Below are 128,041 nucleotides of genomic sequence, written 5' to 3' on the forward strand. Positions count from 1 at the left end.
CTAAAACCACTACCCGTTCTGTGTCCTACTCTTTTCCTTTAAAATTCTATCCCCCTAGAAGATCTACCAATCAGCCAATATTAAGGAACACCCACAACCATGCAAGTGTTGAGGTAAGATTTGGAAAAGAAGCTTTGAAGTGCAGTAGGAAGGAAACAGAGATATTTAATAGCTCAAAGCACCATGTTGTAAAGGCCAATCTGGTGATACAGAAGGTAGGTGGCGTGAGAAGAGAGAGACACTCACTGCCTGGAGTGATTGTCCTGGAAAAGTCCTTGAAAGGGCTTGGACTGAGTCAAACCTGAAAGCTTGAGTAGAATTCAAATAAGCAGAGGACAGGGTACATTCACAGTCCACAGAGGACTAGTACCAGATACACGAGTATTACCTGCTACTAGCCCTCTGTGAGCTCACGGTGTAGTGATGGAGACAAACAGGTAAAAAGATAAATCAACACAACGTGGTAAATATGCTTGTAAAAAGATCAGAACAAAGTCCTGTCAGGGTATAGGGACTCTGTTAGATTCTGATGGGAAGTAAGAAAGGAGAAGTCATTTGAACTGTACCTTACTTAAAAAGTTTTTTTACTTTTTTTTTTTTTTTTTTTTTTTTGAGAGAGAGAGAGAGAAAGCATGAGTGAGGGAGGGGTAAAGTGAGAGGAAGACACAGAATCTGTAGCAGTCTCCAGGCTCTGAGCTGTCAGTGAGAGTCTGATGCAGGGCTCAAACTTGTGAATCATGAGATCATGACCTGAGCTGAAGTTGGGTGCTTAACCAACTAAGCCACCCAGTGCGCCCCTTGAATTGCACTTTAAAGGTAGGCAGAGGCTTTCCGGGGTACAGAAGAAAGAAAGGCACAGTAGATCAAAGAAAGCACTCCTCCTTGGTGTGGATCTGGAAAGGAAAAGGAGCCACCATGGCACTGACAAAAGGCTGGGTGAGGGTTGTGGTACCTAGGAAAGCAGATTACGAAACATCTCTTATGATGAGGGGAGATCGTGTGTTTCATCTTGAAGGATAAAGGGAGTCAAAAGAGAGTTGTAAGTCACAGCATGGCAGCAGATTTTGTTTCCTATAAAAAAAATCCATTAAGCCTGTGGCAGGGAGACCAGCTGAGATTTAAAGTTACACAGGGCAAAGTTGTGTTTGACCCCTTTGGCATCTATCACATGGTAGGTAGCGCATCACATGGTAGGTGCTCTATAATATTTCAGTGAGTTAAAGATTTTTGGTAGCCTGAATAGTCTAAGGAAAGATTGAAAGCCCAGACTAAAGCCTTAGTAGTAGAGATGGAAAGAAGAGATCAAATTTGAGCAATATTTGTGAGATGGAATCCATAAGGCCTATCATCTGATCTGATGTGGGGGGAAGAGATTAGGAAGAAGAGAAAGTTGAAGATAAGGCTAAAGCTTTTTCACTCAGGAGACCAGATAAGTTTATCATGAACTAAAATATAAACTGCAGGAGGTATTTCTCTTTTGGAAGTGGACATGTTTTGTGTAAAGGGCCTGTGGATTTCTTGCTCATCCGTGTCCAGTGGGCAATGGGAAATACGGGCCTGGGAAGTGGGGTTGTGATTAAAGCTGAGGATACAAATTTCAGAGTCATGAACAGAGATTAGATGGGTTGGAAGTAGATGAGAACACACTGGAATGGTCACTGTCTGAGGAATGGTTTAGAATTGTACTGAGTTGAATAGTGTTCCCCTCCACCCTGTTCAGTCAACCTGGTATCTCAGAATATAACCCTATTTGGAAATAGGGGCCTTTATGTCATTAGTTGAGATGAAGTTATATTGGATTAAGGTAGGCCCTAATACAATGACTGGTGTCCTTTCTTCTTCTTCTTCTTTTTTTTTTTTAAAGTTCATTTATTTAGTGGGAGGGAGAGTAAGCATGCATGTGCAGGGGAGGGGCAAAGAGAGAGAGTGAGAGAGAATCCCAATCAGACTCTGCACTGTCAGTGTAAAGCCGGATGTTGGGCTTGATCTCACGACTGCAAGATCATGACCTGTGACAATATCAAGAGTTGGATACTTAACTGACTGAGCCACCCAGGCTCCCTGACTTATGTTTTTTTAAAAAGAAAAACAGAAGCAGAGATGGTGAAGAAGGCCATGTGAAGACAGAAATCGAGATTGGAGTCATCCCTATGTAAACCAAGGAATGCCAAGGATTGCCAGGAAGCTAGGAGGGGGTAAGAAAGGATCCTCCCCTTGAAGCTTCAGAGAGAGCATGGCCCTGGTAACACCTCGCTTTCAGAGTTCCAGTCTCAGTAATTGTAAGGGAGTATATTTATGTTGTTTTAAGCCAACTAATTTGTGGCACGTTGTTATGGTAGTCCTAGGAGACTAATACTAAGTCTAGGGACGGGCCCTGGAACCTGACATTTGAGGGTAGCTGGGCACCCGTGGAAGGCAGTCCCAGAGGGAGGGAAGAGCCATGTGAGTGCAGGTGTGGATGAGTGCAAGCACTGTTTCATCAGAAGAGATAATTGTGTCAGGATATGATTCAGAGATAGGGTCCCAGAGGTCCTTAGAACCAGTGTGAGGTACACCTCTATGCTGGGTTGCAGATATATGTCAGCCTCTGACCGTTGTGGCTGAGCAGGGTGAAGAATAATTCTGGGTTATTTCCACATCTCAAATCTTCTGTCTCTAGCCATCCATTCCCTCTCTTGCCTCCAAGCTCACTCTGGTCTCCCCTATTCTGGGAAGGACAGAGCAAATGACCCTGGGTCTAATCTGCCTCCCCGTCTTTGCACTTACTGCCTCCATTTCCTCACCACTCACCCTCTGGGATTTGATTCTTTCCTTACATTCCTGATAAGCCTTTAGCTTGTTATATCTAGTGACTTTTCCCCCTCTTCATTTTCCTTGACTTCCCTGCATCTCTTCAGCGTTAACATTTCTGATCTTCTCTGCTTTGCTGAAAGTTTCTCTTCCTATGAATTCTCTGCTGCTATATTATTCCAGTTCTTAAATTACATCTTGGTCTCCCCAGGGTTCATTCTTCCTGCTGCAGCATAATGTGGACTAGATGATTCTTTTGGTTTAAACTATGACTTCTGTGATTCCCTTCCTCCCTCCCACAGTCAATTTATATAACTATTCATTGGCTGAATTAATTATGAGTTAATTCAATACATATTAATGTCACCAAAATCCCTTCTCCACATCTGACCTCCCTCAGGCCTAATCTAATTTTGATCAGGAATATTGAGCATTAACTCTAATCTGTGTCTGTTTAGAATCCCTCTTATTTTATTTAAAATGTTTCCCTAAGGAGCTCATTGAAGAAAAATTGGGAAATATAGAAAAGGTGAAAGGAGAAAAACCTTACCCAATCTTTTCATTTATTTTATATTTATTGTTTGTTTTTATAAGTAGGGTTAAAAGCAAGTGTTTTTTTAAATATATGTATTGGTAATATATGCCTTCTGCTCTTAAATTTAATATAATATAAGCATTTTCATGTCATTACTGATGCTAACAAATATTTCTCATGGCTTCATAGTATTATGTTGAGAGGTTATATTAACTTTTCCTTAACTATTTTCATAAGTTCAACATTTAAGTTGTTTCTACATTTTTCTGTTATAAATAATGCTCCAATACATATCTTTGGGTACAAAGCTTTACATTAGTCTAGATTTTTTTAATGATACGTTCCCTCAACTGGAATTTTTAGATCTAAGGTATAAATATTTAAAACCTTAATACGTACTGTCAAGTTGCTTGTGAGAGAGTTCTACCAATTTGTACATGAGCAATCTGTAAGAGTCCATATTTACCACAGCCCTGCTGAAATGTTTACTTAAATTTCCTGCTCTTTAAATACTTGATTGCTTCCCTCTGAGAATACTGATGTTGTGTCTCAGGGAATTAACCTGCAATTCTGATACTTTTCATGATACATGCATTCATTTAAGGACTGATAGTAGAAACGAAGTTGATGACAAGGGTTCACCTTTCACTAACAAAAGTATGTGTACTTGGAAAGCAGAATCTCAGAAAAAGAAAGATCTGAGAAGAGAATTTGATATGGTTTTAGAGGCAGTCTCTTTGAATCTGTGGGACAGTATTTTGGCTTGGATTTCTCTGTAATTCCTCTGCTGAAAAGAAAATATTCTTAATTTCTTAATTTTAAGCAGAAAAGCAATTCCAACAGAGAGGGAATAGCTTTCTCTCTGCAGATATGGGATTCACATATCCTCACAGAAAACATCTTCCCATAAGCACGTGCAGATGAACATTCTCATGTGCTCGTTATCTGCTCACCAAATGATGTAATTCTTCAGCAAAACTTTTATGAGAGAAGCATACATACATTACCTGAATGGAGGCATGTGCCTCTGCGGTGCTGCACGGTCAGCTCAAACCATTAATTAAATTCTTGCTAGCTTATACAGATCGTAGTGCCAGCTCATGGAAGGGATGTTCATATGTTTGCAGAGTTCTTTCAAAGAGTCTGAGATCTGATACATTACAGAAAACAACTCATGTCTTACCAAGTCTGATTTCTGAAATCACTTTTTTTCATAGCTTCCTGAGTTTCTGGTTTATGATACTTGAATAAAAGAGAACATATAGGTGCTTGATAACATGCAACTGTATGTTCTGTAGTCAAAACTTTTGGGAAAATCAAACCACTATTAATATGCTGAAAGCTAAATTTTGTAGAATGTTAAACATTCATAAAAGGAATGATGAAAGAAAGGATAGGTCCTGCCAGCACTGCGGTCAGCAGCAGGGCTCTGGCCTGATTACTTAAGCCCATGTTTTTCCTAAATCAGTCATGAATCAGTAATTATCAAGTTTTGCAATACCAGGCAATTCTCTTGGGAATAGCAAATGATTTGTAATGTTAAGTTGATAGCTTTTTTTTAAAAAAAGAAATAATTTGGCTCCTCTTGGTGGGTTTCCCTGGGCACTGGGCAGAACCCCTGTTGACTTAATGGAACTTTGTCTCTGGAAGTTTTGTAGATTGATCTTTCCTACACAATCAAATAGCACATATGTGTTTTCCTTCTCCCCCCGCCCCCCACACACAAAAAGAATGCTGCTGGTGTGTGGTGTGTTGTTTTCACTTCCATTCGTTTGGCTTAACTATTTAAACCACAATTTAATCCCAAAAGGAAAAAATTTAAAAAAGAGGTCACAGATCAAAATTCAGGAATCAAAATTTTTGTGTTATTTAGTTTCTTCCAGCATGTTTTGGGATGATCTGTTTGCCATTTTCTTCAGCTATAAGATGTTCTCGTTTATGCTTTGGGATTACAGATCTTAGAGCTGGAAGGGACTTCATGAAAGTCTCCACTCTCCTTTTTTCTGAATCTCATAGGAATGAAACTGCCTCAGCCACAGAGCCAAGGATTGGTTAAATAGGGATCCAAACGTGGGTACTTTCTCTTATTCAAATATTGCATTTCCTAACATGCCAACATCAATGCAATTACCTTATTTAGATACGGAAACCTGGAGCTCAGTGAATTACACTCTTTGCAATTTGTTCTGATGTGTCCTGTGATGTCAGGATTTTAAACAGCTATTTCTTGGTTTCCAGGACCTTCATGCTGTTGCCTCTCTTTTTACACCCATCATCCTGTGTCTAATATTTCAGCCAGGAGGCCTGTATAACTTGCTTTGTCCACCCCCTGCTGTCTCACTTTGCAGATCCTCTCCTCATGGGCACATCTTTGGTAACACCTCTGCTTAAATGTTCCCAAAAATTTTGATGCCTTAATATCCAGGAGGGCCCCGGGTATGGGGACCAGGAAAGCCTGAATCAGATGAGACTTTGAAACTAATCTAGAATCCTACATGTATTCTCCAATGGGCTACATTTTTCGTACTTTGTCTTGGGATGCTCCTTGTCCAATAGTCATTATCTCCTTTCAGTATTAATGAGTTTTGGGGTTCTGAGTTGCTCCCAGACACTCTGACCTGAGGAGTTTGGTCAGGCTCTTGGTAGACGGTTTACATTCCCATTTTCTCTGTTTCCTCATCACCATTCAGTCTGGGCTCTGGCACCTGGAGTGAGCCTAACCCATGGCTAATCTGCAACATTGTGGCTGTTGTGCGTGTGAGTTCCCAGATTCCTCTATTGTGCTATCAAGTGGGAGCTGCAGAAGTTCACACAATCACAGGATTGGAAGGGAGCCTACTGGTCATCGAAAGCCTGAGTCACCTCTACAAATTACTGCCAACGAATTATCTAGCCTGACGGGAAACTTATTACCTCCCAAGGCGGTTCATTCTCATTCAGACAGCTCCGACTGGTGGGAAATTCTTTCTCATACCTACTCAGTGTTGATGGGTTTCCCGTATTGAGTAAAACAGATTTCCTATTAATTAGGCCCCCCAGAGTCTTTCCAGAGTTGACTTAACCTAATACCTTTGGGAGGAAAACTTATTTGCATTTACAGAACCTCATGGATGCTGCTTGTGAAATTCGGAATGCAGCCTTACATCATCAACAGACCTGTAGTGGGCATTTAATATAAAACACTTGTTGAACTAAACGGAATTATTCTCTGTAGAAAGCAGTGATGGCTAGAAGTATGGTGGTTATAGCATGCGTCATTCTTTGGCAGCTACTGCCTTGGGCTCTTAGTTACTTTACATGCACGAATCTTGCCTATACAGCTAGTTGTTAAACTCCTGGGGGTACGGACCTGTGTATTATGTGTAGTCTCTAATAAGCTTTACTGATGACCTTGCATTCAGCTGGTGTTTTGCAAGAGAGTGAAAGTGCAAGAATTACTGTTTCTGTCACTGAATTGCTTTTCTTTCTTGTCCCACATGATGAGTGGTGGTTTTTGGGGGTGTGTGTGTGTGTGTGTGTGTGTGTGTGTGTGTGTGTGTGTTGGCATGAACCCAGGGCCAATTTTGTCTTATTGAAGGTTTTAGAACTAATCTCCCCACAGAAACACATTTTCCCAGACCACCCTACAAAAAAAACCTGTCTGTTCCCTTCCTGTCTCTGACATTGCTGCAGCGCTGGCAGAGCTATATTAGGGGTTAAATTGATGCTTGGGTGTTGGTCTGGCAGCCTGACAGTCACATACCAGGAACACCCTTTTCCACTCATCTGCCTGGTGCACATTTCCTCATTCTTCAGGCCTCATCAGGAATGTCTCTTTGTGGAACCTTGTTGATCTGCCCACGCAGAGGGATCACCTTCTCTTTCTTGTCCTCGCTGTACTGGGAAGAGTCCTCTATTTTTACACATACTGCGCTGCATATATATTATTTACTTCTACCACTGTCTCCTTTGTTATTCTGTGAGCTTCTGGAAATGGGGGACTGAGTCTCATTTCTCTTTGTCTCCCCGTGCCAAGAGCAGTGACTAGTGCAAAGTAGGGAGATAAGGAATATTTTTGAAGGAATGACTAGTAAAGTAAGGGAGTTGTTTATGAAGACTTAGTGCTCAAGTGCTAGAGAACCTATCTACAAACAAACCTTTGAAACATCACATTTTTTGAGGGTGCGCAGACACTCTGAGGGCTCTGCCCACGATGGGCATGACTAAATAGCATCCTTTCAGTTAACTGTAATGAGGGTTGTGCAGACTGGGATAAGCCACGAGCTGGATCCGGAACCAAATGAGGCAGGCCCTGATAATATGAACCACTCTAGATGTCCTGAGGGAGCACAGGTGGCAATAGAACAAGTTGTCCCCTGGATATGGCAGCCAAGAACATATAAGGCAAGCAGTTGGCTTTATAGATTCGACTGGAATCAGTGACAAATCCCAAAGGTGGTTAAACAAAGTGGTAGGAGTTGAGAAAAAGGTGAACCTCAGGAGTGTTGAGTGCTAATTGGTCAGCCAGCGTCAGGGAATCTGACAGCAGATAAGAGGTGTTGTATGTGAAGGGAATATTGGAAAGTGCCTGGCAGAGCTCTAAACCTAGGGGAACACTGGCATAAAGACTTTTGTCATTCATTCAGGAATATTTATTGAATATTGTGTCCCCTCAAATTAAATGTTGAAACCTAATCCCCATTGTGGCAATATTTGGAGGTGGGAGACCGTTGGGAGGTGTTTGTGGGAGGTGTTTATGTTGTGAGGGTGGAGTCCTCATGAATGGGATCTTGATCCTTCTGAGAGAGATCCCATGAGAAGACAAAGTGAAAAGACAGCTATGAACCAGGAAGTACATTGTCACCAGACACTAAATCTGCCAGTACTTTGATGTTGAAATATGAAGAATTAATTTCTGTTGTTTATAAGCCACCTTGTCTAAAAGGTTTTGTTATAGAAGCCTGAATGGATTAAGACAAATGCCTCTTGAAAATACTTCCAAGAGGAGACGAATTTCTGATCTGGTTGTCATTGGAAAAGAAGGAAGACACCTAGCTACCAGCATCGGAGCATATGATCAGGGCTGGACTGAGTACTTTGTCATATGTGAATTCCTTGTTATGGGGCCAGAGGTCCCTTAAGTGCCTTCTGTTTCCAATCAGAATATATCCTAGAGACAGGATGGAGCAGAGCTGTCAGGGCCAAATATACCCAGCTGTGGCAAGAAGAAGGTCTAGGGGCTGGGTACCAAGGAGGGCCTGACAAATGTCTCTTGACTGACAGAACTGTGTCTGGCCTGTATCTGTCCATTAAACCATTAAATATAATTGTTTGGCCACACCAAATGTTGGTACTACATAGCAGAGAGCAAGAAACACTAGTTTTAAGATCATCTTGCCCTTGAAAAATACTCCATACTTACCAAAATACTTTCACATTTTGTTATTTCATGAGACTCCAAAATTCTTTGATAGGTTGGGATGGTGTTATGCCCATTTTCTTGGATGGGTATATTAAGGCACTAACAGTTTAAATGAACTGCCTTACTCCTCTTTAGCTAGTGGGCAGGGCAGAACTAGAACTATGAGCTCTTTATTGCTCTTTTCTTTATGCCACTGCTTTGCTCAAGTGATGCTGTGATATCTCTTAAAGGATCAAGGTCACTGAAAATTCAGTCCTGTTTTAATTGATTTCTTGGAATCAGTCTCAGAGCAGATTTGTCATTCAAGAGTATACTCTCAGCAATAATTGTGAATGCAAGTATTCTTTAAGATATATGCCTAAGAAATATGCTTTAATTCTGATTAATCTATTTAAAGGATGTATATTTAAATGTACTACAAATTAGGCACTGCTGAAGATTTTAAAATATCAGTTTGTGGTAACATGTTCCCATTTTTTTGTTGTGAGTGTGTGTGTGTGTGTGTGTGTGTGTGTGTGTGTGTGATTTCACCAAGCTGCTGGATTACTGAGTTCTTATGATGTTCTAAGCACTGTTCTAGCTTTGAGAATATGGCAATAGACAAAAGAGACAAAATTTCCTTTGTCATAGGGCTTTTGCTCCAGTAGGGGAGAGGGTGTTGGAGGAGGAGACTTGCAGAAACCAAATAAAATATAAAGTACGGCAGATGTTGATAAATGCCATAGAGAAAACTACAGCAGGGAATGGGGAGAGGATATGTGGGAATTGGGAGGGGCTTAATTTAAAATAGGATGGTTAGGGAAAGTCCCACAAAAAACTTGAAGGAAATTCCTACCTGTGTACCAGTTCAAAGTAGTATACATCCAAAGTAGCTATCGGTAATTATTATTGAGTGCACGCATGCACACACACATGCACACACAATTTAAAAATGTAACCTAGCATTTACTTTTCAAATTAACTCCCCACTCTATTCATCTAAGAAACGACTTTGAGTTTATGTTTGTGTAGAACTACAAGGCTATGGAATTTAGCTATCACTAATCTCTGCTCTTTGTCTGCAGACCTCCCACTGTTCAGGTCAGTGACACAATAAATTTTGACTTGAAAGATTTCAGGGTATCACAAAAATGAGGATGACAAATGGCTATGGGATGAGGCAAATACTTGGCAAATACTGTAAAGCACTTAGGACAGGCTTTATTAAGTGTAGAGGGGTCAAATGATCATTACTGTTTTTATTTTTATCGGGGGTCAAACATAATTAAAATAAAACATCTTCTGTGGGTTTCCAAATTAGCCTAACGATTTATTGGTCTCCAAAGATCTTTGTGGATGGTCATCTTGGCACAGAGTTCTAAAAGAGGGCTCTCTAGATCTGGAAAGAAGTTAGAAAATAATTTGTTTAAAACAAAACAAAAAAGTCCCAAGAAACACCGTGAGAGAATGTTTTGTGACATATTGAGGATTCGGTCAAAAGGTGCTATCAGTGATCTATGGCAGGCTGGGCCCTGAAATGTTGTTTGCCTGGTTTAGAACTGCAAAGATCAAGGAGGAAAAGTTGTAGCTGCCCTCTTGTGGCCAAATTGAAGGTTTTTGCTCCTCTGTCTCAATACATGAGGGACGGGAACAACAGTACCTGCTCCACCCCCAGCCCCAGAGCTCTTCATGAAATAATGTAAGAGTATTAAAACATTTCAGGTTTTCAGATGGACTCAACAGATCTTTCCCCCAAAACAAGACCCTGTAAGTCAGTCAACGCCTGTTTTTCAGTTGAGCAAAACCTCCAGGTATTGGTAGATTATATTAAAATTGTGGCCCCTTCCACCACAGCTCAAGGGGAAGCCATGAGCGATTTCTGGGAGGATATTAAAGATGAAATCCTCATGTCTACAAGTACTTTTTCTGGGAAGTGGAGAGGCGGAGATAGGAAATAACCAGAAGGGCTTTGACACCTCTCAGCTGATAATCAAGGCAAAGTCACCAAACCTGAGACCTTAGACCTCACTTTCCTCTTACGTCAAAGCATGTAAAAGCAGTTTTTCTCCATTAGCTCTAAAATTCTATAAATCTGTGAGTTAATCAACAGAACCAACTACTGTTCAGTCTCTGGGATTTCTTTCAGGTCAGGTGGCTTTATGGTTAGTGAACTGAAGATTGTATGATGAAAGGTTTGAAAATTGCAGGGCTCCAGAGAAGTTTGTAGAATTGCCCGATCAATCTTGTGAGAATTTTTCAGTTTATTAATGTAAGCACTGAATTTATTAAGTATCTTCTATGTGCTCTGCATTATTCTAGATGCTGGTAGTACAACAGTGATAGAAAAAAAGGAGAATCCTTGTCTTCAAGAAGCTTACAGTTGGGAAAATAAATTCAATCATTTTTACGTAGCTTTATATAGTTTGCTTTTAGGTTGATTGGTTCTGAAAATTTTAAGAGAATTTATCTTAAAGTTTAAATGCCTCCAAAGAACTTCTAAGTGAGATTGGCTCAAAGTTTAACAAAACTTCCAATAAACTTGGGTAAGAACTGGTTCTGGAATCAAAACTTTGACGTAAGGGGAAGTGTGTCATTTGATGAAGCTTCTAGTGGAAGAGATGCCAGGTTATGCTTTGGTCATTCTGAAATCTGTTCTTCCATGGGTCACATTTTTTAACCTAAAAGAAACTTCCAGTGGGTTCCATATAATTTTGGGAAATGCCTTTTCTGTGTTCTATTTTCACATTTATGCCATACTGTGGAATGGTTTAATTAAAACACAAGGTTGTATTTTAAATGACTCAACATTTTATTAAAAATTGTATCTTACAAGGATATTTTTATTTTCCTTATTTTTTTCCTCCTCAAATTCTTGTGCATGCTCTCATGTTTCAAGAAACAATAATAAATTTTGTAGTATTAATTGAGAAATTTTAAGTTTTACAATACTAAGATGAAAGGTGACTTATGTTATTAGTTATTGAGATATAAACATATGTGTTATGACCAGGTTACAGGGTCTTAATCGAAATGATTATTTCAGATTATAAGAAATTCTGGGAGGACCTCTTGATGACAGAGATTTTTTTCCTGTTGCCTTGGTATTTTCGGAATATCTTACACATCATCTACTATATGTGTCTTTGTTGTAAGTTAGAGTCTGGTTAGATAGAGCATTTGAACTCTATTCAACTTGGCAGTATAAAGAGCCTAGAGTCCAATGATTTGTCTTTAGGGCGGTGTTTGGGGAATAACAAAATATTTCAGAATCATTAAGGATATCAGAAGGGAATTTGGGAGTGGTTGAAATGCTTTGTGTACTTCTAAGAAAGCAGGATGGGAGAGATTAGAGGAGGAAAATGGTTTTTAAAAATTTCACTTAGTGATGTGTAACTATAACAAGACTTATTGCAGGTTCATAATAAAATGATTATAAACTAGTAAAAAAATGAGATTTATTTTGATCTCAGTTTAATAAAACTGAGAAGGTGAAACAAAAAACAATTCAAATGTGTCAAAGCCAGGGTTATTGATGAGCAATATTAGAACTCCCTCTTGGGCAAAGATAGATCTGTTAAGAAGACTTTTAAATACAGGGTGTATGATATCATTTTGGTGCAAATGGTGATACCATAGATCACTTCTTTAAACATGATTTTTAGGTTGATAGGCTCTGAGACAGGTAGTATCAAGTCTTAGAAAGAACATAGACTCAGCTCAGAATATGCTGGGTCAACTGGCTGTGTGGTCTTGGATAGTTTTTTCATCTCAGTTTCTTTCCTTATAAATTGAAGTGATTCCTTTTCTCTCATAGGCTTATACAGAGAAGGTTCCCTGCCTTCTCCTCCCCCACATGTTTCAGGTTTCTAGAAGAGTTTTGCTATATATCTTTCTGTTCTCCAAGATCATGCCAATCACTAAGGGCTAAAGAGCTAAAAGAAGAAGAAAATGGTTAGAAGTTGTTGTTTGAATTAAGTAGTACATGAAAATTTAAACTACCTTGTCTACACATGCTAAACAAAGAAGGGTGTTTTTTAATATTGAAGATAAATGGTTCTTAGCCCCATGGCCTAAAAGGAAACCTACAATTTTTGCTTTTGGATTAGGTGTGGAGATGTGCACCAGTCTTGCACATATGGCTCAAAGCCTAAATCAAGCATAAATAAGTGGTTGTGATTTGAACCTGATTGTTGATTGCTTTTTAGTCAGACTACTTTCCTTTGTTCTTTCATGTCATTCAAATATTTTGACCATTGAGTGTACATTATTGAACATAGTTCTTGTGTCGTTATGGACAAGAGCATGTTTAGTGTATTGCCTAATTCTGGATCACAAGCACAAATGCATGTGCAGGTCAGAAGGGAAGCCGGGCCTACCTAATAAAACTGTGAACACTGGTAACTGGTCAACGAGAGAACATGTGTTTAATCCAGAGAGTAGTCACCAGTGAGTGGCTTATCGCCACAAGGATGGCTGCATATTGCCAGATATTCCAATATTTTTTGAAAGAAGTCAGAAATGCAGGGTCTGATGTGGACTCTCTTGATTTTTAAAACACTGCCCAACAAATAGAGCCCACATCTGAGGGCTGCTGGTTTGTGTACTCAGATTCTAGCTGCAGTTAGCTTTTTCCTCATGATCGGCCTCCTGATAGCACGATGGTTAAGAGCTAGGTAACTTGCATATGAATCACAGTGTGTATGACCTTGGCAAGTTACTTGGCAATCTCTGTGCCTTGGTTTCCTCGCTTATGAAATAGAGATGATAATACCAGTGCTTATCTCATAGCATTTTGGAGGGAAGAATTAAATGAGTTAAAATATGTAAAGTGTTTAGAATGAAGTCCGGGACATAGCAGGTGATGTAGAAGTGTCTGATATTATTAGAGCCTCTTTCATGTCCTCTCATTAAAGAGGTCACACCCCTCTTCCTGTGAGGTCTGGGAAAAGGGGAGGAAAAAGACAAGGGAAACAAACCTTTATTGTGTACTAGGAATCATGCCAGGTGCTTTGTATGACATTTTCTCATTTACTCCTCATGCAGACTTTTGAGGCAGGTTTCATTCCCATTTTATAGTACAGAGAACTGAGACTCTATCAGATTCAGTAGCTTGTCCAAGGTAGAGTTGGGATTTGGACTTATCTGGGTATGATTCCAAAACTCACCATTTTACACCAGAAATCTTACCATTCTTGACTTGTGAATTTGATGCCTGGCAGGACCTTCTTCATACAGGGTTTTAAGATAAATTGCCCTCTAAATGAGTATGTTTGAGTTAGAGAAACTAGGGAGAGCTTTGTTACCCATAAACTCACTTACCTCTCCCCAAGCAAGCATGAGCTCCTTAAGGACAAGGACTGGGTCTTTGCTCTACCTGGAACTCCCAGCACATTGAAGGAGCTCAAGTGCTTACAAAGGAGCAAAAAAGAGGCTCAAAATAGGAGGCTCTCAACCTACAGTTTTAGAGGAGTCTGAACATTGCCCGCCCTGACAACAGATTAATTAATTACTGCGCTAAAAGTCCCCCAGGATGTTACAAAACCTTTCCCTCACTTCCCAGGGGTTCCCTTCTTCTTCCCAGGGAATAGAATCAGAGTGGATGGGTGTGTGAAGGTGTGCATGCAGGGATGGAAGAAGGGGGGAAGAAAAGTATGAAAGTGGGAAATCTGTCTGTTTAGATAAAAAAGAGCATGGGTGTGAAAGGCAAAAGCCATCAAGCAAACTTCCTGTCAGCTGCACACGATGATCTTAGGATCAGATGAACTTCCCAAACCAGGACAGAATAAAAAATCACACACAATAATTTATTTGGAAAGCCTTTTTCACCTCCACATGCTCTGCTGAAAACAGCTTTTGTTTTTGGTAGATGGACTAAAAGAGTATGGGAAGTTTACTTAAAAGAATATCTGCTATTATAAATCACATAAAGCCTTTCCCAATTAGGGTGTAAGTCACATCCATTTACAACTCTGAAGCAGAAAAACACGAATGTCTTTCTGCTGGCTGGTGATATGTTTTTAAGGGATTTCAATTCCTCTTCCATATGAGAAGTTTGAACATCCCCAGATCATGCTAATCCACGTCTCATTGACTCAAACGTGTTAGGAGTCAGTGACATTATGAAAACCACAAACTAAATGATTAATAGTTTTATTTTCAAGAATCAAGTGGAAAACAAACAGGCCAATAGAATTATACCAGTCTGTCCCTTTATCACTTTGGTCTCTCACGAGAGCGAGGGGACTGTCAGATCTCCTGCAGCATCATACTTCTGCTCTTCTTCACTCTATTCAGATGGTGTGCCAAGGCTATGAAGGCCACACAGTCTCACCCCAGGGGTCAGGCAGCCTCACAGATGGGTCTTTGGAACTAATCCAGATACAGAGCAACACTGAGCCCATCCATCCAGAGTCAAGCATCCGTGTCCCAACGAATGTCCAGCAAATGCGATTTAATAGGCTTAATCTGGCAAGTTACTAAACCTGTCTCTATCTCAATTCCCTCATCTGTGAAATGGGAATAATCCTAGAACTGATCTCACATGTCTGTGATGATTAAAGGAGCTTTGCTACATGTAAAACACAGCAGGACTAGCGATGCTCATTAATATTTTTAATAAAATGTTTTAAAGGCGATATTGATCGCAGGTGTAGGTGATAAAAATTGTATTGGCAATAACCTCTATCAAAATGCTTTGGCTTTTCAAATGATTTTAAAAGGACTTTGATATGAGATCAAGCTCCTTTATTTACCTCTCTCTGAAAATTAGCCATTTCAATTATACTCAGACTTCTATCTCTTTCTGTAAACTATCTAGACTTTCAGAATGCTCTTGTTCCTCAAAAGGAAAAATGGTGTAACTATATAGCAACTTCATGGAGATGTAGTCGTGGTTCATTAGATGAATTAAACATGGTTTTTAAAAAATAAATCAAAGGGGTATGAGCTTCACTTTTTTAAAAGAGTAGCTTTGGTCTGTACTGTTTCCTATACTAGATTATTTCTCATTTTCACTAAGTGGGATACAAAATTATCAAGCCCAAATTAAAATTTCACAAAGCTTGGTTTCCTAGTTTATGCCACAAGGTAAACACCTTGGATCAGTGGAATGCATCAGTGTCAATTTTCAGGAACGTCCTTATGACATTTCCATATATCACATTACTGTAGGTAGGAGAACTGATTAGCACTATAGCGACAAAGCAGAATTCAGAAGTATGCTCTGTAGTAACACTTCATTTAAAATATGCTTAATCTTCAAGATCTTCCTTTGATAAGGTTGAGATGGGGCAGTATCGTTTAGCAAAAGACCACAGGCTTTGACTCAAATAGACCTGTATTTGAATCTCAGATATATTACTTATTATTGAGTTTTGAATATATTAATTATTCTAATCAATTTATGAAACAAATGGTTCTCAAACTTGAACATGACCCCGAATCACCTAGAAGCCATGTTGATAAATTGTAGACACCATTCCCAGAGTTTCTGATTCACTAGATTTATTGTTTTGCCCAAGAAGTTGCATTTCTATTTTGTTTCCATGTTAATATGACAATGATGCTGGTCTGAGGACCACACTTTTAAAACCACTCGGATACACTATGTGCAATAAATTAGGTTCAGATGGTTCCTGAGTTAGGCCAGGATTTCTGTATTTGTAAATGGGAAGAATACTGACTTGGAAGATTTTCTGAGAAGATTAGACATATTGTGTAGATTCATCCAGACCTTAATCAGCGGTCAATAAATAGTAGATATTATTCTCCAGAATCAGATAGCTCTGCATTCAAGTTCTAGTGACTGATTGCTGACTTGAATGATCCACTGTAAACTTCATAACCTCTCAAAACATCATTCATTTGTAAAGTGGATGCTATGGTCTCACTTGTATTCCCCCTAAATTCATATATTGAAGTCTTAACCCCAGTGTAATGACATTTGGAGTTGGGGCTTGGGGGAGATAATTAGGTTTTGGTGAAGTCATGGGGGTGGCACCTCATGATGGGATTAGTCTTCTTATAAGAAGAGGCCAGGGAGCTCACATCCTCTCTTTCTTCACCATGTGAGGACATAGTAAGAAGGTGGCCATCTGCAAGCTAGAAGGAGAGGCCTCATCAAGAATCTAAATGACTGGCACCTTGATCTCATTCTCCAGAACTTAGAGACATTCCTGTTTTCAAGTCATTTTATGTATTTTGTTATGGCAGCCGAAGCTAATGCAATGGACATAATCACTACCCTGTAAATAAATCCCTACCCTGTAATATATATGTGTGTGTGTGTGTGTGTGTGTGTGTGTGTGTGTGTGTGTTATATCAATGATACTGTGTGTACAGCACTTGGAACAGTGCTGGCTATTTGTAATGGGAGGTACCTAATGTATATTAATAGTATTATTTAATAATTGCACTCATCATTGTGCCCTGGCTTCCAGCTCTTTTGCAGGATTTCTCTTCATGTTAACTTTCCTAAGAACTCCTCAAATCTGATGGTAACTTATTTCAGACAAAATTGTTGAGGGCTAATTTACATCACTGCCTTTCAACTTGGTTGCTGCAGATAAATTTCTGTCCCAGCATCTCATCTTTGGACCAGCACATATTCATACAAGAACAATACTATCAACCTTCTTTCTGGGTTCAGCCTATCCAAGAGAATAAGTCCTCTCACGTGGCTCATTTTCTGGTGACGTTCCTTTTTCTGGTGTCTCCTGGGTGGTATCTTGCACATGTGTTTTCCATTAAAGTAGCAACTACAGAGTGGCAGCTGTGAATCTTTTCTGGCTGGAGCTCATGTTCCATTTTCTTCTTTTGTAATTAGCCTAGGGTGGAAGATTTTGGAGGAAGGGAGGGGGAGGTTTATTTGTGAATTGAAAATTGGACTTTATGCATATGACTTTGGGTTAAATTGCTCAAACTTAGCTGTGATGAAAACTTTCCCCCAGTGCTCCCACTCTCATTAAAATTTCTTCATTTATAAGTAGATTCCTCAGGCTTTACATTGCTACAATGTTCAAGCATCTACTTCTGTTTAAAACATCATGTTAAAGTATTAAACATTTGACTGATGCCTTAAAAGCTGAAAGAAAGAAAAAGAAGTCAAATGCTTCTGATTATTTTAGGTATAATATTTCACCATGGTGAATAACATTCTTGTAATCACCTAGACATGAATGAGCAAGCTATCAGGGGGTCACTTTTATTAGTTTTTATTATTTTACTTATGAAAAAGATACTTTGTAGCCATTCTGGAAAAGGTTGGGCAGTTTCTTATGAAGTCAAACATGCATGTACCATGTGACCAAGTAATCCCACTCCTAGGTATTTTACCCAAGAGAAGTGAAAGCTATGTTCACAACAAACCTTGTGCACAGATGTTTATAGCAGTTCAATTCATAAATGCCCCAAAACTGAGAAAAACTTAAGTATCTTTCAATGGGTGAATGGGAAAAGAAACTGTGATACATTCATACAGTGGAATACTACTCAGAAGCAAAAAGGAGCAAATTATTAAGACAAGCAACAATTTGGATGAATCCCAACAGCATTTAGATGAGTGAAAAGTTACAGGACAAAGGTTAAATGACATTTTTGAAGAGATAAAACCATAGTGACAGAGAACAGACCAGAGGTTTGCCAGTGGTTTGCCAATGGTTAAGGGTATGAGTTTATTAATTAGTGGCACCAGAGAATTTAGGGGGTGATAGAATTGTTCTGTACCCTGAAGAGCAATGGTGGTTCTATGTCTCTATATGTGTACTAAAATTCATAGAACTGTACATCAAAACAAGTCTATTTTACTAAGCTAATTAAAAAGAAAAAAGATTGAGTGCCTAGGTGGCTCAGTTGGTTAAGTATCTGACTTAGGCTCAGGTCATGATCGCATGCTTCGTGAGTTCAAGCCCTGTGTCTTACTCCATGCTGAAAGCTCAGAGCCAGGAGCCTGCTTCGGATTCTGTGTCTCCCTCTCTCTCTGTCCCTCTCCTGCTTGCATGCTGTCTCTGTCTCAAAAATGAAAAATAAACATTAAAAAAAAGATTGGTAGTGGGAAAAAGATATTATGTGTCTTTCAGGAATACAAAAGACTATCTCAGTGTGCTATGCAGTGAGGGATTTAAGTGTGTGTTGATTAGAATCTATTATGGAATTACGGTATAGCTAAGAAATCTCAAAAAGAGATTTACTTTTTATTATTACCCATAATGAAGGGAAGAAAAAAGGATAGGTTCAGTTTTACCCATGGTTTCACATAAAACAACTAAAAAATCATAAGACAATACAACGAGTTAACAATACTTACAGACTGCTTTTTAAAATCTCCAATCCTCACCAATTACTAACTTTCTGATCTCCATTGCATTTTCAACATGAATTGTATCTGGATTCTGAGATGCTTGACATGGGAAGTAGTTGGGTCAAAAGTGGGAGTTCACTTTCCTTTACACTGTACATCAGCTATTCATATCCTACCATCTGAAACTAATTTGTTTTGTGTGATTTATTCCATTAAGTTGCTGGAATAAACAATGCATGCACAGCTCCTCAGATGTGTATTCAGCAGGGACTTGCTTGCCTGTGTATGATTTTCAGCTTTCCCATAGCTTTTGGAAATACCATCCAGCACATGGGATGTCATGTGGGTTCTCGGAGGGCCTATGATTTATAAACTAGGGTATGTGTGTGTGTGTGTGTGTGTGTGTGTGTGTGTGTGTGTGTGTGTTTTAAATCTGTGATTGATGTGATATGGGCCATGGTCCCCTTTCCCAAATTGTTCCTAAGTCCAGTTCAGTGAACTAATAATGGGGAACAGACATGTCCACTCCATGTCTCTGGTCCAAATAATCACAACAGGGTTGGGATTGTTTAGTTAAATGGATGAGATATTACAGCATTGTGTTCGGTCACTTGCCTCCCAAGGAAATGAAAGGTTACCTCAGATGGTAGATTTTCCATGGTGGCTTTTGGTTGCTAAGTGTGCCCGCCTTTACTTCTGTGATACGGATGCAAAAGCACAAGTGATGGCATGATAGAAAGAAATAAGTCACAGTCCTCACAGACCTCACAAATTTCTTCACAGTCCTTGTAATGTATGCAAGTCCTATCATACCACATGTTCCAAACTGCATTTTGCCTCTTTTAAAGAAAGGCTATACTAGGGCCAATATGGGTCACATCTAGTGTTTGTCCCCCAAATCCATTTTTTTGTTCCCATCATTAAATCCAAGTATTACTTAAATATTTCCCTTCTGAATCCATATGCCATCATTGTCACTTTGAGACAGAGAGTATGAATAATCACAGAATATCTCAGAATACACTTGCCAATTCTAGAACTATACTTTTGAGTTTCTCTGTGTAGTGAAAGGACTCCTTCTCTAGGAATCTTCTGGTATGTGGTTCCCTCTTGCCTTATGTTCTTAGAGGCCATCAGTCCTTATGTTATTCAAAAGTATTTTTGGAGCATCTTTTATATACCAGGCACTGTTCTAGCTATTGAATATATAAGAAAAAGTCATAGGCTTATTGGAGTGAGGAAGAAATAGAATCAAGAAGGAGATAAAAATAATTTCAGAATATGTGAAATGCTAGGAAGGAAATAAAATATACCTAAGACTGAGTGTGGTTTTAAGGGTGGGGAGAATGCATTACTTTAGAAAACACGTGGTCATGGATGACCTCTTTGAAGAGGTCACATTTGAGTTGAGTCTGGAAATAAGAAGCCAGGTGTGTAAAGACTGAAGGAAGAACATTCTAGAGCAGGTTGTTTAATCCATTGGGCACTAAACTTTTCATGTTTGAGATATAGGGATGGGAATTGCCTCTCTCACATTTTAGTTAATCTTCCACCTAAGGAATTATTTCCTCTCTTAAAGCCTTGGGCAGAGTGGTCTTAGCGATCCTGGTATCCACTTTCACCAGGGAACCAAAGTCAGAATTCTGTGAAATTGGATGTTGCTGCAGTTCTGCCTCTGTAGCTGATCACAGGCCTATGTTGACAATCAGAACATCAATTGTATTGTATTCCTTACCCTCTTCGAGAACCTTGGCTCTTCGGGAATTTTTACCTGATGAGGCGAATCAAATATCCTTGTCCTAGAGGATAAAAGTCCTTGGTGGTTTTGTCTTAATTGGATCATCACTATTTCCACTGATCAGTATTTCTGTGTTTGGGAGTCCTATGGTGTGTTCCAATGAATCCCTGGGTTCTAGACATAGCCTTTCTCACCCCTACTGTGTAGCAGCAACCTAATTTCCCCTTGGTAATTGAGGCCAGTCACTTTGGACAGCACAAAGAAGTGCCTGTTGGTGTAGTGGTTTAAAAAGCACCCAGGAACCTCAGTCTTTAATTTAACAGAACTATGTTTGAACATCAGTTGTTTCTTTTCCTTTCCTTCTTCTGCTACATATGAAGAACAGTGGTGGTGACTAATTTTACAATTTAGGTTCGAGGTAGGTGTAACTGAATTGACATCATACCCAGGGTCAATACAATGGATATAGGACCTTCTGTTTCAAGATACATGCATTTTTCATACAGATAAAGGACAGGAGAGGACGTTGAGGAACAACAGTGATGAATTATACTGGAAATTTTGCATTTACCTTTCCATATATACTGTCTACTCTTCTCTGTACCAGTAGGTTCACCTCTCAGACTGTAAAATCTGGGCTGTTTTGCCTTTTGGCTTCCAGGTGAGTTTAACCAATGAGAAACACTAGATGGAGCTCAAAAGGCAAGAGGAGGAAAGAAGTTAGAATTTTTTTTCTGAACTCCCACACCCAACCAGGCTATGATTTGATAATGGCTTTCTCTCTCTGCCTAAAGACATATATATATACCTCTTGTCAGTGGCTCCTTTCTTAGGGCTCCAATTCTGGTGACAATTCTTTCTACTTTCATCCCTGCAGGACTGGTGGTATTATCGCTCTGCTACTGCTGCAATTAAAAGCCCTTGGGTCCTTCAAAGCCTCCGAGTCCTTTAACCCTGTCTAGGTCTTTGTGAAGTTCTTTCAGTTACCCTTTGGAGTGTCTATAATGCTCCTACTGGAACGTGGACTCCTAAACACAGGGAACAAATTGTATGGCATAAACTGGAAAGGGTAGGCATTAATTAAAACATGCGAAGTAGGCAGCAATAACCAACTTTTATCGCGTTGCAAAGTTAATGTGAAGTTGAGGATTTTTGGCAGGGGAGTCATGCCACCTCTTTCACCACTCCTTTTCAGAATATTTCTTGTTCATATGTGTATCGAGGTACTCTCAGTTGTGGTCAAGCCTCATCTATGAGTAGCCAAGAGCAATGGCATCATTACATGATTCACATTATATTCTGCATTTAAAAAACTGAGGCATAACTGACATATAATCTTATACTAGTCTCAAGCATAAAGCATAATGATTCAATATTTATATACATTACAAAATGATCACTACAGTAGGTCTAAGTCATGCCCACTTCCTTTTTTTAATGATTATTCTAACTATCTAGGGAGAGAATGGCTTTGAGAAACACACACACACACACACACACACACACACACACACACACACGTAATAAAGTAGCAAATGAGTAATTATTATGTTAATAGCTAATATTTGAGTGCTTATTTTATCCTAGACAGTGTTTTAAGCACTTAAATGTATACTCTTTTCTCATCTTCATAACCTCCTTATGAGGTTATTATTTTCACTTTGGAGATGGGAAAACTGAGGCACATGAAGTCAAGCCACTTGTTCAATAACAATCAGTAAGTGGTGGAGCATTCTGACTCTAGAGTCTTTACTCTTAACGATTAAGCAGTCTGGGTGCCTGGGTGCTTCAGTCAGTTAAGTGTCCGGCTTCAGCTCAGGTCATGATCTCATAGTTCGTGGGTTTGAGCCCCGTGTCAGATTCTGTGCTGCCACTTCAGAGCCTGGAGCCTGCTTCAGATTCTGTGTCTCCCTCTCTCTCTGACCCTCCCCTACCCACGCTGTCTTTCTCTCTCTCAAAAATAAAATACAACATTAAGAAGATTAAAAAACAATTAAGCAGTGTCTCCCCCGGGGAAAGGGAGACATGGAAGAGGTTTTTGCAGAAGAACAAGAGACAGAGGAACCTGGACTATGATGGAAGCAGTGTCAGTGATGAAGACTGTCTAGATATGGTCTATAGTTGGGATGAGCTGGTGGGAATGACACAGAGGGGGATCAAAGTGAATCCCAGCGTCATGAGTTGAGCAACTAAACAGATGCCAGTGCCTTTAGCAAAATGCAAATTTGTGAGTTCAAAAAAATAAGTTATGTTCTGGTCATGTTAAGGTTATCCATCCAAATGGAGATGTGAACTATATTAGAGTTTTCCAGAAAAATAAAACCGAAAATATCTATCTTTATCTACCTATCATCTCTCTACTGAGAGAGACATAGAGATTTTTTAGGGATTTGGCTCACAAAATTATGAAGACTGAGAACTCTCTAGATCTAAAGCTGGCAGGCTAAGGATCCAGAAGAACCAATGGTGGAAGTTCCAGTAGAAGACAGATGTCCTAGTTCAAGGTAGTCAGGCAAGTGGAGCTCCCCTTTACATACGAGATGTTCAGCCTCTTTTTTTTCTATTCAGGCCTTCAGTTGATTGGATGAGGGCTACCCACTCTAGGAAGGGCAATCTACTTTACTCAGTCTTCTGTTTCAAATGTTTATCTCATCCAAAAATATCCTCATAGACACATCCAGAATAATGTTTGGCCAAATATGTAGATACTCTGTAGCCCAGTAAAGTTGACACATAAAACTATCACAGTCCACATTTTGTCATCTTAGCCACCCAGGAGCATATCCTTAATCCATACTTAATCTTTAAATAAATATAACAACAAGGTTATCATTCCACCTAACATTATAGAGCTTTCCTGCATATAAAACAAAATACACAAACCCCTTCCCCAGAAGAAGTAGGTCCTTGAGTAAAGTTTACTCTTCTTGATATCCTGTAACTTATATACTATGATTTAAAATTAGCAATATTTATGTTATATGATAAGGGAACAAGAGAAAAGACAAAGAAATTTTCTATATATGTATGTATGTATGTATGTATGTGTATTCATACTCATAAAAAATAAGGAGAAATCCTCATGACAGTTGCAGTGTTCATTCCTATAACTTGTTATGTGGCTAAGCTGGTATTTATAATTTCCTTCTTCTATCCTGTACTCTCTGCCCTCAGGAAGCACCTCACCTCAGCTGATCATGGTTCTTTACCTGGTGGGGTGACACAAAATTTCACACCTAAAGGGTATGAGACATTGGTAGTCTTGCCTAGATTGCATTGTTATAGTTTTCCATTGACTTTAATCATGAGGCGTGGTAATACTAAAAGATACACAAAGGGATCCCCTGTTTTCCAGATATACCCTTCCTTTCCTTCATTGTGGAGTAGCAGCCCAATTTTTCCTTGGTAGTCAGGATCAATAAACCCAATCAGCCCAGTAGCTCTCTTCTTTGCCTGTTGATTCAGTGGCATGAAGAGTTTAAAGTGGCTGGGCAACAGTCTTAACTTTCAGTTCAATGGAATATTCTTGTGTCTCCTGGTGGAAGCATTCCTCCCTTTAGAACAAAGACCTCTAGCATAAGGTCATAAGAACAGGAAACAAAAATTTTCCTAGGGGGTTGCTAGGGGTAAAAGTGGAACCACTCTCATTTCCACCCCTTGATTCCTGGAACCATGAATCCTGGCTATGGGAGAAACAATACCATATATGGAGGCTGATTTAGAGCATATACAGCCTTCCAGAGAACCTTGCCCCAATCCTACAAGGTATTACCAACTGACGCTGTAACTGAGTCTTCAAAAAGCCACTCCACCACTCTGTCAGGAAAACTGTTTTGGGATTGTGGGAAACATAGTAAGACCACTTAATTCCACGAGAATATGCCCATTATTACACTTCGTTGTCTGTGAAATGAGTCCCTTGCTCAGAAAAAATGCTGTGTGAGGTAACCTGATGGTGGATAAGGCATTGTATAAGCCTATGCGCATAGTAGTTTCGACAGAAGCATTGCATGCATGGAAGGCAAATCTATATCCAGAGTAAAAGTCCATTCCAGTGAGAACAAAATGTTGCTCCTTTCATGATGGAAGTGATCCAGTATAATTAACCTGTCTGCAGGTTCTGGTTGATCACCCTAGGGAATGGTGCCATCCTGGGAAGTCACTGGTGGTTTCTACTACTGAAAGATTGGGTACACAGCAGTAGCCAGGTTGGCCATAATGAATGGAAGTCCATGTTGCTGAGCCCATGCAAACCCTCCATCCTTGCCACCATAGCTACTTTGTTTATTAGCCCATTGGAGGATAAAAGGAGTGTCTGGAGAAAGTGGTTGACTGTTATCCACAGAATAGGTTTATTATCCACTTGATTATTAAAATCCTCTTTTGTTGAGTTAACACTTTGGTGAATATTCACATGTGACAAATATCTTCATGGTGGTTTAACCCATTCAGAAAGGTCTATTCCCTTTTGTTGAGGTAACCCTTCGGTGAATATTCACATGTGACGAATATCTTCATGGTGGTTTAACCCATTCAGAAAGGTCTACTCCCATACCTCTTCCCTCAATTTCCCTGCCACCACTTTTCTAATCATGTTCCTTCCAAATCCTTGACCATCCAGCCAAAACATTGGCCACACAATTGATGAATCAATATATAATGATATTTCTGCCCATTTCTTGTTCTAAGCAAAGTGAACAACGAGGTAAACTGCTTGAAGTTCTGCCCACTGGGAGGATTTCCCTTCATCGCTGTCCTTTGAGATATCCCAGAAAGAGACTGCAGTGCTACAGCTGTTCATTTTGGGTGATGCCTGCACATCATGCAGGACAATCTGTAAACTGGGTCTGAGTCTTTTCTTCCTCTGTCAAGTGGTCCTAGAGAACTCTCCGTGAGGCCATAGGAGCAGGCTGGGAGACAAAAGGCAGTGTAGCAGGAACCATGGGCCTTTGGGCCACTTCATATAACTTACTTGTGTCTTTAGGGCCTGCTCAGGCTAGATTGCATATATACCTCTTGCATTTGATAATGGAGTGCTACTGTGCATGCCCAACTTTATGGCTTGCTAGATCAGGTAACACTTTTTGAGGGCCATCTTAGGTTACATGATAACTTAGTGGTCCATGGTAAAGCATTCAGTCTCTACTAAGTCCCAGTATCAGGCCAAGAGTTGTAACTCAAAGGAGAATAGTTATTTGGCAATGTTGGTAGGGCTTTGAACCAAAATCCTAAGGGTCTGCACTGTGACTCACCTATAGAGACATGCCGAAGGCTCTAAACAACATACTTATCTGCCACTGACATTCAAGTCCCATTGGATCTGTGGACCATATGGCCCAAGTGGAAGAGCCACTTGCACAGCAACCTTGTCCTGTTGCAGAGTCTTATCTTGGTCTGGTCCCTGGTCAAAATGGACAGCTTGTTCAATCAGTCGTAAATGGGCTTAAGTGCCACACCCAAAAAAGGGATATGTTGCCTCCAAAATCCAAAGAGGCTCACTGGCACTGTGCCTCTGCATTGTCATAAGAGGGCCCAGATACAACAACTTATCCTTCACTTTGAAGAGCTTTCTTGACACGCTCTATACTAGTGAATCCCTAGAAATTTCATTGAGGTAAAAGGTCCCTGAATTTTTTCAAATTTATTTTCTACCTTCTGGCAAATGTCTGATCAATAAGTCCAGAGTAGTTGTTACTTCTCATTACTAAGTTCAATCAACATAATGTCACCAATATAATGGACCAGTATAATATTTTATGGAGGTAAAGGTAATCAAATTTCTGTGAACTAAATTATGGCAGAGGGCCAGAGAGTTGATATACTCCTGAGGTGGGACAGTGAAGGTGTATTGCTAGCTTTACCAGTTGGAAGAAAACAGTTTCTGGTGGTCCTCATCAGCAGATTTGGAGAAAAAGGGATTTGCCATATCAATAGCTACATACCAGGTACAAAGGGATGTGTTAATTTGTTCAAGCAATGAAATCATATCTGGTACAGCACTTGATTAAGCTTGCAATAATCCAGTCATTCTTCTGGATCTATCTGTCTTTTGCAAAGGCCAAATTGGCAGAAAATGGGGATATGGTAGGAATCACCACTCTTGGCTTCTACCAGATCATTCATGAAGGCACTAATCTCTGCAGTTCCTCCAGGAGTGAAGCATTGCTTTTGGTTTACTATTTTCCTAGGTATGTATAGTTCTAAGGACTTCCACTTAACCTTTCCCATAATAGTAGCCAGTTATTAATTATCAGGGAACCAATGTGAGAATTATGCCAGTTTCTTAGTGTATCTATTCCAATTTTGTATTCTAGAAAATGAGAAATAACCACGGGGTAGATCTAGGTACCCACTGGGCCCACTGTGAGATAGACTGGAGATAAAGCTTCATTGAACACCTGACTTCCATAATTTGTGGACCACAGTAACATTTTCATCTATGGAATTAGTGTTAGTGTAGAGCCAGTGTCCATATTCCCAAAGGTCTGATTATTTCCTTTCCCCATTTCAGTTACCCTGGTAAAAGGCTATAGATCTCTTTGGGAATGGCTGGGAGAAAGATAAACAGTGTAAATTTTGTTTTGTTTTGTTTTTTAATTTTTTATGTCATTTATATTTGAGAGAGAGAGAGAGGGAGAGAGAGAGTCTGTGTGTGTGTGTGTGTGTGTGTGTGTGGCGTGCGTATGAGTGGGGGAGGGGCAGAGAGAGACGGAGACAAAGAATCTGAAGCAGGCTCCAGGCTCTGAGTTGTCAGCACAGAGCCCAATACGGGGCTCGAACTCACTAGCCGTGAGATCATGGCCTAAGCCAAAGTTGGACACTTAACCAACTGTGCCACCTAGGTGCTCCAACAGTATGAGTTTTAAACTATACTGGCGTTCTGTCTCAAGAAGATTCAGGCTCCCTTTCACTCAAGGAGTTCTGGGTATGTAAACTGGCTCAAATCTGGGAATTGACTGATGGTGATGATTTTTTCTGGTTCAGATTAGACTTTTGTTCACGTGACCTAGAATTTTTTCTGCTTATACAGATAAGTAAGAATTTAGTGGGCTTCCAATCTATTTTAATACTATTAGGAACACCATGATTGACTAGCAAATGCTATAGTCCTCATGACTTACACTGTTCTGATTGCTATTTTGAATCCACTGTAACTTAGGTGAACCATGCCACTTCACTTTTGGTGATTGAGCATTGCCACCCCTCCAGGATCCAATTACTCCCCTCATACTTGGGTTCCCTAATTCAATGATGGCAGTTCCCACTGGAAGATCTGACTTCTAGAGAGGAGATTTTCAAAGATCTAGGGTTCCTGCATGAATTTATATGTCATAGTTGTGGTGGAAGGTATGTCTTCCTGGAACCTCATAGGGTAGGTGAGCAAGTCTTAAATGACAAATACACTTTAATATTCCAATCTCCCTAAGCCTTTGGACCCTTTTTTACATTAAACCAAGGTAAGTCTGGCATTTCTGACTCACTCATTGTAGACGACCTTTTTCAGTTCATGTATCAGCCAACCAACCAAACTATTATGGTCCTTTCTAACTCTCCATACTGCAACATTAAATGCAAAATCTCTACTTAGTGAGCTCATAGCAATAAATTTGGCCTGATTCAACTGTATGTTTTTTCCACTATTCTTCCACACTCTTATTATCTTTTCCTACCCTATCCTCTGGATTTCTGTCTGTATAAATTAGAGAACTCAAGTACTTCTTCTGGAGTATAGCACATATCTTTAGGGGTCACATTTTGCATTTCACATTTAAAGGTCTGCTGGGTGCTTGGACTCTGTCTTCTTATAGATCTGGATGAAAAAAAGGGTGTGGGGGTTTGGTCCTGAGGAGACTCAGCTTTGTCTTGCATGGAAACTCCTATAGTAGAGGCCATTACAGTTTTCTCAGGAATGGCAGGGTTAAGTTGAAGGGAAGGGAGAGGAGGTGGAGAAGCCACTCTCACTAGCAAACTCCTCAAAATTTAGAGGTTCAGTGTCCCCAGCTTCATCAGGGACTTCCCATCTGTCTTCATTTCAACTTTCATCATCCCACTGTATCTAATCCAATCCAAAGGGCGCCTGCGTCACTTGGTCGGTTAAGCGTCGGACTTTGACTCAAGTCATCATGTTGTGGTTCATGATCAAACCCCATGTAGAGCTCTGTACTAACAGCTCAGAGCCTGGAACCTGCTTCAGATTTTGTGTGTGTCTCTCTCTGCCCCTCCCCCACTCATGCTCTGTCTCTTTGTCTCTCTCTCTCCCAAAAATAAATAAACATTTGAGGCACCTGGGTGGTTCAGTAGGTTGAGCGTTGGACTTCAGCTCAGGTCATGATCACACAGTTTGTGGGTTTGAGCCCTGCCTGGGACTCTGTGTTGGCAGCTCAGAGCCTGGAGCCTGCTTCCGATTCTGTGTGTCCCTCTCTCTCTGCCCCTCTCCAGCTCATGATCTTTCTCACTCTGTCTCTCAAAAAAAAAAAAAAAAAAAACATTAAAAATTAAAAAAAAATTTAATCGAACCTATCCAATCCAAGAGTTGTATATATAGGTCTAGAGCTCAAGGAATAGTCAGGGTTATAGATATGAATTTGGGATTCATTAGCATATGGATAGTATTTAAAGATATAGGACTCAATTTTAAAACCTCTAATCCTTCCACCACCCCTCAGGAGAGACTATAGATAGATAAGGGCCTGAAGACCTAATTAAGGGTCTTTCAAGAATTTCATATTTAGGTATGCACTATTATTCTGAAAAGAAGTGATGATTTCCAGTACAAAAAAAACACATTTATTCAAACAATTACTAAAAGCCCACTAGATGCCGGAAATCTTCTAGATGCTAGGGATACCTCAGTGAATAGTAACACAGTCCCAGCCATCGAGCTACCTAAATTTTGATAAGCAAGATAGAGAATTAACTCCCCCCCCCCAAATAATACACTAAATGTCAAGTAGTGATAGATACTATGAAGAAAAATCAAGCTGGATAAGTAGGGAGTGATGGAAATTAGAGTTGCTATCTTATTTTTTTAAAGATTATTTATTGATTTAAGTCATCTCTACATCCAACGTGGGGCTTGAACTCACAGTCCCAAGAGCAAACGTCACACTTTTGTGACTTTTCTGAGCCAGCCAGACATACTTGCACATACAATTTTATATTTTTTAAAAATATTTTTAAATGTTTTTAATTTATTTTTGAGAGACAGAGAGAGACAGCGCTAGCAGGGGAGGGTCAGAGAGAGAGGGAGATACAGATCCCAAAGCAGGCTCCTGGCTCTGAGCTACTTGTCAGCATAGAGTCTGATGCAGGCCTCTAATCCACAAACCGTGAGATCATGACCTGAGCTGAAGCTGGACGCTTAACTGACTGAGCCACCCAGGCACCCCTGCACATACAATTTTAAATAGGGTAGCTGGGGAAGGTGTTTCTGAAAAGAGGTAGAGACTTGATAGAGCTAGCTATGTGAGTGGTGGGGAGTGGAGTAGCAAGCAGGGAAGAGTGGAAGGAACTGGAAGAGAATCCAGGGGTCTGATTCTGTAGGGTCTTGACAGGGAGAGTGAAGGGGAGAAGAGAGGCAGAAATGGGGAGGCAGAGAGAGAACTGGAGATGGGAGGAGAGGGGAGGAAAAAGGATACAAAAAGCCAGGAGGGCTGGTGCCTGCAGTTGGCAGCTCTTAGAGAGTTGGGGTTCAGAGGCTCTCGAGCAATTGTGGGGGCAGTAAGAAAAAGAGAGGAGATTCCTAGAAGTATTGCTGGTGGTTATGAACTGCTTTTCCTTTAAAAAATTTTAATGTTTGCTTATTTACTTATTTTGAGGTAGAGAGAGAGCAAACAGGGGAGGGGCAGAGAAAGAGGGAGACAATTCCAACCAAGCAGGCTCTGTACCATAAGCATGGAGACCCACAAACTGTGAGATCATGACCTGAGCGGAAATCAAGAGTCAGACACTTGACCGGCTGAGAAACCTAGGGGCCCTAAATTGCTTTTCCTTCAATGGTCTTTGTCAGATATAACTAGAATTGGGGATTATTTTTATGATTACTTATGGCCACTAGCTTGTGTTTTTTTAAATATAGCACTCTACTGGAACTGCCCATATTTGGATTGTTTTTAAATTTAATAAATGTCTCATATTACCTGCAGGAATTCAGAGATCCCACACAGTAGCCTTTTCTCTTTTTGGGGAACATATTCAGCTGAGCATATGAAAGAAATAGATATAAAAATATATACAACATATAGTTTATGGTAAATAACTTATTAAATTGCTTCTGAAATTTAATAAGTATGTATCCATAAAATTTGCATTATTGTTTGTATGCAATATTGTCCCATCCATGTTAAAGTCTATCTATTTCAAGATTATTATTCTTCTGGAAACTCTTGATTTCACCCAGAATATCATAAATTAACTTTTAGTGCTCTCCCTTCACTAGTATGGAAGGTATCCTTCATTAGGATAATGATTTTACTCATTCCTATATCACAAGTGCCTAGGATAGTAGCTTCTACACAGTAGGTGTTCAGCAAATATTTGGTAGGTGAATTAGGAAGTGAAGTAAAATGAACTAGCTTGTCAAACTGCCTTAACCCCTTAACTAGAAAATTCTAGAAGTACAAATGACTTTCGGCTAATTAAAAGTAGAATTTAACTAACAGGTTATCTTTTACAGTAATTGCTTTGTAGCACTTTTTTTCTTATAATTACATTTATTTTAGTGGTAGCAGTTGGAAATAATCCTTTTCAAATAGCAATATCTATTTAAACCTTATAGACCCTTAGCTTAAAAAACAAAGCAAAGAAAATTCAAAATTTGTCTTTAATTTTTTCCCAAGTTATAAAAACATTCAGCAACTTTAGGTTGCTTTGTTTAGTTATATATTTAGCAAGGAAAGTACCATTGTGTTGCAGGCACAAACACAAAACTAGATTATTAGGGTTCAGTGATACATCTCTAAGTGTGGTAGGCTAATGATAGGTGATTTGGCATTTTGGGACCACTTCTCTGAGAAACATTTCTCTTCAGGGGTTAATTAAGAGTGCTTACTTTACTGTCTAACCATAAACACATCAGGCACTTCTAACATGAGGTGTTCACTGGTGCTTGTTTAGATGCTGAAGGCAATGCATTAGGAACTGATGGTGACCCATTCTTATCCAATCAGTTCCTGATGCAGTATCTACGACATCAAAAACTGTAATAATTATATGAAGTATTTATTTCCAAATGCAACAACTTTGTTCCCTTTGTTCCTACATATGAAATTTGCCATTAAGTGATGCTTCTTGACATGTAATAAACTCAATCCAATGTCATACTAATGAGTAATTTCTTCAGTTTACCAAGAGAGACATTGCAAACATGATGTATATAAGACTTGTGTAGTATAATCATGTATTTGATGGCAAACTAGTGTGGGTATTTTTTAGAGAGCATATTTTAATTTTTTTAATGTTTATTTATTTTTGAAAGACAAAGAGAGACAGATCATGAGTGGGGGAGGTGCAAAGGGAGAAGGAAACACAGAATCTGAAGCAGGCTCCAGGCTCTGAGCTGTCAGCACAGAACCTGATGCAGGGCTTGAACCCATGAACAGTGAGATCATGACCTGAGCTGAAGTCAAATGCTTAACTGACTAAGCCAGCCAGGTGCCCCTTAGAGAGGATATTTTAAAAATAGCTTGCCTTAAGCCACTTGTTCCTGTTGTTTTTAAGGATAATTAAAAAAATTAAAATCCTAAGGAGATTTGAATGAGACAACTTGGTGAGCATTTAGTATCAGATTCATTGATTAGGAAAAATTGCATGTACATGTTCAAGACAGATTTATCATATCTTTTATTCTAGATTTCTAGCTAACTGAAATGATAAGGTTATACTTAGAATTAATAGCTATAAGAGGCACAGGATATCAAGAAAAACATACTGGTCAGATAAACAATTTCAAGAATGTTACTGGTTTCCTACCTTATTGATCATTTTGCAGGTCATCTTTTGATTGTATCATCAGAAAATTCTAATTAGTCCTCTAAAATTCCACCAAATAAGAGAATCAAGGAAAGGCTTCTAGTATTACCTAGAAAATCTGTTCTTCTGTCAATGGACCTTTTGGTTTACATGGGATATTTTGAACATAAAGGGTAGGGGATTTGGAAATAGAATCAAAGTGGAGATCATAGAATGGAGTCTCGAAAGTCCACTGATTGCTGTCTGTCTGTCTTCATTTATCTGAATACCATGTAGGCCTGAGAGTTAAGATTTCACCATATTTTAATTTACCAATGGTGTAATTTTGGAATACATTAAAAACACTCTAGCTAATCACTAAAATAAGTTCCATCTTACTCTCTTTCTGGAGTTGTTATCTATGATCAAGTATGTTATCTCAATTGTATAACAGGCATTTCCTTAAGGTTTATATGCTTTTCATAGAGAGTATTTCAGTAAAGCCAAAGAACTTAGAACAGTCTTGGGGACTCTGAAGACTTCTGCTGGAGAAGAAATCCCAGGACAAGGACCCGAAAAGTCAGCCCATCATATTTCTCTATAGCTCTCATGGTCTCTTATAATTTTGATTTAGCAGGTAGATTTGAAGGATTATAGAATTGAGTTAACAACTTTACCAGTGTCTGGGAAATTAGGTGGTATTATGTCATTTGTGAGTTAGAAAGAATGTGATAAGGAAATAAAAATAGGTGAAGAACAGGATCCCTCAAGATTTGATTGTTGCAAATATGCACCGTAATTTTCAAGTAGCATCATTTATCAAAAGTAACAATAGTCCACTTGCCCACATGCCATGATTCTGGGCTATTGGCTATTTGGAGTTCCTAGTAATGGATTGCAACAAGTTTTGAAAACCCTCAGTACTGGGACATGGTGGCTAGGACAGTTGACTATGGGAGTATTATCTTTAACTACAAACTGCTGCAAGGAATTGGGTGGGGAAAGAGGGGTTCATGGAGTTAGATAAAAGCTCCTATATAGGCCAGTGGATATCAAACAAGCATGCAGAGTTGTCTAGAAGCTTATTAAAAGACTGCTGGAATATACAATCAGTTTCTAATTTAATGGCTCTGGGACAGGACCCAAGAATTGGCATTTTTAACAAGTTCCCTGGTGATATAGCTCAGAGACTATAATTTGAAAACAACTGCTCCAGCCTGGTCTGAGACTATATGAATTATTGGAAACAAGTGATCTTAACCAGGACTGTGATAAAGTGAGTGTGATGATCTAGAAGGAAGAAGGGCCAGAATGAAGCACTACAGAAATTCAAATCCTAGTAATTATTGGAGTTCAGGAATGTTGCCCTTTAGAAATCATACTACCACATATCCTTTAGGAATACATTTGCAACTTCCTGTTTTCATTTCCTTTCACTCTCGAAAAATCATAGAATAAAAACTCTCCAGTTCCCTGGATTATTTGAGTTTGGAAATAGAGCTAGTCTGCCTGTAGATGGGGCAAGAAGATAGTAAGGAAAGACAACTCAGAGACAGGCAATCTTTGGAGCATTGTATAGGTCAAGGGCATCTCCCAATAATTAAGGTGTCTATAATAGAACCAAAAAGAAGAGAGCCATTTTTTCTGGAGGATGTCCAGGAAGTTTTTTTCGAGAGATCCTCCAGGTATGTCCATTCCAGGTGACAGCTAAGAGGCAGACTTATCTGTTCCTAGAATTGATCAAACTTCTCCCTTCTCCCGAGGTTTTCACCACGCTGTTCCCACAACTCCTACCCATTCTTCAAACCTCAAGCTCACCGTGTTGAGATGAGGTCTCTCCATCCTTTGCTCATAGTTAACCATCTATAATTACAATGGAGGTATTACATGATTGATTTAACTACCAGCTCCCCCACTAGGGTAGAGATGGTTTGTTTACTGCTGCATACCCAATACAGACCCTGGTACATCACGGGCATTAAGTACTTGCTGAATGAAACATGAAATGCAGCTGTACCTTACAGAGAGAATTTGAAACCAGGGTTTAGTGGTCAACCATGTTGGCTGAGCCTGGAGCCTTCTCCATCCTTACCTGCTCCAGACTATCGTGTTCATGGCTAGTGGAGTATGGGATACAAATGCAGCTGGTTTGAGACAGTGAGTTAAATAATGCCATAACCCCTAAAAGAAAGTGTGTTTTTAACGATAAGTTTGGGCTTCAAAGATGATTAAGAAGAATGGATTATACAGGCCCAAATTGGGTACCTGGCAAGATTACTAATATCAAAGGGCTTTAGCCAATAGAAGATTGATTCTGTAACCAGGAAAATTTCTTTAACCCTGTTGCACCTTCATGGAAGACAGCTCTATCTTAGATAGGATGGGCAGCTGTAGACTTCCTGAGATCTTGCAATCATCACTGGACACATAAACCCCTTTTGATTTGTTGTTTAGTTTTGATTTTTTAATAAATTAATTAATTAGAAGTAGGGTTTGGCAAAGGAAGACAAAGATGGCCTTTCTGGGCATTCAATGACGGTTTACTCTCCAGTAGGACAGTCTGGACAGAGGGCCACAGAAAGTTCTAATCTGGATGTACAGAGAAGACAGACATTGTGAGCCTGGGGCCACTTTTAGCTTGCAGAGGGGTGCTGCTAGGATACCTTGGGCTTTTTGACTTTGTCAGTGACCTCAGAGGCCTTCTTGGTGCAGATGGAACTTTTACTGGCTGACTTAAGCCCGCCCACATTCCTTACATTCAAAAACAGAGGACAAAAAAAAAAAACCTTTGAAGGCAGAAGGGTGACCACCATCTAGGTAACTTGTTCTCAATAATGGAATAAATGAAACCTGCGGTCAAGCTGGGCTTCCGCACAGCACGGGACTCCCTGCAGTAACTGAAAGCAAGGTCAGCTTCCTGAGCCAGATGAGCTACTAGCATTAATGGTCTAAAGGGGCTGGTAATCTTCACTTTTTGGACCTGGACTAAAATGTTGATTTCTAGCACTATAAAGGCTGAGTCAAGAGTTGTTCAGGGGAATGAGCTCAGGAGGAGATATTTGCTCATTTGGGGTAACTGAAGGTAGGATGAAAACTAGGAAATTAGTGGGGAAATTAATGGATCTTTGGACTTCTGTCACTCTGGTAGGCACCAGGACTGGGTGGTGGTGGGACACCTATACCTGAGGACAAAGTGAGGGATGCTTAGAGAACACTCAAGACAAGTTTTGAGCACCACAGGTTGATGTGCAGTACATGCTGTGACACAACTGGTCAGGGAAGAATCAGGGAAGATCTAAAGAAGCAGTCTTGGGAAGCCCATTACATGGGGCCCCAAGTAGAAAAGGCTGTAGGAGGCACATTGTCACTGTGGCTCTTAAGGGCAAAGCCAAATTCAGGAGTAGAGGTGAAGTCTGACATGAGTCATGCTTAGAGCCTCAGTGAGTTGGGATCTGTGATCTGACGAGAACACACAGGCTGGAAAATGAAGAGAACATGCTCACCTGCGCTAAGCAGGAATAAAATTCAGGTTTAGCACAGTAACTCAGGATCACAGATTCAGCATACATTTAAGGTGCAGGCATGCAGACTGGCAATAGGCTCTGCTTGCTTGCTCTGGGAGAGAGGCTGGCTTCTTCCACTTTGACGTAGGTAGTCTTCATGGCATAGGTAGTAACAAGGAATAACAAGGGCCATATTATAGGTTCTGGCGATTGAGGTGAGGACTTGGTTCCTAGGAGTCCTGACAAGGTCTCAGAGAGTGAGCAAGACAGAGCCACCATAGGAAAAGGCTGGGAAACCTGTTGTACTCTATCTTCTATTAGCACTGTCATAAGCTAATCCCATCTAACAACAGTATTTTGGATGTCTCATTGACAGAGATGCCAAAGCTTTCCTTTATTTTGATGTTAATTATCACCAGGGAGATACAATTTTTAAGGTTTTTTTTAAAGTCAGATTTTATGAATCTGAAGGGATACGTGATTTTCCCCCTTAAAACAGCAACAAAGCTAATTAGCTGCCAAAAGGAGTTGGGACTTCTAATTCCAGAGCCAGTTATCTTTATGTTCTTTTATACTAGTTCTCCTCTTAGTAGGAATCTGCCTATCTGTGGTCTGTGCTTCTAAAGTTTAATTGCAGGGGTGCTATTTGGAACCCTCAACACATGGTTTTCCTTGGAGTTTATAAATTATCAAGTTCTGAGAAAATCCTATTCGATCTATGTTACCTAAGAAACAAATCATGCTACTTCTCTAATTAAAACTCTCCCCGTGCTTCTCAGGTCATTCACCTTAAACCCCCAAATCCAAACCGGGGCCACCTGGTTATTGCTCCAATTCCATCTCCTGCCCATTTCTCTTTCACTCCACTCCACTCCACCCACAGCCGTCTCGTTGGACTCACATACCCTGATTCTCACCTCTGACTGCATGTTAGAATCTTCTGGGCAGCTCTTCAGTAGTGATGTCCAGGCCCCACTCCTAGTCATTCTGACTTCATTCACCTGTGATGAAGTCCTTGCATTTGGCCTTTCTAAAAGCTCCCCTGATGCCTAAACGTGTAGACAGTACTGCAAGCCTCTACAGTACTCACCACATGTACCAACATGACCACAAACACAGCTCCTGAAACATAGTATGTGCGCATCTATTTAAAAATTATTTCTTGTCCTATTGAATGACATTCATTTTCTTTCCTTTTGAAAAAAAGAATGTATCTTTTTTGAAACGTTGTCACCAAGAATTGGAATAGGTAAGTTTTTAATGTCTGATGGGGGAAAAGGCTATTTCAACCTGCAGGAAGATATGGATGATATCTGGAGAATTTATAGCTTTAAAGGGCTCTAATGAGCCCTGCAGATTAATATGAAGCCCTCTTCTTATCAGCAGTACGTTATTTTCTGGCTTATAGTTCAGTATTTTTCCTGTTAGTCTGGGAATAACTAGTCCTCAAACTGACTTCCTACTACCCAACATCACTTTCTGGCAAGGAAACCTAATATGTCACAACAGCAGATGTGTAATCTAATCAGAGAGACACACAGGCTTCTTCTCTTCCTGAAGATACACAAGGAACTACATGTCAGCCAAGACCTTTGAAATAGCATGTTTAATACTTTTTGTTGTTAATCTTACATTAATTATAAATTTGTTCCATCTAATTGGTTTCGTGGTGTTGGGTGAATGAGAAAGAGAACTGGCCTTGATTTTTTTATCCTGAGGAATCACATTTGTTCTCAATCTTTTTCCAGGATACAGTCTTCTGCCCCGGTTTCCAGGGGTCACTAAGAATGGAAGTTAGGCATAGCTCAAAAAAGTCTCTGAGGCCAGAACCACAGTTGATTCTAAATTTCAATATCAGTTAGGACAGTTGAATGTGAACCATTCATAGAAGGAGTGAGGAAGAGACTTTCAGTGTGAGAATCTGGGCAGTTCAAGTTTGAGTAGGGCCTGGCAGATCACCCCTTTTGGACTGCTTGGAATCTGACAGCACCCATAGAAAGAGTGGAAGGAGCTTTCAGAAGGAAAACCTTTTAGATTTAACTTCTAAAACTGAATTCCCACTGGAGACGAACCATGGACTGAAAGGGTCATGGTGGGGGGCACTTGTGGGGAGAAGCACTGGATGTTATATGGAAACTGATTTGACAATAAACTATTATAAAAAAAAATAAAACTGAATTCCCTTGGTTGATTTAAAAAATAAAAACAAAACCAAGGAGTGTTATAAATGGATCATGAATCTAATAAAGGCAAATTAATTATCAAGGCTGGTTGCCTTTCAAGTAGAGCAGGACCTTGGAAAAGACTTCACTAAGATCAAAAGAGGTCGAACATGAAACAGTAATCATAGCAGCTTTGCCTTTTTTTTTTTTTTGGTCATAATCTAGTAATTCCATACTATAATTTCGGTTGCCTACAGGTCTTTTGATCCATGAGGGCAAGGAAATTGCTCTGTTTAGCATAATCCCAGAGACCGCTGTGGGGGGTTGTATGAACATCTCACAGTTGCCAGCTGAGATTAAGCCAACTCACAGCCATCCAGGTTAGATCTGCAAGAAGAGCATCATGTGAGCAGAGGCACATGGGTGCCTTGGGTAAAAGCATGGCGCAATTCACCGAGTGCATCAGCTGAAGATTTACGTCTCCTGACCTTTTTCTTGATGAGATGTCATCATTATACTTCTCTTGACAAATTGAAATCTTATATTCACACACTGTTGGTATGTACAGCATTGCAAATAATGTCCTAATTTTTGCATTTAGAAAGGATTTATGCTACTTAATCCTTACATAATAAGAAACACAAGTAAGAGTATGGGTGGATGTAAAACCAATTACTCAAAAACCATTTATAAGCAAGCTTTATAAGGAATTTGGGAATACAAACAACACCCTAAAACAGTTCCTCAGGTAAAAAAATAGCAATTATGTAAGTGAAAAAAATAATAAGCATATATATACTCACCAAAGGGGCAGGTGTGATAATGGGGGTCCAGGTCTTCACCTTTTTTAGATGGTAGTTTCTGTGCCCTTCCCTTTGCGCATGCTGCTTTATTCAGCTACATTGGATTAGGCCATGAGCCTCCGCCCTTCTAATTCATTGAGTGGGGCTGATCAGTCACAGGGATAGTGCTCAAGAAAGGAGGGAGGGAGAGACTGCAGAGGTTCTCCATCATCTGCTGTGGGGATTCTCAGCTTTAGGGAGCATAAGAAGCATCAGAGGACCTTGTTACAAACATAGATCCCCAGGATCCATGTCCAGATTTTGATTCTGTAGGTCTGATTTGGGGCTAGGACTTACACTGTGATGGGGATTTGCCCTGCCTTTCCCTCTACTTTCATTCCACACTAATCCATTTCTTCCCCTAAATTATAGACTCAAGCTATAACAAACTGCTTGAAGTTCCAGTGATCCAATGAGCTGTATTATGCCTTTGCACATACTTGGGACAGTTTCATCTTCCTTTCTCCCTCCTTGAACATATACAGATACACACATATGCACACATGCATAACTTGTGTGACTGACACACACACTCACTCTAAGACCAAAGTCAGACCCTGCTCTCTCTCTTCTGTTTCCCTACTCTGCGATCCTGTCCAATTTGTACCCTCTCTATTTTCACATCTGTTATACACAATGATATTTTCTTGCTTACATGTTATCACCCTCATTAGACTATGACCTTCTAAATGTGAGGACCACCCTTATACATCTTCACAGTCTCAGCCACACAATTCTCAGTATGGCATCTATTACTTAAAAGGTACACAATAAAAATTTGTTGAGCTAAATGAAATGTTGGTTAAAGCAAAGAATTATAGATTCCAGCTCATAACTTGTCCCTACATAGCTGAGACTTTACAGAATTAGGATAGTGATAATATGCTTGGTTAGAATAATGGCTTTACATAGAGAAAATTCTGGCAGATAGGAAAACAAAAAAGAACAAGAAAGAACAAGGGATATAATCTTGCTCTTCATATGAACTCCTAAGTAAAAGGCTACTTTTTGAAAAATTTAACATTTAAAATACAGTTCTAAATCTATTTTCTGGAGTCAACTTACTCAGGATCAAAAAGAAATAGAAGATTTTATCCTAAGCAGAAAACCAGGGCCTATCATTTCTCATGTCTTTTTTCTCAAGGAGTTAGGATAAATCAGATCCAACTCCAAAGCAACATGCAGGCTGGTTCTTTTTTTCTTTTCTCTTAACCTTAGATTTGTTTTCCCTTTCTTCCTAGAAGGTTTAACACTGAAAAGTGAGTATTAAGAGATAGCAAGAATAAAGATGTAGTTCTTCTTCCCTCTACTGGAAAACATTAGAAAAAGGTCATGACTGGAATACTGTACATTGATGAGGAAAATGAATAACTGCAGGCGAACCCGAACATAGGGTACGTCATGCCCACAGCTGCAGTGGGTGAGGCACCAGAGGGAAAGTATAGACACATACTTGGCTGCCTTGCCCACCTCACTGGGTTGTTGCGATGGATATTTGAAAGGAAAAAGGAGGGAAATGATACAAAGTAGTTTTGGGAACAAAACTATGCTAATGTGGTTAGATAGTCCATAGGCCAGATAAACTGAAAAAAATAGTAGCAAAGTATCAAGAAGTAAGCTATTTCTAAAACTATACATCCGGTTCAAGGATTTTAGGGATATTACCAAAGGAAAGGAGATGCTAAATCCATAATAAGGTATTCTTACAGGCATTGCAATGTAGGCATTTCTGATCTTAATTCTGTAAATTCCTAGATCTTACTCTCTATAGATTTGTATTTGGATGTAACAGAAATTTCTGTCAGGTCATTGGATCTGTTTAGATAGTGGCATCACAATATTTCTCTTAAGATCATATTATTTACTCAGAGTCAGAATTATTTCGATACCTTCTGAAAACTTGTAAGGATGACCCCTCCTTTTGCGACTGTGGAAGATAGTGTGAGGGGTCGGGAAGCACGTGAGCTTTGGAGTGAGGTAGAGCAGTGTGTGATTCCTGGTACTCTCACTTACTAGTGGGGTGCTTTAAGGTGAATCGTTTTGTTTCTTGGAGCTTCACTTTCTGCATTGTTAATACGCGTGGGTGACATTATTAACAACTAAATGGGATAGTGTTGTGGAAATGTCTTCCCAGTACAAAATTTGATACTTAGGTACTCAGTACGTTCTGGTTTTATTTTGTTTTGATTTTACTATGATGTACTTTGGTTAACTCACTTCCTTTTCTTTTCTTCCAACCTCTAGATTTTAGAAAAGGTGCCCAAATTCCATGCTTATATTTATGCTTATGTTATTTTCTTCCTTCTTAGAAATTTTTCTTTTCTTTTTTAAAAACATATTTTTTGGGAGAATGCAAGTAAAGGAGGGGCAGAGAGAGGGGAACAGAGGATCTGAAGTAGGCTGATAGCCGTGAGCCTGACATGCGGCTTAAACTCACAAACTGCAAAATCATGACCTAAGCCAAAGTCAGGCCTGCAACTGACTTAGCCACCCAGGTGCCTCCTTCTTAGAAGTTTTTCAAATCTGCTTCTGTACTTTGCTCAAGTTACTGACTTATTATTGATGTACCAGGGTGCTCTTGGATGTTGGCCAAGAGATGTCTCTATTTCTACATTGAGGGGCTTCTGAGTTTGCATGATGCTTATGGTTTCTCTGAACCCAATGGTATCCAGAGTTGATATAAGCCATTTTATAATTTGGTTTCTCTTCTTTATGGATATGAGCACTCTGTCATTTGAGACATGCTGTTTAGAAATCTACTCCTCCCTCAGCCTTCTGGTCAGAATTCTGAAACAGCTCAGGTCTTTGGGTACTCAAACACACTGGTGCTGGAGTGGTACTAATTTTGTTACATTCGAGTGTCTTTTGCAATCCCTCTTTTGGAAATTAACTCAAAACAAGGCAGAAAAATCTGTAAAAACCAACTGAAAAGGTGCTGATGGGTGAGAGGACTTATAAGAACCCATTCAACAGGACTCTGTTCTATATCCTAATTTCCTAGCAGACATGGGGACCACCTCAGGTTCCACCAAACAGACTTCCTCTCTCTGATTTCTGGGTGGGAGTCACTTTCCAGGCAATAACCTTTTCCAGGTCTGCTTCCTTTTTACCTTGCCTTCTTGCTCTTTATGGGATCGGGACTCTGAATCCCCCAAGGCTTGAAAGATAGCCAAACATTATTTATTATTTTTGTAGCTTTGTAGGCATTCAAAAAATGTTTGGCTTCGAATTGGTTTCAATAAAATAGTTGGCTGGAGTTACAAATGAGCATTTTGGCTGGAATTTTGTTAAATACCAGTTTGAAGCTGAATTTTGGTAAAGCTGCCCTGAATACATCTATCTTTGTCAATGGATTTGTTTGTTTATTAAGTGCATACTTTCTGGATTTTTGTGGGAAGAGAAGGTCAGACAGAGGAGCATGAGGATTAGAAGTGATTACGAATAGAGAAAAGGATTCATGGAGAATGGTGTCTAGAGATAAGGCGTTACGAGAAGGGAGTCTGAGTCATACTGTGCATAAGTGGGTGTCCAGCCCAAAGCCAAAGCCAGAACTGCCATTGAGCTGAGCTTCCCATTGGCATGTTTTCCACATTCTGAATGGTGGAGACATTCTTAAATAGGTAGTCACAATTAATGACAGAGCAGAAGTGTAATTGATATAAAGAATGGTTCTCATAAAAAAAGGGCTTTTCATACTCTTCTAGTTTAAGCTTCTAGAAAGCCTTAAAAAGAAACCAGCCCTAGTTCAAGGGGCACAGTGCCTCTTTCATAACTGAAGCAAAGCAGATGAATAAATAACCTCTTCAAGGAAAGCCATTAGCAGATTGGATAATGATATTGACATGAGTAATTGGAGAGAAATAAATAAATAAACTAGTTGCTATTATAACATTCATTAAGGATTGCCTATGTATAATTGGGTGTAACTCTTAAGACTTGGTGTATGCCACCTTCCATTTCTTAAAAAAGAAAGAGTATTTAGGAGGTTGTCTTTCTGGAGACCAAAGACATGAGGCATTAATCATGACTCAATGGGATTGTAGTCTTAGTGTCTGAATCATTTAAACCTACCTTCTTTTGTAGAGTACACCTATAGTAAAGGAATAAGGGAAGTTTATCCTAGAAATTTTTAGGAGGCAGTGTCTAGAATTCCAGACTGCTCAAGATTCTTACAACAGAGAAAAAACTTTAGTCTATAAATTTTTCACAATTTTTTAGGATGATGCTTTGTTTGGGATGATGGAGGAGATGCTAAAGGCAATAAACACAAAAGAGTAGAAGATGATTAGGTCCTTGAAGCCTGCAAATCTTTAGGTCTCAAATACAAAATGCTGGACAAGGTTGTGACAAGGTTGACTTACCCACTGTCTGCTCCTTAGAGGCAGGGGCCAGGTTTGAGATTTCTTCTGTATTGGAACCCAATGGCTTCTTATTGAGGGGCTGAGTGCCATGCCATAATCTGGCAGGATGCACATCCTGCAAGAAGATGGTTATTTCAGAAGCAGACACAGCTCCATGTTCAGTTTAATTGGCAAGTGACCCAGAAAAATGGTATGACCCTTACACGACTCAGTTTTCTCATTTTAAAATGGGATCCCCAAATCTATTTCATATTATTATTAGAGGTTTAAATAAGATTATTTGTGTAAAGTGCCTAACAGTGCCTGATACAGAACACTTAATAAGTGGTAGCTACTATCTTATTTTTCCCTCGGCATTACAATTTTCACAGGTTAGGAATTTGAGTTGACCTTACTGTCCTAACAAACAAAAAACATCCTTAGCTAATCATACTATTATTAACAACAACAAAAGCTGCTATTTAATGAGTGATTACCGTATATCTGAGTATTTTATTTAGTATGTATACTAAGTATTTTATGTAGATTATTTGATTTGATTTTGACAGCAATCCTATCAGGGTGGTTCTTATAAGAACACAATTGAGGGTGGCTGGGGGTTCAGTTGGTTGAGCATCTGACCCTTGATTCTGGCTCAGGTCATGATCTCACAGTTCGTGGAATCAAGCCCTGCATCAGGCTCCACACTGAGCCTGGGATTCTCTCTCCCTCTCCCTCTCTCTCTCTCTCTCTCTCTCTCTCTCTGCCTTTCTCCCAGTCACTCTCATTCTCTCTCTCTCTCAAAAATAAACACTATAAAAAGAAACAACATTGAAAATTAGAGAATGTTCAGTAATAGTACTTTTCAATGGAGTTGCAAAGAAACATGGGACTCAATCTGCTGGAAATACAAGTTCCAGAGGTATAGTGAGAAAAAGAGAGAAAGAAAGTAGGAGGCATAGTAATGTTTAATCCTATGAGCCCATCTTGAAGAGCAGCCTGAGAAAGTCACCCAGCTGGCACCCGGGAAAGGACAACTAAAGCTTTGTGGGCAAGGGCAAGGGTGGTCAGAGGGCATACTGTGAGCAAAAGAGGAAGGACACAGTTTTGTGGTTTGAAGGAATGATAGGGATCTATTAGAGAAGAAAGGGGCCCAGTCAACAGAAGAAATTCCTTGAGAAAAAGAAAAAAGCATAAAGGGAGAATACTGATGAGAGGGAGGCCCTACAAACAATCTCTTGGATTGAGGTTGAAGAGTTAAAGTCCCTGAGGCAAAAAATGAGGGCTCTAGGAAAGGAAAAAATAAATACTCTCCTGTGAAATCATTTTTCTGATTGCGGGCTTGCATGTGTTTGGGGAGGGGATGTCAGGACTCTTCATAAATATGTACTTCTAAGTTATTTTATTGAGGTAAACATACTTATAGAAAAATGTGCAAATCATGAGTGTACAGCTTGATGAATTATCACAAAGTGGACACACCCATGTAACCACCACCCAGGTCAAGAAAGAGAACATTACCATCTTCATAAATATTTACTACTTTTAGTTTTCACATGCTCAGTTTCTTAAATGAATCTGGGTCCTTCTAACATACATATTTAAAGTCAAATGCAGCCAGTTAGGATGTTTTGTATATAAAGTAAGAATAAAGAACTTGTTCTAAAAACAAGTTGGAGAAAACACTTTAAAGTCCATAAAACTCCATAAAAGTGAGATAATAAAATCTACTTGAAGTTTAATTACATCTTGAAATAAGGGATAATTCTACACACCCTCTCAAACCATAGGGGCACTGAAAATTAAGTTTCAGAGGGGAGTCCCCACTAGAAAAAGGAATACTCTGTCTTCCTTGCCTGAAACCTTCAAAAAATACAGCATTTGGCACTGTTGCAAGCACATGGTATGGCCAACAACTATTTGTCAATAATTATAATGGTGGTAAGTTACCTTTTTCGTAAAATACATGATGATCCCTGGTTTCCTTAAACCAGTAACTGGGCAAATAAAATGACTTTTAGTTCTTCTTAAGCTCTTGGTTGAAGCCTGAGTAATTTTTGAATTACTGCTGGTATGTTTTACACCCCAATTGAAATTATTTTGCCCTTCACCTTTCCCCCTCTCTACAACCAAACACAGCTCCGAGTTTTGCAGAGATGAGGGAGAAGATAAAAGGAAGAAAAGAAAATAAGAAGCAAGGTGGTGAGGAACAAGTATGTGAGGGAAAAACAAAAGCTGAATTAAAGCCACTCAGGAAAGGTTCCTTTGTACTTTGATTTGCATCAAGGAATTAATGTTATAATTTGGCATAGCAATTAACCACAGTTTTTATTAGATCAAATTTCATTACGTGCTACTTTAATTTTGGTACCCACTCCTGTGGGTGAGCACTAAACAGAAAATTAAAAGCCATTTGTCAAATGGAAAGGTTATCTATTTTTTACATATTGTCATATCCTTAATGGGTCCTTCAGGTGAAACTTTACAGAAGTCAGATTTGGGGCACCTGGGTGGCTCAGTTGGTTAAATATCCAACTTCAACTCAGACCATCATCTCACAGTTCACAAGTTTGAGCCCCACACTGGGCTCTGTGCTGATAGCTCGGAGCTCGGAGCCTGGAGCTTGCTTTGGATTCTGTGTCTCCCTCTCTCTCTCTACCCCTCCCCTACTCACACTCTTTCTCTCTGTCTCTCCAAAATGAATTAACGTTAAATTAAAAAAGAAAAAAAAGAAGGCAGAGTTAACAAGTGACATGGAAATTGGAAGATGAGTAATGAGTTGGTAACATTTACTTGCTTATTATGAGTGCAAATTCAAGCCTGGTCTTACAAGACTCCAACATGATCCCTGCTGTGCTATAGATAGGTCTTTCTTGATTTATGATGGGGTTATATCCCAATAAGCTTACTGTCAGTTGGAAATGCTCTCTCAAAAATGCACTTAATACACATAACCTGTAGAAAATTGTAGCTCAGCCTCACCTACTTTAAATGTGCTCAGAACACATATTAGTCCTACAATTGGGCAAAGTCCTCTAACACAAGGCCTATTTATAATGAAGTCTGGAACAGATCCTATAAAATTGGATACTGTACTGAAGTGAAAAACAGAGTGGTTGAATGGGTACAGAATGGTTGTAAGTATTTTGGTTGTTTATCCTCATTTATCATATGCTATTGTCTACCATCAGGTAAGAGTATTATACCATGTATCTTTACCCTGGGAAACCCTCAACATTCAAAATTCAAAGTATTTTATTTACTGGTATCACTTTTATACACACACACACACACACACACACACACACACATGCCCCAAAGTTGACAGATTGTTAAGTCGAACCATTGTTAATCAGGGACCATCTGTATTAATGATTAGTTTTTTCTTGCATTTTCGGTTACCAGCAGAAATTAGGAAAAGCATCTGCTTCATAATGTTGTGTGAATTTGATGGTTTGTCATGTCCTCAGGAATACAAAGGCATACTTTTAGCACTTACCCACTGGGGGTAAAGTATAAATAAATGCAGAATTCATACAAAACTTTCTTTCTTGGTGCCTACTCTAGGGGTAGATTATAACTTAGCAGCTTTGATTTCGAGTCAGCCATTGGGTTTATATGACAAACTGAATAGTTTGACACTTTTCCAGGAATATAGACTGTTCAAGTAGTAACAAGTGTCATATGGTGCAAAGAAAACTAAAGTCTAGTTTCAGACTTACCACTATTATGTGACCTGGGGCCACTGAATCTTTCCGGGCCTTAAAATCAGGTGGTTAAAATGATGGGCTTTGGAGCCAAATAGATCTGGCTCAAGGCCCTTACTAAACCTCTAGGAGCTTCAGTTTTCTCATCTGCAAAATGGTACCATTAAATACACAAGGTTGTTAGAAAGATTAAAAGAGAAGGTGTGAGAGGCCTAGTATACAATGCTCAAAATAATAGAATTGGAATAAGTGGTCAGTATTTTCCATTCCAGATCTAAACTATTAAGATTCTATGACAGAGCTTGTAAAGTGTCTGTCAGGATTGGCTCTGCTAGCAATTTCAGGCCCTGAGGGAAGGTACATTGTACCCCATGGCAGTCAAGCTCTACTTCTGCATAGGCTTTTGGGCACCAGTGTTTTTCAGTTTTACTTTTCTTGAAAACCCTGGCATCCCTTGAAGGCGAAAAGGAGGAAATCTGCTCCCCTGTCAAAAGAAGGAGGGGCGCCTAGGTGGCTCAGTTGGTTAAGCCTCCGACTTCAGCTCAGGTCAGATCTCACATTTGTGGGATCGAGCCCCACGTCAGGCTCTGTGCTGATGGCTAGCTCAGAGCCTGGAGCCTGCTTCCGGTTCTGTGTCTCCTTCTCTCTCTGACCCTCCCCCTCTCATGCTCTGTCTCTCCTGTATCAAAAATTAATAAAACATTAAAAAAAAAAAAAGGAAGGAAAGACCACGTTATGCCTGGGTGGTTCAGTTGGTTAAGTGTCTGACTTCAGCTCAGCTCATGATCTCGTGGTCCATGGGTTCCAGCCCAGCACTGGGCTCTGTGCTGAAAGCTCGGGGCCTGGAACCAGCTTCGGATTCAGGGTCTCCCTCTTTCTCTGCGACTGCCCTGCTTGCGCTCTGTCTCTCTCTCTCTCTCTCTCTCAAAAATAAACAAATATAAATGAAGGAAGGAAGGAAGGAAGAAAGAGAAGACCATGTGAACTTGCCTGGTGCAGCCCTTCAAGAGAGGCTGTTTGTTTGCTTTAATGATGTGTGGCCTTGGGATCACCAGAGTGGGACAAAGGAACGTGGCTGGGCCTTGGAGGGAGAATGATCAAAGTAGGCCAGAGTGTTAGGAGGGGCCAATTATAAGGACAAATAAATATTTCCAGCAGCATCCTTTCTCTTGCAGTTTCCACAGCTATAGATGTGGTTTATGGTGGAGGAGGGGGAGAAATAGAAAGACACCAGGCCATCCCCAAAGCTTGCCAGTTCACCCCAAGCGTAATAACAATGTCCTACATTTTTCAGTTCTTTATCATTGGCAAGTGTTTTCCTGGCCATGGGCAGTAAACAGGAAAAGGGGATACTTAGCTTGTTTTAAATATGAGGAAATTTAGACCCAGAGAGGCACAAATCAGGGAGTCAAATATTCCAAATCCAGTTTCCTGACCTCTAGTTCCCTGTTCATTCTCCATACTCTTCTGTCTCAGATGTACATTCATGCAGGTTCAGGTATTTCTTTTCTTTCCATTAATGTCCTTCTAAACTTTAGTTTCTTTGCTCACAAAATAAGACAGTTAATAACCTCCTTCATCAGGTTTGTGCGGACTAAATTAGACAATGTGTGTTGAGGGTTTCATGTAGGAAACCCTATTAGTTGTTGCTGTCAGAGAGTTCTAGCTGTCCTACCACCTAGGAGGATACCAAATTCCTAGCATCCCTTTTTACTGTTTTCTCCAATGAACCCCATGTTTTGAAAGACTTTGTGTATCAAATTGCTTGTATTGGTTAATAATTTTTTTTTTATTATCAAAGGCATTTAAGATTGCCAGTTGGGAGTCCCTGATCTGCAATTCCATCAATACTGAATTGATTTAATTCTAATAAAAGCAAAGAAACCTGGTATTTAAAGAGTCTTTTCATCCACATCTAAGTAAATGTACTTCTTTCAGGGTGTTTGTAGTCTCTGGAACATCTTACTGTTCTCCAGCACTGTCTTTGCAGATTCTGGACATAGCTGGGCTCTCACTTGTCAATGAATAAGCCAAATCTTATTATTATAATCTGAGTAAGTTGTCGTTTTGTGTGTGATCTAATTCAACTTTTGAATGTTACAGTTTTTTCCACATCATGGGAAATTGGTGTGGTCCAGAAATAATAAAAATGAATTCATTATGAATGAAACTGAAGATGAATTTTTAACATGCTACCAGAAGTTACTGATTAACAGGCATACCCACATTTCAGTACTCCATTCTGCTATATATTTCATTCATTGTCATTAAAGGCCAAGTTCAACTATAATTTTTAATTTGTATTATTTTCTTCACCCTCTTGCCATGCAATTCTTATAATATCAGAGAGCAAAAAAATAATTATTTTTATATGCAGAAATTAGATCTTTTATAGACAGACCTAATTGTTAAGATGGGACATGATCAAAGATACTGAAAAATACAAATTCAGATAAACTCATCTCTTATTTTGAAAAGATATGTTACATAGAGAACAAGTCTTGAGTCTTTCAAGATATATTGTGTCAGGCTAAAATAATTTCATTGTGAGAGCATTTTCCTTCTCTGTGTGCAGTCTAAGTGCATATTTTGTGCTCTTAGGAATAACTTTCCAAAGCTGTGTAAAGAATGTAGCAATAAAATCTAATAAGAATTATGGCTCATGGCTTGAATGATGTCAGTACTCTTTTAATCCTCCCAAACATGAAAACGTTTTCTCCTCCTAAATAAGATTTCTTAACTCTTTATTTCTAAGGAAAATTGCAGAGCTCTGCAATTCCACTGGCAAAGTAAGAGTTAAAGGAAGGTGTTTTGTTCCATTGTTAATACTTAGGCTTGTTATTAAGATAATCACTTTAGACAAGAAATGTATCCTAGACAATAATATTTTAGTGAATACACATTCTTTTATCTGAGTTTTTCATATATTACTAACATCAGATAGTTTCTGAGTTCAATGTGTCAGCAATAATCCTTTGTTTTCTCTTTAAGCCTGTGGTTCTCAAACTTGAGTGTGAATCAGAATCACCTGGAATGCTTGTTGAAGCATAAATGACAGGTGATCATTCTCAAAGTTTCTGATTCAGGAGACCTGGGCTGGGCACGCGGATGTATATTTCCAGGTGGCCCTGATACTGCTAGTCTGGTGATCACACTTTGCTCTTAGCAGCTTTATGCCATTTGACCTTCTTACAAATTAATTTGATGGGATTCAATCATCATGAAGCATGTATGTCCCCTTGTTTAGATGAAACCAAAATTCAATAAGTTATCTATAGTTTGGCTATTTGGCTACTCCAGACTTTTTCAAGTCAAAGGATTGCATACAGAAAAGCATAGCTGATGAATAGTTCGATGCTTGAAGATGTCAGACTGTAGAATCTCTACGGGTAAGTGTGTGATTTCTTTAGTGACATCACATTTGCCTGCAGAGATTTTCCAGTCTGTCACTTTCGAAGTCGTATTTAAGAAAGAAAAAAGTTGTCTTCTTTCTACAGTAATCTTTCCAGGAAGGCTAGATTTTAAACCTAATTTGTCCAAGATTAAAACTGGGAAAGCAGAGTATGATTGGGGTTCAGACAGGAGTAAATGAGGATGGATACTCTCTGAGTCTGGCACACGTCTCCATGGAGAAGGAAGGAAAATGGGAAAAGTGAACCTTCCCCAAACCACAACCAATCTCATTTGTAACAGTGTTTTAGCCACACTGAAATCTTTATCGTCAATCCAAGTAAATAGCCTTGAATTTCAAGCAATTTTTTCTAATGGTTAGACTTTGCAATTGGGTTTCTCAGTCTTTCTTAATTTACACACATGCCTAACTAATCACAAGACAAATGAGTGGAAAGAGGAGGTGTGCCTCTCACTTATTTTCCCCATCTCTCTTCTACTTAGAATAGTTGTTTTACAAGTAACATTACCTACCGCTAATTTTTTAAATGGTGGAGTAATGCAAATAGGCAATATTTACTTCAGAGGCTCAAAACTCTGTGAATATCCCGATATCACTAAGTTTACATTGTTGGGCTTTTTTTGATGTTGTTCATTTGTCAGAACATACTTTGTGATCAATGTTAGATGTAAATTTATTTCAACGTTTGACTACAACAAGGACTTGTATATTTTGTTCCCTGCTATATCCCAGCATAGAGAATATTTCCTGGCACGTAATAGGTACTCAATAAACATTTATTTAATGAATGGACATCAATTTACTTGGTTTTATTCAAATGCTTATTTTCCATTAGAAAGGCAATAGATATACACATAAAGTCACATTTTATTGATATCAGAGTGAACATATTTAACTTCAAACCATACAAAACCAGAACATTTCAATATAAAAAAATCTATCTTGGTAATAAAGAATATTCTTGGGATGCCTGGGTGGCTCGGTTGGCTGAGCATCCAACTCTTGATCTTGGCTCAGGTCATGATCTAACAGTTCATGAGTTCGAGCCCTAGGTGTGGCTTGACCCTGAATGTGTGGAGCCTGCTTGGGATTCTGTCTTTCCCTTTCTTTGGCCATCCCCTGCTTGCTTGTGCTCTCTCTTTAAAAGTTTTCCTGATAGTCTAATGGAATTTAAGAAGTTTTCCTGATAGTCTAACAATGTTATATTATGTTTTCCTGGCATGTAGTTTTATTTCAGATGATGAGTTTTTAGTCTTGGATTATAGCCAAATTTATGTAATGAATCACAAAATTAGGTTTGATTTTGTTTACACTACAAGCACAGTATCTCAATTATCTGTTAATCTACCATATACACATCCTTTGACCTCAAGATGACTTTAAAAGCATCCTATCAACTGCATTCTGACTTTTCTAGATAAACCATAAATACAAGCTTAACCTTAAATCTCTCATAAGTGTGCAGAGGATACAACAGGTGGCCCTGATCTGATATGAGTGCAGTTAAATAATGTGTTGAAGTAATTGGAGCTTAGAAAGATAGAAAACATCTGGTTTCAAAGGAGAACATTTCCATCCATTTTACTGCGTTTTAGAGAGCTACATCATTCTGGGTTATGTAGAAAGAAAAGGCTAGTGTTAAGAACTCCGTGATCCTCATTCTGTTCATCTAAGCTCCAAAGGGTGGGACTAGTATACTTGATCATGGAAGGAGGATAAGGCTTCTTATGCCATTTTTCACCTTTTCTTTTCCAGGCTTCCTTTTTGTTTTATATGTGTTTGCAGGGTCTGGTTAACAGTATCACTTGTTCTTTTGAAGGAAAATTGAAGCTGTGAATGATGGGATTATAGTTGCCATGTCCTGATTATTGATATCTTATTTGTTTCTTTGCTCTGTGAGAACAGACCTTTGGAAGAGCATCATCATTTTTACTCCATAACTTGGCTCTTTAGATATAGCTACCCTCTAATACAGTGCTCCTGTTGCTTTAAACAATACCGTAGAGAAAGACTACTTTATAAATGCAAATATTTGATATATTTAAGCATTATCCAACATTAACATATTACAGATGAATTTAGAATGTCACATCTACCAGAGATTAAAAGTCTAAAAAAAATCAAATAGTACAGTTACATTTCGAAAAATCAGGATGCCAAGACCTACCTGATGGTTCTCAACCTTGACTGCATATCTGAATCATCTTGAAATTTATGAAACAGAGTCCTATGTTCCAACCAAGACTTCCAGGTATGAATCTGAGAAGTCTCTATTTAAAAAATAATTTTATTTTTTGGAGAACTTTTGTATTCATAGAAAAATGAGTGAAAAGTACAGAGAGTTCCCACATACCCCCTATTCTTACACAACTTCCCTACTATGGACGTCATGTGCCATAGTGATACGCGCATTTATTGCAATCAGTGAACCTGCATTGACACATCATTATCACGCAAAACGCATAGTTTAAATTAGGGTCATTCTTTTTTAAATTTTTAAAATATTTTTAAATGCTTTTTTACTTATTTTTGAGAGACAGAGAGAGACAGCGTGAGCAGGGGAGGGTCAGAGAGAGAGGGAGATACAGAATCCAAAAACAGGCTCCAGGTTCTGAGCTGTCAGCACAGAGCCTGACGCGGGGCTCAAACCCATGAACTGTGAGATCATGACCTGATCCGAGGCCAGACACTTAACTGACTGAGCCACCCAGGCGCCCCTAAATTAGGGTCATTCTAAGTGTTCTGTGGGTTTTGATAAAGATATGATGACATGTATCCAGAAATAGTTCCAGTGTCTTAAAACTTTTCTGTACTCTGCCTATTCATCCATCTCTCCTTCTAACACCTGATATTTTTACTGTCTCCATAGTATTGCCTTTTCCAGAAAATCAGAGAGTTGGAATCATATAGTATGTAGCCTTTTAAGATTGGTTTCTTTCATTTAGTAATATGCATTTCCTCCATGTCTTTTTCTCCATGTCTTTTCATGGCTTAATAGCTTATTTCTTCTTGTCACTGAATAATATCCTACTGTTTGGATGTACCACAGTTTATTCATTCACTTACAGAAGGACTTTGTGGTTGCTTCAAAATTTTTGCAATTATGAATAAAGTTGCTATACACATCCACAAGCAGGTTTTTATGTGAACAGAAGATTTCTATTTGTTTTGATAAATACTAAGGAGCATGATTACTGGATTATATGGTAGTAGTATATTTAGGTCTCTAATAAATTGCCAAACTGTCTTCCAAAGTGAATGTCCCATTTTGCATTCCTACCAGTAATGGAAGAGAGTTTCAGATGCTATGCATCTTTGTCAGCATTAGAGTTATTGTTTTGGATCCTGGCCCTTCTAATAGGTGTGTAGTAGTCTCTCACTGTTCTTTTAATTTGTAATTCTTCACAAAATATGGTGTTAAACGTCTTTTCATATGTTTATTTGCTATCTATATATCATTTTGGTGAAGTGTCTGTTTAGGTCTTTTACCCATTTTTTAGTTTAGTTATTTTCTTACTGTTGAGTTTTAAGAATTTATTGCATATTTTGGATATTGGTCCTTTATCAGATGAGTTTTTGCAACTGTTTTCTCCCAGTCTGTGGCTTGTCTGCTCATTCTCTTGACATTGTCTTTTGTAGAATGTAAGTTTTAATTTTAAAAAAGCCCAACTTATCAACTATTTCTTTCATGGATTGTACCTTTGGTGTTGTAGCCTCAAAAGTCATTGCCATACCCAAGGTCACTTAGGTTTTCTCCTGTGTTACCTTCTAGGACTTTTATAGTTGTGCATTTTACATTAGGTGTGTGATACATTTTGAGTTAATTTTTGTCAAGTGTGTAGGGTCTGTGTACCCCCTACCCCACCTTTTTATTGATTGTGGATCTCTGGTTGTTCCAGCACCATTATTGAACAAGACTGTCTTTGCTATATTGCTCCATTGCCTTTGCTTGGACCAGTTGACTATATTAATGTGGGTGTATTTCTGGACTCTTTATTCTTTTTTTAAATGTTTATTTACTTTGACAGAGAGAGTGGGGTGGGGAGCAGAGATATAGAGGGATAGAGAGAATCCCAACCAGGCTCCATGCTGCCAGTGCAGAGTGCCATATAGGGCTCGATCTCATGAACTGTGAGATCATGACCTGAGCCGAAATCAAGAGTTGGATAGTTAACTGACTGTGCCACCCAGGTGCCCCTGGACTCTCTATTCTGTTTCATTTTTCTATGCATCTATTCTTTCACCAATACCACACTGTTTTGATTACTGTAACTTTATATAAGTCTTTAAGTTACGTAGTGTCAGTCCTGTCACTTGCTTCTTCTTCTTCTATATTGACTTGGGTATTCTGGTTCTTTTGCCTCTCCATATAAACTTTAGAATCTGTTGAGATTCACAAAATAGCTTGTTGGGATTTTAATTGGGATTGGGTTTTGTCTATAGAGCAAGTTGAGAACAACTAACTTCTTGACAATATTGAATCTTTCTATCCATTACCATGGAATATATCACCATTTATTTAGTTCTTCCCTGAAATCTTTCATAAGAGCTTTGTAATTTTCCTCACACGGATCTTTTTCATCTTTTGTTGGTTTATATCTAAATATTTCTTTTTGGGGGGGGTGCTAATGTAAATGGAAATGTGTTTTTACCTTCAAATTCCACTTATTAATTGCTGGTATACAGGAAAGCAATTGACTTTTGCATATTAATCTTATATTCTTCAATCTTGCTCTAATTGCTTATTAGCTCTAGGAGTTATTTTTTCAATTCTTTTGGGTTTTCTATATTGATAATCATGTTATATGCAAACAAAGACAGTTTTATTTCTTCTTTCCCACTGTGTATACTATTATTTCCTTTTCTTGTCTTATTGGATTATCTAGAATTTTAATTCAATGTTAAAAAGAGTGGTAAGTGGAGATATCCTTGCTGTGTTTCGCATGAAAACTTCAAGTTGTTCTCCGTTAAGTATGACATTTGCTATATAGTCCTTTAGATTTTTAAAATAGAGTTGATAGTTTTTTGAGGAACCTCCACACTGTTTTCCAGAGCAGCTGTTCCAGTTTACATTCCCACCAACAGTGTAGGAGGGTGCCTGTTTCTCCACATCCTCATCAACATCTATAGCCTCTTGATTTGTTCATTTTAGCCACTCTGACCAATGTGAAGTGGTATCTCAGTGTGGTTTTGATTTGTATTTCCCTGATAATGAGTGATGCTGAGCATCGTTTCATGTGTCTGTTGGCCATCTGGATGTCCTCTTTGGAGAAGTGTCTATTCATGTCTTTTGGCCATTTCTTTACTGGATTATTCATTTTTTGGGTATGGAGTTTGGTGAGTTTCTTGCAGATTTTGGATACTAGCCCTTTATCTGATATGTCATTTGCAACTATCTTTTCCCATTCCATCGGTTGCCTATTCGTTTTCTTGATTGTTTCCTTTGCCTTGCAGAAGCTTTTTATCTTGATGAGGTCCCAAGGGTTCATTTTTGCTTTCATGTCCCTTGCCTTTGGGGATGTGTCGAGTAGGAAATTGTTGCGATTGAGGTCAAGGAGGCTGTTTCCTGTTTTCTCCTTGAGGGTTTTGATGGTTTCCTGTCTCACATTCAGGTCCTTCATCCATTTGAAGTTCATTTTTGTATATGGTGTAAGAAGGTGGTCTAGTTTCATGCTTCCGCATGTTGCTGTCCAGTTATCCCAGCACCATCTGCTAAAGAGGCTGTCTTTTTTCAATTGGATACTCTTTCCTGCTTTGTCAAAGATTAATTGTCCATACATATGTGGGTCCAGTTCTGGGTTCTCTATTCTATTCCATTGGTCTATGTGTCTGTTTTTGTGCCAGTACCATACTGTCTTGATGATGACAGCTTTGTAGTAGAGGCAAAATCTGGGATTGTGATGCCTCCCATTTTGGTTTTTACCCAAGGGATACAGAAATACTGATGCATAGGGGCACATGTACCCCAGTGTTAATAGCGGCACTTTCAACAATAGCCAAATCATGGAAAGAACCTAAATGTCCATCAACTGATGAATGGATCAAGAAGATGTGGTTTATCTATACAATGGAATCCTACATGGCAATGAGAAAGAATGAAATATGGCCATTCGTAGCAAAGTGGATGGACCTTGACGGTGTCATGCTAAGTGAAATAAGTCAGGCGGAGAAGGACAGAATCATATGTTTTCACTCATAGGTCTAACAGGAGAAACCTAACAGAGGACCATAGGGAGGGGAAGGGAGAAAAAGAGTTAGGGAGAGGGAAGGAGGAAAATCATGAGAGAGCCTTGAATACTGGAAACAAACTGAGGGCTGAAGGAGGAGGGGGAAAGGGGAAGGAGGATGCTGGTCATGGAGGAGGGCACTTGTGGGGAAGAGCACTGGATGTTATATGGAAATCAACTTGACAATAAACTATAAAAAAATTAAAAAATAAAATAAAACAGAGTTGAGGAAGTGCCTCTATTTCTAGTTTGTTGAGAGCGTTTTAATCATGAATAGGTTTAAGATTTTGTCAAATGCTTTCTTGCACCAGTTAATATGATTGTGTGATTTCTTTTCTTTAGTCTGCCGATGTGAAGGATGACATTAATTGATTTTCTAAATGTTGACGCAGCCTTGAACTCCTTGAATAAATCCCACATAATCATGGTATCTAATTATTTTTATACATTGTTTATTTGATTTGCTAATATTTTAATGAGAATGTTTGTATCTATGTTCCTGAGAGATAGTTAGTTCCTGAGATGCTAGTCTATTGTTTTATTTTTCTTTTAAGTCTTTGTAGTAGAGGCAAAATCTGGGATTTGGTATTAAGGTAATGCTGTCCTAATGGAGCGAGTTAGAAAGTTTTCTTCTGCTTTTCTGGAAGAGATTATAAAAAATTGGCATAATTTCTTTCTTAAATGTTTTGTAGAATTTACCATTGAAACTGTCTGGGCCTGATGTTTTCTGTTTGGAAGATTATTAGTTATTGATTCAATTTCTTTAATCAACAGAGGTTATTCAGATTGTCTTTTTCATCTTTTCTGAGTTTTGGAAGATTGTAGCTTCTAAGGAATTGGGCTGTTTTATCTAGGTTATTAAATTTTTCAGCATAAAATTGCTCATAATATTTCTTTATCCTTTGAATGTCCACAGGGTTTGTATCGATGTCCCTTCTTTCATTTCTGTATTGGTAATCTGTGTTTCCTCTTTTTCTTCATTGGCCTCGCTAGAAACTTACTGATCTTTTTGATCTTTTCAAAGAGACAGATTTTGGTTTTGCTGATTTTTCTTATTGATTTCCTGTTTTCAATTTCATTGATTTCTGCTCTAATTTTTGTTATTTTTCTTCTGATTACTTTGGAATTAATTTCTCTTCCAGGTTCCTAAGGTGGAAATATAGAGGATTGGCTTTAGAGCTCCCTTCTTTTCTAATATATGTATCCAATGCTTTTAGTTTCCTTCTGAGCACTGCTTTCACTGCATCCCACAAAATTTGATAAGCTGTGTTTTCATTTTAATTTAGTTCAAAATATTTAAAAATTTCTCTTTAGATTTCTTCTTTGACCTGTGTATTACTAAGAAGTATGTTTGATAGTCTCCATCTACTGTATTTTGTGACTTTTCCAGTTATCTTTCTGTTATTGATTTTTACTTTAATCCCATTGTGGTTGGAAAGCACATTTCTATTATTTTAAACTTGTTGAACTGTGTTTTATGACTGACAACATTGGTGAATGTTCCAATGCTTGAGAAGAATGTGTAATTTGCTATCATTGGATGAAGTAGTCTATAGATGTCAATTATTTCCAGTTGGTTGTTGGTGCTGTTGAGTTCAACTGTGATTTTACTGATTTTCTGGCTGCTAGATCCATTTCTGATAGAAGGGAGGTAATGTCTCCAACTAAAATAATGGATTCATTTATTTCTCCTTGTAGTTCTATCAGTTTTTGTATCATATATTTTAATGTTCTCTTGTTAGGTGCATGCCCATTAAAGAATTGTTGTGTCTTGGAAAATTAATGCCATTATTCTTATGTAACATCCCTCCTTGGAATTAATTTCTGAAGACTGCTGTGTCTGACATTAATATAGCTACTCCCACTTTTTTTTCCTATTACTATTAGCATGGTATATTTTTCTCCATCCCTTTACTTTTTTTTATTTTAGAGAGAGAGAGAACATGAGCAGGGAAGAGGGGTAGAGGAAGAGACAGAGAGAAAGAGAGAGAGAATGTTAAGCAGCTCCTGACTTGAGCTGAAATCAAGACTCAGAAAACCAAGCCACCCAGGTGCCTCTCCATCCCTTTGCTTTTAATCTACATGTGTCTTTATATTTAAAGTGGGTTTCTTGTAGACGATATATAGTTGGTTCTTATGTTTTGATACACTTTGCAGTGTGTTTTAATTGATATATTTAGACCATTAACATTTTAAGTGATTTGACATAGTTGGAGTAATGTCTACCATATTTGCCATTGTTTTTTATTTGTATTTGCTGCCTTTTTTCTTTGCTCCTATTTTTGTCTTCTGCACTTCTTCTGCCTTTCATAGTTCTAATAGAGCATTTTATATGATTCCATGTTCTCTCCTTTCTTAGCATATCAACTATACTTTTCTTCATGGTTTTCCTAGAATTTGCAATATACGACTAATCCAAGTCCACTTTCAATAACAATATACCATTGCTCAGGTAGTTTAAGTACTTTATAATAACAAAATATTCCTAATTCCTACAGAATATCCCTTGTATCATTGTTGTAATTCATTTACTTATACATAAGTATATATATCTACATAGATACAGATATACCACACATAAATGTATATAATTCAATATGTTGCTGCTGTTATTATTTTGAACAACTGTTATCTATTAGATCAATTAAGAATAAGAAAAATAAAACTTTTTAATTTGCCTTCACTTACCCATTTTCTAATGCTCTTTTCTTTTTTTAGATCCAAGTTTCTGCCTTATATCAATTTCTTTTTTGCTAAAGAATTTTAACATCTTTTGTAAGGCAGATCTACTGGCAACAAATTTCCTGAATTTCTGTTTGTTTGATGAAGTCTTATTTCTTTTTAATTTTAAAAAATATTTATTTTGAGAGAGAGAGAGCAAGAGTGAGAGAGAGAGGGGGCATTAGTGAGGGACAGGCAGAGAGAGAGGGAGAGAGAATTCCAAGCAGGCTCTGTTACTTTGGCCCAGAGCCCTATGCGGGGTTCTATCTCACAAACTGTGAGATCATGACATGAACCAAATTAACAGTTGGATGCATAACCAACTAACCATTTGACAATTCTATACATTATGCAGTGCTCACCATAAGTGTAGTTACCATTTGTCATGTACATGTTTTTATAATATTATAAAAATATATTTATAATATCTTATAAAAATTCCCTATAATATACTTTTTATTCCTGTGACTTATGTAACTGGAAGTTTGTACTTTTTTTTTCAGTTGTTTTTCTTTTTGCTTTTCAGTTTTGAAAGTTTCTATTGTCAGGGCTGCCTGGGTATCTGAGTCAGTAGTGTCTGACTTTAGCTCAGGTCATGGTCTCATAGTTCATGAGTTCGAGCCCTGTGTCAGGTTCTGTGCTGACAGCTCAGAGCCTTCAGCTTGCTTTAGATTCTGTATCTCCCTCTCTCTTTGCCCCTACCCTGCTCACACTCTCTCTTTTTCTCTCTCTCAAAATAAACAAACATTAAAAAAAAACAAACAGAAAATTTCTATTGTCATATCCTCAAACTCAGATTCTTTCCTCTATTGTGTCCAGTCTACCAATTAACCTATCAAAGGCATTCTTTCATTTCTCTGCTTACAATAACCATGTATTCTTACATGTTGTCTACTTTTTCCAGTAAATTCCTTAACATAGTTTTAAAAAAATTTCCTGATCCAATAATTCCAACATTCTTGCCATTTCTGACTCTGGTTCTTATGTTTGTTTAGTGTCGTCAAATTGTGTTTTCCTTCTAGTATGCCTTGTTATGTTTTGTTGAAAAATAGACATGATGTACTGGGTATAAAGGAACTGTAGTAAATAGGCCTTTAATAATGATGATAAGGTTTGGGGGAAGGAGATGCATTCTACAGTCCTAAAATAAGATCTCAGGTTCTTAGTTAGCCTGTGCCCTTGGACTGTAAATTTCAACAGTGCTTCTTAGTACCCACAGCCCCACCTTAGGAGGAATAGGATGGCTAGAGGGAGCTGCAGTTGGGCTTCTCCCAGGTCTGATAAAACCCCAGTAGAGGGTAGGCTCTGGTAAAATAGTTTTACCTGAAGGCAGGTCTTGTTAAGAAGAACAGAATGCTTTGGAATATTTCAAAATGGTTCCTTTAGCCCCTACCCTCATTAGAAGCATAAAGTATTTCTCTGATATAAACCATAAGGACCTGGTCAAGCAACTGGAGGCAAAACTCACAACACTTTGGGAGCCCTCCTATGATTGAGTCCTACTGGAGTTTTTAAGTTTCAGACATGTCCACCCTGAGGTTCCAGCAATTCCTCAATAGCAGTTCAGGTTTTCCTGCCCTGGGACTGGTTCCCGTGGAGGTTTCTGCACTGGTAAGCTGTGATTTTCTGTATTCATCTGTCTCTCCAATTCTGGGGGCATTGGTTTGTGCTGTGAATTCACTTCTCTAATGAATCTGAGAAGAGTTGTTTGTTATAGGCTAGCTTATAGAATGTAACAAGTTAAACTTCTTCCGGGTTAACTTCTTCTGGAATATAAGGGGTTAACTTACTGAATGTTTTGCTGTAAACTGTTCCCACCCCTTTTCTGTGGTCTGATCAAGGCCACGCCTACAGAAAATTGCTTAGTCACTGTCCCACTATGATTGGTTCCTATTAATCCACTATGATTGGTTCTTATTGTCCCACTATGATTGGTCATTTAGAAGAGCAAAGAACAAATGTGATAGGTTCCCATCAAAACTGGTGATTGGCGTATCAGATTGTAATTGGTTATCACAGAATCCTATGTGTGCCTTATATAATCTCAATGTATCCATTGTTCAGGCCAATTCTCCGCTCCTTACCACCTGGAGTTCAGGTCTGGCCACGTGTAAATAAAGTTTTGCCTCACCTCAACTCGCCTTTGGTGGTCTCTTCAACATCAGGCTACAACTTTGTTGAATTTTTAGTTTATTCAACTTTTCATTGTTAGGATGCAGTGGGGACTTCGGAGCTCTGTGCATGCCAAATGGGAATATGGAAGTCCAGAAATCTGTTTTTCAAGATGATCTTGCTTCAGAGAAAAGCTATGAATTTATAAATTTATTAAAAATATATAAAATATAAAATTGGTCAAAGTGGATGCTGTTCTGGTTGAAGTGTGTGAATTGTTGAGACAGGGACCCATTATTTTGTGCTCTCAGACACTTATCTAACGGCAGCCTCAAACTGCCTTGTAGAGTCCTTCATTTACCATTCAAATGGTTCTCTACAGCCTGGAATAAGGCAATGATCTCTGAAAGCTCTAGGAGGAGCGTGTTGCTTGTGTGTGTTTGAGTGTTCTATCAAGGCAAGTCAGCACCTGAAAGGGCACTGAGACTTGAGATATTCGGCCTGTAATTGCCACTAGAAAATGAAGGGGGTAGGAAGGTGATGCATTCGGAACCCAAGTTAGAAATCTATTTGCTGGGCAAAAAGATGTTTCTGCAATTTTTGCCCCCTTTTAAACGTTCCAGCCGGTGCAGGGTATTATTTAGTTAACCCGGCCTAAGGGGATGTTTTAAAGGTGGAGGATTGCCCTGGTGATGAACAAATATGAGAAATAAACTTCCAGTGGGGCTGGGTTGCCTGCTGACTGTGATTTCCTGATGACCTATAACAATGGTTATTCACTAACAGCTGGCGCATGTCTCCCTCGGACAAAGCCACTGGGAAGCGCAGGCGCTCAGACTGGTGAACCAGAACCGTTTCCTTGGTAACCGTTAACTAGCACGTGTTTTATTGTTTCCAACTGCTTTTCCTGGGGTATTGGCAGGTGGTGGGAGATGCTTTCTTAAAGAGGGGTCATAACCTCATGAACTTTCAGATGTTGCAACAAATTGGGGAACAAAACATTTTTTTTCTCTTTCAAATATATTAAGTAAATCTTATTACATAGCATTTTCAAGACAGATGCAGCCCAACAGTTTATCTATTTTGCCATTATTTCCAGATGTTACCAATTTTAAAGTCAGAATTCCGTTTTATGATCAGGATCTATAGGAAGGTAATATTAGGTGTATGGCAGCAGAATATTATTTTGGCCTTTTTGGACTGTGTCCTGGTTCTATGTTTTGCTGTATAATGAGAAATCCAACCATACAATCTCAATGTATTTTAAACTGGATTTCTAATGGTTTCTACATTTTGCCTCTTCATTAATTTAGCTCAGTGTGTTTGGCTTTTCTGGTACTTTTCTTTCTTGCTTTTAATGTACCAGAAAGTTTGTCGTGTTCCTATAAAACACAAGACCAAATAAGGTAAGACTTGATCATGTTAGGATTTCCTTCTGTATTTGATATATTTTTGAAAGGATCAGTTAATTTACAGATGGACAGCTCCCTCTTCTGTCTGGTTTCTAGAATTCACATCTTCTGTAACCACAGATGGAAGATGCAATATGTATCATAGAATTCTGTAACTTGGCTAAAGGTTGAATATAATTAGTGTCTGTCCAATGGCAAATTCATGATAGGAATATGGAGGATGTTCCCAATGTAATTATTTGGCTTAAAATAAAGTCATAAACCCTGTAAATGCTGGCTGAAAGTAAATGAAAACATTCTTTTAAGTTAATCTTGACCTTATCTGCAGATAGCCCTGAAAGAAATGCAGCCCTCCTCGATCACTAGTCTGAACTCTATTTGAAATACCTGGACTTTGGTCAAATAAGCATTTGTCACTTGATTTGTGAAGAATCCAAACAGTACTGTAACTCTAGTCTTCTCTTGAGCCTAATTTGCAAAGCCTTTTCTTGGAAATGTTCTTCATGGGTTTTCAAACATGTACCTACTTATAAATTAGATCAGTGGCACTCAAATGCTCTTCTCCAGGAACTTACAATGTTTAGACTGCTTTTTTAAAAACAAGTATTTAAAAAATATCTTTGTTTCCTTGGGTTCAGTTTAATCACTACTTCAAGAGTTAAGGTTATACTGTGAAAATGAATACTGAAGGATATATAGCCTAAACTCATAAACCATAGAACCAAAAGCACTAATAAACTATTTATGATGATGAGGGCACTTATGCACAGTATTTGTTTCTAGATATACAATAAGGGATACATTTTGACTGCAAAGAGGAAAACATTGATTCATTCAGACTTATCCTCATTTTCTCCAGTGGCAGGGTTTTGGGGATCATATGACCCTAATCATATGAATGTATATGAAATGAACAGTCTTCAGAATTCTCCACTTTGTTTTGTTGGGGCAGGCATACCTAGGAACCCTCTGAACAAGAAACCTCGTTTTCCTTCACACATTCCTGTTGGTATCAGGTCATTGTTGTTTTAGTTTTGTTCAAAGGGTTTAAGGAATGATTTGAGCATAGTGGAATAAGAATCAACAAACTATTGACTATCAGCATTGGGAGACTAAAGCATACATTTAAACATTTTAAGTTATATCCTCATCTCTCAAATAATGCTCCAAGTCATTAAGTACTAGATGGTAAATTTCATTTGAAATGAGAGATTGTCGGAAACCACAGACTGTACTATACCCAATTCAACCTCTCCTTCCCTAGCACTAGGCCCAGAGAGGGTAGCTGTCATGCTAACGATCCTGCAGCGAGGTGGTGACACATGTGTTTTTTACTGGTTCATATCTGAGTGCTCTTTTGGCCAAACCACACCCTTTGCGTTGGTCAGGGAGTTCTTTACCACTTGGCTGGGGCTCCATAAATAGGACTTCTGTGATTTCTTTCCTCCTTCAAGTGCACATATTCTTCCCTCTACCATTTCCCAGATTTGCATCCCAGTGATTTACTAGCTGAGTGACTTTGGACTAGTTAACCAACCTCTCTGTGCTTCAGTTTTCACTTCTATGAAATGAGGCTAAGAATCATGCATCACTCTTAGAATTAATACCAGTGATAGAATGGCACTGTGCTGGCATATCATAAACACTTGGTAAACACTGGCTATTTTTATTACTGTATTTTTCTGCCATTCTTCATCCAGTGTGTGCCGTGGTCTTCATTTACTCTGTAGCATGCAATATTCACTTCCTAAAACAACTGAGGACTGTACTCCCATGTTTGTAACAGCATTTTTTACAATAGTAAAAGTGGAAGCAGCCCAGGTGTCCATGAGTGGATAAATGGATAAATACAATGTAATTTATACATATACTGGAATTTTGACATATTCTACAACATAGATGAACCTTGAGGACATTATGTTAAGTGAAATAAGGCCAATAACTGTATGATTCCACTTATAACTTATATGTTCCACTTATATAGAGAGAGTAGTCAAATTCAAAGAGCTAGGAAGTAGAACGCCGATTGGCTGGGGCCGGGGAGGAACGCACATGGGGAGTTGTTTAAGGAGTACAGAGTTCCACTTCCGCCAGAGGACAAGCATTTGACAGTGGGAATGTACTTAACGCTACTGACCTGTATACTTAAAAATGGTTCAGAAGGTAAAGTTTATGTTAGGTGTACCTTACCACAATCTAAAACTTTTAAAAACAAAAACAACTGAAGGGTCTAGTGGAATTAGAACACATGAGTTACATTAGTTAACCCTGGGTGTTTTTGATTTCTTGCCCCCAGTGTTCTGGGCCAGTGCTTGTTTTTGTGAGTGGTTCTGTGTCCTTCCTCTAGGATTGCTGATTTCTTGCCAAGGATGGGCTTAATTTCCAGGGCCTTATAGTTTATGGACTTGGATGAAATTACAGAAGCACACTTTCCCCACAGACATGTGAAGAAATCGCACAGAGACTCCTCAAACAACAGACACATGAAAAGCAAATTTGATTTAGCAAGTTTACCATTAACAAAAATGTCTTGGGGGGGGGTGGTTTGGGGGCATAGGCTATTAGAAAGAAGCTTAGAAAAACACCTTATTTAAAAAAGCAAAGGTAGAGGAAGAGAGAAGAAAATTTCAGTTGGGTTTAGGATTTCTTTTCAAAATTTCTGTTTAGTTATCATTATTGTCTACAGAGATGATTAAAAGCATCATACAGTTCCAGGATAAAAAAGCACAACCAGAAACAAGTTTATGCTAAATTGGCATTTGATTCTTTCTTGGAAGAAACTGAAGTAAAAGTTGTATCCCTTTTATTTCAATTTGTGAATTCCTTTTAATCAATATTTAATATCCTTTTAATTTCAATAACTGAAATTAAAAATGTTACTAAATATAGTGTCTCAGATAGGAGACTTCTGGGTTGGAGTTTTAAAAAAAGCTTAAACCTTTTTTTAAAGAAAAATGTTCAAAGTAACTGAATATACTGGACATAATAATATTCATCCTTCCAAATAACATTTCCATTATGATCATGGGACTTATATAAACTAAATATTTGCAGAGGAAAATTCTTCAACTGTATTGTAGCAAGAATGTCTTCATTCAGAAATACTAGTAAGGAATAGTCACCACACGCGTGGAGGGGTCTGCGCAAACCAGCTCCAAAAAGGGTCAAGATACCCTTTTATCAGCTTGTCAAAAATAGCAGTGAAAATGCTTAGTAACAGGACCTCTCTAAAGTCTGTCCAACTACATCACTTTCAAAATGCCACATTTTAATTTTACTTTGTCCTTTTGGAATAAAAATGGGAAGTTTTACTTTAAATGTTATGAATTAAACACTGATATACAATTATTAGCTTAGTCAGACACACTAGCACAATCCCAATTTCTGCATCATCTTAATAAAAAGCCTGGGTTTGTGAATCTACCAACTGGCCCTTTATTGGAATCCAAAGAGGTCAGTAACAATCCGGAAATTACAAAATACACATGAAGAAAAACATAAGACTTACCAAGAAAAATAGTTGTAATAGCGCAAGACAAAAGGCCAGTTTGATGACATTATTCAGTCAGCATCCACTACTTTCTCCAACCATTTGAAGGCTCTGGATATGAGTCAGGGGGAAAAGGGAGTGATTTTAATATTAAGAGCTTTGAGAGGTGAGAAACGGACTCTGACAAACACATCTAAACCATCCTTGTATTTCATAATAGGAACATCTTCTGTTTCATTCTCAGTATTTCTAGTTGAATAAGTACCTACCACTGCAAGGATTTGTAATAGAAACATTTTACCTTGTGAGAGCCAGACACCATTAAGTACAGTTTAGAAAGGTCCACATTTAGCTTTTAACCAAAAGGGAAACTTTGGTGGCTTTCCAGTCCTTTGCAAGTCATGAAGCCTTAGAGAGAAACTGAAGTGAAAGAGAGCACAGCTCGGCCTACCTCTTTTCGCCCTTGAGACTTCCTTTTCCAGGTAGTTCCTCAAATAATGACGCTGCACTGGAACCCTCGGTTCTTCCCCTTGGAAGTTATTAAATCGGCAGAAAGACGCACAATAATGGCATATGAAATCTAAGTTTTGTATAGGAAACGGACAGGCGGTCTACACTTTGTTATTCACTTGATAGACAGAGCCATTTTGACAGCCCTAACCTTGGAAACCACAGGTCCTGCTGAGCTCAGCAGGAGTCAACGCTGAGTACCATCTGTCAAAGCTTTATTCCCCCTCCTTCTTATCCAGGCCTTTACTAGAAGATGCTGAAAAGAGCACTGAATGAAAGTCTGCTACCTACAGTTAAACTTGTGTGCATCCTAACACTAATGTGTGCGTAAGAAATTCACTCTGTGATCTCCCAAATTTGAGTGAACTGAATTAGGTTCAATTCTTTTCTAATGGTTATCCATAGAAAAAAAGCGTGGGTTAAAGAACTGTGTAACTGCCCTCCAAACAACTAACGCTACAAAATAAGAATTGCACATAGTTACGGTTTTTGCCAATTCTGTAGCTAAAATCACGGATGGCTTCGAAAGTTCTCCGTGCTAAAGATTTGTGGGTTTTTTTCTTAATATAGTTTAATTAAACCTATATAAAACAACAAATTTGCTTCTTTCCAAAAAAATAGAGATCTTAATGGGCTAAACTCTTGCTTCATAAATAAAAATCTCAGAACACATCCTCTCTGTAGCAAAAACAATCCTAAAAAATTAACAAGCCTAATCAAAATAAAATCAATTAAATCATGTGTGCTACAGCTCATCTGTACTTGTATATAAGATGGTGTATAAATTGATAATATAAAGGAGTTAGAAATAGCATTGCTTTTGGTTAAATGCTACCAAAATGCTACATAATATTTGAAGTACAGATTTATTTTGCATTACATTAAAATTGTGTATATTTAATGAATAATTTTAGGTGTCGATTGAAAATCTTTACATTTAGATACCGTTTCATTCAGAAATTTAGAAAATCTCCATAAACACAGAATCATAAAATAGAAGTTTTGAGTTTCAAAGTTGAAGAAAGTAAGGTCTTTTATTTAGCAAATTATTCCAAATTAAAAATTTCAGTTAAATTTTGTGCTTTTTCTGACTTATTGTTTTGTCTAATCCTCCTTCCAATTTTCTGAAATGCTAAAAATAATTTAAGATCGTATGTGTCATGATCATAATACTATACATACTACATGTACTAGATATACTATATTATGGTAATTATTTGTTGTTTAATGGGTAATTACACTGTCAGGAAGACATTGTAAAATATGTATTTTAATTGATTATATTAACATGAGTATGTACTTTTTATATGTTGCTCAATGTGCCATATGTATGTTTTGCAGAGATTTAAGAGCCCTTAACATATATATGCTTGAAATGCTTTATGAAAAACTATTTTTAATAAATTACACACCCAGAGGTGATTTTGTTGTTTAAAGTGACCAAGAAATGATTTACTTTGCAATGTCAAAACTAGTTAACTAGTAACAAATCGTTTCTAATTATTACCAGATTGAATTTTTGTGCATCAGTTTTGCAAGACACTTTAGCTGTATATGCGTACTTTTGTGAACATAGGCACAAATGCTCTTGAACAAAGTCTGAACAGACAATAGTTGAGTTGGGACTGCCCCTTCTCTGAGCTTCCCTCAGGGGCCCTTCCTCCTAGGAGGGGCTGATCTCATTCCGAGGCTGAGAAAGCTGACTTTGCAGACAGTCTGGGTCCCTGCTCAGTAAATGCCTCTTCCACCAGTGTGTTCAGCCTGAAATCCTTTCTCCTGGGGGCAGGGAACAACTTTCATCAAACTGAGAGAGAAAATTTGAAGACCAATGCCTCGAGGGAAAAGCAAGTGGATTTAAATGAACCTTGCTGACTGTCATTCTGAGAGGAAAAAGAAGCAGAGAGCAGGAGGAGAGGCTCTCCAGATGGAGAAGGGGAGAGACAAATTTGGGCTTTCTCAGGGCCAGTAAAAGGGTCCTTAGAGTCACTTTGCTTGGCATCACGTGTGTGTAGGTTTTCTTGAGTCTCGCTGTTAGGCTCTTAAATTGTCATAGTATCAGAATCTCAGAGTTCAAGGGATGTTAAGGATCATTTGGTGAAACTCTGCGTTAATAGAGATGAGGAAAGTGAAACACAGACATGCCTACTCTATGGTTTATTCAAAACTTGGTAAAAAGGCCGTTTGAGTTATGTTTAAATCCTTCCAGAGAATTTAACTTAATACTTTGCTCTACATTCTCAGTAACAATTACACCCTGTATTTTATATTTTATGCATATATATATATATATACACACACACTGTACCTCTTCCTAAAAAGGGTAGAGGCAAGTCTACACTGAAATTTAGAGTTTACAAAATGCTTCTTGCACTGATTTTTTAAAAACTTTTTTAGCTGGTCTAGCATAATAGCTTTTTTTTTTCCCTTTTGATGGAAGAGAGGAATCTAAATGTCATGTTTATTACTTCTGTAGTCAGTTCAAGTCTACTGGATTCATTGAGCATGTGCTAGTTACACAGTTCTGTGTCAGTCTTGGTGGGGAGGGTAGTCAGAATAATATTCAGTCATTCAACAAAGATTTTTCCAAGATCTGCCGTGTGCTAAGAATTGGGGATACTAAAAAAAACCTCTGCATTCATAGAGGCTACATTATTAGCAGTAGAGTCGCAATGACAGGACACACAGAAACATTAATTACAGACTCAAGCAAATATGATCAAATAACCACTGCACTAACGAGCTGGAGGGAAAGAGACATGAAGCTGCAAGTGGGTGCCACAGGGTGAGCTTTTTTTGCCAGATGGGTCTTGAAGTCTCCCTGTGGAAGTGGTGAGGGAGCTGAAGCACCCCGGGGAAGGGCAGAAAGGAGGGAGATGAGATAGCCAGGCAGAGGGTGCACAAGTCAGTGTGAAGATCTGAGAGAAAGCTGGTTGAGGCCGGGTTGGAAATGGAGAGTGGAGAGCGACAGGGAGGGCCAGACCCTGTAAGGTGGTTACGGACTGTACTCGGGATGATGTGGCTTTATCCTAGGGACAACTGGAAGCAAATGGTTCGTGGCGGGGAAGAAGTGTGGTGGCCTGACTAGGTCAGGTGTTGAGATGGCCACTTAGGCAGCAGTGTGGGACAAGGCTGTCCGGGCAAGAGTGGACCCCTCGGCTGGGAGGAGCTGACCTGCCTGTTGGGTGAGCAATACCGTCCATGTGTTCCCATCGCACAGACGGGGCAGCTGAGGCCCAAAAACTGACCTGACCCAGCTCAGAGCCCATGTCTCCTGATTTCTAGGACAGATACTGCTGGCACCGTTATCCCACCTTAAGGTGTGCACGCATTTCTGTTGTTTAGTGTTTACGCACTGAAAATGGTACTGCCTCAGGGATGTTTGAGGAGGCCACCCGAATCCATTCTCTTCTACAAGACAGGCAGGCTAGTGTGGTGACAGTCTGTAAGGGTCACCACAATCAGGGAGTTGTTTCTGTCCCCATCATGACAGGAAAAGGGAGAGTATTCGTTTCTCTCTCTCTTTGTGGCCTTTATATAACACCAAGTAGTTACCAAGACCATATTTTGTTTAATTCTCCTAAGAAAACTGCCAGGATACCTACTATCGTCTCTGCTTCATAACAGAAGCTGAGTTTCAGAGAGGCTGAGCACTGTGTTGTTCTGATTTCCTCACCTGTAAGTGGGGATGATAAAATTACTGATCTCAGAGGATTTAATGAACCATGCCGATGAAGTTTTCAGCACAGCACCCAGGGCGGACACAGTGCTCATTGTTCATTCTTGTTATTTATTTATTTATTTTTGAGACACAGAGAGAGACAGATCATGAGTAGGGGAGGGGCAGAGAGAGAGAGGGACACACAGAATCCGGAGAAGCCTCCAGGCTCTGAGCCACAGAGCCCGACGTGGGGCTCAAACCCATGAACTGTGAGATCATGACCTGAGCTGAAGTCGGATGCTCAACTGACTGAGCCACCCAAGCACCCCAATGTTTATCCTTGTTATTATCCATGGAGCTCAGGGCCAGATTTACAGATAATTTATAAAAACTGTATTAGGTTGCATCATTACTACACTTGTTTTCATTTTTCTCTTCATAGTACTTAGTTTATTTTAAAGAAATAATGTAAGTCATTTGATAACTACTGAAAGTTTAAAAAACAGTCATCTATACCCTGTTGATCCTGATAAAGCCTAATAGGTTCCACAGTTCTTTTCCATTGTTTTCTAAAAGGGTACCCATCTCGACATGCTTGGAATTGTAATGCACCATCGTTTTATAACCTGCTTTTCCTCTTGACATTATAACAGAATTTTTCATGCTGCTGCCAAGTCTTGGTGAATATCATGTTAAATGAGCAAATGTTCCATAATTTCATTACCCATATCCTGAAGAGAGAGTATTTTGGTTGCTCTCTGTTTTGTTTTGTTTCATCTTTTTTCTGTCCTAAGTAATAGTCTCATGATCATTTTAGTACATGTAACATTTTCTTCTTTGGGAATATTTTCTTAGGATATATTTTCAGAAATTAGATTACAAATTAAATTAGGACCTGAATATTTTTGTAGTATTTGCTACTTATTATTAAATCATGGCCCTACCCTTCTATTTTTAGTTTAGTAACCTTATTTTATAAACCTCCTTTGTTTTATTTGGCCTCTGACCTACTTTTTAAAGAGTGATTTGTCCAAAGTCATGAGGGTGAATAATGGTGGAGCCAGTATTTGAAGTCTTCTTTCCACCCCACCAGTGATCCCAGTGGGAAGGAAAACTCTCATGGCTCAAAAGTGAGAGGCTCAGCCTTTCCTTAGGGACTATCTGAAATAGCACGAAGGGCAGAAATCTAAGATTTGAGAAATTTGAGTCTGAGTTCTGTGACCAACAGTCACCTACTCTTTGACTTTGGTCTTCTCAACTATAATATAGATTCACTGGTTCTTGCCCCTATTTCCTGGGAAGTTTGAGGCTTACATAATGCCCCAGAGCACTCTTGGAGCAATGTAAGATGTTGCCTTGGTGTAGGGCAGCATCTTGCTCTCTAAACCCTGAGCGTGGAGTTGCTCTAAGAAGCTGTAGTATGGTGCTTCTCAGACCCAGATCTACTAGGATCATTGGGGGATCTGGTTAAATGCTTAAATGTGGTTTGAAGAGGTCTGGGGTAGGGCTGAGATTTTACATATCCAACACGCTCTCAGGCAGTGACTCCCGAAGCTGCTGCTGGTCCAGGGACCACACATGGAGAAGCTGGCCGAAACAGCCATTCTGAGTGGTTGTTCACTCACACAAGTGACTGTGACCACTGTGCTGAGCAGTTTTGATAAGTGGAAAAGAATGAGAATTGAGAGCCAGATGCTCCTGAAGTGGTCTAACGGGCTGGAGTGTGTGGTGCGTGAATATTCCTGACCAGTTTTGGGAGGAAGCATTCTCCGATCTGTTTCCTCTTGAATGGGGAGAGCCCCTGAACATAGGAATGTCCTTTTTCCTGAGATGCAGTGGAAAGTGGAAAGCAGTAACCTGGAATAATGGAGTAATATGGAAAAGTCCTAGCCTTTCATTATTATTTCCCTTATCTGAACACAAAGCCCAGGATGAATTTTCCCTATCCTTGTTTTATATTGTTGGTGATCCCACCGAAGTCCCCTTAAAAGCTGAGCAAGAAAATTTGCCAGCAGTAACTTAGGAGCCTTAATGCATTGTTACAAGTCTTTCCAAACATCTGCTGCATGAAAAAGAAAAGCAAGAGCTTGCAATGGCTGGGGGCAAGAGGGCATCTCCGAAGTGGGATGTCCCAGCGCTGCTCGGAGGACGCCCTTTCTCTGCAAGCAGGCTGCCCTGGGAGGCTCCAGCACCTGTTCTTACACATTCCTGCTGGCCTCTGTTGTTTGCAATTGCTGTCAAAAGCATCCCAGGAGAGGGCTGGGACGAGCCTTGTCAGGGAATAAGAAAAGCCGGAGTGTGGCAGTTGGCCTCACAAATGTGAGGATGTTCACAGTCCCAGTAGGGACTCTCATTTCCCTTTTCACATCACCACACGCCTCATGTCAAAAGGAAATCTTTTGAGTTTAGGTACTGTGGCAGAGAACGTTGCTCTGAAACGCAGGTGATCTTGATAGCCTAGTTCCATTTTTCTAAACCTGAACCGTCAGGAGCAGGACCCGGGGGTACGCAGCCATGCGCCTTGCCAGGTGACTGCCTAGAGCGCTGTACAGTACGTTTCCCAGAAAGAAAGAAAGATTCCGAGGTCGCAGCGCAGGAAAACTAGTCCAAATTAGACTTGAGCCTTAAAGATTATCATAACTTTTGAGGAAACATTCAGAGGAAGGATATAATTATTTTTATTTTTAATTTTTGCCCTGAAGACCTTTTTGGAAAAACTGCACAATTACTTCAGTTTGATAGTGCACGTGGCTCTGTCCTTAAGTGTCCTTATGAGTCTGCGTCTTAGGATGTGTGAACAGTTTTTCATATAAAGGCACAACTTTGAACATTTTTTGTATTTATCTAATGGTATGCAGTATAGAAGTAGGATTCTTTTGTTTCAAATTAAATATATTTTTTTAATTGTTCATTGACCATCAAAGTCTCAGTTTAAAATTTAGAGCACAGGCATGCCTGGGTGGCTCAGTGGGTTAAGTTTTGGACTCTTGATTTCTGCTTCGGTCATGATCTCAGCATTTGTGGGTTCAATCTGGCTCTGTGCTGTCAGCGTGGTGGAGCCTGGTTGGGATTCTCAGTCTCTCCCACCACCACCCCTCTCTCTGCTCCTCCTCTGCTCTTTCTCTATTTGGAATAAACATATAAATAAACAGTAAAAAAAGTAAAGACAATTGTTTCTGAAATACCGAGAACAACTTTTAAGGGGATTCTTAGCCAGCAGATTTTATACAATTAAAAGTTAACTCAGTAAAAGATAGATAACATTTTGGCATGCTAAAAGATAGAGTTTACAATTTAAAAATCTGCCTTTGGTTTGCATCAACATCCCTCATCCTAATGGCTTTAGGACAAATGAAGTTACAACCTGTATTTCAGAGTACAACTTATTCATCAAAAAATATAATCACTGTCAGGGTCCAAAGAGAACTCAAAATATTAACATGATTATCTTAATTAAGTTTTGATTGTAATAAAAGGTGTTTGAGCCACACTGGTTTTTGGAGCCTTTAGAAATCTAAATAGTGGGAAAACAGTATTGCAAACTTATTTACTCAATTTAATCTAATACAGTTTACATTTAGGACCTATATTCAGAGTAAATCTGCTTTAAGCAGGCAGCAAAAACTGTTGTCTTTGAAATGTTCACTCTTTAGTCCACGTTTAATCACTGGATTTTGGTTAAACTGATATTTATGAATCCCTTTGGTCTACATCAGGTTTTACAGACGTTTTAAAATAATCTTTTCTATAGGTAATTATTTCTTAAGGAAACTATAACATTTTGTCTTTAATATTAAAATCAGGTCATTTGGCTACCAAATAAATCACTGATGTTTTCCTGTGCGGTTTTAAATTTCTGTGTTATTAGAATGATGATACTTAAAATTTTTTTAATGTTTATTTTTGAGAGACAGAGAGAGACAGATCATGAGTGAGAGAGTGGCAGAGAGAGAGGGAGACACAGGATCGGAAGCAGGCTCCAGGCTCTGAGCTGTCAGCACAGAGCCCCACATGGGGCTTGAACTCAACAGACTGTGAGATCATGACCTGAGCCAAAGTGGGACGCTTGACCAACTGAGCCCCCCAGGTGCCCCTAGAATGATGATATTTTAAAGTAAATTATAAATCTATGATTTTACAACAGTTATCAATTGCTAGTGAATGTAATATTAATTTTAAAAGTGTTTTTGAAACTAGTATGATTCATATCTGATTTTCAAAACGGCTGGTTGTAGCTGTTGTGGAATCTTCGAGAAGTCAATGTAAAAGATACATTACAAGGCAAAATTCCGAATAAGAAAATCTGGTTGCCTCCCTCCGAGGAAACAGTTGAAATACTCAAGATGAAAACTGTCCCCTAGAGGCAGGTACCTTTTCACTCTTCGACAGACACTGGAATGTTTTCTGCTGGAGGAGATTCTAGCAAGGTTTTTGTTTTGTTTTGTTTTTGCAAAGCTTCCTCCAAAGGACCTTGCCCTGTTTCAGCTCTCCCTCACCATCCTTTGGGGTGAGAGTCATAGCTAAAAGCTTGGTTTTTACCTGGCAGCAAATGGAGGAGCTCTCCAGACTTGGGGTCATTGGAGCCCTTGTCCGAGGAGATGTGAAATACTTCCCATGCTCGCCTGCTTCCATCTAGGGGGCATAAATGGCAAGCCACGCTTCCAAGTTCCTCTTGCCCTTTCTAAAGTCAGCAGTGGGATACTGACTCCATAAAGGGACCAATCATTTGCGGGAAGGAACTAGGGCTGTGAGATTTTGGAGCATCTCCACCTACTCTCCGTTTTGTCCAGAGAGACTGCTAGCTGGCAGCCTGATTTTGGGTGAGAAGTCGCTGCAGATGAGAAAGCCCCAGTAAGGCGGTATCTTCTCTACATGGTCAGCCAGACAACCTTCACATTTTCAGATTTTCTTGGAGAAGCTCTGAATAGAAAGAAATCTTTCATTGTAGGAAAAAGTGCCTATAATCCAGGGTGAACTAGTCAAATGTAATTTTTAGGTGAAAGTAAAAATAATTAGGACATTGTGCTTCCTAAACTTGTATATTTTTGAAACATCTGGAAAGCACATGTATTCATTTGTAAGCTCATGTAGTAATTGACTTACAGAAACTTTGGATATGTTCTTTAGTAAAATCCTGTTTCATGGCATTTTTTCAGCCTATAGAATAGATTTCTCCCACATAGTATCCTGGCAGTGTGTTTACTGTCATTTATTTGAACATGCCTTATGGGCTTAAGCACGTCTGGTATATTTTTCATGTGAGACAACCTAAGGAAATGAACAGAGGTATGGCATGATTAAGCTTATAGGTCACAAGATAAATTTACATGGAGAGCCAAGTTTCCAGCTTTAAGCAAATGACTTATCTGTAATGTGATGCAAGTACAATGACCTTTCAAATGTTTGTTGGGCTTCAAGTGTCCGGAACAATCAATATGGACATTATTGTTTATATTTTATGTTCCTGATCCCATTAATGTATGCCTACAGAGTGCCGGGACACCATTAGTTTCTGATACTTCTGAAGCTACAGGGTGGCATTTATCAAACAGAGAGGCAGCACTTATTGACTTGTGACAGTTTTTGAATTTCTTGAGCTCAATGTTTCATGAGCTGCTATCTAGTTTTGGTAAGCAAGGCTTTTATTGCTCTGAAGCCTCCTCAATTAAATAGTAATGAACCAATTTGCTTAAAACGAATCTTTAACTTGCAGACTCATTAATTTCTCCATTGTGAGTGTCAGAAGATGTGTTCTTGGGCAGGGGAGACCAGGAAAGCGTGGGGCAATGATTGCTGGGTGTAGGGATTGGGAGGACGGGACCGTCTCTAACCCACTGTGTGACCTTGGACAGGTCTCTTAATGTCCCTGAGCCTCTGGTTCCCCAACTGTGACGGGGGCTAGGTGGACCAGATAATCACTAAGGTTGCTTCCAGCATGGACGTTTAACAAGTAATGGAATATCAATAGGCAAATACGTCAGTAGCAGTGCAGCGTTACCAGTAAGTGCAAACTGAGATGCAGGGAAATCCTTCAGCCACCTTGCCTCCCCTCTGAATAAGGAAATAAGGGAAAGCTGCATTCCTTCCTATTTGCCCAGAATAGAATAAACTCATTATGGGTGTCTGGGAGAGAGGCACTGGTGAAGTAAATATACATAGAACAAAATACGTATAAACATAAATGTATTTATAGGTAAATAAATACATAAAATATATTTAATCTAAATATACATAAAAGAAATATAAATATATAAATATAAACACCTCACATATATGGAAATTATATGTATATAGTTTCACATAGACCTACAATTATATATATATATGTATTATACATAGGCACCTCTTTTTTTCCTACCTCACTTTCTCCCATTCCACATACCTTATTCTCACCCCACTCCAAAAATGCTGCAAGTGAAAAGTGCCACCTGTTATTGAAGCAGAACGAGAACTCTTATTCATTGAGGAGATAGGGGATAGCTACCCACTTCTGTATTAATTAACTCTCTCTTTCTAGGGTTTTATTACTGGAGAGTCTAATGACTTAAAATTAACCACGCATGGTCCAATTAAAAAAATCATGAATTGATGAATTGGTTTCTAAATTCTCTGTGTTATTGACAAGTTGCTGCATCACTGAAGCTATAAGACATGTCATCCATTATTAACTTTGATGGCATTAAAAGAGATAAATTAGATCTTTTAGGTAGAAATGAGTTCTTATAAAGGCCGCCCTTCTATGTGGACGTGGTCTCAATTTTCTCCGCATTTCAGCCACTTATTTGTTTGAATTTATTCTGGTTTCACTTAGATTTTATTGATTGTTTAGTAAACATTAACTGATGATAGAGCTTTCTTAATACGAGCAGATAACAGATAATCAATGTGTAATGCAGTTTAAGTGATAAAATACTTTTGCCAGGAATAGAAAATCTTCCATAATGACTAGAAATGCCTTATTTAAAAAGTTAAAATTTACAATAAAAATTTTAGAAAGTAAACCTATCTCTTCCATTACAAGAAGTTAAATTTGCGTTTAAGCCAACAATAATAGATAGGAACACATAAATGAAGCATGCTGTTTCTAAGGCACATTGAGAGTATAAATACCCATTTAGGAATAAATTAGCATTCTTTGAGCTCTTATAGTTTGTGCTTGGACAAAGGTAAAAGGCAATAATAATAATAAATACAATTCAAAATAGCATTAGAAATTTGAGCTCAATAGTTGATTTATTATAGAGGGGAAAGTGTTCTTACCTTGGCTGCTGGAAAAGTCCTTATTCTTACTATTATTTACTTCTTCAACCCAAAACAAATTCTCTTTCGCAGCCAGAATCTTATTTTTCTAACATTGCCCGTTAATGGCTCCACTATCTGCTGCAACACAGGATATGTTGGGGAAAAAAATGACTTGGGCAAGTTTTTAATACCTCAAATTGGACCCGCCCTTTATCCCACAATCCCCTTTGTGTGTCTCATTATTGATCAGACATATGCTGGTTTTTGAAGCCTGGGAATTACCAGGGCAGGGTTTTATTTGACTATTTATCTCTTTAGCAAAATTGTTGCCATCTCTGACCTTTCAAAAATGTTTATGACAAGGTGTTTGCTGTTAATTGAACAGAGGAAGGAGTGAAAAGCCTCCTTTTTTATTTACCAGTAGATAACATTTTCTTGTAAAATCAGTCTTAGAGGAGGTGGATTTGGGATGTTGTTTTTACTTTTATGTAGCAATATAGCTTGAGGAAATTATTATTGTTTTCTAATTAGCAGACCCATTAACAGGGTAAGTAAAGATATGGCTTTATAGAAAGTATGCAATAGCCCTACGGGCCTAAATCTGTTTTTATACCTAGTAGAAATGTAAGAATAGAAATATAAAATCACAGGCTGGAAAGGACCTTAAAGATATCTAATTAAATCTATTTTATTTTGCAGATGGCTAGACAAATATAGACAAGTTAAGGCACTTGTCTTCTGTCCCTTAACCTGTAAGGACCACTTCAGAGTTCCTTGACAGCCAATCTAGTGTGTTATTATTGTCAGTCAGATGCAAAAGCTCTACTTACAGGCATAAGTAAGCTATGTTATGGCTTAGTTTGCCTTTGTGGAGACAAGAGCTTGCTAAGAGTCCATGGGGATGGGCAAGTTTTTTTAGCTAACTCACAAGATGGGGAGGCATTCTACCTCTTCCACGGCCCACCTGATTCAGTCCTGCTCACTGCTTTGCCTTCATTTCTTGCCCATCTCTCATCATCCACGATGTTGCACCATATGGCCCTCTCTTCTATTCCTGGGACCCCCCCTGGGTTCTTTTCCATGTTGGCTTTTCTTCAGTCTGGAATGATCTTCCTTCAAATCTCTCTTTGGCTGGTTTCTTATCACCATTTAGGTTTCTGCTCAGATGCCCCTTCTTCAAGTAGGCCTTTCTTTACCACCCAACGTCAGTATAATGAGAATAGTAGTGAACCAGCAGCTAACACTGAGCTTTAAATTAACGTTGTATGCACTTACTAAAAGCATTTATTCATTCAAGCTTCAAAACAGTCCTTGAGGTATGCTTGTTTGCTAGTTGAAATGATCCTGTTCAATTTTTTATTTCTCACTTATGATCTATCTCCCCTCCACCCCATTGGACTCTGAGTTCCCTGAGAACTGGGACCTTAGATCTCTTGTTTACTGCTGTTTCCACGCAGGTCCAGAATAATACCTGGATCTACTGGGTTCCCAATAAATACTGCATAGGTGAATGGATGAATTTGAGGAAGGGCAGCAAGACAGAATGGAAGAAGCTATGGCCTGGCGGTGGGCTCCCTAGTGAGTGTGGTGTGAGGTTTCTGCCAGAAGCAGAAGCCAGAACCGTGAGAGTGGGAATAAGCGAGTGCACACATCAAGTGTGGGATGTTTTCAAAAAGTTGGCAGTAAGGACAGTGGGGTGCTAAATGGCGATAGTGGTTTTATGCTTTTGTTGGAAAACCTGGTAGGAAACGTCCGCCCTTGTCACTGAAGAATGCTCCCTTGCTGCTTGTCAGTGATTATAGATACACAAAGACCTGTCTCTGTCTCATTTTCCCAACAGTATGACCACCTGAAAAACTGAAATAATGGTTGGACCACAGAGTTCTTGTCCACTGTCATCATTTCACTGCAGGTGCACTCCTGGGTGGTTATTTTTCAGGATCATCCTTGGGGTAGCAGACCTTCCCTCGTCTTTTTCTGTGCCATCAGAAAGTCTATAAAATACCAGTGGTGTGCCTTTGAGTCCCAGGAGGCTTGTCATTCATCCTTTTCTACGTAGTCAGGAGTTGCCAAGAGCATTACAATTACTTTTTTTCCTTGACTTTACACCAGAAGAGAGATCATAGAAATAGTGAGTGCCTCCATGAGGGGCTCTAAACCATTCCCACTCTGGTCTGTGCCCTGCATGGCCAACCAGAAATGTTTCCATTACATTGTTCTAGTTCCTAATGTGTGTAGTAAGTAGGCCCTCATCCCCTCTATGGCATTTACTGCCATCAAAAGGACAGTACCAGCAATGTCATACGTAAAACCTAACCCCTTTAAAGATGGTTTTGGGTAGCAGCCCTCTTGGTCTCTCTAATGAGGCACTGGCATGAAGTCATGAAACAGCAGTGGGAAAAGGCACTTTGTTTTTACAAAGATTCTATTATGAAGCCAGATACTACTACTATTTCAGGGAAGAAAATACTGCTCTCTTTCTAAATGTAGCAAAACATTTCTCTTTCTCAGCATCAGTAACAAATAAAAATTCTTTGTGGAATGCTTTTCTTTGTGTGTGTGTTCTTGTTAGTAATTTAGAAAGGTTAATAATTCAAATGGAGCCAGTATTATGAATCAGAGAATAAATATTAAGGCTAAAGTGCCAATGTCGTAGCCTGACACAATCAGGTACTCAAATGAGGTGCCACAGGCATTCAGGGATCAACGAGTCCTCCTCATGAACAGCTTCCCCAGGCATTGCAGGATGTGGAACATTGTGCGTCCTGGGTCACAACTTCCAGTAGCACCTGCCAGTTACCGTGACAACCAAAAACATCCTCACCCCTTGCAAAAGACCTTTAGGGGTAGAGAGTACATCCTTTGGCCTAGCTCAGGAATCTTTCACACACACGCCAGTGATGCCAGAGACTAACATAGCCTATATATGTTAATCTGGCCCCATGTAGGGCAACAGGGAGAGGTGGGTCCTGTGATGGCTGGGGAAATGTACATAGTCTGCTTAGAGATGTTCAAAATGAAAGCTGAATAGATGTTAACTCCTTGTAGCTTTTCTCAGTGTGTCAACCTCACTCCTTCCATCACCAGCCTTCGATTTTCCATCTGCCCCCCTTTCGTTTCCATCACCCCGACCATCTCCTTTAAGCATGGTCTACCTGTTACACTGTGTGGTGGTGAACTAATGTCCTTTGTTTCTGCCGAGCTGGGAGCTCTTTGAGGGCTCCTGTCTAACTTTGGCTCTGTATCTCTGGCATCTAATGTACTGCTTGTCACGTGATAGGCTGCCTTAAATACTAGTTTGGTGGGTGAATGAATGAATGAAAGAAAATTTTCTCGGCCTTGAACCAATTTCTGATTTTATGAGTGATGTTGATATTTTAAATTTCCCCTTAGTCCACATCTGCTGTGCATCCTTAGGAGGCACCTCTGGGTTTCCTGTATGTCTTCTCCTGGCAATTGGACAAGTGGTTATTTTCATGTCCATGCATCTGTCCTGTTTGTTCAGCAGTGCACTGGTTTTGCTGCACAGGTTGGGATAATTTAAACCTAAGATTGTAAAAGCTCGTCTCGTGAGCTCTCCTTGCTCTCCTTTGCCCAAGATGACATCCTGCGTGCCCGACATGCAAAGGTGCGGTGGCTTGTGATTCTTCTGTGCTAGCCGTGTGCTCAGTTTCTTGTTCCAGTTCGTGGCAGGAGAGTAGCGGCTGCCTCTGCTCCAGGCAAATGAGCCTCATTGGTGGTGGGTAGTGATTTCCGTGGAGACAAAAATTCCAAAGTCAGGACTTCCCAGAGTGTCTTTTAGATTCCCCTTCCTAACTTCCTTCCTTTTCTCCCTCTCTTTTCCCTCCATCTCTCTTCTTTCCTTCCTCCCTCTCACGTAATTCTAACCTTTTCCTTCGGGTTGGAACTATATGAGAAATCAATTTTGCTGGTTCTCCATCCTCATGCCATTTTCTTTGGCTGTAGAGACCCTAAAAAGAGCAGGCTATGAGGCATTCAAAAGTAATGCGGTAGGGTCGCTTGGGTGGCTCAGTCAGTTGAGTGACTTGATTCTGGCACAGGATGAGCATGGAGCCTGCTTAAGATTCTCTCTCTCTTCTCTCTTTGCCCCTCTCCCTTGCTCTCTGTCTCTAAAACAAAATTAAAGGGTAACATAATAAGCTTCTCCTCTGTCCCCAGGAGCTTAAGAAACTAGCTCCTCAGGATTTCATGTAGAAGGTCTTTTTACTAGTGGATTGAATATTCCTGGATGCCTGTAACATACCTCTGTTTATATTATTACTTCCGCACAATGGTTTAAACATGAAGAGGTATTGTTAATTCAAACACTTCTTTCTCCTCACACGCACAGTCTGCACGTTTGGTGTTTGGTTAGTTTTTAAAGAAAGCACACACTTGCCCAGCTGTTTGGTTTCCCACAGCCGACATGCGCACGCCCAGGGCGTTCCCCTGTGATTTCCAAGGCCTGGCTTTCTTCTGATAAGGTCAGCAGCACACACAGTTTATCCACATCTGCTGTGTTCCTCGAGGTCAATCAAAATATTCTTCCTTCTGGGACTAATGGGAATCTCCCAGAGAGAAACAATTATTGCACTGGAGAAATCTATTGATCTACATTGTATGGTTCACTTGGTATTTGGGGTTCAGGGATACTTTTTGAAACTGGGAGATCAATTTAGGGGACTCAGAATGAGCATACAGTAGCAAATGCATCCATGCCACACACTTGGGAGTATTTGCGGCTACCGCGGTTAGAATGGCAGGAGGCTGCATTTGCCATAAAATGTCAGAAATGTAGGTCATCCAGCATTATTGACTTCATTGGCTGAAATTTAAGTTCATGAGACTAGTATCGGGCACAGTCCCAAATCGAAAATTGATCAATGGAATCATGAGTGTTTCCTTTGGTGTGATTTCCCATTTCCTCTTTTTCTTTGCTTAGATTTGAGACACTTTAAAAAATATATATATGTATATATATATATATATATATATGTCATAATGCTGGTCTGGATAGAAATATGAGGTGCAAATGACTCTGTGTTGCAGAAAGCAAGAGCACTGGGCTGCAGCCTTTACATTTCACTACTCACGTCAACCCATGTTGAAATTTTCAAAAGAAATTTTTGGACCAGGACAATGGGTTCTGTGTCGCCATCTAGATCCAGGAGTTGAATAAATAATTAATAACCTTCAATAATCTATCCACCCTTTGGCTCTTTGTTTCAATATGTTTTTGTTGCAAAAAACTTTTACCCCACAGTTGCAAGCTGGTTAACTGGAGTCCTATGCTTTTTTTTTTTTTTTATCAGCTGTATCTCTTTGCTCTGGGTTTATAGCTGCCCACGATGAAAGTCACTGTCTCATAGTTATATTGTGAAAGTTAAACAAAATAATTCACAAGTCACCAGCATGCTGTCTGACATGCAGTAGACCCTGAAAACACTGGTCTGATTTGTATCTTTACGTTCTGTAGAATCTAATGAGAAATGAAATGACCTAAATGCTGAAGAAGATTACTGAATACGCTTCAAGGTGATATCATTGAAGTTTCGTAGGAAAATACTTGGATATGAACTTTTGTTCCTTATGTAGATATTTTCTGAAAGCTGAAGAGGTGAATTGAAAGTTCTTATTCCACTGAGGCGTAGAACTAAAACAGTTTTCTGAAGATTTTGTGTTGGGGCATTTATCTATTGCTCTTACACTCTTATGTACAGAGGGGTCCGTAGTGTGTTCATTGACTGGTAGCCACAGTCTTCTCATCTGTGAAAGGGGTTCGTAATTATAACAACCTCATGGGATTTAGTGAGGATTGAATGAGGTAAAGAATATAGAGAGCTTTGCATACCACCTGCCACATAGTAAGTGTTGAATAAATATTTGACTTAGTATTATGTAATATTAATAATACAATATATAAAATATAATGTATAAAACACATAATATAATTAATAATAACAATCAGAGTTAATAAAAAGCCTGCCTACCGTGGAGGCTGTTGTATTTCCATACAGATGTTGAAAAGGATGGAACAGATTATCTCTAATATAAAATACACTTTTAAAATTCTGATAAATGTAAGATCATCAGTACCAGAATAGTGTTGAAGGCTCCATTTTCTAGATTTGAATAATTCTAAATGACACCTCTCAGTATGAAAATCTATACTTTTAAATCTCAAACGTTGAAAAGCCCCAAGACAAATACCTAATAGCATCTAGCCATTTCTCCTTTTCAGATGGATGTAATTTAATGACATTTCAACCTTGTCACTTGCAGAGATCCTCAGATTTGTTTTAGAAGCTACTCCCTTTTTTCTAGAAATATAATTAGAAATAAATGGAAATAAAGCAATCTGTATGAATTTTTTTTTTTTTACTGATTAGAGAACATGATGGCTTTGGTTGTTTGCAAGGCAGAAGTGCTGATGCAGGAAGGCCTAATTGATTAGAGCAATATATGGGCTGGCTTAATGCTTTAGGTCAAATCCATGGGAAGTTTGCATTCCTTATGCAAAATTAAATGTGTTGCAAGCATCTTTCTTGTCAAATGCCATTTTTCCCCCTTTTGTTCATTGGGCTCCAAGTTTGACTTGCGGGGATGAATCATGGTAATATTGTTGCAATAGATTCAGAGGCTGTTCAGAGAGAGCAATTAGGACCTTCTGACTATTACTCTCCCTGCTATTTTTGTATTTTAATGTCTCCTTTGCCATTTGAACAGCTCAGCATTTCTCATCCTCCCATTCTGGTAGTCTGCAGGTTGCGGTTTGGATTTGTTATAGAATGGGCTTTCTTCTTTTCTCTCTGAGTGATTCACACTTTCATCATGTGCTTAAGCTCCCTGGTAGATGGGGAGTAATTAGGTTTTGCCCAACCTGTTCTTACTGTTGCAGGCCCTCAGAGAAGTTAGAGGCGACTTCACTCAACCTGGCAGGTTTCTCGTTGCTACTGCTCTTCCTTGTGGCCGTTATGTCTTTGCAGCTCACTCCACTGGGCTGTTTTGTTCTGATGTGACCGGGTGCCCGGCAGGCCCTTTGTTCCCTCTTTCAATTCTGCGACTCTCAGAATCTATGCCAGTTCATTGTGGATAGACCTCTTCTGATCCAGAATTGATTGGATATGACAAGTAGATGGATGGAAGGATGAGGGAGACGGGGAAATTGAAAATAACTCTTAGGCTTATGGATTGGGCTACTGCGTCGATGGGGCATCAGGAAGTAGGTGGGTTAGAAAAATGAGAAGTTCAGTTTTGGATGTGTTTAGATTGTCCTTCAGGAGGGGATGCAGCAACAGGCCCCTGGAAAGAAGATCTAAGGCTCGGTATGGGTAAGGTACTAGGGGACCACTTCTCAAAGGGAGCGTCTGTGCCTTCAAGTTATTTTGCTTTTAAAAACGAATTCTTTAAACATTACAGGAAAGCAGTGTAGGTTGCGTGGAATGTGTGGCATCCTCTTTTATTAAGAGACCCCTCGCAAATGTCTCTTCTAGCTGACAGAAGCTGATTCCTGCAATCTGTTTTCCCTTTTATCATGGCAAACTTCAAACATCTCCAAAAGAGAGAAACTAGTGTAAAAAGCCCTGACTTACCATCACCTGGCCTTACCAGTTTTCAACTCATGCCCAAACTTGTTATGCCTCAAGTACTCTATCATTCCTTTTCTCTCCCAGGATTATTTTGAAGCAAATCTCAGACATTATATGCGCTACTGAATCTATACACATTTAAGCAATTATCTCTAAAAGATAAAATATATTTTAAAAACCAAGCAATATATAAGTATAGCATCTAAAAATGAACAATTCCTTAATGTTGTAAAATATCCAGGGGTGTTTTAATTTACTTGTCTCATAATTTATTTTTTAAGGTTTATCTATATACTCTGAGAGAGAGAGTAAAAGCATGAGAGGGGAGGGGCAGAGAGGGGAGAGAAATTGCAAGCAGGTTCCATGCAGTCAGTGCAGAACCTGACGTGGGGCTCAATCCGCGAACTGTGAGATCACGACCTGTGCCAAAATTAAGAGTCAGCTGCTCAACCAGCTGAGCCACCCAGGCGTCCCTCCTTGCCTCATAATTTTTAAAAATGATAATTTATTGAAATTAGTATGAAGTAGGTTCATACACTGTAATCTATTGCTATGTCTCAAAGTTTCTTTTAATGTATAGGTTTCCCTTTCCATCACGCCTTAGTTTCTTCCAATGTATTTGTTGAAAAAACCAGGATATAATCAGTTTGTAAATTTTGGTGCGGAACACAAATGGCTCTCAAAAACTGCGGCTGCTGTGGAATAAGCCGGTGTCTCAGGATTTTGAAGAGCGGGAGTCAAGGAAATCCGTTCCTAAACCCAGCAGTACAATCGTGTGGCAGTGCCAAGGTGCCTGTAGATGGGGAGGTTTCCAGAGAGTAGGCAGATGAGAGGCAGCTCGCATGGAGGGCCAGGGTGCGTCTTGTTGTTTGTGTGACTCCACTCAACCCCTTTCACTCGACTCAACATTCAATGCAACACAGTACATTGACATTGATTGAGTATAGTGTTGTCATCCTCATCACCACCAGTAGGCATTTATTAAGCTTTTCCTACTTTTGGATACTCAGATTACATTGCTGTCCTGGGTTTTTATTGAGGTCTTTTGTTGTGAAGGTTTGAGAGTGGTTTTCTCTGAAAATCTCAGTCTCTTACCTCAAGAAAGGATGACTGAGTGGATATGTCACTGTGGGTTGGTGTGATGACAGTAATTTGAAGAACTTTTGAAAATTACCTTTATATTAGTGTCCTTATCATTCACCTTAGGGGCATGGACCTTGGGATGTTATGGTCTCTGTAAAACTTTCTGCTATTTCTTTGGTTGAAAACCAGTAACACTAAACCCCAGAGATTCAGAGGTGATTACTGACTGGGTTATGGGCTCTTCACATAGCCAAGGAGCCTGGGAATCAGCACATGGCAGTGAATTCTTCTGACCATTAAAGAGTAACAGAAGGATGATGAAGGAATTTGGCAGTCCTGCCATTGTATGAAAAGTATTTTTTTGAAAATGTGTAGGGATGGACTTTGGGAAATCTTCTTGGGGTCTCTTTTTTGTCAGCTAAAGTAATAATGTTCTCATTGTACGGACGAAGAACTGAGTCAGAGAGAACCCCACAGAGGGCTCCCATGACCCTGACAGTGTCACACAGCACGGAAGTAGCAGAGGAAGGTGAAGGGAATGCTGGCACATTGATGCCAACACCTCATTCTGCCATCCATAAAATACCACTGTCAGCAAAAGGAGAACATGCACTGCCTTCACTCTGTTTAAGCTCCTGAAAGGTTGTGCACCTGCAGCATTTGAAGAATTCATTCTTCTGTCTTCTGGCTCCATTTCAAGCCCAGCAAAAGAGACAATCTTAGACTCTGATTAAGAACTCTGCCATTGGAGTCAGACAGTCTTGGATTATGCCTACTCTGCCACCCACCAGTTTTATGACTTTGGCAATGACACTTAACATCTACAATCCTCAGCTTCCTTCTCTGTAAGGTGGGGACAATAATGTCTACTTGGTTTCGTTTTCAGGATTAAATATGTGATAATCCCTGTAAAGCACACAGCATGGGGCTGGACACAGTGACACCTTGAAACGCTGCCTCCTGTGCTTGTCATCAGCTTAGCACTCCAGAGAGATGAAATGAGGTGCTTCATATCTCTCTTGTCTGCTTTGTGCCTCATAATATTGAACATGCTCAGAGACCTCTCATGCCATTTTTATCTAGTTTTTTCTTTATTCAACCTCAGCTTTTGTGAATGCTATATACAATGTAAAGAAAGCAAAGCTTCCTTGCTTTGTCTTTTCACCATATATTTCTTCTGCCTTCTCTGCCCTATTTTAGGATGCTCTCGTGTCAGGAGTAGGGTTCACGCTCACTCTAGCACTGCCCCCTCTGCCTAGCACCACCCTCTCTGCCTATTTAAAAAACTTTTTTAAAAAATGTTTATTTATTTTAGAGAAAGATAGAGACATAGCATGAACAGGGGAGGGGCGAAGAGAGAGGCAGACACAGAATCAGAAGCAGGCTCCAGACTCTGAACTGTTACCACAGCCTGACACAGGGCTTGAACCTGCTGACCACGAGATCATGAGCTCAGCCGAAGTCTGATGCTTAACTGACTAAGCCACCCAGATGCCCCTCTGCCTATTTAAACCTCCAGGCACCCTTTTCAGCTATTCAAAATTTATTCATATTTTTCTTTCACCTAGCAGATATAGTTCCTGGTCTGTAGGTTGGATCCAGCCTCAAAATTACTTTCCTTGGCCAGCACAGTGTTTAATTTTTTTAAGTTTATTTATTTATTTTGAGAGAGAGCGAGAGAGAGCGAGAGAGCGAGCGAGCGTACAACCATGGGAAGGGGCACAGAGAGAGGAAGAAAAAGAGAATCCCAAGCAGGCTCCACACTGTCAGTGCAGAACCCAGTGCAGAGCTAGAACTCCTGAACCATGAGGTCATGACCTTAGCTAAGATCAAGAGTTGGACACTTAACCAACTAAGCCACCCAGAAGCCCTATGGTTAATTTAAAAAAAATTACTAAGTTTTAACAGTCAGGAAATTTCATATAAAAGTGGAGAAATGGTATGTGTCATGGGGCCCACCCTTCCTAATGGCAGGTTGGCGCTACTCAAGTTTACCACAGTTTCTACCTATGCCTCATGCCTTAAGCCCTGCCTGCCTTATGATTTGCCTTCCTCTTGACTCAAGAGTCATTTGCTTTTGTAACCCAACAAATTTAAACCCCAAAGGTAGTAATTGGTGAATGGGTATAATGAAATACACGACTTTCCAATGTTCCCCTATATTTAACATCAATATATATGAACTGCCTTTTTCATGCTGAGGTAAGATGCTGAACAAACATTTCAAGCTGATGTGTAGTGTGATACTATCCACCAGTTTAGACTTGGGAATACTGCTGTCTTTACTATATCAGTATTGGGGCAATAAATGAATCTTGGTTTACCTCTTATTTTTCTACTTAAACGTTATCAAAATTCGTGGAGACCATACAAATGCTAATGGCCATGTTAGAAAGCTTGAATCATTCAGTGCAATACTTGTTAGGCTCCTTCAGCTCTGCTTTGGGGTTTAAGCTGGAAACTGAGAGAGGGTGTGTCAAATGTAAAACAGGTATCATTAAAAACCAGATCGATGAGGACTATCTTCTAATATTTTAGCTTTCTGAGAATGAAACTGCTCTTAGCATCAAAATCATGTTCCACTTTTTCTTTTTCAAATCTGATAGAAGTTTTTAGGAACATTGCATGTAATATGTACTATCTGTATTGGTTGTTGTGGTGGTGTTCTTTTTCAGAGGACTGCTAGAGACACCAGGCATTACCCAAAGGGAACAAATATCATTGGTAGATTATTTTTTAGGGTCTGACATAAGTCATTGTGAAGGATTTGGGGGGATACACCTAGTAGCTGTAAGGCTCTCTTGATTTGTCATAGGAGTCCTGGAAGTAGGTACTGCCCCTGTTTAATAAGGCAGCCCAGTGTCTCAATCTGCCTAGGTCCATTTTCTGGTTCCTCTACTGACTTGTTTTTGGAACCTTGAGCAAGTAACATAACTTTTCTAAGCCTCAGTTTTATGATCTGCAAAATGGGTTATTGTGAATATTACATGAAGTAATATGTGTTAGCAATTCCTGATACAAAATAAGAACTAAAAAAATGTTGGCTGTTGTTATTTAAAGTGGAGTCTTGACAGCCTTCCATTCTGGACAGCTGTCTACCCTTCCTCCAGGTAGATCTGGGCTTAGCCTCCTAAAGGTAGAGATGGCTACTTCTTACGTTGGGTGCCCTCCCCCCCGGCCTAGTTGCAGACCATTCGTGGAAATGGCTTGGAACTGGTGGTTTGTGCCACTTTGGTTCCATCTTCTGTCCCTTCCTTTCTCACCCTGACCTTGCCACAGCTTGACTTCCCATATACTGCCTCTATCTTGTTTAAAATAAAATTAATTTCCCCCTCTGACAACCTTGTTAGTCGCCTACCTGTTATTTCCCTGTAAAGTTCAAATGATTTCAGTGTTTCAGGGAACTTTTTAAGGTGAAAAAAAATGTGGAACTGATAGTCCTCAGCCTTGCCAGTTTAATTAGAATGACTGTGGAGTGTGCTGTTAATTAAATAAGGAGTTATTTTTAGATGTGGGTGTTCATTAGTCCTCCTGAGCACCTCTTCCCTCAGATTTGTAAAAAAACAGGTTAATTTATGGCCTCGTTAGAAGTCATTAACTCTTTATCTTCACCTTGTTCAGCAAAATCACTCATGAGGCTTCTCTGTTACTAGAAAATCCTAATGAAGGTAAGATGAACATCACATTTGGGAAGCAAAGCTGCCTTTCTTCCTATAGTGCATTCTCCCCGGTGGTACCCTCCAAAGACCACGCTCTAGGCTGTGGAGATTTGCTCCAAATACTCTCATTAGGTGCCTTTCAGCTTCATCATAGAATCCAGCTCTCAGAGCTATTGAGCCATTTTCAAAGTACAGTGCTCTGCTATCTGTTGGGGAAGGATTAACCCTTCAGACCACACGGGCTGTCTCTAATGTCTCGCTGTGGATGGAATCAAACTGGCTTAAAAACACTTTAATAAAATTAGAGGCAAGATTATACCATGTAAATTTATGAATGTGGAGATATATAGGTATATATGTATATAAATACTTATATAAAATTATATATATACACCATATATGAACTTAAAAAAATAGTTGAACCTTCAAAAAAAAGATGTGTCTTGTATGATTTCATTTATATAACACTCTAAAAATGACACCATTATAGAGATGGCGACAAGAAAGTGGTTGCTAGGTGTTAGGGCCAGAAAGTGACTATAAAAGGGTAGACAGGGAATTCTTTGTGGTGTGGACCAGTTCTGTATCTTGATTGTGGTGGCAGTTACACAAATCTTTATATGTGACAAAATTTCACAGAATTCAATGCACACACACACAAAGAAAAAAAAATAAAATTCCTAAGATGGTTATATGTTATAATATGCATCAAGTCAAATCTACATAATTACAGCAAATAAAGTAGAAAGCAAATAAAAGATGTATGGCTAAGATTTGGACAGACTCATTAACTGTAGTTGGACAGGAAAACGACCACATTTAATAAAGTCATATTTATACTCAATGTCAGTTCAGATAGTTTCACTGAAGTCATCAGCTTTATTGTAGCTTTAGGTACCTGTTACTGAATAATAGTGCATTTGAATTCCCTGTAAGTATGTTACAATTTCAGTACCTTGCATTTTACTTTGGGCTTAGTGGCTCTATGATTAAGACATAAAAACTTAAGTTATCAAAGGGTCTTTTTTTGCATTAGAATAGAACAGAGAAATCTTTGCATGAGTTTATAAATGCTCATTCCTATTGTGGACATCAGCCTTTGTGTGGTCAGTCATCGATAAGAGAATTTATGGGAAATATCTTTTTTTCTCTTTCCCTTTATTACCATCATACCACTTCGATATGAATATTGACTCTGATTGATTTTTAAAGGTGTGGGGGTAACTGAAAAGACCACTTTTCTGTTTCTGACTCTTAATTTTTATGGTAACATTAACTCCTTATATACATCTAGTTTCGACAGATTGATTGTTGAGGAGTTTAAGCTTACTTTATAGGATTCTTTTCCCCACCCTTTGTGCGTATTGTCTCTCTCGTAATCATCCTTTGCACTAAATTCCCAGTGCCTTTGTGGGATGGGGATCCTGTTTCTCATAGTGGAAAGTGACCTGGTAGGTAAATGGCATGACAACATGTTAAGTCATCTATGAACAATTTCAGTTTAAGTGAGATTGTCAGAAAAAATAAAAGCAATCTATTACAGTAATTTAAGTGATTCTTGTATTTAAAATGTGAGCAATTAAATATGCCTAGGAAAATCTAAATAATGACTTATTAGCATTGGAAGGAAATTGGAGCAATGCTTAACCTAAATAAATGAATTTCTAAAATATAGTAATATTTTAGTCACTATGACACCTAGGAAAGAAAGAGAATTTTTTTAGGGGTGTATGAATTTGACTTTTTTTCCATACCATTTGTTATGATAAGCAATTGCCTAAATCTAACATGAAGCTTTTCTTAACTCTGTATATTCAATATGTTAAAATTTAGATATATGAAATTTATATATATGTAAAATAAAATTTGGATACTCATAGCACCTCTTAGCATCTCTACTAGATTTTAAGTTCTCTGAGAGCAGATGTTATGTCTTTGATAGTTTTGTGTCTTAGTACTATATAAGATATTTAATATATTTATATTTAATATACTTAATATGTTTAATAGTAGACATTTACTTTTTATTTTATGTAGAGCATGAGTCAGGGAGAGGGGCAGAGAGAGAGAGAGAATTTTAAGCAGCCTCCCTCCCTGCTCAGTGTGGAGCACAGTGCAGGGTTTGATCCCAAGACGTGGGTTTGTGACCTGAGCTGAAATCAAGAGTCAGAGGCTCAACCAACTGAGCCACCCTGGTGTCTCAATAGTAGTAGTTATCTTTAATAAATATTAGTAGATTTAGTGAGTATATTGATATCTTCAAAACATTTAGATGCAAACATACTCTTGTACCGGTGAGAGCAGTTGTTGAATGCTATATTCATGTTCTCAGATCTCTTATTCACCTTTAAGAGCACATTCAGCAACAAAATAGCATGGCTTGCCTTGTATTTTTTGCTTCAATACTATTTAAGAGAACATTTGGGATGTTAATGTTAAACTTATAGACACATGAAAAAAATTCTATATGTTCATTTCTTAAGCATGCTTCCTTGCTTATGAAGAAAAACATCTGTCCTTTGGGAAAATGCCAGTCTGTTCTATAATGAGTAACCATGGTTATTGTTCAGAGAGAAAACTCAATATTGCTTTTCAACAAAAGTAACTGATCTACAACCTAGATCATTATCAATAATGTTTTTACTACATTTCTGTGTTTATATTTCCAAATTTTATTCCGAGGTGTATAAATACAACTATATGTTAATCTACTCTAAAAAGAATTCTTAATTCTGAATTCTGAAACTATAGAAGAAAAAGGTTTTAATTTAGTTAAAAAAAAATCCAGGTCAGAAAACACAGTTCAGCAAACTTTTTCTGTAAAGGGACAAGATAGTAATTATTTTTGGTTCACAAGCCAAGTAATCTGTTCCTGGGTTCAACTACTCAACACTGCCCTTATAGGGAAAACAGTCATAGACAGTATGGAAACAAAGAATATGACTGGTTTTAGCTCACAGGCTTTAGTTTTCTTACCCCTTTATAGGCACTGTGAAAGGGATGTCAAGCAAAAAACAAATAAAAACATATTTTTGCTTATTTTGTGGAAAAAACAAGTGTTATAGAGGAGATTCACCTGGAATATCTCAAAATACTGGCAGTAAATGAATGTTTAGGAGGAGATTAATAATAATCCTGAAGCATCTGCAGGGTCACAGTTGGTGCTAGTTTCAAACAGAAATTTTGGTCCTCTGGTGCCCAGATGAAAGGAAGATAATTTTGTTCATCCCCCCATTCTAGTGCTCTCTGTTGGTAATGTCCATTGCTGCTCTCCCAAGGTGATGTGTCTGGAGCAAATGGTTAAGTTCTAGCCCAAAGCCAAAGGCTGAGAAGTTTATTTTTGATTGGTTACTTTTTGCCACCTCTTTGATACTAAAATGGGTATCAAATGGATATCAAAACGGGTACCATGGGCACTCACTTTCTATATTAGATAAAGGGAAAAAATAGCAATCCATTGTTCTTCCATTTAGACCAATCTAAATTGATTATCTTCTTCATCTCCCATTTACCCTGCCACATGTCTCTCTTAAGCCATAATTTCAAGAGTAAAAGTATTTATACATTTTTGCTGAGTTGAAGGATTTAATGTGCTGAGCAACATATCACTCAAGAGCTGACCTGCAATTTTCTGATGATAATGGAAATGTTAATGTATTATTAGCCCTCTTATTTTTGGCCTAAAGTAAGTTACTAAAAAGAATCATTATGTTGTGCCTATAAAGTGTGCAAGTAAAAAGGAAAGCACAGAAGTTAAGGTGTATTTCTCAAGTTAATTATGATATTGGAAAAATAGAAGGAAGGGAAAATCTAATTTCAGAACTTTTGTTGGTAAAAAACAAAACAAAACAAAAGAAAACCCCAAGAAACTAGGGTAATAGGATAATCAGTTCTGAACTTTGCGATGCTCTTCTTTGGATAAGTTTATTGCAGAAAGTTTTACCCATGAACCCATATATCCTAATTAAAAATTTTTTAAAACATTTATTTATTTCTGAGAGACAGAGAGAGACAGATCATGAGCAGGGGAGGGGCAGAGAGAGAGGAACACACAAAATCAGTTTCAGTGAAAACGGAGTGCCCTGCAAGAGTGCGGACATTATCTTGATCCTGTCTCCTTTACTTCAAGTCATCCCAGCTCTGTTTCTTGGATAAAGCAGCAGCTGCATCGTGTGGACCTTGAACAGCCTAAGATTCAATTAACAGTCTTGGACTGACATGTTCTCACTCAGACATCTCTTTGGAGACAGGCCACACGGCAGTTACCGAAAGGGTGTTCTCACTTCCGGGGCTTAGCTCTGTCAGAAGTTGATTAACATCAGTGCCAGGCAATGCAAAGCAGTCTGAGTGTGAAGGAGGTAAGAAAGTATAAGGTCTACTGCAACAACAACAACAACAACAACAACAACAACAATAGAAGTCAAGTGTGTGTGTGTGTGTGTCATAAGAAAGGCACAAGGAAAGTCCTGTGGTGATCAAAGAAAACTAGACCACATCTGATGGGAAGAACCAGGTAAGGCGTCCTGGGAGAGGTGGCATGTGGGCTAGGCTTGTAGACATGGGTAGGATTTGAAGGCAGGATGCTGGACAGCATGTTCTATGGCGAGGGAAGGGAGTGGGCAGAAGTCACTGCTGGGAAAGCAACAGGTGCATTAAGGGAATAAGCAGCTGCTTTTTGGACTGGGAAGTTACAGGCGATGTTTGAGAGTACAGTTTCCTGGAGCGGAGTGCAGATGCTACCTTGTAAACATGGAGGAAGAAGGAGGAACTGAGTTGGCAGAGGAGGCAAGGTCCGATGGCTCTTTAAAAGACCCCAAATAGAGGGGTCCCAGGGTGACTCAGTTGGTTAAATGTCAGACTTCGAGGTCATGAATTCATTGTTCATGGGTTCAAGCCCCATGTTGGGCTCTGCACTTACAGTGCTCTCTCTCTGCTTGGGGTGCTCTCTCTCTGCCCCTCCCCCACTCACTCTCTCTCCTGCTCTCTCAAAATAAATAATAAATAAACTTTAGCAAAAAGTTGCCCCAAATGGAGTTCAAGGGCAGAGCAGCTCATTCTGCAGTGACACCCCCCACCACATATGCATCCAAATTTTGAAGAGGGTATGAGTTGACCCTCTTGATTGCAGGTCCAGGCATCCTGGTATGAGAGACCCTGCCCTGGAGGGGCATGGAGGAGAACCTCAGAGAGAGAGGCTCCTTTCTCTGTCACTACTCAGAATTTGGTGTCTCTTCCCAAATCTAAGAGGCCATCCTAGAAAAACTGTGTGAGTCAGTTGGGAAAGACCGCAGGACACCTGCTTGGAGGCCCCTGGTCTTGTGGGAGAAGTAAGACTCATCCATTGGCTTAGATGCTGGTTTTATGGGGTGACATAATCAATCCTGACCTCTCTGAGCTTCTTTTTTCTGGGGTGGAAGATGATGCTATGACCTTCCCAAAGTTTGCAAGATCCAAATAAAATTGAATGTTATCACATCTGTGAAAGCACCTTGAAAATGTTTATTTTATTGCTAGTACAAGCTGGCAGTTTTGATTCATAAATTATAAATAATTTTTCATAAACTGTTTGCTCCATTGGTCTAAAATACAGAATCTGAGCCTTTAGGGGTCATTCAAAACTCATAGATCAACAGAATTTAAACATTAAGAGGGACCTGAGTACTCTCCTAGTTCTCCTTATTTGCTGAAAGGCAGCCCACCATAATGCTCTTGAGAGTGTAGATGCTGGAAATAGATTATGTCCAAATCCTATCTCTGCTATGTACTATTTGTATGACTTTGAGGAAGGCTATTTTTACTTCTCTGTGCCTCAGTGTTCTCATCCTGTAAAGTGGGTATGAAAAATACACTTTATCTCACAGATGGTTGTGAGGATTAAGTGAGTGAATGTGTGCAGAGCCCTGAGCATCTGCACAGAGAGCGTACTGTATGCACTGCTATGGCTAGTTCAGCTGACTCCTTTTTCAGAGGAGGAAACTGAGGTCTGGAGATGCAAAGTGACTTGCTCAAGGCATTTAATTTGTTTGGTGGTTAGGCCAGGTCTAGAACATGTTTACGTGACTTCCAGGTCAGTGTCCTTCTACTTCCATTGTCCTCTGTTAATTCTTCAGTCAGCAAGATTTGCTTCTTATGAACATTTTGAAATGAAGAAAAATCTGCCAAAATCTGTTGGGGGTTTTCAAGGGAGGAAAAAATCACATATCTTTAGGGAGAAGGAAGAGCTTCTCAGGAAGAACTGTAAAATCATGTCCTAACCCTGCATAAACTCCCTGAAAAGCCCTTCATACTGAATCTGCTCCCTGTGCTGCCTTTTCTTGCCTGCCTGAGGCCCTGACATCACACCTGCTGGTCTGGGTCTCTGGCATAATGAATGAGGATCACACGAGGTTCTCCCTGGGCTATAGGAAGAAATAAATTGTGGACTGCTGGCTTGAGAGTAGACTCTACATTTCTTCAGGCTTGTATTCTAGGGACCTAGCACAGGATCTAATAGAGACTCTGTAAATGTCCACTGAATTGACAGGGAACAAAACAGTGTTGAGCTTGTGACACTGGAGAATTCTGTGTGTGCAGCTTCATTCCTGCCTGGTAGAGACATTCGTTTTTATATTATTCCTGCCCCATCCTGGGACTCAAATAGGCTGTAGAGAGGGCTCAGTTTTGCATCCCTGGGGAGAGCCTCTTGACCCCTTGGGACCTCAATTCATGTATAATTGCACAACATCCTGCAGATAAATGAGCATCGTCTGCAAAATGCTTAACCAGCTGAGGTGAGAGATGCTGGGAAGCATGTGGCATGCTGGGAAGCACAACCTACAAGCCTGAAGCTGTGCTGAAGGTGAACCAGGATGTTCACCTCAGACAGGCTGTGAGGACACTGCTCAACTGCAGAGCAAGTGGGGCATTGGAGGGACCTTTGACTCTTCCGTTTCTCAGGGGCTCAGGAAGGGCAGGTGGCCGTGGGATCCAGGACCTGGAAGAGGCATATCCCTGCCCTGCTTACCTACGCCCAAACCAGTATGAAAGCCCTCTAGAGCGCAGGGGAGGCCAGCTCCAAGGTCATGTGAGTCAGGGGTTCCCACTCACATTTGTGTACCACTTGGCAACACGTGGTAAATGTTTTCCACATTAACAGTACAAGAAGAAGACTGTGCAGTGTGTGGATATGTGTATGTGTGTGCAAGGCATGCTTTTTATTCTCCTGATTTGTGTTGTCACTTCTCAATGATAAAATGTCTTTCCTTTTATGAAAGGTCAGTGTTGATGGTAGATTTAAAAAAAGGCAACGAAGCCTCTTTATTGAGGAAACAAAGTTGATGCACAATTTGAGTCTCTTGGCAGGGGGGAATAGATAATTAACACATAATACATACTTATGTATAGTATGTATATACATGAATTTCCTGGTACGTGAAATCCCAAAGTCTGGGTACCACCTATGGAAACAACTTGTCTAGGCTTCCATGAACACAGAAATTAAGTGGTGTTGTTACTTTATTTGGAGGCTGAAAGCGCTCGGGATTTCTTCAAGGAGCTGTTCAGAGTCTGGAGTTCAAAGTCAAAGGCAAGACTTCTGTTCTGACCCTAGGTGCATAAAGGGTATTCTACTTAATATCGTTTGTAGTAGGCATTGGTTGAAAATGTTCTGGAAGAGTGCTAGGAAGTTTATGTAACTTCATTTTTAGGTCTCATAACAATCCTGGAGGGTGGGTGAATTGTCCCCATTTAAAAAGGAGGAAATTGAGGCTCAAAGATATGTTAATTTGTTCAAAACTACCTAACAATGCAGTAACTGGCTGGAATTTTAAAGCCTGTGCCATTTTTTTATAGTGTGGGGTTTATACAATAGTAGCTACCATTTATCCAGGTTTCATTGGCACTGTGCTAAGTTCTTTATATGCATTATGTTATTCAAATATTATCATAACTCTATGAGGTATGTATGTGTGTATTATTATTCCCATTCTGCAGGAAAGGAAATTGAGGCTAAGGAAGGCTAGATTATTTGTCAGCTAATAAAAGACCTGAACCCAGCCTGTTTGTGTAACACTCAGGTCCATGTACTTCCCCACTACATTAAGTTGCTCCCCCCACCCTTCACAGTATAAGCTTCCTGAGAAAGGAATTATGTCACCTTTGTGTCTTGGCAATCTCTTAGCTCATCTAAAATGGAAGAAGAGAAAGTATCACCTAAGGGCTGATAGAGATGTGAAGGTTTGGAATTTGTCAAAAGGAGTTCTGTGGATACAGAGGCTTAATGGAGGGCAAAAATATTTTTCTGCCTTAATGGCAGGAAACTGGAGTTGCCTTGAAGTTGAATAAAAATAAGAAAAGTACGATGCTTAAGGGCCCATATAATCCATACAGGCTATGTGAAAATGAAGTGAAAACTGGAACAGGGATGCAGGAAAGTGACAGAGTGGTGTCTAGAGACCACTAGTGTTAGCATTTCTGAACAAGTGAAAGACCCTGTGGCCAGTGGAAAGAAGGTGGCACAATTCAGAGGTAGAAGAGTGATATCCAGAGAAGGGAAATCTCTCTCATATGAATACTAAAATGTGAGCAGCCCTGTGCTCCCATATTCTTTCCAGGTCCCATTTTGTGTTAGCCTTGGAAGAGCTCCAAACTTTAGGACATCACATCCCCCAGCTGTCAATGCTGGACCCCTGAACACTCATCGCATTTGGCACCCAGGCCTGATGCTTTGGACCATGACACTCACCTCTCAGTCTCTGTAACAACTCAACAGCCCCTAGAGAAGTTTCTGCTGCAGGTACTGTGGGAGATAGCCTTACATCCCACATCTGAAGACACCGATTTGAAGAGATGGCAAACCACATCTTTTTCTGGCAAGTGAGGAAGACTCGATTGTGATTGTGAACCTTTTAGTAACATCTTCTTCTCAAAATGGGAAACAGAGAAGTCAGTGAGGGACACAGAACCCAGTGCCTCTGCATTTCAAGAGGAAATAAAAAAGCTTTAAGAAATAGTAAGAAGCAGCTAAGGTCAAGTGCTTGAATTTCTTGCCTAATGAGGAAGAATATTTGTGTCCACTTTGGAATGAATGAAAGTGCGTGGCCTGCCATTCTACCGGAAGTTTTGAGCTGATGCATCCCAGGCACTTTTTCAATTTGTCACTGGCCCAGAGAGTACTCAAAGGGTAATCTGGCAGGATCTAGCAAAGTGACACTTCCCTCTACATTTTCTCCCTCACCCAAATCCAAATTGCCTGAAGTGCCCTCATTAGAGATTCATTGCTTATGTATTTCATTGCTTATGTATTTCTTAGGGATCTGGGGGAAAATATGGCCTTTTGGCATTAAAGCCCGTGTGGGGTAGGACTCTAAGGAGCTGAGGTATCTGGACGTATGACGGCAAGGAAATTAGAAAGGGGAGAAATTATGCAGAAAGGAGGGACACCTGGGTGGCTCAGTTGGCTGAAGCTCTGACTTCCGCTCATGTCATGATCTCATGGCTCTTGAGTTCGAGCACTGCATTGGGCTCTGTGCTGACAGCCTAGAGCCTGGAGCCTGCTTCAGATTCTGTCTCTATCTCTTTCTGCCCCTCCCCCCTCATGCACATGCTCTCTCTCTTTCTTCTGCTTCTCTCTCTCTCTCTCTCTCTCAAAAACAAATAAACATTTTAAAAAAGAAAGAAAGAAAAACACCTTTCCTAAGGTTTACCTGGTGAGAACTCATCACCCTCCCTAGTGCTTCCGTAATTCCCCCTGAATCAGCTAAGAGTCAGCTTTAGGAGCCAACAGCCCAGCCTTCATCGAATGCTCTTGACCAAGGAGCCCTGACCGGAGAATGCGGCTGGTCCTTTTAGCTTTCATCTGTAACTGAAGAAAGGACAACTTCTTTGATCAGTTCAGGACACTTTTGTCAACCAGCTGTAGGCAGTGATAGATCTTCTGCTTCCCTACCTCATCTGGTTATATGTCACCACGTCACATGCCAGACCCTGCTGCATGCCTCCTTCAGTTTCTTATCTCCTTTTACAAATATGGTCTCCACCACTGACCATTCCACATCCAGAACAAATGCTCTATGGGTCTTAAAGATGTCAGCAATGCCTTCTAAAATAAAATATCCCTGGGTATGTTTATGTTTTATTATTTTTGATTAACTTCTTAGTAATCAATTAAAAACAATAGAAATTAGTTGAAAATCATTAAGAGAGAGAAGATGATTATTTTAGGAGTTTGTAATATGATGATGCCAAAATGTTTTGCTCTCAAGAGTGACAGTGAAGAGATGCAGAAAGAACAACAGAAAATAAAGAAAAGTGAAAAAAAAAATAGAACCAGCCAAGATAAATAAAATACGAGGTCAATTATGTGATAAGTTGCCTTATGTAAAACAGTAAAGTAGTAAGAGGGCCCGGAATTTGTAAATGGGGGTGATTTAAGGTTTGAATTTGTAAAAAGTTGCTTATTAATAAGATTTGGTACTTAGATGCATTTTCTACAGTTTTTTCATTGTACAATCATGTATATGATATATATACTAGATAATCAATATATTTTTGATTAAATATATTTAATTTACTTATATGTAGCAGAGGATAAAATATGAAGGAACTAAATTAAAACAAATTTTTGACTTTTATTTATTTTTGAGAGACAGAGATTGAGAGCATGAGCTGGGGAGGGACAGAGAGAGGGAGACATAGAATCTGAAGCAGCTCTAGGCATTGAGCTGTCAGCACAGAGCCCAATGCGGGGCTCAAACTCACGAACCATGAGATTATGACCTGAGCTGAAATCAGACGTTTAACCGATTAAGCCATCCAGGTGCCCTGACAGAACTAATTTTTAAACGAATCTTTCAAAGAACCAAGAATTAGAGAGGATTGGCATTTATTTTATTTTTTTAAGTTTATTTATTTATTTTGAGAGAGAGAGAGAGCAAGTGAGAGTGAGTGAGGAGCAGTAAGAGAGGAGAGGGAGAGAATCCCAAGCAGGGTCCAGTGTTGTCAGCAAGAGGCTGATGTGGTGCTTGAACCCACAAACTGCAAGATCATAACCTGAGCCGAAATCAAGAGCCGGATGCTGAACAGAATGAACCACCCAGGTGCCCCAGAGGATTGGCATTTGTTGAGGATGGTCTAAGCCCTGGGAATGTGAAGTCACACACAGGAGGCCACAGGCTGCTTGTCTAAGGCAGAGTGTCCAGTGAGAAGAGGCTGGGACATGGAGTTCAAGCCAAAGCAAGGTTGCAGCTCATGAAGCAAACTGCAGCAGTAGCCTTGGAAGGCAGATCTGGAGGGTGCCCAATGGGCTCATGAGCAGAAAGATGACTGAGTACATAGAGTGTGAGGGAAGGGCTGGAGAGGCAGCAAGGTCATTGCTAACAGAGGTAGATAACTGGAGGGAAATAAAATATCCAGTTGCTCTCAGATCACACATGGGTGAATCTGAGAAAATGGGCAGAAACAATGTCTCCACCTGTCTCTGGGGTCGGAGTGGGGGTCTGCTCATCAGGGCAAGGATGATAAGACTCAGGGGGTGGTTCCCTTGGCTAAGGCTGTAGAACTGGTCAGGTGGCTCTTTCAGATAGATGATCTTAGATCTTCCCCTACGAAGGGGCTCAGGCTCCCTTCTGTGCGTCTCTATTGAGATGTGAACCATCAGCAAAGCCATCATGTTCAGGGAGCCAAAAGTCTGTCTGATGATAAAACAATGGCAAATGCATCCATCGGGCTGGTGGCTGGCTCCACTTTTGGAGGAGTCCATAATAATCATTTCTTGAAAATTGAATTAAGAGCTAAAATCTCAAAGTGACTTTTTAAACAAGTGGGAAAAGTGTGTTATGTATTCCCTTTCAAAAGCCTCCCCCCTCCAAATTATTTTAGAGGCTGTATTTCTCTGAGGATAGAGAAGCGAAGGATGGAAACTCATTTTAATCTGATTTGCTCTTAGTTCAGAGGGACGGGGCCACAGTTGGTGTGTGAAAGGGAAAAAAAATAGAGCCCCAGATGCTTCCTGGAGCCAGGAAAGCTTCCATTTTCTTCTCAGCTCTGATTGAAGTCTGGGAAATTATGAGCATCAGATGAACTGACTCAGAAAACTAGTGGACAGCTGCACTTTTCTGCCTTGAGTTGTGTTGTTTTTGTTTTTGTTTTTTAATTTAAGGGATAGGAACCCTTTTATGCATTGGATTTTCCAAATTGCTTCCAAGAGTATATTATGCTAATATATAATAGCTTACAAAATAAAAAGACCTTTGCCTTTCTAGTCTGAATTTCAAGCATGGGGGTGGCATCACCACTGTTCTGTCATACTTATTCACTCTGATGAAAGAAAAGAAGATTGAACATTAAAAGCTGAAGGTCATCCATACAGTTGTCCCAATAGCAATCTGTGTACCTTTAACCCTGTGGAGGAAAAGTAATTACCCTTTGGCTTCTGGTGACCTCAACTAACCTTTGTTGAAGGGCCAGAGAAAATAAAGGCTGACCATCAGCCTGCCCTGGCTGCCCTGGGCTTACCCTGCTGTGTGAATGAAGAGCAACCCAACAATAGGATGAGAGGTTGTTGCCATGGAAATAGCCCTGGACGAAGGAGCAAAAATCAGAAATTTATCACAATTAATTGTTTTATTAAGAACCTCCCATCTTTTGGATTATTCTCTGGGGAAGGGGGAAGATTCGCTCTCATTTAGATCTTGGTGGAGAAAAATTCTGTTGAAATAAATGAGTCAGCCCATACAGTAAAACCATCTAAGTGGTGGCTAGGACTAGACAGCTTTTCGAGAGACGAAGGGATCTATATCTCCACATAATCTATAAAGATGCAAATGCAGAGAGCCAGGATGAGGGCCTAGGAAGCTCATGCTTGCAGGCAAATTGGCTGAGGTGAGGGTTTGGGCGTCTGTGTTTTAATATTTTCAGGAGACTGTTGCCTTGGGAAGGTCTGCAAAGGACAGGTACCAATATGTAATAGTATATCAGTAAGCAGAAATGCAATGTCACATTTTGTTGTTCTTACTTAACCTTTCTGTTAAATAGAATCCACCCTCTATGTGCTTTAAAGGTGAGCTCATTTAGATTAGAGAATAGAAATCTGCCATCCAATTATGTACAGATTAAACTAGACTAATGCAAGACTCTCCAGCTGCTGTGGACTAATTGAAAGAAAAAGGATAAAGTGAGTGAGAAATGGCTCTTTTATGGAGAACCTATAAGTTACATCTTAGGCATAACAAATTTATTTAGACATAATAACATTTATTTTTAAGACTAGAAGTTTTCATTTTTACCTCAATGCAAGGGTGAAATTAGATTTTAGAAAGTAAAAATGTGTAATTTTTATTTACTTTTTTTATTATGTGGATTAAGGAGTTGCTCAGTAAGAACTGATATCACCTCATCTTCCTTTTTCTTTTTTTTGGAATAGGGATTTGAAGCATTCATTTGTTGTATTTCCTAAACAGTGAGTTATTTATGTTAATCAGCTTTTAAAATAATTTGAGGTACTAAAACAAAGCAGGTGGTTAAGCTCAGATATTGATTTTCTCTTGAATGAGTATTTCATCAGTGAAATTGTAGCCACCAATGAAGAAGAAGAAACCATAGCAGGTGTTCATTCACTGAAGACCCTGTTTACAATGAGGTTTGCTTTTCTGTCACAGCACAAGATGCCAATCTGAGTTTCACTGATGCATTTTTACCTCCAGATGTTTTAGGATATTAATCTCCTATTGGGGAGAGGGATTAATTGACTTTTATTAGAAACTGAAAAGTTCGGTTTACTAGACATAAACTTCTAAAACAAAAAGACAATGTTGGCACTCCATTAACTGACAATGAAATCTAGTTCTTGGGCTTCTTCGTTTTCCTACCTCCTGCCTGCAGTTAGTTTATCACTCATTTCGTGGGTTGCTCCTATTGTTAGGGCCAGGATTTTCTTTTTTCCAACACGCCAGTACCTGTGGTCACAAGGCCCACCCCAAACAATGTAATAGACCTGGCTAGAGTCATTAAACACGCTCTGTGGCCTTTCTCAGGCTTTTAATCTATTTCTCTGCTGTAGACAACAGTTTTTCCTAAGTGGCAGCAAACATCCCTAAAAATAAACGTGCAACAAGGTCCTACTTGTGCTTACCTTGGACTTTAGCAGCACCTTGCTTGTAGTGGTGCGTCTTCATTTACGTGTGCTTCGGTGTTGTGGTGAGTTCATACCTGCTTGTAGGTGCTAAGAATGTTCCTCCTGGTTTTGTGGTACTGGCCACGCTGTGCTTGGTCTTCACAGCCCTCACTGTGTTTGGACCACATCCAGGTTTTCTGTTTTTATTAACCCTCAGCTGGACAGCTTGAGTGAAGCAGCAAAATGAAAAGTGGAGATGGGAAGGGGTTTCCATTGATTTACCTGTTTGGGCCAATAGAAGAGTGAGAGAGAGAATGAAGATCAGGAGCCAAATGTACAAACTGAGGCTCATCCGTCCTGTGTGAAGGCAGCAAATATCTCCTTGGTCTCCCTCATTTGAGATGATGAAGCGTGTTTTCTGCTGATTTGGGTAATCAGTTTGGTATTACAATTACCAAAAGATATTTCACTACATATAGTTTACTTGGGGAGTGCATTTTTATTGTTCTCATTTTGTTTAGAGGAAAGATATCCATGGGCATTTATTTACTTTGCATAGAGATCTTGCCAAAATAATTTTGCAAGGAAAAGGACAAAGTCTCTCAATGACTTGGTATTTTAATGAAGACGTGAGAACGGTTACTGACTTATAACTAACAGTGCTTCGACTTAACTGCTCTCTAATAACGCCCATAAAAATGGTATAAAAGTATGAAGAGTTGTTTAAAAGAGGACTACTGAGAATAATTCTTTATATTTTTCTAATTCTCTATTCTTCTAATGCTTCATCCAATGTATGCATACTCAGATGCGATGTAAATGTACTAACTGTGCATTGTAAATGAGGAACTAAATACAATATGCCAGGAACCAAAAGATAATTATGTAATGAATTAAAGAAAAAATTAAATCAATCTATATGTGGAAAAATCCAGTACACTTTGAAAATGCATATTTGAAAAACAACATGGAATTGTGTTAGAGTTTAAGATAATTTCATAGAGTTACATATACAACATAATATATATTTTAAAAACCACACAGAATTTTGTCAATAGAGTTTAACATACTTTGAATAAGGTAAGCATACATATTTTAAAATAACATAACCTAATTATAATGAGTTTATAATAATGTTAGGTTGAATGGATATTTTCAATGAGGGAGGGAAAAGCAACTTAAATAGCTTATGGGTGTTAACAGTACCAGCTTCAAATTAAGCCTGCATTAATGGCATGGCATTATTCTGCCATACTTAGTATTTAAAATACCTTTCCATGTACTATGATTTAGTGTAATGGATCATATATGTAATACAAGATATTTATGGGGAATATCTAACTGTGACATTAGCACTGCATATGAGTTAAAGGGCACAAAAACATTATAAAAAATTATATGGCATCAGTGTTCCTCGTAAATGGACACAATTCGGTCTTCCTCAACAAACTGATGGAAATACTATGCCCTCAAAGTTCCTTTGGTTTCAAGCACAATGCCAAAAGAAGGTAACTTAAAAGAAAATTAGACCTACTTAAATACATATCAAAAACAAAGATATTCCGAAGAAATGGTAATATATGCCTATCACAAAGTCTTACATGGTTCCTCCTGAGTTTGAAGCAGGGGTAGGAATTTTATAAAACATTCCATTTGAAAATGTATATCATGTCATTCTGAAGCAAATGATTAACCCGGTTTAAAGTCCCAACCACCAGAATTCAGTATACAATAGTAGCGTGTATCCAGCCGCCAAGTAGCTGGGTTTGGTGCTATTTGCACCTTCGCACCACAAGCACGTAACTACAGTTAGCATGCAAGCTTCGACCAGGAGTAGTGGCTACCCTTAAAGTTACCTGCAGGATGAAATACCTTTAAATGTTCCACGCCCTGGATTTCCCGTTAACCAAACTCTGTTTTCCAGCAGAAAGTCCTGAGGTACTGAGTAGTTCTTGTCTGTAAGCCCTTCCTGCAGGTCTTCTCGTGACACGGTGCTGGAACGTTTATGTTTTTAATCCTGTTTGATAACTGGACTCTGTCAACTAGTGCTAGTTGACCCATCACTAGCCTTACTAAGGGTGGAGATGGCTGGAAGGTTGAAGGACCGCAGGCCATACATCATTCCCCCCTTCTCAGTATACCTTAGCATGAGCATGGCATCAGGACTCAGGAGAGAGGAGAGCTGAGCCATCATATAGTCCTCAAATTGCAGGCTTTCCCTATGTCCTGCGGTGCTGGAGAAGGGATTATTGCTGCAGGAAAAAAATCTGGCCACACTGTAGAAATAATCACCGCAGTTCAGCTCGCCCCCACCTCCTTCTGTGCGCTCTCTCTTTCTCTGTCTCTCCCTCTCTCTTTCTCGCTCTCTGTGCGAGGCCCCAGCTGATTCAGGCTGCATCCATCCATACATAAATCATTCCCCTTATTCTATTGGTTACATGGTACATGGCAAGTATTGATTTTTTCCGTTGCCTCATTGCTGGAGAACACTTGGTTTTTGTGAGACAGAAAACACACACACACACACACACACACACACACACACACACACACACCACAAAACAAAACCTAAACCAAACAACAAAAAAATCCTCACCAGAATTTGGTCTGGACAAAAAACAATGAAGCAGCTTTATATCGTGCTAATGATAAGCATGTTCTAAAAAGAACGTACTTCGGGAAGGTCTTTTCCTGTTTGTTTGCATGTGCTAATGGTATATGCCCTGTCTCAAAACAAGAAAGAATTGTTCCCAGTCATCAAGAGCTCTGGGTTCAGAAAGTAGGAACCACACACACAGAATCTCCATCTGTAATCATGCAGGGCAAGAAGACACCTAATTGATTGCTAACTCCAGGAAAAAAAGAAAGTTTAGTTAAGACACCACTCACTCAATAAACAAAAATAAGGAAGCAAAAATAATGCCTTGTGGCCAGACGACATGCACAAGAAGAAAGAGATGTTTATCTAGGTTTATTTTGTGTGGTGATAAAATGTGCAAGTGTGACTTGTTTGTGTAAAGTATCAGTCTAGAATGTGCCTCAGCTGTCAAAATATTGTGTCTTTTACTTGTATGGTTTTTTTAAAATGTTTCTTATTTTTTTTGAGAGACGAGAGAGAGAGCGCACGAGCAGGGGAGGGTCAGAGAGAGAGGGAGGCACAGAATCTGAAACAGGCTCCAGGCTCTGAGCTGTCAGCACAGAGCCCGACACAGGGCTCGAACCCACGAACCGTGAGATCATGACCTGAGCTGAAGCCGGACGCTTAACCAACTGACCAGCCAGGCGCCCCAAAATACTGTGTGTTTTAATACTCAGAGGCAGGACAGTGCAAAAAAGTGAATACATGTTAGGGTAGGATTCTGACATCTGAGTATCAGAGGTAGAGTGTTCTTCGGAAGCCACCTTAAAACACAGGGATCTTAATATATAACTTGTCATAAAGACCAATTTGTTTGTTGGGGCTTTAAGTGGGAGTGGCTCTTGGACTCTATCCAAAGGAACTATTCCTGAAATATCAAAATGACTTCTTTATGAAGTAATACTACCTAAAGGATTGGCCCAGTATACAAGGAGACTTAAAATGAGGAAATCGTTATAAGGCTTGAAAAGACTGTATGACTGACTGTATGGCTTGAAAAGACAGTAAAAAAGCCCATTTTAAATTTTATGAACTTATGTGACAATTATCAGTCTAACAAAGGGTAGAGTTTGGGAACAAAAGTAAGTCAGCATGTTATGTGGGTGACAGGGTATTTTTCTTTTAGGTTTTACCCAGAGCCATCAAGGAAAAAATCTGTCATACACAAATTGTAAATGAGCAGTGCAAAGCCTTCTTTAGCCTACTTTATGGCTAACAAGAATTCCTTTCCACTGCAAACATTTACTCTGTATATGAACAGAGTCTACAAAGTTAAAGAAGTCTCTTTGTGTGCCTCACACAATTTGTGCTGGGGAGTTCTTTTTGTTCATTTCTTTTTCTTTTTGTTTTTTTCTTTTTGTCCCTTTCATCTATCACTTTACTCTGTGGTGTTGGCCCTTGGTTCATGTCTGTGACAGGGTGCCCAGCAGAACATTCTGTGGAAAGAGCTTGAAGGGGCTCCTGCGGAGCCGGAGCCAGCCTGTCTGGGTGAGCCCCCCTTCAGTGCGCACAGTGTGTATTTCTGTTCTTCTTCTTGTTAAGTTATTTTTATTGAAACACTCTCAACATCTCTGTTTGCATCTAAATTGACTTTTCAAGGGGAACTCTGTGGCTTAGGGTGTGGGAGGAGGCCTTCATGGAATTGTGTCCAAATAAATGTTTTGCTATTTTGTTTCATTTTGTTTGTGTGGTTGGTCCAGTTTAGGGCTGGGGTTCAATTTCATATCCATGTATGGGGATGGTAAGCGCCTATCTGTCTACCTACAGGTGAAGAAGTCCATAAAGGACTTTGTACATTTTACATTTAAAAGGAAAATGGAGAAGGAAACAGCAACAGAAGCTTTAGGAAACCCTCTGAACGTGACCTCTTCGGTTCTCTGCCTCATCCCTTCCTGCTTCAACAATTCAAGCAAATGTTTACAGAGCACTTACTCTGGGCTGGTGATTTACCGGGGCCAGGGAAAGTTTCAAAGCTAAATCCCAGCTGACTCCTGGCCCAGGAAACTCGCTAAGCAAACACAAGGTGTCCACCCTGCTCCCCAGGCAGGGACAGATCACTCGGGGTGAGGCTTCTGCTCTGTCACCGCTTCCTGTTCTCTAGAGGTCTCTTTCTCTAGAAAAGTCAGAGTTACATTAAATAATGAACACTCAGAGAGGTCTTTGTTTTAATGTCTTCCCTTCATTAACTCGAACAAGGTTTTAAGTGACCAGCATAAAGCTTTGCCCATACACAATAGGTTATTTATTAGTGGTTATTTTAAAACAATGTGGATCCAAAAGGAGAATGATAATCAAAGCTAACAATTTGTTATGCAGTTAGGGTACTAATGTATTAGGTTGTGTAATTTTCACAATAATCCTGCCCTTAATTAACCTTATTTTATGCCCATTTTCTTTTTTTTAGTGTTTGTTTATTTTTGAGAGACAGAGAACACTCACATGAGCAGGGGAGGGGCAGAGAGAGAGGGAGACACAGAATCCAAAGCAGCCTCCAGGCCCTGAGCTGTCAGCACAGAGCTTGGATGCAGGGCTCAAACTCATGAGCTGTGAGATCATGACCTGAGCTGGAAGTCAGATGCTCAACCAACTAAGCCACCCTTGAGCCCCATATGCCCATTTTAAAGATAAGGAAATTGAGGCAGAGAGAGGTCAAATAACTTGCCCCAAATGCTCAGCTCATAAATGGAGGAATCAAGTTTCAGACTCCGGCTGCTCTTAATCATTACACTGTGAAGGAGTGGTGGCAGCTGGCGGAGGCACTTAAATACTGGCTGAGAGTCTTGAAAGGGTGTCACTAAGGAAATGGCTTCTGTGCTGGCCCTGAGGCATGTTGCATCCCATAATTTTTATACCCTATAGTTATACTTTGATTCACTATGAAAAAAAAAAGGAAACCTATTTTAAATCTACTAGTGGAGATTGCTACTACAAGGAATTTTTGGGACTGGAGGGGAGTTTGGGAAAAGAAAATATTTACTTGTCCTGACAGACAGGTCTGGATATTAGTGAATGGAGTTTACCTAAGGTGAGGCTCGCCCACGGAAGTAACAGTGACAGGCCCCAGCAAAGGCAAACCCCAGGCAGAATCCAAACATGGCGTCCGAGGAAGAGACTTTCTAGAACAAGTGGCAGGTATGCTCAGTTGAATTCATAGGTTTTTAAAAATTTTTTAATGTTTATATTTATTTTTGAGAGAGAGAGAGAAAGAGCGAGGATGAGTAGGGGGAAGAACAGAGAAAGAGGGAGACACAGAGTCTGAAGCCGGCTCCGAGCTCTGAGCTATCAGCACAGAGCCCGATGTGGGGCTCAAACCCATGAACCATGAGATCATGACCTGAACCGAAGTCAGATGCTTAACTGACTGAGCCACCTAGGCGCCCCAAATTCATAGGTTTTTAAGAGAACCAAGACACAATTTGTATTTCTTTTCTATTCAAATACCACCAGGTGAGACTATAAAAATAGAGAGTAGAGGGGCACCTGGGTGGCTCAGTCAGTTGGGTGTCCAACTCTGGCTCAGGTCATGATTTCATGGTCGGTCCATGGGTTGAAGCCCTGCATCAGGCTCTGTGCCTACAGCTCAGAGCCTGGAGGCTGCTTTGGATTCTATGTGTGTGTCTCTCTCTCTGCCCCTCCCCTGTCCACACTCTGTCTCTGTCTCTCTCAAAAATAAATAAACATTTAAAAATATTAAAAAATATTACCAGCAAGGAAAAACAAGTATATACAATGAATTTTACTTGTGGCTCTATTTTCTAAATTGCATTAGATGCAACATCAAACTTTTTATACAAAACACCAAAAATGCTTAATTTTAACAATAAAAATTCTAATGAAATAAAGCACTACTAAAATGAAAACTTAAAAAAATATTAAAAAATAGTGAGTAGAATTTCCCTATGATAGTCACCTGTTATATTTCCTGAACACTTCAAAAATTTTCAGGTAGCACGAAATGTGGTTATGGAGCAGGTTGATTAGCCTGTTTGCAATAAATCCCTCTGAGGGAGAAACCAGTTCAAACCTGTCTGAAGGGACTGACCTTCGATTTGTTTGGCTGCCTGAGTCTCTTCCTTCTCAGAGCTCTTGGTCTCTATAACGCACAGTGATTTACTTAAAAAGCGTTCAGTCAAGTTTTGAGGGAGAGGAGGTATTTCATGATATAAAATAATAATGACAATAATATTATTATAGAGTTGATACTAATGTAGGCAAAACGTCATCAGGCACACATTTTCCTTCCTTTTCATGAAATCTCTGTCACTCTTTTTGGTCTTCTTTGTGCCTGTCTGATATATTGGCCAGTTTGCAGACTGAGATCCAGAAGGTACGTTAGGACAGCGGCAACCTGAGAGCGCACCCCGATAAACCTGCTCCCCAGCCATCTGCTCGCTCCCAGCCTGCATGAGCGGTACGCAAGTCCCAGCGAGCAGAAGCGGTCCAAGCTATCACACTCTTTTCACGGCCTGGGAGGGAAAACAAAAGAGGAATGGGAGCCTGTCAGGGATACAACCTAACCCACACCCTGTGTTATAAAACTGGACCGATAAGAACCAGGGAAAGGTTGTTTTACCTGAATTTATTGCCTAGCAACAAAGCTTCTACCTAGAGAGAATGCTGTTCTGTGGGTTACCAAGTAACTGGCGGTGACAATTATCAAACAGCTGGCCAACTAATCTACATACCCTTTAACCCCAGCCAGCTGAACAAGGGACCGTGGACAGCTCACTCACAATAGACACAAGCTAATATTTTATTTAAGAACTGACAGAAGCCACAGCTGTATGGGTCCTGCAGCGTTGTGGATTTAACAATCTTAATTTGGACTTTCGGTTCTTCAGGATCCACTACGCTTAAAGGATAGCCATTAAGCGCTACCCTTGAAACACAGGAGGTACCCATACCAGTTTCCATCAGAAGGCTACCCCATGGAGATTTGGGGGGGAAATATTTCTTATAGTTGAACACAAAGTGCAAAGTTTTATTGAGAGTGAAGTACCTGTAATGACAGTCATTTAGAGAAAAACAAAATAATGTCTTATAGGTAAATGCTGGGTTGGTCTGGCTGTAGATTATAACACATACATAATGGATTAGATTCTTCCGGTATAGTTAGTTGTGGACAAGTATTTAGCACCCTTTTGACATGAGGAAGATTGGATTTAAGATATTCTTGTTCTACAGAACCCTCTTTTAAGCCATGATTACTTCCCAAGTAATTTCTGGACTCCAAAGGAGGGGGCAGGGGGAGAAACAACACAACCATAAATAGATTTGTTTGCATGCATTATTCACATGCATGTCTTTAGGATTTTTATTTCTATCTGAAAATTCTTTCCCCTGTATCTGTGAACCCCAAAAATGTCTGTGCCTCAAGTTGCAGGCTTAGACATTTTCCACCCGCAAACAGCTATGGAAGGTGAACACTGCACAGTAGAATGATCAGAATAATGTAGAGGGCACTTCATTACAATCCCTCCCTGGCCTGCCTCCACTAGACCCACTGTGGGCACCGGAGAGAACCCATGTCTAGGAAATGGAATCACGAGAAGGTGAAACCCATCTTTCATTTTTATTTTTTAAGTTTATTTATTTATTTTGAGAAAGAGAGAGAGACAGAGAGAAAGAAGAGGGAGGAAGAAGGAGAGAGAATTTTAAGCAGGTTCCATACTGTCAGTACAGAGCTCAACACGGGATTCGATCTCAGGAACCATGAGATGATGACCTGAGCCGAAACCAAGAGCTGGATGCTTAATAGACTGAGCCACCCAGGTGCTCCAAAGGCTATCTTTTAAAAACAAACATACCAGAGCCTTCATGTTGCAAGTTGTGAGTGGTCATTTTTGAAAGCATTGCTTCTGTTTCAGTTATGCTACTATCTGCTGTGACAGACATTGCCAGAACACTTCAGAATTGACTTACCACCACTTAATAAAGTCCACGGTCTTAATAGCCACATTTCATTTTGGACCAACCAGTTAACCAAGCACCGAGAGTGGTTGGCACACGGCTGCCTTCAATATGCACGTGTGGAATGAATGAGAGAATGAACCCAGGTTCCTCCACCAATCTTCTCAACCAGAAAGCTCTATGTGAACTTTACTGATACAAAAATTTAAATTGATATCCACTTGGCAGAGATTTGCCGTTTTGGGGACTATTTAAAGGAATCTAGTGTTTCTAAGAAGACACATTCTTCATTCTTTTATTTATTGAACTACAAATGTTTAGAAAGTGCCATCTATGAGCAGTTACTACTCTAGATCTTGGGTTTCAGTGGTAAACTAGACAGAAGAGCTCCTGACTTTCAGCAAGGGAAGACAGAAAATGATATATGATGAAATATAATAAAATGTCAAGTAATAATATATACCAATGGGAAAAACATACAGAGTGAGAGAGAGTGGGAGGACACGTGTCACTAAGAAGATGGCATTTGAGCAGAGACCCGAAAGGATGAGGGGCAAGACGTGAAATCTGGAGATGGATCTTAAAGGGGAAGGAATGGGAAGTACAGGGGCCTCAAGGTAGCGATTGTAATTTAAAAATTAGTGTTAACAACTTGATAGTATTTTTGTACTAATTAAAGAGTCCCCCCCCCAAATGTATCTACTTTGTAAGAGAAAAATATTTATTGCACACATAAGTTTTAGGAGGCATTTTCTGTATAAATCTTATTAATCCAATCCTATGGCTATGGTTGTTATTGAATAGTTTTTCAGTAAGTATACTGAACCTCTTCTTAGGTGATAATCTTTGAGATGCCAAGAGTCCTTTGAAACTATATAATGTTTTCAGGGTGCTTAAAATGTATGCTTTGTGACATGTTTCCTATATGATCTGATGTTGGAGTTGTTTGTGGGTTTGTCATGCTTCCCTGCTAGAGTGGAAACTCCTGTGGGGCATGGACCCCTTCTTCACCTTTGTAGCCTGTCCACTCTGTATAATAGGTGCTCTGTATATATGTATTTTGAATGTGCATGAATATAATAAAAGTATTTAGTACACAATGAAGCTGATTCCATGGCCTCCTCACAATTTCCCACCCAAGTGCATCCATAGCAAGTGCTGTCCCATTAGTCATGCTTTTGAGAGGATTCCATTTGATCCAGAACCAGTTTCTTACTGTCTGTCTTCCTTTGGCACATCACATGCCACACAAGGAGACGAATTTCTCTGTCTTCTAGGTCTGGCCTGTTCATTCCTCTTAGAATATTCTTATTGATAAGTGGTCCATTGTGTTTTGCCTTGGTCACGGCAGAGAAAAAAGGAAAAATCTGACCCCAATTACCAGAACACTGTAGTAGAAGAGTTTGACAACACAAGGGCTGTTTAAAATAATGTGCTTCTACCCAGAACTCGACCCACAAATGTACGGCCAATTAATCTTTGACAAAGCAGGAAGAAGTATCCAATGTAACAAAAGACTGCCTCTTTAACAGATGGTGCTGGTAGAACTGGACAGAAACATGCAGAAGAATGAAACTAGACCACTTTCTTACACCATACACAAAAATAAACTCAAAATGGATGATGGACCTGAATGTGAGACAGGAAACCATCAAAACCCTAGAGGAGAAAGCAGGAAACAGTCTCCTTGACTTCAACTGCAGCAATTTCCTACTTGACACATCCCCAAAGGCAAGAGAATCAAGAACCAAAATAAACTATTGGGACCTCATCAAGGTAAAAAGCTTCTGCACTGCAATGGAGAGACTATTGAATGCTGCAAAGGAAACAATAAAAAAAAAACTAATAGGCAGCCAATGGAATGGGAAAAAATAATGGCAAATGGCATATCAGATAAAGGGCTAGTATCCAAAATCTACAAGTAATCCAGTGAAGAAATGGGCAGAAGACATGAATAGACACTTCTCCAAAGAGGACATCCAGATGGCCAACAGACACATGAAACGATGCTCAACATCACTCATCATCAGGGAAACACAAATCAAAACCACAATGAGATACTACCTCCCACCAGTCAGAAAGGCTAAAATTAACAACTCAGGCAACACAGATGTGGAGAAAGGGGAACCCTTTTGCACTGCTGGTGAGAATGCAAACTGGTGCAGCCACTCTGAAAAACAGTGTGGAGGTTCCTCAAAAAATTCAAAGTAGAACTACCCTACAACCCAGTAGTTGTGCTACTAAGTAATTGTCCAAGGGAGACAGGCGTGCTGTTTCAAAGGGACACAGGCACCCCGATGTTTATAGCAGTGCTATCAACAATAGGCAAAGTATGGAAAGAGCCCAAATATCCATTGACAGATTAATGGATAAAGAAGATGCAGTATTTATCCATGAATGAAATCTTGCCATTTGCAACAAAGTGGATGGAACTAGAGGGTATTATGCTAAGCAAAATAAGTCAGAGAAAGACAAATATCATATGGCTTCATTCATATGTAGAATTTAAGATACAAAACAGGAAGAGAAGCAAAAATAATGTAAAACCAGGGAGGGAGACACAACGTTAGGGACTCTTAAATATAGAGAACAAACTGAGAGTTGATGGAGGGGTTGTGTGTGGGGGGGGATGGGCAAATGGGTAAGAGACACTAAGGAAGACACTTGTTGGGATAAGCCCTGGGTGTTATACATAGGGGATAAATCACCGGCATCTACTCCCGAAATCATTATTGGACTATATACTAACTTGAATGTAAATTTTTTAAAAAATAGAAAAAAATTAGAAGAAGGTATTCTTCTTTGGAGGTTGTTGTTTTCTAAATTATGGGTTTCTATGATGGTTGTATTTATATAATAGCTTTTTATTAAATTAATAATACTTATAACATTAAAAAATAAAAAGAATAGGCTTCTGAAATGGTGGGTTGGGTGCTAAAATTTAATTGGATATCCCCCGTTACTTCTAATATCTTGAGGATTTCACATAATTTTCCAGTCCTGTACATTCTAAAGGTAATGGCTTTTCTATACCTTTATAAAAATCTGCTGGTTATTTTTGGTGATATAATGTTTTGAGAAATAGTTCAAGTACCATGTATTTTCCATGAGTACACAACCCTCTGGATATTGAATACCTATTTCATCAATCAAGTGAATAATCTCAATATGAATAATAGCCGTCATTTATTAAATGTGCCAACCACTTTATATATATTTCACCTTTCATCCTTAAACCAACTCTGCATGAAATATTGTCATCCCCATTTTAAAAACAAGGAAACTGAGGCTCAGAAAAGCTTAACAATTTGTGGGAATTCAAAACTGGCTCACTGGACAGTTTTTTCTGAGTTTCATGTTTTTTCCAGTATGTTGCAAACATCTTATTCTTTTTCTCAGTAAAAAAAAAAAAAATGTGGGGGGTTGGCTCTTAGGTGGTTCAGTTGGTTAAACATCTGACTCTTGATTTCAGTTCAGGTCAGGATCTCACAGTACGTGGGATGGAGCCCCTTGTCAGGCTCTGTGTTGACAGCATGGAGCCTGATCTGATTCTCCCTCCCTCACTCTCTGCCTTTCCCCTGCTCTCTCTCTCTTTCAAAATAAATAAATAAACATTAAAAAATATGGAGGGTATGAGAACAATTTGAAGTGTCTGACTCTAATTCAGAAATAATCCCCTGAACTTTCAACATTCATTCAGCCAAGACATTCATTAAGAACCTACTCTTGCTCGTGTCCTGTACTGTCTGCTGTAAAACAGCGTTAGTGGGACAGAGCACCTCCCTAAAAGGAGCTGCAAGTGTAGCTGGGAGGACAAAGTCTGTGGAAACACAGTTGGGATAGGAGTTGTAGTGGCGCTACAAACTCAGGGCTAAAAAGTACAAGTGAGACATTTCTCTGGGACATTGGCAGTTGAGAAAGGCTGACTGTTCCATCCATCCTTTGAAACATGAGGGAGTATCCACGGGCAGAGAAAGTCTGGTGAATATTCTAGTCAACACAACCACAAGAATGGTGGAGTGGACGAGAGTGGGTGTGGTCTTCAGCAAAGAGTCTTTCCCTTACTGAGGCTGGAGGGTAGCCATGACTGCGGAGGGTGGAGGTGAGATTGAAAGTTGGAACGTGTCATGAGAAGGGACCTGAGTTCACTGTATGTTGGATACTTGGCTCTTAGTTTCCAACATCTCTGGTTTTTCTTCTTTTGGTCTTTTATTTTCTTTCTTTCCTGATTATTGGACTTCTGCATGTCTGTGGGGGAAGTTCTGGAAAGTACAGACAGGTGTAATCAGAAAAGTAAAAAGTCACCCTTGTCTAGTACTGCCAGCATACTACATTCTTTCTCCTTCACATATTGGAGATAATTTTGACTATAAGGCTTTACAGTAGGCTATTCTTATTTAATGAATCTCCATGTTCACATCACAATACCATCAGATGTGTAGTAGATGTGTATATGGTGCTTGCCCATCCTGTATCCCTGTCTTTGGAGTTGCCTTGTACCCAGACCTGCTGAGAAACAATTAGGCCTCACCAGTTCCATGTCCATGACTTTTTTATGCCCAGTGGTCATACCTGGCTGAACTTCATATGGACACCTGACCCAAGTTGGGCCTGTTACATATTCTTCTCATAAGTTAAGAATGAAGGCACTGAAAGACTGGGTCAGTACAATGGTGCTGGTTTCTGGAGCCAGATTTGGCACCAAGGCCTGTTAAAGTCACATGAAACTAAAGGTGTAGAGGAGTAGTGGGCATGGTCCCCTTCAGAAAAGGAGGTAGAAGAGGAGTGCAAGGGCCAGAGAAGAGACTACGTGGACCAGAGAGAAATGAAGATGATGAGGGGACGCTGCCTAGTCATCCTCCTATTCCCGTGAATCCATCTGTACTTCCGGTACTTCATTTCAGTTAGATTCGTCATCAAGGTTTCACAGGAAGTCACTTAAATAGATATCCATTCCTTTTGATAAAAAAGCATTCTTAATTATTGCAACTTATTTAACTTCTTTTTAAGTCTTAAAGTTTCCCTCCCCCTCCAATTTTTGCTTTTGGTGTTTAAAAATATATATGCTTTACAAATCTGATCTTTTCAAATTTGAACTTTTCCTTTGTCATTAATTCCATTGTATTTACTCTTAAATGTTCTTTCTTTAATCAGAGATCAAGAAAATTTTACCCCCTCTTTTTTTTTATTTGAAAAAAATGATGTCACCTTTATTTAAATCTAATCCATATGGATTTTGTGTGTGTGTGTAAATATGAGACAAGGCTGTAACTGAAACATCTTCTTAAAAATGCAAATACCTGCCTAGTTGTTTCAGACTCATCCTCTGCTTTCACACTGATTTGTGTTATCTCCTTGATCCTATACGGAATATATATATAACTAGGCAATCTATTTTATTTATTCAAAAGTAAATATTTTTTAAATAGAGAAAATACTTCTAGTCCATGGGCAGTAATGATCCCTGGAGAAATCAACTGGATTCAGAGAAGAATGGTGCTAAATTAGAAGATTTAGGTTATCAGGTCATTTGATTTCTATGACTTTGACTCTGAATGACAAGTTGATATTTATATTGGAATACTTCCATCTTCTTCCTGGGACAGCTTGGGTAACCCTGACAATTTTGGTAGTTTTTAAAGACTTAATATATGTTTTCTATTACAGAATTTCAGCTTATGAAGTGGTGTTTTATTTTAGAAAACACAAAACTATCTAGAGTTTAAAAATGTTCTAGCTTTGAGCACCTAACAAAGGTAACAAGCATATACTGTCATTTTCTCTTTTTGCTTCTATAGGAAATATATTCATTAATTAGGGTCCCCCTTACCATTGAACTTGGACAAAACATCAGAATTCTTCTTGACACAGTGCTCGAAGCAACTGCTATTACCAATTTGTATTTCTTGGTAAAATATAACCCAGTTTCCAATTAATTCTAGCAAGGAATATAAATTCCTAAGTTAAACGTAAAATAGAGGAAAAATGCTCAACAAAGTATGTTTAGAGAGAATATACTGCAACATAATTAAGTCTACATATGAAATACCCACAGCTAACATCATACTCAAGGGTGAAAAACTAAATGCTTTTCTCCTAAGATCAAGAACAAGACAAGAATGTGCACTCTCACCACTTTTAGGCAACATAGTACTGGAAGTCTTAGCCACAGCAATTAGGCAAGAAAAAGGAATAAAGAAATAAAAAAAGAAAGAAAAATAATAAAATATAAAGAAAAAAGAGATCCATATTGGTAAGGAAGAAGTAAAATAGTCACTATTTATAAATGATATAATACTGTATAGAGAACATCCTAAAGAGTCCACCAAAAAATATCACTAAGACAGATAAATGAATTCTGTAAGTCACAGGATACAAAATCAATATGCAGAAATCCATTGCATTTCTACATACTAATAATAGAGAAATTAAGAAAATTGTTCAATTTACAATTGCAGCAAGAATAATAAAATACTCAGGAGTAAACTTAACCTATAACTTAACAAGGAGGTGAAAGACCTGTATTTTGAAAACTATAAAACATGGATGAAAGAAATTGAAGATAACACAAAGAAATGAAAGGATATTCCATGCTCATGGATTGGAAGAACAAATATTGTTAAAATGTCCATACAACCCAAAGAAATATACATATTTGATGCAATCACTATCAAAATACCAACAGTATTTTTCACAGAACTAGAAAAAGTAATCCTAAAATTGGTAGGAAGCCACAAAAGACCCTGGAAAACCAAAGCAATCTTGAAAAAGAATAACAAAACCAGAGGTATCACAATCCCAGATTTCAAGATACACTACAAAGCTGTAATAATCAAAATAGTATGGTACTAGCATAAAAACAGACACGTAGACAAATGAAACATAATAGCTTGGAACTAAACCCATAATTATATGGTCACTTAATCTTTGACAAATGAAGCAAGAAAATACAATGGGAAAAAGTTTCTTCAACAAATGGTATTGGAAAAACTGGACAGCTTCATGCAAAAGAATAAAACTGAATTATTTGCTTACACCAAATACAAAAGTAAAATCAAAATGGATTAAAGACTTAAATTGAGACCTGAAACCATAAAGATCCTAGAAGAGAGCATAGGCAGTAATTTCTCTAACATCAACCATAACAACATCTTTCTAGATACAGCTCCTGAGGTAGGAAAAACAAAAGCAAAAATAAACTTTTGAGGGTACATCAAAATAGAAAGCTTCTGCACAGCAGAGGAAACAATCAACAGAAATAAAAGACAACCTACTGAATGGAAGAAGATATTTGCAAATGATATATCTGATGGAGCATTAGTATTCAAAATATATAAAGAACTTATGGAACTGAACACACAAAACCCAAATAATACAATTTAAAAATGAGCAGAAGACATGAACAGACATTTCTCCAAAGAAGACATACAGATGGCCAACATCATTAATCATCAGGGAAATGCAATTAAAACCACCATGAGATATCACCTCATACCTGTCAGAATGGTTAAGTCAAACAACACAAGAAACAACAAGTGTTGGCAAGGATATGGAGAAAAAGGAATCATTGTGCACTGGTTGTGGGAATGTAAACTGATGCAGCCACTGTGGAAAGCAGTGTGGAGGTTCCTAAAGTAATTAAAACAGAATTGCCATATGATCCAGTAATTCCACTACCCAAAGAGTGGGAAAACACTAATTCAAAAGGATGTATGCATTCTTAGGTTTATTGCAGCATTATTTACAATAGCCAAATTAAGGAAGCAACTCAAGTGTCTTTCGATACATAAATGGATGAACAGAAATGGTATGTATATATATGCACAATGGAGTATCACTCAGCCATATGAAAGAATGAAGTCTTGCCATTTGGAACAACATGGATGGGTCTAGAAAGTATAATGCTAAGCAAAATAAGTCAGAAAAAGACAACTATCATATGATTTCATTCTTATGTGGAATTTAAGAAACAGAGCAGCCTGCGCGGCTCAGTTGGTTAAGTGACTTCAGCCCAGGTCATGATCTTATGATTCGCTGAGTTTGAGCCCTGCATGAAATTCTCTGCTGTCACGACAGAGCCCGCTTCGGATCCTCTGTCCCCGCCACTCTCTGCCCCTTTCCTGCTTTTGATCTCTCTCTCTTTCAAAACTAAATAAACATTTTTTAAAAAGAAGAAAAACAAAGAAAAAAGAGGCAAACCAAAATATAGACTCTTAACTATAGAGAAAAACTGCAGAGGGGAGGTGGGTGAGGGTGTGGGTGAAATAGGTGAAGAGGATTAAGAATACACTTAACATGATGAGCACTGAGTCATGTATAGAATTGTTGAATCACTGTATTGTACACCTGAAACTAATACATATATATATGGCAAGGGTATTGGCACCAAAAACATACACATACTCATTGGAACAGAGAGCCCATAAATAAACTCATGTATATATGATCAGTTAATCTTTGACAAAGGAGCCAAGTTTAAATGATGGGGAAAAATACTTTTCAATCAATGGTGGGGGGAAAACTGGATGTCCAAATGCAAAAGAATGAAATTCTACCTTTATCTTTCACCATATACAAAAATCCACCCAAAATGGATTAAAGAGATGAACACAAGATCTGAAATCATAAAACTAGAAGGAAACTTAGGGGTTGAGCTCTCTAATATTGGTCTTGGCAATGAGTTTTTAAATTTAATACCAAAAGCAAAGAGCAACAAAAGCAAAAATAAGTAAGCGAGGCTACCCCAAACTCAAAAGCTTCTGCACAGCAAAGGAAGCCACCAATAAAATGAAAAGACCATCTCTGGAATGGGAAAGAATAATTTGCAAACCCATCTGATAAAGGATATCTAAAATATACAAATAACTTTCCCATCTTGCAAGATGGCGGGTGAAAGAGCCAAGAAGCCAGATACTAAGGAGAAGAAACCCGAAGCCAAGAAGCCTGATGCTGGTGGCAAGATCAAGAAGGGTAACCTCAAGGCTAAAACGCCAAAGAAGGGGAAGCCCCACTGCAGCCAAAACCCCATCCTAGTCAGAGGAATTGGCAGATATTCCCGATCGGCTATGTATTCGAGGAAGGCCATGTGTAGGAGGAAGTATTCAGCAGCTAAATCCAGGATTGAAAAGAAAAAGAAGGAAAAGGTTCTTGCTATGGTCACAAAACCAGTCAGTGTTGACAAGAATGGTGGTGCCCGAGTGGTTAAACTCCGCAAGATGCCCAGGTATTACCCTACTGAAGACGTGCCTTGGAAGCTGTTGAGCCACAGCAAAAACCCTTTCGGTCAGCACGTGAGGAAACTGCAGCTAGCATCACGTCTGGGACCATCCTGATCATCCTCACTGGGCGCCACAGGGGCGAGAGGGTGGTTTTTCTGAAGCAACTGAGCAGTGGTTTGCTACTTGTGACGGGACCTCCGTCCCTCAATCGAGTTCTGCGTAGAACACACCAGAAATTTGTCATTGCCACCTCCACCAAAATTGATATCAGCAGTGTGAAAATCCCCAAACACCTCACCGATGTTTACTTTAAGAAGAAGAAGCTGCATTAACCCAGAAACCAGGAAGGGGAGATCTTCCACACGGAGAAAGAGAAATATGAGATCACAGAGCAGCGCAAGGTTGATCAGAAAGCTGTGGACTCGCAAATTCTGCCAAAAATCAAAGCTGCCCCTCAGCTTCAGGGCTACCTCCGCTCTGTTTTCTCTCACGAATGGAGTTTACCCTCACAAACTGGTGATCTAAATGTCTTACAAAGAACCTGATTAAATAACGGATCCTTCTCCAAAAATAAATAAATAAATAATAAAATAAAACATGCAAATAATTAGTATAATTCAACAGAAAAAAACCCAAATAAGTCAATTTTTAAAATGGGCCAAGGACTTCACTAGACATTTTCCCCAAAAAGACCTATAAGTGGCCAACAGGTGCTCAACAACACTAACCATCAGGGAATTGCAAATTAAAACCATGATGAGATATCACCTATCAGACACCTATTAGAATGTCTGTTATCAAAGAGGCAAAGGATAAGAACTGTTGGTGAAGATGTAGAAGAAAGAGAACACCTGTGCACTGTTGGTGGGAATGTACACTGGTGCAGCCACGATGGAAAACAGTGTGGCGCTTCCTCAGGAAATAAAAATATTGAACTACCATTTGATCCAGCAAACTCACTTCTGGCTGTATGTCCAAAGTAAATGCAATCACTCTCTCAAAGAGATATCTGTACTTTCATGTTCACTGCAGCATTATTCACAGTATCCAAGGTTTGGAAACAAGTTGTTTACCCACTGATGGATACATGGATAAGGAAAATGTGGTACATGCACACAATGTAGTATTACTCGGCCTTAAAAAAAAAAAAAAGAAGGGAATCCTGCCACTTACAACAATATGGATGAACCTGGAGGGCATTATGCTAAGTGAAAGAAGTCGGATTGAGAAAGACAAATGCTGTATGGTATGACTTACATGTGGAATTTTAAAATAAAAAGTCAAATTCAACGACACAGAATGATGGTTATCTGATACTGGCAGGGAGAGAAGTAAGGAGAAGCTGGTAAAAGAGTGCAAACTTTCAGTTATAAGATGAATAAAGTCTGAGGATCTAATGTATAATATGGTGGCTACAGTTGATGATACTGTTTGATTCAAATTGGAATTTGCCAAAAGAGTAGAACTTAAGTGTTATCACATCATCTGTGGTGATGCATGTATTAACTCAATATTGAGAATCATTTTGCACTGTATATGTGTATGAAATCATCATATTGTTCCCTTTAAATGTATTTCAACTTTGCCAGGTATACCTTAGTAAAGTTGAAGTACAAAAAGAAAATAAAGAATATTTTGGCCTGGAATTATAACATTGATTTTTTTGTTTATTTATTTTAATAGAGAGCTTCTGCACACATAAGCAGCAGAGGGGCAGAGAGAGAAGAAAAGAGAGAATCCCAAGCAGGCTCTCTGCTGTCAGTGCAGAGCCCCATGCAGGACTCGATCTCATGAACCATGAGATCATGACCTGAGCCAAAATTAAGAGTTAAGACACTTGCCTAACTGAGCCAGGCACCCCTAAAACACTGATTTCTTAAGCCGTGATTGAGCCCTGGTATATAATTCCTACCTTTGGTTAAGATTTGGGCTGATGGTGGCAAGGTTAGTAATGGTGTTGGTTGTGATGCTACCAGAAGAGGAAGACAGAGGGATGTTCTGGAAAAGATTACATCAGTAGGTGATTAGAGGAATTGTGTTTGCTCTTTGGTTAAACGCTTTAGACTTTTAAATTTAAATCATATCTTACTTTAATCTAATTAAACCCTTACTGACTACCCAGCATTGTTCAGAGGTAGGGCCAGGTAGTTTGCCCAAAGTTTAGTTTTCCCACAGACCCTAGCATTCATTTTATTATCCTTGATCCTCTCCCATTCTTTCCACTGCCCATTGTTTGCTGAATGTAGCTGATACATCAGATTGTAAGTGGGCTGAGATGGGAGAGAAGCATCTGAACCGGTGAGTCTCAGCCCTAACTGCACATTAAGAGCTTTAAAGACAGGCGATGGCCAAGCCCATCCCCGAGATTCTGATCAATGAGTCTGGGGTGGGCTAGGTTTTGTTACTTAACAAAATCTTCCTGGGCGATTCTAATGCCCAGATACTGCTAAGAGACACCACTATTTTGGTTCTGTAACTTTGGAGTACACCAAAATCACACGGAAAACATGAGGAAATGCAGACTCTGGTCGTTACTGAACCAAGACATGGGGTGGAGCCCACACATTTCCGAAGCAGGTGATTTGATGACCACACTTTGAGAAACGCTGTTTTAAATAGTATTTTTTTCCTTTTTTAAAAAATTTTATTTAATTTGATTTTTTAAGTAGTTTATTGTCAAATTAGTTTCCATACAACATCCAGTGCTCTTCCCCACAAGTGCCCTCCTCCATGACCACCACCTCTTTTCCCCCCTCCCCCTTCACCCTCAGTTCATTTTCAGTATTCAATAGTCTCTCAAGTTTTGCATCCCTCTCTTCCCCAACTCCCTTTCCCTGTTCCCCTCCCCATTGGTCCTCCATTAGGTTTCTCCTGTTCTCCTGTTAGACCTGAGTGCAAACATATGGTATCTGTCTTTCTCTGCCTGACTTATTTCACTTAGCATGACACCCTCGAGGTCCATCCACTTTCCTACAAATGGCCAGATTTCATTCTTTCTCATTGCCGTGGAATACTCCGTTGTGTATATATACCACATCTTCTTGATCCACTCATCAGGTGATGGACATTTAGGCTCTTTCCATGTTTTGGCTATTGTTGAAAGTGCTGCTAGGAACATTGGGGTACATGTGCTCCTATGCATCAGCACTTCTGTATCCCTTGGGTAAATCCCTAGCAGTGCTATTGCTGGGTCATAAGGGAGTTCTATGGATGGTTTTTTGAGGAACATCCACACTGTTTTCCAGAGTGGCTGCACCAGTTTACATTCCCACCAACAGTGTAATATTTTAGAAACAGCTAGTATTGATGTGGTTAGTAGCCATTTTGTGACCACTTTTTTACATAGATTAGAAGCTACCAGAGAGCCACACTTCTCCATACTTAGAAATTAATTTTTTAATTTATTTGCTCAAAACAGCTTCTCTAACACGTCTCACTCAGTTCAAGGCACTGTGTTGGAGCTGTAGGGGATACCAAGGGTGAATGAAACATAGATGCTCTTTGGGGTGCCTGGGTGGCACAGTTGATTAAGTGTCTGATTCTTGATCTTGGCTCAGGTCATGATCTCATGGTTGGTGAGTTTGAGCTCTGCACTGGGCTTTATGCTGGTGGTGCAGAGCCTGCTTGGAATTCTGTCTTTCCTTCTCTCTGCCGCTCCCCCACTTGTGCATGCTCTCTCTTGTTCTCTTGCTCTCTCTCAAATAAATAAACTTTAAAAAATTTAAAACATAGATGCTATTCACTAAGAACCTACAGGCAGATGGGGCTGAACAGGAAACTATAATTCATAACTTACATAAAGATTTACTGCTAAAGTTGGTTATGAGCATAAGGTAAAAATCATAACTAGAAAAATCACTATGGGAGGCAACATTTTGTCTTCAAAACACACAGCATAGTCCATTCTCCAACTTTGGGACAGAATGCTGCTTCTGCAATTGAGTCCCATGTGTGGCTGGCTTGCATTTAGGGATAATGCCTGAAAAAGGTATATCTTTAAATACTGAAATCATATTCAGTGCACGGGACATGGAAGATTCAAGGCTCCCAGCACAGGCTCACTCAGTCATGTGTTCTTTGGGTAGAATAGAGCGGGAGGTGGTACAGGAGGGTGTTGCTTGAACTGTTTAAATAGGATTTTCTTCTCTTCATGCTGTCTCTCTCTTCATCTTTTGTTTATCTGAAAATTTTTGAGGTCAATGGGTGCCTGATAATTAAGAACTTTTCTACATGTGAAAGGTGATTAAGGTGTAAATATAGGCACAGGCAGCTCTGTGTTGAATGAAAGAAATGTTAGCCAACTTCAAGATAACTAAAAATTGTGAAAAAGAGAAGATTTATTAGACTTTAATAATTTTTATTTACTAATGGAGCATTGTATGCCAACTATACTAGAAAAAAAAACAAAACAGTGTCTATGAGTAATAAGATAAAATCCAAGAGAAGGGGGTTTTGGAAGATTGAATGAAGTTAAAAAGAATACCAAATGACTGACAAAATGTACAGAAAGAGTTAGATATTAACGTACAAATGAAAGATTAGTGCACTTCTCTCCAAGGGCTCTGAAGTGAAAACTAAACAGCAGAATCATGTTTCACCGAAGGCTGGCTAAGACCATTGTGAATACCCCACACTGAGCCAGACCCACAAAGACGGTTCATCAAGAAGGAAAATGTAAGGCTGATTGGCTTTAAGCCTCAGTTGTTGGGATATGGCAGCCCCTGGCAGGGTTTCTGAACCTGAAAATTCCCTTTGCAGTTTTTGCATCCTTTGTACTTTGTACACAGGCAAAACTCCATCCATCCACACAGAACAGTCCTTTCGGGAACATTTGGCAAAGCCCAATTGGTCTTTCTTGATGCTGGCTCCTTAAAGGGAGTCTCCATGGACTCATGTACCTGTGTAGTTCCACCTAAGACTGACGGCATTCAAGAAGAAACAAATCCTGACTTCAAGAAAATGGAAAGGGCTTTTTTTCCTACATACCTTGTTGGCTCAATTTGGGGCTTCAGTTGTTTTATGCTAACTTTTGGTGACTCAGACACTGGCCACCTCTAATATTTCAGCACCCAGGATAAGAGGACAGAGGCTCACAGACCATATGTCTACACATATGAAGATTCAATCAAACTAACATACTGCTAAATATGTTCTTTCTTTCTAGTTTCTACTGCATACCTTTGTCATGAGAAATAAAAAATAAGGTGGGTAAAGCCATGTTTTTTACATGACAGAAAGTTGGCAAATGTTAAAGATGACTAAGTTTAATTATTGTGCATGCCTTGGTATTAGGGTATGGGCTAATGATGTTTGAATGAGTAATAAAATCATACATGTTTTATCAATTGTTATATATATTCTATAAGATACCTTTTTCTATTATGGCAAAATCACTACTTCTATTGTTATACCTAATACTATTCATAATTTAAGTGCTATTTACAGAAATGAACTAAAGGATTAAAAGCAAACTATATTTATACTCAAAAGTGTACAATTGATTATATTTTGTCAAAACTCTAAGTTAGAGTAAATGAAAATATAAAAACATTAAATTTATTTGTCTTAAAAGTCACACTTAAATTCAAGATGTAGTAAAAGTAAGCTAAAATACAAACTGTAGCTTACAAATATGACAATTTTTAAATAAAAGCAGCATTTAAAATTTACTTTTAAATTCTGAGCATTTTGGCCTACCTCAACAAATCAGAGAAAGCACAAACTCAAAACCTAACAGAGCACCTAAGGAAACTAGAAAGGGAGCAGCGAGAACACCCCAAACCCAGCAAAAGAAAAGAAATAATAAAGATCAGAGCAGAATTAAACAA

General features: G+C 39.2%; 1 long non-coding RNA gene and 1 pseudogene across 1 annotated transcript; one reads left to right on the forward strand and one right to left on the reverse strand.

Annotated features, from left to right (window-relative positions):
* Window positions 1–17,396: 17,396 nt before the first annotated feature.
* Window positions 17,397–66,663, reverse strand: LOC115289242. The gene is made up of 3 exons (XR_003907501.1): window positions 66,636–66,663; window positions 43,558–43,672; window positions 17,397–17,530 (listed from the first exon to the last, which is right to left on the reverse strand). It is a non-coding gene; the product is annotated as an uncharacterized LOC115289242 (long non-coding RNA).
* Window positions 66,664–121,877: 55,214 nt separating this feature from the next.
* On the forward strand, window positions 121,878–122,738 carry LOC115290648 (annotated as a pseudogene).
* Window positions 122,739–128,041: the final 5,303 nt, after the last annotated feature.

Source organism: Suricata suricatta, chromosome 4, assembly GCF_006229205.1.
Source record: "Suricata suricatta isolate VVHF042 chromosome 4, meerkat_22Aug2017_6uvM2_HiC, whole genome shotgun sequence".
Lineage (NCBI taxonomy): Eukaryota > Metazoa > Chordata > Mammalia > Carnivora > Herpestidae > Suricata > Suricata suricatta.